Source organism: Corylus avellana, chromosome 1, assembly GCF_965113065.1.
Source record: "Corylus avellana chromosome 1, dhCorAvel1.hap1.2, whole genome shotgun sequence".
Taxonomy (NCBI): Eukaryota; Viridiplantae; Streptophyta; class Magnoliopsida; order Fagales; family Betulaceae; genus Corylus; species Corylus avellana.
Window position 1 is genome coordinate 11,540,706 of NC_142490.1, and position 113,442 is coordinate 11,654,147.

A 113,442-nucleotide genomic window follows, 5' to 3' on the forward strand; every position below is an offset into this window, starting at 1 on the left:
GTCAATTTAATATGTAAATTAATAAGTTTAGGATTCTCAAAAAAAAAAAAAAGCCGTCATATATATATATATATATTAACATGATTAATTGCTTTAATTATATTTCAATATAATTAATTATATTAATTATATCTATATATCTATATGACGTCATTAATTGCGTTAACTATATTATAATTCATGTATTCTTCTCGCTAATTTTTTTTTCTTTATACTATTCATTTTAAATTATATATACTTATAGGAACAAATATTTGTATACGTCTTTTTAACTTATAATGAAAAATAATGTATTTAAATTTTAAAATGAAATTATAATGAAAAATTTCACGCATAGCGCGAGTTATAAGCTAGTTAAATCTAATAGCACAATCACATTATCACAGCAACATGTCACATGACCACATTCGCAACTTAGCTGCCTTGTTCTTAATTAAACATCCCCATCAGGCCTTACACCCCACAAGGATCTCTCTTAAATCAATAATACCCTTCCCCCAATGATTGCCCCCATATTTGCTTGGTCGAGGGAAGCTTCCCTTTTTGGAACACTCAGCCACTCATGATTTTTAAAAACTCCTGATCAGGATACATTAAAAAAAGAAAAAAGCATACTCAAATTCTATTATGTCACTTCTCTTCATTTTTCTCAGCATCCAAACAATCTAACAAAGGAGAACTCAAGCAGAAAGAAAACAGTAACCCAAAACCAATAGTCATATCAACATACATCTTCCTCAATTATCCTCAAAACCAAACAGATAAGTGTCAGATTGAGGACATTTGCAAAATATCCCTATTAGAGCGTCCGTCCCCTTTATTTTTTTTTTGGGGGACTTCAGATTTAAAAATAAAAAGAAAAATGAACTATGGAAAATAATAGAACAAATATACTCTGCATATGAATTTTTGACATCCTAACAGCATTCCCTACGAATGTGCAAAAACTCCTAATCTACCTTCAACACCAATCTATTTCTAAGATCAAGTTATTTTTTATTTTATTTTTGTAAAGAATAGAGCGATTTCTATAGATTGAAAAACCACATTAAACACAACGCTCTACAAAAATAATATCCAAAATACAATGGGAGACTTCCTCAATAAGACCCTGTTCCATGGTGAGAGAAAGCGCTTTTTTCGTAAGACAATGGGTTGCACCATTGAGATGTCGCCTAACATGATTAACTTTCTATCTTTGTAGACTACTTAACACCTCTCGAGCTTCCTCAATAATATGTCCCTAGCAACTCCAACTCATTCCATCTTTCCTAAGTGCTGCACCACTTGAAGATCAGGTTATTTTAAAAATATATTCCCTCTCAAACACCAATAAAAGGTAAATAAAAAATTGTAACCTTATGACACTCCTTGAAAATTAATAGATCTAAATAGAGACTTTAGGTTCCAACACCTCATACCGAAAGGTGATGCTTTGGAAATAGTCGTTGCATTAGGACGTGGCAAATGTTTGAGCCGATGCAGGAATGTCATTAAGGAAATTATCAAAACTCTCCTAAACACGTAACTAGAACAGCAATGTGACATCGTGGAATTAATAAAAGTCATGATTCATTAATAAAGATGTTCAAATGTCTTAATTCCTTCCTTGGATCAACATCTCATACCGAAAGGTGATGCTTTGAATATAGTCATTGCATTAGGACGTGACTGCAAATGTTTGAGCCGATGCAGGAATGTCACTAAGAAAATTATCAAAACTCTCCTAAACACGTAACTAGTTGGAGGAATTTTCAATGGATTCTCTTTTTTCCATTGATCCATTTTCCACTTGATTATATCAACGCCCCAAACTCTTGGGAGCAGGTGAGCTAGTTGGATGAATTTTCAATGGATTCTCTTTTTTCCATTGATCCATTTTCCACTTGATTATATTTTATTCTTTATAGAACTAAAAAAACCATCACATTATAGCCCATCCATGACTTTTTGTACACGGTTTCGTGCATAGATATTTAAAAGAAGAGCCCCCGTCATGAGAGAATGAAATACCCTTCCTCCACGGCTCCATCTCTAGTTACACGTACTGCGCGTTCTATATATATATATATATATATATATATATATATATAACACCTAAAGATCACAATATCATGAACATTATAAGCTAAACTCAGCTGGCAATATATTAATTTTATATTTTGATTAACAGAGAGAGACCATTTCTACAATTTGTATTTTGTTAATCAAAATATAAAATTAATATATTGCCATCTGAGTTTAGCTTATGTTCATGATATTGTGATCTTTAGGTGTTATATATATATATATACCTATTAGTGACAACGTCAAAATTCATCGCCAATCATAACATATCAGCAACTGCATCAATTTTTTTCGTTGACGTTATTTTTAAAATTAAGAAATTTTTAAAAAAAAAATTAAAAAAAAAAAAACTCACATGATCGATCAGTGACAACAAAATGGTGTCGCTCATAGTCTATTTGAAATTAAAAAAATAAAATAAAAGTTAAAGTTGTCTCTTTCAATGAAAGGACGCATTAGTTTATCATGGATAAAAGTCTTGGTCTATTTTTAAATATATGTATATAAGCTCATGATTTTCTATTGGTCACAACTTGAAGGTGAAAAAGAGATAGTCCAAAAATCTATTTTCTTGAAATGGATTTGGGTGTTCTTTTTAATTATTCTGCATGATTTCTGTAGTGTTGGAATGGCACGGGGGAAATGAGAATTTTAGAGTTTAGAAAAGATTGTAGAAGATAATAGCAAATAATCTGGTGTTTTTGTGTTTTTTAATTTTTATGTTCCATGCACGTGTCATTCCCTTGCTGAAAAGTACAAAAGATATAAGTTTTTATTCTCTAAACCATTTTTCTCATTTTTTTCTTCTTCTTTGAATTTTCACACTAAAACTCCATTTAATAGCATGAATTTCGTCCAAAATAATAAAATCTATTGACTTGTGGGTTAAAAAACATATGGGTATTTAAAATCAATGAAAAGAAATCATCTTTTCAACAAAATACATGGCCGGATTTTTTCTTAAAAAAGAAAAAGAAAAAAAAAAGACTTCAAAATTGGTTAAAAATATTATATTTTACACAATCAAAACCCATAAGATTAATCTCCAAAACCACAAAAACATTATTAAATATTAAACTTCAAAAGAATTCAATCTTTAGTCATTTTTGTGAAGATTTTCTTTCAAATATTCGAACAAATCATACCCACGTAGAAATTTGAAACCCAAAAACAAAAATCTCATAACAGAAAAATAAAATAGTCATGAGTACGTCCTCCAAACACACAAACGTTCAATCAATCAAGAAACAATCAACATATTTGTACTAAACAACATGTCACATAACCTGGCTTTAAATAGATAGCTATGTTTTTTTGTGCTATTCGTTGTTGTTCTTGTTGTGCATAGGTTATGTATGTACACCTAGAGGGGTTGACCTAAGTGGTGAAGGTTTTAGTTTTGAGGTATTGCTCATTTTAAGGTCTAAGGTTCAACACTTCATGAGTGCAAACAATTCTTTGGGACCACACTCCCTAGTGAAAAGTTAGTGACTTAACTAGTTCCATGTAGGAAAATTTATGAGGGTGCAGTGCATGGGATCGGGGTTTATTCTGTAGGGGTGGGTCTGAAGGTCCTTGCCTTGGAGAGGTTCTCCCTTGACATAAAAAAAAAAATAAAAAAAATAAAAAAAATTCAAAACATTAGGGCTTAAAAAAATTAAAATAAGCATAAAACACTAAAAAAAAAAAGCTCAAATAATTTTCACAATTATTTAGAATAGGCCTTAATAGAGACCCAAAGAAGGCCCAAGAGACTAAAGTAGGCCCATTACCTAATATGCATACATCACATAACGAATAATAATCATATTTAATAATCGTAATAACTGCAAGGATGCAGATAGTAAAAACATGATGCGGATGTGGATATTGCAAATAATCACATCCATATACACGGATACACCCCTAAATTGGAGAGTGTTTGATAGAAGTTTTGGACTATCTCTTTCTCACCCATTTACCGCTTAGTTTTATATTTTTTGTCCAACTTTTGGGAAGTTGAAGAAAGAGAGATGAAAAAAATTTTACAAAACAATGATTTCACACATACAACTATTGCATTTTGCCCTAAAAAGGTATCAATTTTCCGCTTAATTTTCCCCGTTCCCGTTTAAATCAAACCATTATTTTTATTAGGGGTGAAAAGGCAGGCGACTGGCCGTTAATAACCTTCTGCTAACCGCTAATTGCTTTTGAAGACGGTTAGAAAAAACCACTAACCGCGTAGGTGGTTACGATTAGCAGTTTTAGCCAATAATCACTAACTGTAACCGTCTTTTCACCCCTAGTTTTTATTGCTATTGATTAGCTATCATGTCCTCGTTCCACTCCAAGCTAAGAGCAACGCCAAATCGGAGGAGCAAATCTTTTTTTCTGTGTATTTCGGGCCGCCCTATCAAGTTGCATGGATGGTTTTTCCTTTTGCAGGTCTAAGTCTCTCTACTATGAGATTAAGTCAACAGCTAATCTAAGATATAGATTTCCATAAGATTTTCCTTTCTTGTAAATTTTTTGTTTTGGGGCCACGTTTTAAAAATTTTCGTTTTAACAATATTTTTTTTTTTTTTGGTTATACATATGAGTATGTTACAATTTACTGACATGCGTTAACATGTGAATGAAGTCACGTTAGACACTTCAATTGTTTTTTTTAATGCTTTTCAATCACATGTGTCAATAAGTTTTAAAAGAGTTATAAGTCTAATATATATATATATATATATATATATATATATATATATATATATATATATATATATATATATATTTTATTATATACTATAGGAGATAACTAACCATTTTTCCCAACTTCCTATTTTGATTCAATATTGCTTGGTAATTTAGTTAGTTAGGGGAAAGGGTGGACTACATCATACAAAATACAAACAAAGGGCGGACAACTTAAACAAGAGCCTAAAACAACCAGAAATCAATGCAACAAAACTTTACTAATAAATGATCTTGCCCATTTGATGAATTGGAGTCGCCACAAAGGGTAGTTTGTAGAGAAAATATTCTAAAAACGGAACTATATCTACTCAACAACCACGACATCAACAAGAAAAATAGCACTGAAAATTGTTAGATCGGAGCTGCTGAAGAGAAACTTATAAATACTTTGTTCGGTAAGAGAGGTACCCAACGGGAAAAGCTTAGTGAACACCAAAATAGGTACTGCAACCAAATCTAGGGTTTTTCAAAGGCAAAAATAAGATACTAGCTTTGGACATCTAGTGAAGAAGTAGAAGGGGAAGCTAACGATCTACTGCGTAGACGAAAAAGTAGCGGTGAAAGTGTTTGTGTATATGTTTCCAAAAAAAATCTATATATGTTTCCAAGAGATAGTTCAATTGGCTGAGACCACGCCTAATGAAGTGGATGTCACTAGTTCGAATCTCCCTCCCCCTCTTGTGCGGACATGTCAAAAAAGAAAAAAAAAAAAAGTCTATATATAGGTCTATATAATTTTTTCTCTTCTAATTAAATTTGGATTGAATCTCTTATATAGATTCTAAGGTGATGTTAACCATTTATGGGTCGGTGATACCATTTAGTTAAAAAATCCTATTATTGGTATGTTAATAATTAAGAGCCAATCTATGCTCCATTTACTCGATCGTGATACTTATTACAATAAACAAAATATTCTAGACCTAATTAAAATTCGCATAAATATATGTATTTAAGAACTCGTATGGAAGGAAGGACTTAATTAATTGCCATATATATTTCAATCAAAAATATATATTTTTCTTTTCTAGAATAGCTCAGGCATATATATATATATATATATTTGAACGAATTTTCCTGCAGTGAACTTTTCTTTGTCTTCTTCAAGACCCAACTAATCAATCTCCATTAGGGTTCTTGAGGTATTCTGCAGTTGCTTCCCATGGAAGCAAAGCCCAGTACCACCTTTCCTCCGGTATATATAATATCATCTATCTATCAATCTCTTTTTATTTAATTTTGTAAAATTCAATGATATATATAATTTTTTTTTTGAATGATGTTCTTTGATTGATATTTTGCAGAATTTTTGTGTGCTTAAAGTGAATATTAATTGTTGCAAGGCATGTCCTGCGAAACTGAGGAAAAAGTTGCATAAGATCTTCGGTACATATTCTATTTTCTAGAATATTATTTTACATTACAATTTCCCCCACTTTTGATGAATTAATTATTCTATCACCACTTTTCTTAAAAACTCGAGCTTATAGGAAAAGTATGGGCTCAAACTCCATTCTAATATGTGAAATATTTAATTGAAATACGGATAAATTGACATAATCAAGGTTTGAACTCAAAATCTTTAGCTCTGATATCAAGTTAACAAGCCACCGATGATTTTATTTCTCCTTAATAGTGTTAAACTATTTGTTTCAACAATCTCTTGAATAATATATTTGATAAGAATTGACGGGTTCTCTTGTTTTATAGAGTAAATTTAATCAATAATTTAACACGTTCTTATAATTTTTTTTTTTTTTTTTGGTTATTTTGATTTTTGGCCTAGGAGTGATTTCCATCACCGTAGATGAAGAAAAAGGACAAGTAATTGGTAAAGGGAAGGTAGACCCAGCCAAGCTCCTTGAGGCAATAAGAAACATTGTGAAAAAGAAGGCAGAGATTTTGCAATATGTAAAGGAATCCCCTTACAGTGCCCGTGAAGATTATCCAGTGAAAAACATTTGGAAAACAAACGTTTTGTCTGGTGAAACGCATGAAGATGATTATGGGAAGGTAAATCCAGCTAAACTCGTGGATCCAGTAAAAAAGGTAATTGGGAAAACAAATAGTTTGTCTGGTGAAAAGCATGGAGATGATTCTAGAATAGCTTGTTAAAATTGTATATATGGTTATAAGATATTGTAAATAGTACATTGAAAAAAAAAACAAGGGAAAAATTCACTTTACCCTCCTGAAGTTTCAGGAGTTTTTCAATTTGAACCCCAAAGTTTAAAAAGTGGCAATGTACCCCCCAATGTTTCAAAAATTTTCAATTTAAACCTTCCGTTAATAATTTCCGTTAAATTGGACGGAAATCTCTAAAATTACATAATTACCCTCAGGCTTTTTTTAAAAAAATTTCCATCCAATTTAACGGAAATTGTAACGGAAGGTTTAAATTGAAAATTTTTGAAACATTGGGGGGGTACATTGTCACTTTTTAAACTTTGGGGTTCAAATTGAAAAACTCCTGAAACTTCAGGGGGGTAAAGTGGATTTTCCCCAAAAAACAATTATATGATTTATTACAAATCTAAGATTGGTGATATTAATTTTTAGGGATAAATGCAAAATTAGTCAATGTGGTTGGCCTGATTTACAAATCACTCCATGTGGTTTAAAAAATAATTTATAGGTCCCTAGGGTAGGCCAAAATAACATTTTACTCCCTAAACTCATTTTTCGTTAAGTGACTTAACGGAAACCGTTACATTGCCACATCATACCCAATAAAAATATTTATGCTTTTAAAAAATGATAAGTAAACTTTTTCACGTCATTTTGAGGCTCCAACACACATTCCAAGTCAAATTAAATAAACATAATCCCTTTATATCCCTCCTTTATATTCCCTGTGCCACCGTCGTCTTCATCTTTCCCAACGATTCTTGCTGTCATATTCATCTTCGTCTTTATATCGACGTCTTCATCTTTCCCATCAATTTTTGCTGCCGTCGTCTTCATCTTCCCCAAAAAAACTGAGAGAGAGAGAGAGATTCTTGCTGCCGTCGTCTTCATCTTCCCCAAAAAAAACTGTGAGAGAGAGAGAGAGAGAGAGGGGAATAGATTGTTTCTGATGCCCGGAAACAATTTTTGAAGATGCTTCAATGCCTAAAAACAAATCCGAATTTCCATAGGAAGACTGCCCAAAAATGCACTAATCCAAAAACGCAGATGCTCAAAAATCTCAGAGTAACTCACAAATCGAAGGTCACACCCATCGGAAGATGAAGACGACGGCAAGAATCGTTGGGAAAGATGAAGACGACGGTGGCACAAGAGATATAGAGTGATTATGTTTATTTAATTTGACGGGGAGCGTGTGTTGGAGCCTCAAAATGACGTGGAAAAGCTTATTTGTCATTTTTTAAAAGCATAAATAAATAAAAAAACTCGTGTTTTATTTTTATTGTGTGTGATGTGGCAATGTAACGGTTTCTATTAAGTCATTTAACGAAAAATGAGTTTAAAGAGTAAAATGTTATTTTGGCTTACCCTAAGGACCTATAAATTATTTTTTAAACCACATTGAATGATTTATAAATGGACAAAAATTTCCTCCAAACCGGTATGGAGGAAATATCCTCAAATCCATGTAAAATAGTGTCAAATGTCTATAAACATTTAAAAGGCACATTACATTTAGTATAAATTAGTAAACTGCCATTAATGAGGTTAAGAATTTAATGTGCCTTTTAAATATTTATAGATACTTGAGACTATTTTACATGAGTTTGAGGATATTTTCTCCATACCGGTTTGGAGGAAATTTATGTCATTTATAAATTAGGCCAACCCATGGACCACTTTTGCATTTATCCATAATTTTTACGAGTTTATAAAGAAAATTAACTTATCTAATTAACTTGAATGATAAAATCTTAACAATAATTAAATAAATGTTTATTAATATAGATTTTCAAAAATAAATAAATATAAACAATGACGATTATGTTGCAAAAGAAATGAATAAGTTAGTTGATCAACTCCAAAAGACAGGATAAATGGCTCCCAAAGGCAGCCTTCTTAATGTTTATATATATAGAGATCTTCTGTGTACAGATTTAATAAGACCCATCCTACCTGCCTTGCTGGCCAAGATAACCAAAATAAGCATTAAAATTATAGAGGAGGAAATCTTTGTTCTTCTTTACAACCTCCTTGAGATTTTGGAGCCATCTTAATGTTTATATATATAGAGATCTTCTGTGTACAGCTTTAATAAGAGCCATCCTACCTGCCTTGCGGGCCAAGATAACCAAAATAAGCATGAAAATTATAGAGGAGGAAATCTCTGTTCTTCATTACAACCTCCTTGAGATTTTACAAGAGCTATGATTGTACAGAAAGCTATATAGTGTAATTAGATGAATTCTAATGAAGCCTCTACCTATAGTGTTAAAGATTACAGAACACACAAATTCAATCAGCAATTTTTTGGTTAAAACTCTCTTTCAATTATCAATTCAGCTGCTGCACCCATTGCACCTACCCCTCCAAGTCCCAGCAGTGCCAAAGCCAATTCTTCCTCATTCCACTGCCTTAATCCTTTACTCAGCCTCTTCAACACATCCACATCAACCTCCAGCACCCACATTGGGGTGCAACCCACCAACAAGCTCACAAACCCTGATACATATGCCTGCCAAGTGGCACAATTACAACCAAGAGATATCTTTCCATCTAGTGCTCTTGCAAGAAATTCTAAGTGGGCCTCAAGAATCCTTGGCCGTCGTTTTGATGCTGTCGATGTCGAGTCAACTCCCCAAGCAAATGTCCCACAAAGCAGCACAAAGTATGCAAGAGCATAACCCCCCAGCATAGAAATCATACTTCCAGATTCTTCAACTTCCTGCCCTAACACATGGACTGACAGAAACCAAGAAGGTAGGGTTTCTCTGATCAAAGATTGAACCAAACCTGATCCACCAGATATCCAAACCAATGAAGCCCCAAGTGAAGCAGCAAGCTTGACACGCATCATTGCTGCAGCAAGAGAAACCTGCCCATATCTCAAACCATACTTGGCCTTCTTCAATTTCGCCACTTTATCTTTAGGCAACCCATTACTTGCAATATCTCTTACAGAATGCATTAGCAGAGAGACAATTTCTTCCGTCATGAACATAACGTCTCTGATAGACCGATGCACTCTTAAATAAAGAATTCCAGGGGCTACTGGAGTGATCCCAGCAGAGAAGTGGGAGCCAATGCCATGGCCAAGGAGGGCACCCACACCACCATTGCTGTAAATGTGGGAGGAACTTAGCCCAAGAGTGGATGTGAAGCAGGTTTTAAGAAGCTGTACCACAGCATCACTGTTATGGTGGAAAACAGTATGCGAAGCTGAGAACACAAAAAAATCACTCCAACGCTTTATCTTCAGGGCCCACAAAGAGGCTACGATCGGCATGCATGGCCAGGGGCAACTAGAAGCAAGGGAATTCAAGGCTGGGCCAATCATGCCGAGGAAGCGTTCAGTGGCTTTGTCAAATTTATAAGTAATTGTGAGGCTTACTAGGGCAGCCAACGGTAAAGGAAGTGTAGCTGGAGAGCTCCCACCTGCAAAGAAAACAGTTGGCTCTAATGACGACAGATTGATTTGTCAAACCCCAAGTTTCTAGTCCAACATATGTTAAAATTACATGCAAGCTCAGAAAATTCCATTTTCCTGCATCTTCACCATGAGAAGATCATTCTGCAACAATAATTATAGGGTATATTTATATTACAATAATCTACTGATCTTCGATGAAGTATTTTCCATATAATCCAATAGATTTACACAATATATGATATATAATTTGGTTCAGAGTCCACCGTCCCAACTTTTGCTGAAAAGTCACTTAGGATAGGATATTTGATCTTTGCAGTGGAGGCAGAGTGAATGGAGATTTTTCATTTGTTAAATAACACATATTCAACAACCCATAATGACAATCCATTATCTAGAGAATACAAGGAATTACCTACGGCAAGGCTTGGGACATCAACACCAGTGGCAGCTAATATTTTCTTAATCTGTTGCTCAACAATGGATAAGTTTGCAGCTGGGCTTGGCCAATCAGTTCCATTCATAAAAGCTGGCTTCCATATGCCTCGTGTTACTTCGGCGGAAAGGTAGCTTAGAATGGTAGCCAAAGTTGCTGGAAGAAAATCAGCTAGATCTTTGACTCCTGGGATGAAGAGCGTCAAGTCTTGAGGAATTCAATCAACAATCTAACAATAGAACATAATCTTTTTCTAAAAGTTCAAAGAGAAGACACGACTAGGAAATCAATCGTTCAGTCATTCCCAAAAGTCCTTTTCTATTTTTGGAAAGGGCCATACATTTCTTTTTTGTTAGGTAAAGCGAGGATCGTAAATTTTTTATTGAACCGCAAAGATATACAGAAACACCAACTTTAGCGAATTCACCACATATTTCGTCACGAGTGTGACCAGACTTCTGTAGATAAATGCATATTAAAAATTCTAAGGAAAAAGAAATTGTGATAATAAAATAAGGTTCAACTTGCTCACACATCCAGGGTCAGTGCTTTGCCTGTTTTCTTTAAAATTCTTGTTCTTATGATTTGATAACCTTTAAAGCATGAAGATTAATAAAATTTGAATTCTAGAGATTCTAAGAAAACTGGATATACCTGTAGCAAGTTCACGGGGAGAGAGTCTTCCATGGGCACAGGCCGTAAGAGCAGCATCAAGCACAAAGGGAGTAGCCTCCAGGATATCCCATGCAGGCACTTTGAGTCTAACAGAGGAATCCAGAGCCCCAGATCCTGCGGAATTAGTGGTTCGTGAAGTTTGAGTTAAAGGCTGACCACCTCTATTTATTTTTCTGAACATCATATCGAGGAGTGTATCAACAATCTGATGAACAGGGGTCCCAGGTACAAGACCAGAGAGGATGGAAGTCATACATTCTTGATGCTGCCGGTACCAGAGTTTTAAGTTTGGAAACGAATCAATAAATATAGGTTCTCTAGAAACACTTAAGAATCTGGAAAGTCTTCTGCTTTTCATCCGATCCTTAGGTAATCTTCCAAAGGATGATAATTGTGAGTTCCGAACCAATAAGAGGTATTCAGGCCTTAGCTGGGAAGCAATTGGCGGTGCATCTCCCATCACATGCTCAACAGGTGGCTGATCAAACCTCCATAACTTCAGCAGAAGTGTAAATGCATTGCAGAACACTGCATGACAAGAGAGTTCCTCCCCTGTTGTGAGAGCCCATGATACATTGGGTATACAAGACCCAAAAACCTCACAGATGGGCATCAATGCACCTGCAAGCAATGGAACCTGGCAATAAATGGAAAACAATATCAGTTCATGGAGAACATGAAAGCAATGGAGTTACTAATTTCTTTGTATGGTCCACGTATGCTATCCTCTCTTTTTGTTTCAATTAAGTTTGAGTACATTCACTAATTGTGTGTGCGTGTATGCAGAGGCAGAAGAAGGAATCTTGCCTCCTCCCAAACACCGTTCCAGTAACTAATTCAAATGCAACCTCCATAAGCATATCTTAGTTAGTAGACCATTTTAAAGAGCAACCCACCAAGCCATGTAAGGAGAAAATCTGAACGCAGTCTACAGCTGATATTCCAACAAGGAGGACATTCAAAAATGGAGCACAGCTGATCAAATGGCTATCACTCCCAGAGTAATCTGCAGGGACTGGAGGCAATAGCAATCTCATAATAAAAAGAATGGTGTGCTCCTGCAAACAATTGAAATCATAACAAATTAAAATAAATGGAGATAGGCCGGGGGGGGGGGGGGGGGGGGGGGGGGAGAACCTTATGCAATAAAGAAGATAAGTAATCTGCTCTTGCACAAAACTAGTAAAAAGTCTATGGCCTACACATTACCTGTATATTCCAACCACGAACCAGAGATGCCCCACAGAGAATGGTAGCAGCAGATATCTTCTCGTCATCAGAACCATTGACTGCAATCTCATATATTTTCTCGAGTTCTGCTAAGCTTCCATCAAATCCATGAGCTTAAATTCAGTTGTATTACCACTGGGTAAATTTACAAAAAAGAGCATCTGATATACCTGGTAAATTTACAAAAAAGAGCATTTGATATACCTGGCTTCAGGAAAAAGAAGGGTGTAACTGAAGACCAGGTTACAGTCCGGAATTATAATAGTTAACTCGACACCTACCATCTCCAGCATATATATGTATATACATATACTCTTAAGACACATGCACATGAATGTATGCGTGTACTGGTTATGGCAGGGGCGGAGCCAGCAGAAGGCGAGAGGGGCAAACGCCTCCCCCTGGCTGGCCAAAAAATTCCTTTGGCCCAGGAAGAGTTTCCCCAGTAGTCCTGGTTGCCCACCCTTACTCGCTCTAGGCCATTATACAATTTTACCTATAAAAAAAAAAACATTACCGGCTATATCTCTCAGTCTCAACGGACTAAGCACTCCAGCGCCAGTCAATGTATTTGACACCGAACCACCCATGGCCGATAATACACTCTGGCAATGAGTTTCCTAGCATTACTGGTGCCGGTTAGTGTTATTGGCTTTTCTTAACATTACCGGCAACGCGTTTCCTAACACTGACATGAGTTTGGAAGCGTTTCTAGAATCACAAACGATAACATTGCTAGGTCATGCTAAGCCTTCAATGTTACTGTGTTAGACTAGTGTATTTGACACCACACTGTTACATGCTCATGAAACACTACATTTAATAACATTCGTTTTAATTTCACTGTGTTTACTGAAACGTCATTGTTTGGGAAACCTAGTGTTTAATGAAAAAACTGCCGACCTAGTTACCTAGTAAATATGGAACTTGTGAGTTGTGAAACAAATATCAAAATTTTGAGTCCCCAAAAATTATTGTCAAACAATTATAGTACAACCTCTAGCCCTCTCTTCAAACTTGCCTAAAAATTCATGCCAATCAACAAATCAAGTAACTAGCTATTTTTTTTTATAGGTTAGGAGGTGTGCAGTGACAAGATAGTTCATAGAACAAGGCGAAAGGCATCCCTTTTTGACAGTTAACCATGATTTTCGAAAAAAACAATTTGAAAAAAATATGGCGTTAATAAATTAATGCTAGGCGTGAAAAAATAAATTGCAAGGTGTGTGATGACTTTTTCGAATTGTTTATTTATTTCGTTAGTAATAATCTTTAATTTTTTTAATCTCCGCCCCCCCCAAACCAAAATACTGGCCCTACCACTGGGTTATGGAATAGAGGTATTCTTTGACATGCAACATCATACTCAGCTTGACAAAACCTTAGTCCCAACCAAATGCGATCAGCTCATGATGAACTTGCATAAGGTGTGTGATGACTTTGACTATAGTCTACAAACCTAGGCCTTTGTCCGGCTCGACACCAGCTATGTAGAAGATACTGTACATGACACAGGAATTATCCGCAACAGAAATAAACGAAAAAGGGGGAAAGCCATGGAAGTTTTTGACTGATTGCATATGCTTTAAGGTCAATACTGCTGTGACTGTGAAGACATCTCTCTAAAGAGGGGCAGGCTTTGGAGTTGGAGATTGGATTTTAACCACCATGCGGTCTCTTTTGTTGTAGTGATACCTTTCTATGGCATCAAAAGAAGAAATGCTACCATCTGAGCTTACTTTCCTTAAATCCTCCCAAAGTCTCAAAATGGTAAAAAGAAAAGAAAAAAGAAGAAGAAGAAGAAGAAGAAATAAATAAGAGATACAACCATATTATACCTAGAAGCTGGGGTGGCAACCAAAGCATTTATCAATGACGGAGTTAGAGGGGACCCCTTCATCAATGATGACCAACCAAGTGCTTGCCCAGGAACACTACGAGGAACTTGGTTGCTCCGTGCAACATTGACATAACCTGGCCAGAAATATGCTGATGTGTCCAGTAGATTCCTTGCGATACAAGCCTCAACAATCAGATGCCACATGTTTCCAGCTGCAAGACAAAACAGAACATGAGAAACCATCATTGGTAAGGTCCAGCAAAAGTAATGCAACTCAGCATAATCAACCTGATCTTTTGTTAATGAAACTTATATCTGAGGTAACCTCCAGGGGAGAATGCAGAATCAATCAGGTTGATTTGCAACAAAACAAATGCAGAGGCATGCCCATCCAGGAATATATATATATAATCAAGATCAGGTGCATCCAGGAATATTTATTGTTACACCTATCTTCTGCGCACCAAACTAAAAGCCTTCACAAAATCAAGTACTGATGCTGAAAGTAATAATTACTTACAACAGTTCATTGGCATGTCATTTATGCTCACACATTCATAGTACCCGCTACTGACTGGAAGGCCTGAAATGAACATTATTGCTTTGGCAGCAGCCTGATTAGCTATCAAACTAACAGCCTGAGGTGCAGTCAACAAGCCCTCATAATCACCCAATAGCTGCAAGCTGGTAACTAAATCCTTGCGACGCTTTCCCTGAACCTGTTTTTCTTTGCTTTGCTTGGTAGGGATGTGTTCGGTTTCATCAATCAGTTCACTTTCCTCTTCCTCAATAAAATTAGCAACTGTAAGTGTTGTAATAGACAATAACATGCACATGCAAGTATCTAGGCGAGGCACAGGACCTTCACAGATATCTCTCTCCTAAAAAAAAGAAAGATGAAGGCAGATCAATGTAAATATCTAGAAACTGAAGTTATATAGGACATAGGGGAATCTTTAGAATGATGCTTCCTGAGATCCAACTGCATTCTAGTCTAGACAGGGGACCGAGTTTATACATGTGTCTTCCTGAAATTATAATATTTAAACATTTTCTATATGTATGTGTGTCAGGTGGCAAGAAAGAAAAAGAATCACACAAACATTCATCGCATGTAAATTCCATAAAGAAAACACGTACTTCCTTGATAAGTCTGCACTTCTTTATGGTGAACAAATACATTTCTCATAAATATTGAAAAGAGGTTTGAATACTCATCCTCAAGTGTTCAGCATGCCTAAGTATCATAGGTGCGTCCTACTGGGTGGGAAATGAAGAAAAATTAAATTCCAAATAAGATTGGAAGGAAGTTAAAGCTTAATTAGTGTTTCATGCAACTTCTTTACAGACTGCCAAATTTATCATTTCTCAATATTTCCTTTGTTTGATACATAAGCAACTTGATTAGTTTGAAATGTCTCTTCTTTAAGAATTGTATTTCCAACAAAATAGAAGAAATCAATGGTTAAAGGTAAACATTACTTCCTTAGAAATTAATTCCTACCCTTTGCACTAGTCGTAGAGCTGCAATCCATAAACCTAAAAATGTATCGTGCCATGTGGTACCATTAACAGCCTGCAGAGCCTGTACCAAACCTGCAACAGTAATTCTTGTTCAATTACGCTGCTTAGAAGAACTGAAGTATCCTCCACTCCAGGTAAATCAATGACTTGAGCATTAGAATAAAAAATTGAGTCCTACCAGTAAGAATTTCAACAGCACTAGTTGCTGCCACTTGTGATCCATCCATAGCATCTTCCAGAAACAGATCAATAGGGAGCCAAAGTGCAGAGCAACCTATCCCATGCAATTGATTAGCAGATGATATCAGAGACCCAGAAGCCATGACAGCATGAAACTCTTTCCCTGACATTGTTTTGCATTCTTGAGATAAAACTTCACGTGTATCAGATGTCAACTGCAGAAGGGTCTCTGGACTTATGTGTTTTGAATTCCTCAAGACTGCTGATTTTGCAGCAAGCAGTTGCATTCGCTGGATGAAAACTCCCCAATGTGATGGCCTACAAGAAGAAAATATTTATGCCTCAAGTACCTTCTATTCATTGGATTTCTCAAAATTCTAATTGGACACTCTAGTTTATTTAATCACATTACTGCAGTGATGTTAGGTATTATTTGGGTTGAAAATGACAAGACACTCAATGAACTGCTTGTTTTCAGTTCTCACTTATGAATATAAGTTCTTACATGTTTCGACGTGCCAAGTATAGAATCCTTGAAGTCACTTTGTTTTGCAAAAACTCTCCAATTATTTCAACAGCCATTGCAGTATTTACTTTCTGCAGCCCTTCATTGTGATCTGCTCTCTTCTCACTAAAGCTATCATGACCATCTATATCCATATCTTGTGACCTGGTTGGCCATCTAGACTTTTTTTCTGGGGTAAGTTCCAGCAACCCTTCATCATCTAAAGAGGCATCAAGTAACTGCCACACAACTGAAAAGACAAATTCAACAAGAAGCACCCCAGGCTCACACACTTGAAGGCCATAAATCTGGGAAAGATGAAGAACATCATCAATGGATTTCATGATCCTGTAATTTCATCCAAAATGTATTTCAGTACTTAAATTAATAGAAGAGAGGTATCTAACAGAAACAAACATAAAAAAGACCACTTAACAGAAAGGTCAAGATAAGACTTCCAGTTTTTCTTTAGGTATGTTAAATGAAACCAAAGACAGCGTATTTCATCTGTACAACAAAGGGTTTTTGATGCTTTTTCTTTTGCCGCGGGGGGGGGGGGGGGGGAGGGGCGGGGGGCCGGGGGAATCTGATGAAAACAGACTTTATTAAGTGAAAATAATAGAGCATGAACACAATCATTCATTTTCAACGAAGATGCCTTCAGGATTTTCAGGACGGGTAGCATTGAAGAGCACTCACAATGTAGAAATTCTTTTTTTTTTACATACAGTAATATTCAAGTGAGAATCAACAAGCTACTTATTCAACCAAATACTTTTTTTTTTTTTAATAAGTAATTTCATACCATTAATAAAGCATAGAGGGGCGCCACCCCTAGTACACAGAGAGGAGTATACATGAGAACAACTAATAGGAAGAAAAAGAAAATAAATTCAAAAAATCTGCAAAAGTAGGAAAATCCAAGCTATCATGAGCCGCTATTCATATATGTAACGTATTAAGAATAGACTTCCGCAACCCTACCACCGAAATCTCTATGTCTTCAAAAAGCCGAGCATTTCTCTAATGCCAGATACACCACATTAAACACAACGAAACCAGCCTCTATACTTCCTTATTAGCTAGACCGCACCCAATCGAACCACCCCAATTTGTCAACAAATTCATTACCCATCTCGGCATAACCCACTCTACCCCAAACAACATAAGAATGTAACTCTAGAGTTGCCTGCGACTTCGCAATAAAGCAAAAGGTGATCAACAGACTCCCCACTCTTTTGACACATACAACACCGCTCAACCACCACAATATTCCTCTTTCGCAGATTATCATGCGTGAATATTTTCCCTAAAGTTGTTGTCCACACAAACAAATGCCACCCTCAATGGAGCCTTTACTCGTCAAATACTCTTCCATGGAAATGCAGGACTATCCTGGCCAGTTAACACTTTATATAACAACTTCACCTCAAACTTACCCCTCTTGGATGGGTTACATCCTAATTGATCTCCCTCTTCATGACGTAACTTGAAAGAATACAACAGCTCGAAGAAAGATTGTGTATTCAACCAAATACTGACAAATCATACTCTAAAAAGTGTTTTATATTCTTAATCATATTTACAGCAGTGTGGTGGGACACTTTTTTGGTTGTTGTCCACATGTTAGAAATCGAATGGACAACCCCCAATAAAATATGAGCATTGTGATGGGGATCTTGTGATCTCTCTTTTAGTAAAACTTTGGCCCAAAATCATGATCGACTTTGAGTTGGCCTCTAAGTGGTTTATTACTCCAACCCAGTTTGAAGAAAATTTCGGTCCTTAGTGGAATGCCAATTGACATTAGAAAACAGCCACTGCTGCACAAGGCAAGCCAACTAGTGGCCATACTAAGGAATTAAAAGTGCAAAATCTAATAACACAAGGACAAATCACTATGATCTTTCTCATTTAGCACTCTTGTATTGTGAAGTGTTCGAGTTTTCTTTGTTTAGCTTTTAAACCAACTTAACTACCCTTAGAGATTGCAATGTATCATAGGTCCACTGATAGTAAATCTTGAATGTAACACTGACAAAGAGACCATCAACCCATCTTTGTACAACAAAATAATAAGAAAAAGTTGAGCCTTACTTTTGATCATTTGGACCAAGGATTGGAGGTGCAAATGAAAATGCATGTCGCTTGAGAAGCTCCATATATATTCTATATGCTCCAGGCTGGTTTTGCCGATTCGGGATGACCCTGTCACAGACAATGAAAAGCAGCGGATGTCAATTCAATCAGTGGAAGAGTGCACATAGCCAAATGAGAGAACTTCAGCAAACTCCTTTCCATAAAAAATTAAGAATGACAATGATAAGAATGACAATCACATATAAACTATACAAAGCTTTTTTTTTTTAAAAAAAAAAAAAAATCACTACCAAAAATCCCTAGTAATTTCACCAGCCCATACAGTTGAAGCATATGAAACCCAATAAATCATTAGTTGATGTACGCAAATACATGCAATTCATAGAGGAAAATATGAACGCCAAACCAAACATAAATACATTCTTAAGAAGAAGAAGAAAAAAATAAATAAAAGCCAAAAAGTTGAAAAAAGAGGACCTGATGGAGAGGAGGGAGAGGACGAGCATCGGAGGGGCAATCTTGACGGCCAAGGCCTTCTCGAGGAACTTCCACGCGATGGGCACGTGATTGCCGAAGCAGATGTACGAGACCATGAGATGGGCCAGCTCCACCGAGGGCAGGCCCACCCCGGCGGCGCTGAGGCTGGCGCTTAGCTGCACCGCCCAGAGCAGCGCGTCGCTCTTCTTGTCCTGCGCCGTCTTGGTCAGCTCCAGCACCCCTTCCCAAAGCTCACTTGCCTCCACAGACACCCCCATCACTACCCGATCCTTCTTCTTCTTCTTCTTCTTCTAATCACAAAAGTCGGATCCTTTACAAAGCTTCATTGAGACCCGGGAGGCGCGTATCTAGTACAACTCATATTTATGCGTGAAAGCTGCTTGGGTTGACTGCAAATAGTAAAGTAAGACTTGTTCTTAGAAACAAGTAGGGAAAGGAAACGAACATAAACATTTGTAGTACCAAGAAATCTTAAAACGACAGCAGTCGAAATTGAATATGTCGGATGTCATTGTCAATTTCTCAGGGATCGGTTGTGTCTTCCAATTAACTTCCTGGCGTGGGACTCTTTTTCTCCAAAAGTAGAAGAATAGTGCGACACGATTCTTTCCCATACAATATTCCAACTCTATATATCTTCTTTGATTTCGAATATCTTAATTTAGAGGATGTTGAAATAAAAATTGGGAAATTTGTAACAAATAGGAATCTGAATGTTTTTAATTTGGTTTGGTTAAAGTACCATCTATGATCTATGTATTCCCATCTAAAGCCAATCATCATATATGAGAATAATGCCTATAGAGTTGAAGCACAAAGTTATATTTTTGTGCATTTCAACGAGAGAGATTGACATCTCACTCCACACCACCCATTGTATTCTATTTTAGTTCGAGGTTTTAAAAAGGTAGAGTGGTAAACATCTTTTCAAGGAAAATCAACTAACAAAACTAGATACTGTGCAAACCGCTGATTTCAGTGTCTTCTCCTTCATATTTTATATACATGAAGATAGATCTTTTGTTAATCCGGGGTGGGTGGCATGTAGTGGCGTGGGCAGCGGTGTCTGCGGGGTATTAATCTCTCATTGGATGGCACAATATGGTGGGCTTGTAACACTGAACACGATCTTCTCCGGTGTATTTTAGATTGGACAATATTTAGTTAATGGTCAAGATCTCTCTAAAAAGATTCTAAGGCCATAAATAGGATATTTGTTCCATTAATAAAAATAATAATCAAATATTATATATATTCATTTGTACCATTTATTTTAAATTATATATACTTATAGGAACAAATATTTAATTATTATTTTTTAATTAAAGATGTGAGATATATTTTTATACATCTTTTTAATTTATAATGAAAAATGATGTATTTAAATTTTAAAATTAAATTATAATGAAGAATCTCACGTATAGCTCGGATTATAAGCTAGTTAAATTTAATAGCACAATCACATTATCACGGCAACATGTCACATGACCACATTCACAACTTGGCTGCCTTGTTCTTAATTAAACATCCCCATCAGGCCTTACACCCCACAAGGATCTCTCTTAAATCAATAATACCCTTCCCCCAATGATTGCCCCCATATTCGCCTGGTCGAGGGAAACTTCTCTTTTTGGAACACTCAGCCACTCATGAAACATTAAAAAAAAAACAAACAAACAAACAAACAAACAAAAAAAATAAAAAGCATACTCAAATCCTATTATGTCACTCCTCTTCATTTTTCTCAGCACCCAAACAATCAAACAAAGGATAACTCAAGCAGAAAGAAAACAGTAACCCAAAACCAATAGTCATATCAACATACATCTTCCTCAATTATCCTCAAAACCAAACAGATAAGTGTCAGATTGAGGACATTTGCAAAATATCCCAATTTGAGCGTCCGCATTTTTTTTTTTTTGGGGGGGGGGGGGGGGTGGGGGGGTGTGGGACTTCAGATTTAATAAAAAAAGAAAAAAGAAAAAAAAAAAAAAAAAAGAAAAAAAAAAAGAAAAAGGAACTATGGAAAATAATAGAACAAATATACTCTGCATATGCATTTTTGACATCCTAACAGCATTCTCTATGAATGTGCAAAAACTCCTAATCTACCTTCAACACCAATCTATTTCTAAGATCAAGTTATTTTTTAATTTTTTTTTTTGTAAAGAATAGAACGATTTCTATAGATTGAAAAACTGCATTAAACACAACGCTCTACAAATATAATATCCGAAATACAATGGGGAATTTCCTCAACAAGACCTTGTTCCACGGTGAGAGAAAGCGTTTTTTTCGTAAGACAATGGGCGGCATCATTGAGATGTCGTCTAACATGATTAACTTTCTATCTTTGTAGACTACTTAACACCCCTCCAACTTCCTCAATAATATGTTCATAGCAACTCCAACTCCTTCCATCTTTCCTAAGTGCCTGCACCACTTGAAGATCAGGTTATTTTAAAACTATATTCCCTCTCAAACATCAATAAAAGGTAAATAAAAAATTGTAACCTTACGATGCTCCTTGAAGATTAATAGATCTAAATAGAGACTTTAGGTTTCAACATCTCATACCGAAAGGTGATGCTTTGGAAATAGTCGTTGCATTAGGACGTGACGGCAAATGTTTGAGCCGATGCAGGAATGTCATTAAGGAAATTATCAAAACTCTCCTAAACACGTAACTAGAACAGCAATGTGACATCGTGGAATTAATAAAAGTCATGCTTCATTAATAAAGACGTTCAAATGTCTTAATTCCTTCCTTGGATCAACATCTCATACCGAAAGGTGATGCTTTGAAAATAGTCGTTGCATTAGGACGTGACAGCAAATGTTTGAGCCGATGCAGGAATGTCATTAAGGAAATTATCAAAACTCTCCTAAACACGTAACTAGTTGGAGGAATTTTCAATGGATTCTCTTTTTTCCATTGATCCATTTTCCACTTGATTATATCAACGCCCCAAACTCTTGGGAGCAGGTGAGCTAGTTGGAGGAATTTTCAATGGATTCTCTTTTTTCCATTGATCCATTTTCCACTTGATTATATCAACGCCCCAAACTCTTGGGAGTAGGTGAGCTAGTTGGAGGAATTTTCAATGGATTCTCTTTTTTCCATTGATCCATTTTCCACTTGATTATATTTTATTCTTTATAGAACTAAAAAAACCATCACATTATAGCCCATCCATGACTTTTTGTACACGGTTTCGTGCATAGATATTTAAAAGAAGAGCCCCCGTCATGAGAGAATGAAATACCCTTCCTCCACGGCTCCATCTCTAGTTACACGTACTGCGCGTTCTATATATATATATATATATATATATATAACACCTAAAGATCACAATATCATGAACATTATAAGCTAAACTCAGCTGGCAATATATTAATTTTATATTTTGATTAACAGAGAGAGACCATTTCTACAATTTGTATTTTGTTAATCAAAATATAAAATTAATATATTGCCAGCTGAGTTTAGCTTATGTTCATGATATTGTGATCTTTAGGTGTTATATATATATATACCTATTAGTGACGGCGTCAAAATTCATCGCCAATCATAACATATCAGCAATTGCATCAATTTTTTTCGTTGACGTTATTTTTAAAATTAAAAAAAAAAAAAAAAAAAAAAAAAAAAACTCACATGATCGATCAATGACAACAAAATGGTGTCGCTCATAGTCTATTTGAAATTAAAAAAATAAAATAAAAGTTAAAGTTGTCTCTTTCAATGAAAGGACGCATTAGTTTATCATGGATAAAAGTCTTGGTCTATTTTTAAATATATATATATATATATAAGTTCATGATTTCTATTGGTCACAACTTGAAAGTGAAAAAGAGATAGTCCAAAAATCTATTTTCTTGAAATGGATTTGGGTGTTCTTTTTAATTATTCTGCATGATTTCTGTAGTGTTGGAATGGCACGGGGAAATGAGAATTTTAGAGTTTAGAAAAGATTGTAGAAGATAATAGCAAATAATCTGGTGTTTTTGTGTTTTTTAATTTTTGTGTTCCATGCATGTGTCATTCCCTTGCTGAAAAGTACAAAAGATATAAGTTTTTATTCTCTAAACCATTTTTCTCATTTTTTCTTCTTCTTTGAATTTTCACACTAAAACTCCATTTAATAGCATGAATTTCGTCCAAAATAATAAAATCTATTGACTTGTGGGTTAAAAAACATATGGGTATTTAAAATCAATGAAAATAAATCATATTTTCAACAAAATACATGGCCAGATTTTTTCTTAAAAAAAAAAAATGGGACTTCAAAATTGGTTAAAAATATTATATTTTACACAATCAAAACCCATAAGATTAATCTCCAAAACCACAAAAACATTATTAAATATTAAACTTCAAAAGAATTCAATCTTTAGTCATTTTTGTGAAGATTTTCTTTCAAAAATTCGAACAAATCATACCCACGTAGAAATTTGAAACCCCCTAGTGAAAAGCCAATTACTTAACCAGTTCCGTATAAGAAAATTTTTGAGGATGCAGTGCACGGGACCGGGGTTTACTTTGCAGGGGTGGGTTCGAAGGTCCCTGCCTTGGAGAGGTTCCCCGACATAAAAAAAAAATATATTTTTTCAAAACATTAGGGCTTAAAAAAATTAAAATAAGCCTAAAACACTAAAAAAAAAAAAAAAACAAAAAAAAGAAGCTCAAATAATTTTCACAATTATTTAGAATAGGCATTAGTAGAGACCCAAAGAGGGCCCAAGAGACTAAAATATGCCAATTACCTAATATGCAGACCTCACATAGCAAATAATAATCGCATTTAATAACCTCAATAACTGCACGGATGCAGATAGTAAAAACATGATACAAATGTGGATATTGCAAATAATCACATCCACATCTGCATGTACACCCCTAAATTGGAGAGTGTTTGATAGAAGTTTTGGCCTATCTCTTTCTCACCCATTTACCTCTTAGTTTTATATTTTTTGTCCAACTTTTGGAAAGTTGAAGAAAGAGAGATGAAAAAAAAATTACAAAACAATGATTTCACACATTCAACTATTGCATTTTGCCTAAAAAGGTATCAATTTTCCGCTTAATTTTCCCAGTTCCCCTTTAAATCAAACAATTATTTTTATTAGGGGTGAAAAGGTGGACAGCTAGTTAACATAACCTCCTGCTAACCGCTAATTGCTTTTGAAGGCGGTTAGGAAAACCACTAACCGCCTAGATGGTTACGGTTAGCGGTTTTAGCCAATAACTACTAACTATAACCGCATTTTCACCCCTAGTTTTTATCCCTATTGATTAGCTATCGTGTCCTCGTTCCACTTCAAGCTAAGAGCAACGCCAGAGCGGAGGAGCAGATCTTTTTTCCGTCTATTTTGGGCTGCCCTATCAAGTTGCATGGCTGGTTTTTCCTTTTGCAGGTCTAAGTCTCTCTACTATGAGATTAAGTCAACTGCTAATCTAAGATATAGATTTCCATAAGATTTTCCATTCTTGTAAATTTTTTGTTTTTGGGCCACGTTTTAAAAATTTTTGTTTTAACAATTTTTTTTTTTTTTTTGGTTATACATATGATTATGTTACACTTTACTGACATGTGTTAACATGTGAATGAAGTCACGTTAGACACTTGAATTGCTTTTTTTAATACTTTTCAATCACATGCTGACATGTGTCAATAAGTTTTAAAAGAGTTATAAGTCTAATATTTTTTCATTTTATTATATACTATAGGAGATAACTAACCATTTTTCCCAACTTCCTATTTTGATTCAATATTGCTTGGTAATTTAGTTAGTTAGGGGAAAGGGTGGACTACATCATACAAAATACAAACAAAGGGTGGACAACTTAAACAAGAGCCTAAAACAACCAGAAATCAATGCGAAAAAACTTTACTAAGAAATGATCTTGCCCATTTGATGAATTGGAGTCGCCACAAAGGGTAGTTTGTAGAGAAAATATTCTAAAAACAGAAGTATATCTACTCAACAACAACGACATCAACAAGCAAAAAGATGTACCACAACGAGAAAAATAGCACGGAAAATTGTTAGATTGGAGCTGCCGAAGAGAAACTTATAAATACTTTGTTCGGTAAGAGCGGTACCCAACGGGAAAAGCTTAGTGAACGCCAAAATAGGTACTGCAACCAAATCTAGGGTTTTTCAAAGGCAAAAATAAGATGCTAGCTTTGGACGTCTAGTGAAGAAGTAGAGGGGGAAGCTAACGATCTAATGCGTAGACGAAAAAGTAGCGGTGAAAGTGTTTGTGTATATGTTCCCAAAAAAAATCTATAAATGTTTCCAAGAGGTAGTTCAATTGGCTGAAATCACGCCTAATGAAGTGAATGTCACTAGTTCGAATCTCCCTCTCCCTTTTGTGTGGAAATGTCAAAAAAAAAAAAAAAAAAAGTCTATATATATGTCTATATAATTTTTTCTCTTCTAATTAAATTTGGATTGAATCTCTTATATAGATTCTAAGGTGATGTTAACCATTTATGGGTCGGTGATACCATTTAGTTAAAAAATCCTATTATTGGTATCTTAATAACTAAGAGCCAATCTATGCTCCATTTACTCAATCGTGATACTTATTACAATAAACAAAATATTCTATATGTATTTAAGAACTCGTATGGAAGGAAGGACTTAATTAATTGCCATATATATTTCAATCAAAAATATATATTTTTCTTTTCCAGAATAGCTCAGGCATATATATCTCTCTATATATATTTGAACGAATTTTCCTGCAGTGAACTTTTCTTTGTGTTCTTCAAGACCCAACTAATCAATCTCCATTAGGGTTCTTGAGGTATTCTGCAGTTGCTTCCCATGGAAGCAAAGCCCAGTACCACCTTTCCTCCGGTATGTATAATATATATCATCGATCTCTTTACATTTAATTTTGTAAAATTCAATGATATATGTAATTTTTTGTTTTGTTTTTTGGAATGATGTTCTTTGATTGATATTTTGCAGAATTTTTGTGTGCTTAAAGTGAATATTAATTGTTGCAAGGCATGTCCTGCGAAACTGAGGAAAAAGTTGCATAAGATCTTCGGTACATATTCTATTTTCTAGAATATTATTTTACATTACAATTTCCCCCACTTTTGATGAATTAATTATTCTATCACCACTTTTCTTAAAAACTCGAGCTTATAGGAAAAGTATGGGCTCAAAATCCCTTCTAATATGTGAAATATTTAATTGAAATACGGATATATTGACAGAATCAAGGTTTGAACTCAAAATCTTTAGCTCTGATATCAAGTTAACAAGCCACCGATGATTTTATCTCTCCTTAATAGTGTTAAACTATTTGTTTGAACAATCTCTTAAATAATATATTTTATAAGAATTGACAGGTTCTCTTGTTTTATAGAGTAAATTTAATCAATACTTTAACACGTTCTTATAATTTTTTTTTTTTTTTGGTTATTTTGATTTTTGGCCTAGGAGTGAGTTCCATCACCGTAGATGAAGAAAAAGGACAAGTAATTGGTAAAGGGAAGGTAGACCCAGCCAAGCTCCTTGAGGCAATAAGAAACATTGTGAAAAAGAAGGCAGAGATTTTGCAATATGTAAAGGAATCCCCTTACAGTGCCCGTGAAGATTATCCAGTGAAAAACATTTGGAAAACAAACGTTTTGTCTGGTGAAACGCATGAAGATGATTATGGGAAGGTAAATCCAGGTAAACTCGTGGATCCAGTAAAAAAGGTAATTGGGAAAACAAATAGTTTGTCTGGTGAAAAGCATGGAGATGATTCTGGAATAGTTTGTTAAAATTGTATATAAGGTTATAAGGTATTGTGAATAGTACATTGTAAAAAAACAATTATATGATTTATTACAAATCTAAGATTGGTGATATTAATTTTTAGGGATAAATGCAAAATTAGTCAATGTGGTTGGCTTAATTTACAAATCACTCCATGTGGTTTAAAAAATAATTTATAGGTCCCTAGGATATGCCAAAATAACATTTTACTCCCTGAACTCATTTTTCGTTAAATGGCTTAACGGAAACCGTTACATTGCCACATCACACCCAATAAAAATAAGACACGTGATATTTTTTATTTATGCTTTTAAAAAATGAAGTAAGTTTTTTCACGTCATTTTGAGGCTCCAACACACATTCCAAGTCAAATTAAAAAAACATAATCCATTTATATCATCTGTGCCACCGTCGTATTCATCTTCCCCAACGATTCTTGCCGTCATATTCATCTTCGTCTTTATATCGTCGTCTTCATCTTTCTCACCGATTCTTGCCGCCGTCGTCTTCATCTTCCCAAAAAAAACTGACACAGAGAGAGAGAGAGAGAGGAATAGATTGTTTCCGATGCCCGGAAATAATTTTTGAAGATGCTTCAATGCCCAAAAACAAATCCGAATTTTCATACAAAAACTGCCCAAAAATGCACTAATCCAAAAACGAAAATGGTCAAAAATCTCAGAGTAACTCACAAATCGAAGATCACACCCATCGGAAGATGAAGACGACAACAAGAATCGTTGGGAAAGATGAAGACGACAGTGGCACAGGGAATATAGAGTGATTATGTTTATTTAATTTGACATGGAGCTTGTGTTGGAGCCTCAAAATGACATGGAAAAGCTTATTTGTCATTTTTTAAAAGCATAAATAAAAAAGAACACGTGTCTTATTTTTATTGGGTGTGATGTGGCAATGTAACGGTTTCCGTTAAGTCATTTAATGAAAAATGAGTTCATGGAGTAAAATGTTATTTTGGCCTACCCTAAGGACCTATAAATTATTTTTTAAACCACATGGAGTGATTTATAAATGGACAGAAATTTCATCTAAACCGGTATGAAGGAAATATCCTTCAATCCATGTAAAATAGTGCCAAATGTCTATAAACATTTAAAAGGCACATTAAATTTAGTCTAAATTAGTAAACTGCCATTAATGAAATTAAGAATTTAATGTACCTTTAAAATATTTATAGATACTTGTCACTATTTTACATGAGTTTGAGGATATTTCATCCATACCGGTTTGGAGGAAATTTATATCCTTTATAAATTAGGCCAACCCATGGACCAATTTTGCATTTATCCATAATTTTTACGAGTTTATAAAGAAAATTAACTTATCTAATTAAATCGAATGATAAAATCTTAACAATAATTAAATAAATATTTACTAATATAGATTTTCAAAAATAAATAAATATAAACAATGACGATTATGTTGCAAAAGAAATGAATAAGTTAGTTGATCAACTCCAAAAGACAGGATAAATGCCTCCCAAAGGCGGCCTTCTTAATGTGTAGGGTAAAATCCATATATTCCTCTCAAACTACCACTTAATTGATAATGTACCTCTTAAATTATTAATTGTGACAATGTTCCCTCAAACTACAAAAACATTGTCAATGTCCCCCCTAAAGCTAGCAAAAGATAAAAATGCCCTTATGTATTTCTCAATAAGACAAAAATACCCCTATAATTTCAATAAAAAAATAAAATAAATAAATTTTTATTATTTTTTTTAAAAAACGAAAATTTTAATTTAAAAAGAAAGATTTTTTTTTTTTTTAAAAAAAAAAATTTATTATTTTTTAAACGAAAATTTTTAATTTTTTTTTTAAAAGATTTTTTTTTTTAAAGCGATTTTTTATTTAAACAGAAATTTTTATTTAAAAGAAACGGAAATTTTTTATTTTCTTAAACGAAAATTGTTAATTTTTTTAAAAACAGAAATTTTTATTTAAAAAAAAAAAAGAAAAGAAAAAGATTTTTCATAACCAAAAAAAAAAAAAAATTAATTTAATTTTTTTTTAATAGAGGGGATTTTTTTTAACTAAGGGTAGTTTCGTCATTAGGAGAAACATTAACAATTTTTGGTAGTTTGGGAAAAAATTGTCACAATTAAAAGTTTAGGGGCCCATTGTCAATTAAGTGGTAATTTGAGGGGGGTATATGAACTTTCTCCTAATGTTTATATATATAGAGATCTTCTGTGTACAGCTTTAATAAGACCCATCCTACCTGCCTTGCGGGCCCAGATAACCAAAATAAGCATGAAAATTATAGAGGAGGAAATCTCTGTTCTTCTTTACAACCACCTTGAGATTTTGGAGCCTTCTTAATGTTTATATACATAGAGATCTTCTGTGTACAGCTCTAATAAGAGCCATCCTACCAGCCTTGCGGGCCAAGATAACCAAAATAAGCATGAAAATTATAGAGGAGGAAATCTCTGTTCTTCTTTACAACCTCCTTGAGATTTTACAAGAGCTATGATTGTACAGAAAGCTATATAGTGTAATTAGATGAATTCTAATGAAGCCTCTACCTATAGTGTTAAAGATTACAGAACACACAAATTCAATCAGCAATTTTTTGTTTAAAACTCTCTTTCAATTATCAATTCAGCTGCTGCACCCATTGCACCTACCCCTCCAAGTCCCAGCAGTGCCAAAGCCAATTCTTCCTCATTCCACTGCCTTAATCCTTTACTCAGCCTCTTCAACACATCCACATCAACCTCCAGCACCCACATTGGGGTGCAACCCACCAACAAGCTCACAAACCCTGATACATATGCCTGCCAAGTGGCACAATCACAACCAAGAGATATCTTTCCATCTAGTGCTCTTGCAAGAAATTCTAAGTGGGCCCCAAGAATCCCTGGCCATCGTTTTGATGCTGTCGATGTCGAGTCAACTCCCCAAGCAAATGTCCCACAAAGCAGCACAAAGTATGCAAGAGCATAACCCCCCAGCATAGAAATCATACTTCCAGATTCTTCAACTTCCTGCCCTAACACATGGACTGACAGAAACCAAGAAGGTAGGGTTTCTCTGATCAAAGATTGAACCAAACCTGATCCACCAGATATCCAAACCAATGAAGCCCCAAGTGAAGCTGCAAGCTTGACACGCATCATTGCTGCAGCAAGAGAAACCTGCCCATATCTCAAACCATACTTGGCGTTCTTCAATTTCTCCACTTTATCTTTAGGCAACCCATTACTTGCAATATCTCTTACAGAAAGCATTAGCAGAGAGACAATTTCTTCCGTCATGAACATAACGTCTCTGATAGACCGATGCACTCTTAAGTAAAGAATTCCAGGGGCTACTGGAGTGATCCCAGCAGAGAATTGGGAGCCAATGCCATGGCCAAGGAGGGCACCCACACCACCATTGCTGTAAATGTGGGAGGAACTTAGCCCAAGAGCGGATGTGAAGCAGGTTTTAAGAAGCTGTACCACAGCATCACTGTTATGGTGGAAAACAGTACGCGAAGCTGAGAACACAAAAAAATCACTCCAACGCTTTATCTTCTGGGCCCACAAAGAGGCTACGATGGGCATGCATGGCCAGGGGCAACTAGAAGCAAGGGAATTCAAGGCTGGGCAAATCATGGAGAGGAAGCGTTCAGTGGTTTTGTCAAATTTATAAGTAATTATGAGGCTTACTAGGACAGCCAACGGTAAAGGAAGTGTAGCTGGAGAGCTCCCACCTGCAAAGAAAACAGTTAGCTCTAATGACGACAGATTGACTTGTCAAACCCCAAGTTTCTAGTCCAACATATGTTAAAATTACATGCAAGCTCAGAAAATTCCATTTTCCTGCATCTTCACCATGAGAAGATCATTGTGCAACAATAATTATAGGGTTTACTTATATTACAATAATCTACTGATCTTCGATGAAGTGTTTTCCATATAATCCAATAGATTTACACAATATATGATATATAATTTGGTTCAGAGTCCACCGTCCCAACTTTTGCTGAAAAGTCACTTAGGATAGGATATTTGATCTTTGCAGTGGAGGCAGAGTGAATGGAGATTTTTCATTTGTTAAATAACACATATTCAACAACCCATAATGACAATCCATTATCTAGAGAATACTAGGAATTACCTACGGCAAGGCTTGGGACATCAACACCAGTGGCAGCTAATATTTTCTTAATCTGTTGCTCAACAATGGATAAGTTTGCAGCTGGGCTTGGCCAATCAGTTCCATTCATAAAAGCTGGCTTCCATATGCCTCGTGTTACTTCGGCGGAAAGGTAGCTTAAAATGGTAGCCAAAGTTGCCGGAAGAAAATCAGCAAGATCTTTGACTCCTGGGATGAAGAGCGTCAAGTCTTGAGGAATTCAATCAACAATCTAACAACAAAACATAATCTTTTTCTAAAAGTTCAAAGAGAAGACACGACTAGGAAACCAATCGTTCAGTCATTCTCAAAAGTCCTTCTCTATTTTTGGAAAGGGCCATACATTTCTTTTTTGTTAGGTAAAGGGAGGATTGTAAATTTTTTATTGAACCGCAAAGATATATAGAAACACCAACTTTAGCGAATTCACCACATATTTCGTCACGAGTGTGACCAGACTTCTGTGGATAAATTTATATTAAAAATTCTAAGGAAAAAGAAATTGTGATAATAAAATAAGGTTCAACTTGCTCACACATCCAGGGTCAGTGCTTTGCCTGTTTTCTTTAAAATTCTTGTTCTTATGATTTGATAACCTTTAAAGCATGAAGATTAATAAAATTTGAATTCTAGAGATTCTAAGAAAACTGGATATACCTGTAGCAAGTTCACGGGGAGAGAGTCTTCCATGGGCACAGGCCGTAAGAGCAGCATCAAGCACAAAGGGAGTAGCCTCCAGGATATCCCATGCAGGCACTTTGAGTCTAACAGAGGAATCCAGAGCCCCAGATCCAGAGGAATTAGTGGTTCCTGAAGTTTGAGTTAAAGGCTGACCGCCTCTATTTATTTTTCTGAACATCATATCGAGGAGTGTATCAACAATCTGATGAACAGGGGTCCCAGGTACAAGACCAGAGAGGATGGAAGCCATACATTCTTGATGCTGCCGGTACCAGAGTTTTAAGTTTGGAAAGGAATCAATAAATATAGGTTCTCTAGAAAAACTTAAGAATCTGGAAAGTCTTCTGATTTTCATCTGATCCCTAGGTAATCTTCCAAAGGATGATAATTGTGAGTTCCGAACCAATAAGAGGTATTCAGGACTTAGCTGGGAAGTAATTGGCGGTGCATCTCCCATCACATGCTCAACAGGTGGCTGATCAAACCTCCATAACTTCAGCAGAAGTGTAAATGCATTGCAGAACACTGCATGACAAGAGAGTTCCTCCCCTGTTGTGAGAGCCCATGACACATTGGGTATACAAGACCCAAAAACCTCACAGATGGGCATTAATGCACCTGCAAGCAATGGAACCTGGCAATGAATGGAAAACAATATCAGTTCATGGAGAACATGAAAGCAATGGAGTTATTAATTTCTTTGTATGGTCCACGTATGCTATCCTCTCTTTTTGTTTCAATTAAGTTTAAGTATATTCACTAATTCTGTGTGAGTGTATGCAGATGCAGAAGAAGGAATCTTGCCTCCTCCCAAACACCGTTCCAGTAACTAATTCAAATGCAACATCCACAAGCATATCTTAGTTAGTAGACCATTTTAAAGAGCAACCCACCAAGCCATGTAAGGAGAAAATCTGAACACAGTCTACAGCTGATATTCCAACAAGGAGGACATTCAAAAATGGAGCACAGCTGATCAAATGGCTATCACTCCCAGAGTAATCTGCAGGGACTGGAGGCAATAACAATCTCATAATAAAAAGAATGGTGTGCTCCTGCAAACAATTGAAATCATAACAAATTGAAATAAGTGGACAGGCAGGGGGGGGGAGACAATCTTCTTATGCAATAAAGAAGATAAGTAATCTGCTCTTGCACAAAACTAGTAAAAAGTCTATGGCCTACACATTACCTGTATACTCCAACCACGAACCAGAGATGCCCCACAGAGAACGGTAGCAGCAGATATCTTCTCGTCGTCAGAACCATTGACTGCAATCTCATATATTTTCTCGAGTTCCGCTAAGCTTCCATCAAATCCATGAGCTTAAATTCAGTTGTGTTACCACGGGGTAAATTTACAAAAAAGAGCATCTGATATACCTGGTAAATTTACAAAAAAGAGCATCTGATATACCTGGCTTCAGGAAAAAGAAGGGCGTAACTGAAGACCAGGTGACAGTCAGGAATTATAATAGTTAACTCGACACCTACCATCTCCAGCATATATATGTATGGGAAATGCTTGGTGTTCTTCTAGTGTTCTCCCAATTGTGATGTGACTTTTAAAATCACCAATAGATTAAAAGCCAATAATGATTCAACACTAATTTTAAAAGCCACATCACAGTTGGGAGAACACTAGAAGAACACCTAGCATTTCCCTATATGTATATACATATACTCTTAAGACATATGCACATGAATGTATGCGTGTATTGGTTATGGCAGGGGCGGAGCCAGCAGAAGGCGAGAGGGGCAAACGCCTCCCCCTGGCTGGCCAAAAAATTTCTTTGGCCCAGGAAAAGTTTCCCCAGTTGTCCTGGTTGCCCACCCTTACTCGCTCAAGGCCATCAACATTACCGGCTATATCTCTCAGTCTCAACAGACTAAGCACTCCAGCGCCAGTCAATGTATTTGACACCGAACCACCCATGGCCGATAATACACTCTGGCAATGAGTTTCATAGCATTACTAGTGCCGGTTAGTGTTATTGGCTTTTCCTAACATTACCGGCAACGCGTTTCCTAACACTGACATGAGTTTGGAAGCGTTTCTAGAATCACAAACGATAACATTGCTAGGTCATGCTGAGCCTTCAGTGTTTACTATGTTAGACTAGTGTATTTGACACCACACTGTTACATGCTCATTAAACACTACATTTAATAACATTCGATTTTATTTCACTGTGTTTACTGAAAACGTCATCGTTTGGGAAACCTAGTGTTTAATGAAAAAACTACCGACCTAGTTACCTAGTAAATATGGAACTTGTGAGTTGTGAAACAAAAATCAAAATTTTGAGTCCCCAAAAAATATTGTCAAACAATTATAGTACAACCTCTAGCCCTCTCTTCAAACTTGCTTAAAAATTCATGCCGATCAACAAATCAAGTAACTAGCTATTTTTTTTATAGGTTAGGAGGTGTGCGGTGAAAAGATAGTTCATGGAACAAGGCGAAAGGCATCCCCTTTTGACAATTTCTCTCTTTCTTGAAAGGTTTCAAGTATGTAATCAAATTTTTATACAGATATATTTTAAATTTACTAGTAAATAATAAATTTGACTATGCAGAATTTTATATTTAGATTGCTCTTTTAAATTAATTGTTGAAGAATATACATAATTTTTATTACATACTTGAGATTATGAAAAACAACAATAATTCTATTGAGTGTCAATCGAATTCTAAACAAGTTTGTGTCGTGATAGATTTAGGAAATATGCCAATAGATCCTTGCTTAAGGAAAAAAAAAAAATTAATTACCATCCTAATGATAGAGACCAACAAAAAGGAACTTGCCAAACAGTTAACCAGATTTTCCAAAAAGACAATTTGAAAAAACTATGGTGTTAATAAATTAATGCTAGGCGTGAAAAAATAAATTGCAAGGCGTGTGATGACTTTTTCAAATTGTTTATTTATTTCGTTAGTAATAATCTTTAATTTCTTTAATCTCCCACCCCCCCATCTTGGTATTCTTTGACATGGAACATCATACTCATCTTGACAAAACCTTAGTCCCAACCAAATGCGATCAGCTCATGATGAACTAGCATAAGGTGTGTGATGACTTTGACTATAGTCTGCAAACCTAGTCCTTTGTCCGGCTCAACACCAGCAATGTAGAAGATACTGTACATGACAGGAATTATCCACAACAGAAATAAATGAAAAAGGGGGAAAGCCATGGAAGTTTTTGACTGATTGCATATGCTTTAAGGTCAATACTGCTGTGACTGTGAAGACATCTCTCTAAAGAGGGGCAGGCTTTGGACTTGGAGATTGGATTTTAACCACCATGAGGTCTCTTTTGTTGTAGTGATACTTTTCTATGGCGTCAAAAGAAGAAATGCTACCATCTGAGCTTACTTTCCTTAAATCCCCCCAAAGTCTCAAAAAGGAAAAAAGAAAAGAAAAAAGAAGAAGAAGAAGAAGAAGAAGAAGAAATAAATAAGAGATACAACTGATATTATACCTAGAAGCTGGGGTGGCAACCAAAGCATTTATCAATGACGGAGTTAGAGGGGACCCCTTCATCAATGACGACCAACCAAGTGCTTGCCCAGGAACACTACGAGGAACTTGGTTGCTCCGTGCAACATTGACATAACCTGGCCATAAATATGCTGATGTGTCCAGTAGATTCCTTGCGATACAAGCCTCAACAATCAGATGCCACATGTTTCCAGCTGCAAGACAAAACAGAACATGAGAAACCATCATTGGTAAGGTCCAACAAAAGCAATGCAACTCAGCATAATCAACCTGATCTTTTGTTAATGAAACTTATATCTGAGGTAACCTCCAGGGGAGAATGCAGAATCAACAATCAGGTTGATTTGCAACAAAACAAATGCAGAGGCAAGCCCATCCAGGAATATATATATATATAATCAAGATCAGGTGCATCCAGGAATATTTATTGTTACACCTATCTTCTGCGCACCAAACTAAAAGCCTTCACAAAATCAAGTACTGATGCTGAAAGTAATTTACTTACAAAAGTTCATTGGCATGTCATTTATGCTCACACATTCATAGTACCCGCTACTGACTGGAAGGCCTGAAATGAACATTATTGCTTTGGCAGCAGCCTGATTAGCTATCAAACTAACAGCCTGAGGTGCAGTCAACAAGCCCTCATAATCACCCAATAGCTGCAAGCTGGTAACTAAATCCTTGCGACGCTTTCCCTGAACCTCTTTTTCTTTGCTTTGATTGGTATGGATGTGTTCGGTTTCATCAATCAGTTCACTTTCCTCTTCCTCAATAAAATTAGCAACTGTAAGTGTTGTAATAGACAATAACATGCACATGCAAGTATCTAGGCGAGGCACAGGACCTTCACAGATATCTCTCTCCTAAAAAAAAGAAAGGAGAAGGCAGATCAATGTAGATATCTAGAAACTGAAGTTATATAGGACATAGGGGAATCTTTAGAATGATGCTTCCTGAGATCCAACTGCATTCTAGTCTAGACAGGGGACCGAGTTTATACACGTGTCTTCCTGAAATTATAATATTTAAACATTTTATATATGTGTGTCAGGTGGCAAGAAAGAAAAAGAATCACACAAACATTCATCACATGTAAATTCCATAAAGAAAACACGTACTCCCTTGATAAGTCTGCACTTCTTTATGATGAATAAGGACATTTCTCATAAATATTTAAAAGAGGTTTGAATACTCATCCTCAAGTGTTCAGCATGCCTGATTATCATAGGTGCGCCCTACTGGGTGGGAAATGAAGAAAAATTATATTCCAAATAAGATTGGAAGGAAGTTAAAGCTTAATTAGTGTATCATGCAACTTCTTTACAGACTGCCAAATTTATCATTTCTCAATATTTCCTTTGTTTGATACATAAGCAACTCGATTAGTTTGAAATGTCTCTTCTTTAAGAATTGTATTTCCAACAAAATAGAAAAAATCAATGGTTAAAGGTAAACATTACTTCCTTACAAATTAATTCCTACCCTTTGCACTAGTCGTAGAGCTGCAATCCATAAACCTAAAAATGTATCGTGCCATGTGGTAGCATTAACAGCCTGCAGAGCCTGTACCAAACCTGCAACAGTAATTCTTCTTCAATTACACTGCTTAGAAGAACTGAAGTATCCTCCACTCCAGGTAAATCAATGACTTGAACATTAGAATCAAAAATTGAGTCCTACCAGTAAGAATTTCAACAGCATTAGTTGCTGCCACTTGTGATCCATCCATAGCATCTTCCAGGAACAGATCAATAGGGAGCCAAAGAGCAGAGGAACCTATCCCATGCAATTGATTAGCAGATGATATCAGAGACCCAGAAGCCATGACAGCATGAAACTCTTTCCCTGACATTGTTTTGCATTCTCGAGACAAAACTTCACGTGTATCAGATGTCAACTGCAGAAGGGTCTCAGGACTTATGTGTTTTGAATTCCTCAAGACTGCTGATTTTGCTGCAAGCAGTTGCATTCGCTGGATGAAAACTCCCCAATGTGATGGCCTACAAGAAGAAAATATTTATGCCTCAAGTACCTTCTATTCATTGGATTTCTCAAAATTCTAATTGGACACTCTAGTTTATTTAATCACATTACTGCAGTGATGTTAGGTATTATTTGGGTTGAAAATGACAAGCCACTCAATGAGCTGCTTGTTTTTCAGTTCTCACTTATGAATATAAGTTCTTACATGTTTCGACGTGCCAAGTATAGAATCCTTGAAGTCACTTTGTTTTGCAAAAACTCTCCAATTATCTCAACAGCCATTGCAGTATTTACTTTCTGCAGCCCTTCATTGTGATCTGCTCTCTTCTCACTAAAGCTATCATGACCATCTATATCCATATCTTGTGACCTGGTTGGCCATCTAGACTTTTTTTCTGGGGTAAGTTCCAGCAACCCTTCATCATCTAAAGAGGCATCAAGTAACTGCCACACAACTGAAAAGACAAATTCAACAAGAAGCACCCCAGGCTCACACACTTGAAGGCCATAAATCTGGGAAAGATGAAGAACATCATCAATGGATTTCATGATCCTGTAATTTCATCCAAAATGTATTTCAGTACTTAAATCTACAGAAGAAAGGTATCTAACAGAAACAAAAATAAAAAAAGACCACTTAACAGAGAGGTCAAGATAAGACTTCAAGTTTTTCTTTAGGCATGTTAAATGAAACCAAAGACAGCGTATTTCATCAGTACAACAAAGGGTTTTTCATGCTTTTTTTATTTCCCGGGGGGGGTGGGTGGGAAAGGTGTGGAATCTGATGAAAACAGACTTTATTAAGAGAAAATAATAGAGCATGAACACAATCATTCATTGTCAACGAAGATGCCTTCAGGATTTTCAGGACGGGTAGCACTGAAGAGCACTCACAATGTAGAAATTCTTTTTTTTTACATACAGTAATATTCAAGTGAGCATCAACAAGCTACTTATTCAACCAAATACTTTTTTTTTTTAATAAGTAATTTCATACCATTAATAAAGCATAGAGGGGCGCTACCCTTAGTACACAGGGAGGAGTATACATGAGAACAACTAATAAGAAGAAAAAGAAAATAAATTCAAAAAATCTGCAAAAGTAGGAAAATCCAAGCTATCATGAGCCGCTATCCATATATGTAACGTATTAAGAATAGACTTCCGCAACCCTACCACCAAAATCTCTACGTCTGCAAAAAGCCGAGCATTTCTCTCACGCCAAATACACCACATTAAACACAATGAAACCAGCCTCTATACTTCCTTAGCTAGACCGCACCCAATCGAACCACCCCAACTTGTCAACAAATTCATTACCCATCTAGGCATAACCCACTCTACGCCAAGCAACATAAAAATGTAACTCTAGAGTTCGCCTGCGACTTCGCAATAAAGCAAAAGGTGATTAACAAACTCCCCACTCTTCTGACACATACAACACCACTCAACCACCACAATATTCCTCTTTCGCAGATTATCATGCGTCAATATTTTCCCTAAAGTTGTTGTCCACACAAACAAATGCCACCCTCGATGGAGCCTTTACTTGTCAAATACTCTTCCATGGAAATGCAGGACTATCCTAGCCAATTAACACTTTATATAACAACTTCACCTCAAACTTACCCCTCTTGGACGGGTTACATCCTAATTGATCTCCCTCTCCATGACGTAACTTGAAAGAATACAACCGCTCGAAGAAAGATAGTGTATTCAACCAAATACTAACAAATCATACTCTAAAAAGTGTTTTGATATTCTTAATCATATTTACAGCAGTCTGGTGGGACACTTTTTTCGTTGTTGTCCAGATGTTAGAAATCGAATGGACAACCCCCAATAAAAGATGAGCATTGTGATGGGGATCTTGTGATCTCTCTTTTAGTAAAACTTGGCCCAAAATCATGATCCACTTTGAGTTGGCCTCTAAGTGGTTTATTACTCCAACCCAGTTTGAAGGAAATTTATGTCCTTAGTGGAATGCCAATTGACATTAGAAAACAGCCACTGCTGCATAACGCGAGCCAACAAGTGGCCATACTAAGGAATTTAAAGTGCAAAATCTAATAACACAAGGACAAATCACTAAGATCTTTCTCATTTAGCACTCTTGTATTGTGAAGTGTTCGAGTTTTCTTTGTTTAGCTTTTAAGCCAACTTAACTAACCTTAGAGATTGCAATGTATCATAGGTCCACTGATAGTAAATCTTGAATGTAACACTGACAAAGAGACCATCAACGCATCTTTGTACAACAAAATAATAATAAAAAGTTGAGCCTTACTTTTGATAATTTGGACCAAGGATTGGAGGTGCAAATGAAAATGCATGTCGCTTGAGAAGCTCCATATATATTCTATATGCTCCAGGCTGGTTTTGCCGATTCGGAATGACCCTGTCACGGACAATGAAAAGCAGCGGATGTCAATTCAAAACCATACAGTTGAAGCATATGAAGCCCAATAAATCATTAGTTGATGTACGCAAATACATGCAATTCATAGAGGAAAATATGAACGCCAAACCAAACATAAATACATTCTTAAGAAGAAGAAGAAAAAAAAATAAAAGCAAAAAAGTTGAAAAAAGAGGACCTGATGGAGAGGAGGGAGAGGACGAGCATCGGAGGGGCAATCTTGAGGGCCAAGGCCTTCTCGAGGAACTTCCACGCGATGGGCACGTGATTGCCGAAGCAGATGTGCGAGACCATGAGATGGGCCAGCTCCACCGAGGGCAGGCCCACCCCGGCGGCGCTGAGGCTGGCGCTTAGCTGCACCGCCCAGAGCAGCGCGTCGCTCTTCTTGTCCTGCGCCGTCTTGGTCAGCTCCAGTACCCCTTCCCAAAGCTCACTTGCCTCCACAGACACCCCCATCACTACCCGATCCTTCTTCTTCTAATCACAAAAGTCAGATCCTCTACAAAGCTTCATTGAGACCCGGGAGGCGCGTATCTAGGACAACTCATATTTATTGGTGAAAGCTGCTTGGGTTGACTGTAAATAGTAAAGTAAGACTTGTCCTTAGAAACAAGAAGGGAAAGGAAACCAACATAAACATTTGTAGTACTTTGTTTGCTGTTTGTTTTTGGTGAAAATGGCCCAAGAAATAGAAGCCGTAGACAATTTTGACACTAATTGTCTGCGGGGTATTAATCTTCTTTAGATTGGACAATATTTAGTTAACGATCAAAATCTCTTTAAAAAAATTTTAAGGCCATAAATAAGATATTTGTCCCATTAATAAAAATAATAATAAAATATTATATATATTCATTTGTACTATTCATTTTAAATTATATATTCTTATAGGAACAAATATTTAATTATTATTTTTTAATTAAAGATGTGAAATATATTTTTATACATCTTTTTAATTTATAATGAAAAATGATATATTTAAATTTTAAAATTAAATTATAATGAAGAATCTTACGCATAGGGTTATAAACTAGTTAAATTTAATAGCACAATCACATTATCACGGCAACATGTCACATGAACACATTCACAACTTGGCTGCCTTGTTCTTAATTAAACATCCCCATCAGGCCTTACACCAGAAGGATCTCTCTTAAATAAAAAATACCCTTCCCCCAATGATTGCCCCCATATTTGCTTGGTCGAGGGAAACTTCTCTTTTTGGAACACTCAGCCACTCAGGAAACATTAAAAAAAAAAAAAAAACAAACAAACAAAAAAATAAAAAGCGTACTCAAATTCTATTATGTCACTTCTCTTCATTTTTCTCAGCACCCAAACAATCAAACAAAGGAGAACTCAAGCAGAAAGAAAACAGTAACCCAAAACCAATAGTCATATCAACATACATCTTCCTCAATTATCCTCAAAACCAAACAGATAAGTGTCAGATTGAGGAAATTAGAAAAAAAAAAAGTGTCAGATTGAGGATATTTGCAAAATATCCCTATTTCAGGGTCACCATTTTTTTTGGGGGGGGGGGGGGGGGGGGGGGTGGTGAGACTTCAGATTTAATAAAAAAGAAAAGAAAAAGGAACTATGGAAAATAATAGAACAAATATACTCTGCATATGCATTTTTGACATCCGAACAGCATTCCCTATGAATGTGCAAAAACTCCTAATCTACCTTCAACACCAATCTATTTCTAAGATCAGGTTATTTTTTAATTTTTTTTGGTAAAGAATAGAGCGATTTCTATAGATTGAAAAACTATATTAAACACAACGCTCTACAAATATAATATCCGAAATACAGTGGGGAACTTCCTCAATAAGGCCTTGTTCCACGGTGAGAGAAAACGCTTTTTTCGTAAGACAATGGGCGGCATCATTGAGATGTCGTCTAACATGATTAACTTTCTATCTTTGTAGACTACTTAACACCCCTCCAACTTCCTCAATAATATGTCCATAGCAACTCCAACTCCTTCCATCTTTTCTAAGTGTCTACACCACTTGAAGATCAAGTTATTTTAAAACTATATTCCCTCTCAAACATCAATAAAAGGTAAATAAAAAATTGTAACCTTACGATGCTCCTTGAAGATTAATAGATCTAAATAGAGACTTTAGGTTTCAACATCTCATACCGAAAGGTGCTGCTTTAGAAATAGTCGTTGCATTAGGACGTGACGGCAAATGTTTGAGCGATGCAGGAATGTCATTAAGGAAATTATCAAAACTCTCCTAAACATGTAACTAGAACAGCAATGTGACATCGTGGAATTAATAAAAGTCATGCTTCATTAATAAAGATGTTCAAATGTCTTAATTCCTTCCTTGGATCAACATCTCATACCGAAAGGTGATGCTTTGAAAATAGTTGTTGTATTAGGATGTGATAGCAAATGTTTGAGCCAATGCTGGAATGTCATTAAGGAAATTATCAAAACTCTCCTAAACACGCAACTAGAACGGCAATGTGACATCGTTGAATTAATAAAAGTCATGCTTCATTAATATATGTCGGCACAATGACTTCTAATTATTAAAGGCATGATGAATGAACGAATGACTAAGTCCAATAGTAGAGAATTAAATGAAATATAAGTTTCTTCAAATCTTAATAAATTAACGATTTATTAATAATAAATGGCTCGCTTAAAATCCCAGTAAACATTACTAAAATATTTACAGGACGTGGGCATTAGAGATCATTCTCTCACACACACACACACACACATATATATATATATATATATATATATATATACCTCTATACAAACTCCTTCCCCGTCCTCTCTTCTTCTTTCGAGGACGATAGCCATGAGCGTGGGTAATTTTCTTCATGTTATTATTCCTTTTAAGAGCTATGATAGATGCACGAAGAGATTGTTAATTTTATATATTAGCCGTTTTGGATTTTTATTGATATTCTGGTGGGGCTGGGTCACGTTATGGCTCAGTCAGACTTTATAGAACGCATGCGGTTTCCACTATTTAGGCTCCTCCTGTATGACTCATAATGGGTAAGTACTACTATAGTCATGCTCAGGTATAATAGCCACAATTGGTCTCCTAGACTACCCATTTCAATAAAAAAATAAATAATAAAAAAAAAAAGGTATCAATTCTATTATACAGAGCCAGCGTAAATCGGTTGGTTTTGTATTGAAGGTTTTTTTTTTTTTTTTTTTTTTTTTTTTTTTTTTTGGGGGGGGGGGGTGTTCATAATATTTGGGATTGAGTTTAGGAATTTTAAAAATACTTATAGTATTTAAAGAGCTGTTCTCAAGGGTGTAGCTCAATCGGTTGGAGACCACGTGCGCGTCACAAAGCGAATGTAATTAGTTCAAATTCTCCTATTCTGTTTTTCCTTCTCTTGTGTGGACATTTAAAAAAAAAAAAAAACAAAAGAAAAGTATTCAAAAAGTTGGTATGTTTGGTAAAACTTTAAAAGTACTTCTTTGACTTGTTTACTCTAAAAAAAAAGTATGATGTAGAATTAATAAATATAATATTTGGGTAATTCTAGAAGTCCATTTTGTGTTACTTTTGTGTTTCTCTAAAAATGATATGGCTTTTAAAATCACTATTTGATCAAAATCCAATAATGATCAATTACAAGCTCAATAATAATTTTAAGAGTCATATCATTTTTGAATTTTAATATAACACAAGAGTAACTTATAACATTACTCATCATGCTCACAACTCTTCCTTCATAAGAGGCTATTAGCGACGAGTATGCATGGGTCATCACTGAGGAGCTATCAAAGATGACCGTAGTCAACAATTATGAAAATTGAAGGCTAGGATTATTTACAATTGGAATGTCTGAATTGTAGTGTAATTAGGGCACCCCACAGAGAGGGCGACTTAAAGACTCAACGCCCCAAACTCTTGGGAGTAGGTGAGCTAGTTGGAGGAATTTTCAATGGATTCTCTTTTTTCCATTGATCCATTTTCCACTTGATTATATTTTATTCTTTATAGAACTAAAAAAACCATCACATTATAGCCCATCCATGACTTTTTGTACACGGTTTCGTGCATAGATATTTAAAAGAAGAGCCCCCGTCATGAGAGAATGAAAGACCCTTCCTCCACGGCTCCATCGCTAGTTACACGTACCGCGCGTTCCGGATAAAGAGAGGGTTGCCATTTTGCCAACAGTATATATATATATATATATATATATTACACCTAAAGATCACAATATCATGAACATTATAAGCTAAACTCAGCTGGCAATATATTAATTTTATATTTTGATTAACAGAGAGAAACCATTTCTACAATTTGTATTTTGTTAATCAAAATATAAAATTAATATATTGCCAGCTGAGTTTAGCTTATGTTCATGATATTGTGATCTTTAGGTGTTATATATATCTATATACCTATTAGTGACGACGTCAAAATTCATCGCCAATCATAACATATCAGCAACTGCATCAATTTTTTTCGTTGACGTTATTTAAAAAAAAAAAAAAAAAAAAAAACTCACATGATCTATATATAAGCTCATGATTTTCTATCAGTCACAACTTGAAGGTGAAAAAGAGATAGTCCAAAAATCTATTTTCTTGAAATGGATTTGGGTGTTCTTTTTAATTATTCTGCATGATTTCTGTAGTGTTGGAATGGCACGGGGGAAATGAGAATTTTAGAGTTTAGAAAAGATTGTAGAAGATAATAGCAAATAATCTGGTGTTTTTGTGTTTTTTAATTTTTGTGTTCCATGCATGTGTCATTCCCTTACTGAAAAGTACAAAAGATATAAGTTTTTATTCTCTAAACCATTTTTCTCATTTTTTCTTCTTCTTTGAATTTTCACACTAAAACTCCATTTAATAGCATGAATTTCGTCCAAAATAATAAAATCTATTGACTTGTGGGTTAAAAAACATATGGGTATTTAAAATCAATGAAAAGAAATCATCTTTTCAACAAAATACATGGCCGGATTTTTTCTTAAAAAAGAAAAAGAAAAAAAAAAAAAAAGACTTCAAAATTGGTTAAAAATATTATATTTTACACAATCAAAACCCATAAGATTAATCTCCAAAACCACAAAAACATTATTAAATATGAAACTTCAAAAGAATTCAATCTTTAGTCATTTTTGTGAAGATTTTCTTTCAAAAATTCGAACAAATCATACCCACGCACGTAGAAATTTGAAACCCAAAAACAAAAATCTCATAACAGAAAAATAAAATAGTCATGAGTACGTCCTCCAAACACAGAAACGTTCAATCAATCAAGAAACAACCAACATATTTGTACCAAACAACATGTCACATAACCTGGCTTTAAATAGATAGCTATGTTTTTTTGTGCTATTCGCTGTTGTTCTTGTTGTGCATAGGTTATGTATGTACACCCCGAGGGGTTGGCTCAAATGGTGAAGGTCTTGGTTTTGAGGTATTGCTCATTTCAAGATCTTAGGTTCAACACCTCATGGGTGCAAATAATTCCTTAGGGTCACACCCCCTGGTGAAAAGCCAATGACTTAACCAGTTCCGTGTAAGAAAATTTTTGAGGATGCAGTGCACGGGACCGGGGTTTACTTTGTAGGGGTGGGTTCGAAGGTCCCTGCCTTGGAGAGGTTCCCCGACATAAAAAATATATATATTTTCAAAACATTAGGGCTTAAAAAAATTAAAATAAGCCTAAAACACTCAAAAATCAAAAACAAAAAAAACAAAAAAAAGAAGCTCAAATAATTTTCACAATTATTTAGAATAGGCCTTAATAGAGACCCAAAGAAGGCCCAAGAGACTAAAATAGGCCCATTACCTAATATGCAGACATCACATAGCGAATAATAATCGCATTTAATAACCTCAATAACTGCACGGATGCAGATAGTAAAAACATGATACAGATGTGGATACTGCAAATAATCACATCCACATCTGCATGTACACCCCTAAATTGGAGAGTGTTTGATAGAAGTTTTGGCATATCTCTTTCTCACCCATTTACCTCTTAGTTTTATATATTTTGTCCAACTTTTGGAAAGTTGAAGAAAGAGAGATGAAAAGAAAATTACAATACAATGATTTCACACATTCAACTATTGCATTTTGCCTAAAAAGGTATCAATTTTCCGCTTAATTTTCCTAGTTCCCCTTTAAATCAAACCATTATTTTTATTAGGGGTGAAAAAGGCGGGTGGCTAGTGGTTAATAACCTCCTGCTAACCTCTAATTACTTTTAAAGGCGGTTAGGAAAACCACTAACCGCCTAGGTGGTTACGGTTAGCGGTTTTAGCCAATAACTACTAACTATAACCGCATTTTCACCCCTAGTTTTTATCCCTATTAATTAGCTATCGTGTCCTCATTCCACTCCAAGCTAAGAGCAACACCAGAGCGGAGGAGCAGATCTTTTTTTCGTCTATTTTGGGCCGCCCTATCAAGTTGCATGGATGGTTTTTCCTTTTGCAGGTCTAAGTCTCTCTACTATGAGATTAAGTCAACAGCTAATCTAAGATATAGATTTCCATAAGATTTTCCTTTCTTGTAAATTTTTTGTTTTTGGGCCATGTTTTAAAAATTTTTGTTTTAACAAATTTTTTTTTTTTTTTTTGGTTATACATAAGATTATGTTACACTTTACTGACATGTGTTAACATGTGAATGAAGTCACGTTAGACACTTGAATTGCTTTTTTTTTTAATACTTTTCAATCACTTGCTAACATGTGTCGATAAGTTTTAAAAGAGTTATAAGTCTAATATTTTTTCTTGTTATTATATACTATAGGAGATAACTAACCATTTTTCCCAACTTCCTATTTTGATTCAATATTGCTTGGTAATTTAGTTAGTTAGGGGAAAGGATGGACTACATCATAAAAAATACAAACAAATTAAGGGCGGACAACTTAAACAAGAGCCTAAAACAACTAGAAATCAATGCGAAAAAACTTTACTAATAAATGATCTTGCCCATTTGATGAATTGGGGTCGCCACAAAGGGTAGTTTGTAGAGAAAATATTCTAAAAACGGAACTATATCTACTCAACAACAACGACATCAACAAGTGAAAAGACGTACCACAACAAGAAGAATAGCACTGAAAATTGTTAGATTGGAGTTGCCGAAGAGAAACTTATAAATACTTTGTTCGGTAAGAGAGGTACCCAACAGGAAAAGCTTGGTGGACACCAAAACAGGTACTGCAACCAAATCTAGGGTTTTTCAAAGGAAAAAAAAAAGGGATACTAGCTTTGGACATCTAGTGAAGAAGTAGAGGGGGAAGCTAACGATCTAATGCGTAGACGAAAAAGTAGCGGTGAAAGTGTTTGTATATATGTTCCAAAAAAAAATCTATATATGTTTCCAAGAGGTAGCTCAATAGGCTGAGACCACGCCTAATGAAGTGGAAGTCACTAGTTCGAATCCCCCTCCTCCTCTTGTGCGGACATGTCAAAAAAAAAAAAAAAAAAGTTTATATATAGGTCTATATAATTTTTTCTCTTCTAATTAAATTTGGATTGAATCTCTTATATAGATTCTAAGGTGATGTTAACCATTTATGGGTCGGTGATACCATTTAGTTAAAAAATCCTATTATTGGTATGTTAATAATTAAGAGCCAATCTATGCTCCATTTACTCGATCGTGATACTTATTACAATAAACAAAATATTCTAGACCTAATTAAAATTCGAATAAATATATGTATTTAAGAACTCGTATGGAAGGAAGGACTTAATTAATTGCCATATATATTTCAATTAAAAATATATATTTTTCTTTTCCAGAATAGCTCAGGCATATATATCTCTCTATATATATTTGAACGAATTTTCCTGCAGTGAACTTTTCTTTGTCTTCTTCAAGACCCAACTAATCAATCTCCATTAGGGTTCTTGAGGTATTCTGCAGTTGCTTCCCATGGAAGCAAAGCCCAGTACCACCTTTCCTCCGGTATATATAATATCATCGATCTCTTTTCATTTAATTTTGTAAAATTCAATGATATATATAATTTTTTGTTTTGTTTTTTGGAATGATGTTCTTTGATTGATATTTTGCAGAATTTTTGTGTGCTTAAAGTGAATATTAATTGTTGCAAGGCATGTCCTGCGAAACTGAGGAAAAAGTTGCATAAGATCTTCGGTACATTTTCTATTTTCTAGAATATTATTTTACATTACAATTTCCCCCACTTTTGATGAATTAATTATTCTATCATCACTTTTCCTAAGAACTTGACTTTATAGGAAAAGTATGGGCTCAAACTCCCTTCTAATATGTGAAATATTTAATTGAAATACGGATAAATTGATAGAGTCAAGGTTTGAACTCAAAATATTTAGCTCTGATATCAAGTTAAGAAGCCATCAATGATTTTATTTCTCCTTAATAGTGTTGAACTATTTGTTTGAACAATCTCTTGAATAATATATTTGATAAGAATTGACGGATTCTCTTGTTTTATAGAGTAAATTTAATCAATACTTTAACACGTTCTTATAATTTTATTTTTTCTTTGGTTATTTTGATTTTTGGCCTAGGAGTGAGTTCCATCACCGTAGATGAAGAAAAAGGACAAGTAATTGGTAAAGGGAAGGTAGACCCAGCCAAGCTCATTGAGGCAATAAGAAACACCGTGAAAAAGAAGGCAGAGATTTTGCAATATGTAAAGGAATCCCCTTACAGTGCCCGTGAAGATGATCCAGTGAAAAACATTGGGAAAACAAATGTTTTGTCTGGTGAAAAGCATGAAGATGATTATGGGAAGGTAAATCCAGCTAAACTCGCGGATCCAGTAAAAAAGGTAATTGGGAAAACACATAGTTTGTCTGGTGAAAACAATGGAGATGGTTCTGGGAAGGTAAATCCAGTTAAACTGGAGGATCTTCTAGTAAAGAAGATTGGGAAGAAAACCCATGAAGATTATCATTCTGGTAAGAAAAACCCAATGAAATTCAGGGAGCCTGCAGTAAAAAATATTGGGAAAACAGAGGCAGAGAAAGTACCAAATCATCACCCGTTCAAGAAGACTTATAGTACCCATTGCCATGATTCTGATTCTAGCTTTGATGACGATGATGATGATGATCATGTGGTTCACAATGAAAGTGGTGAATTTCCACATCATCATCATCATCATCATAACATTCATAAAATGAAGCCGATGCAGCATGACCATGGCCATCAACATGATGTACATCATAGGCATCATCATAATCATCACCATCCACAACATTACAACGTGCATGCCAATGGAGAGAATGTTAATGGAGGCAGGCTGTTTTGCAATCCTCCAGCTGCTGCTGCTCCTCCTCCTCCTCCTGCAACCGGAGGCTACAGCCGGTATGTTCCGGCAGTGCCACCTCCAGCTAGATCACAACACGGGTACGAGGACTATCACCATCAGCCGCCACTGCCACTGCCACCGCCGCCTCCTCCTGGCTTTTATGATTATGGCTATGATATTCCTTGCTATAAACCGCCGGATCCGCCAGTTGGGAACTCCGTCTACCACTCTTTAAGTGATGATAACACTAAGACCTGCACTGTTATGTGAGCAGTTGCTGCCCTTAATTTGGGTTTATCTACAAAGGATTTTTTTGTCTCTTTGGATTTTATTTGGCTTTTCTTGAGACCTATAATCTTTTTTACATATATATATTTTTTTCTTTTCATTAGGAACTTTGCAATGAAGTTGTGATACTAATTATGAAGTTCAAAATTTAATTACAAACTTCATATATATTTAATTTCTCTCTTTCTCTCTCTCTCTCTCTCCTGTTATTAAATCCATGCATTTCTCCAGTTAATTAGGCACATAGGAATATTCATCTGTTCGTTAAAAATAACATCAAAACATTTTAATTTTTTTTATTTTTTATATCACATCATTTACTTTTTATTATTTTTTAAAATAAAAAAATCATTACAAACTAGTCAAAACTTTTTCATTTTTTCATGAGAATAATTCAAAATTTTATATTACATCAATCATTTTCTACTACAATAATAATTAAAGACACAATCATTTGCCGAACAAGGCCGCTGGTGTCTTAAAAAATATATGATTTTTTAATGGTACTAAAAAAAATTGAAAAATATTTTATTAAAAAAATATGTATTTCTTACGTAATAAGTCCCACATGACAAATTTAATTGTAAAATTCAATGACATATATTTTTAAATGACTTTTATCCTTAACCTATGAAGTTAAACTTTTGAGTTGTAATTTAATAAGAGTATCCCGTTAAGCTCTTTAAATTTGGATTTTCTTCAAAAATTTGAAAAACTCACGAAAAGAGTCATTTAACATGCTCTCTACTCTATTTCAAATTTAATTTTGATCAACAAGGCTCTCCAAATACCAAGTGCCAAGAAGTGAAAATTATTTAGTTTTTTAATCTTATATATTCATTTTCATTCCTTCTCTCTCATCTACAAGAACCAAAAAAATAATAATAATAATAATAATATTTAACTAAAGTTGAAGAAGATATAGAGAGTTTGATATTTAGTTCATTTTAAAAGTGACTCTTCAAATTTAAAAAAGTTATTTTTTATCTTCAAATTTAGCCTGTATTTAAAGAGCTCAATATGAATACTACTCGAGAGCATCTTTGTGTAGTCCTTGCACAAAAGGGGACTTTTGTGCCACCAATTAGGTGATGACACCTCAGCCCATTATACCAAACTTACACTTAAAAAAAAAAATACAACCACAATAAATCATTTCAAATATAAGCCAAAAAAAATTTAAAAATTAATTAATTTTTTGTAAAAATAAATAAAAATTGAAGGGGTAACTGCTCCAACACTTGGGGTGGCTGGTTGGCCACCCCTAGGCCATGGGGTGGCTCTTCGGCCACCCTATCCAGGTCATGGGATGGCTGTAGCCACCCCCCACAGTGCCACCCCAGATTCGTGGGGGTTGGCGCGTGGCCACCCCATCTTGATTCAATGTGGTTGTGTTTTTTTCTTTAGGTGTGTTCTATGTGTGAGATGGTAAATGGTGTGTGTACCACCTACATTGAAGTTATTCTCAACTCTAAGAAGTAATGAGATAGATATCATCCATTCCACCATATCTCTTTTATTTGACATATTTTAAAAATGAAATAGTAACATTTTAATTTTTAGAAAACAAAAAACATAGTAACATTTTAGATTTTAAAAAACTCCCCACCGATAGAAAGGATAACCCTAACCCCAGCTCTCTCACAGAAATTAAAAATTCCACCTCTTCACCAGACACCAGCATTTACCGTTCTCTGTCTTACTTTTACACTGCGAAATTCCCGCCACTTTCAGATTCTCCATGGACTTCGAAGTAGAAGCACAGTCAGAAGCAGACTTCCCCAAAACCCGAACCACAAGGTCCCATTTCTCTCTTTTTTCTCTCACCCTTCTTTATGCAATCCGCTATGAGCTTTCGCGGAAGTTTTGAAGTTTTTTTTTTTTTTTTTTTTTTTTTTTTTTTTTTTTTATTTCTTGGTTGCTCTCAAAATTCCCGAAAAGAAATGGGAAATTTTGAGTTTTGAATGTTTGGAAGCAGCAAGTTGCTTGCTTTGTTTTCGAGCGATCTTTAAGATCTGTCATGCGATATTAGAACTGTGGTGTGCATCTATGTTCAGTAATTTGTAAATTTGTAATACAGCTTCTGGAGGTTATTAGCTTACTGAGAAAATGCCTAAAAAAGAAAAGGTATTTTAGTTTTAATTTTATTTTTGTTGGGGGAGGGCGGGTTGGGTGGGGAAATTAAATTATGCATTGTTTGTTTAGTCTTCTAGAAGTACTTTTGTTGCTTTTGAATTTAGAATTTTCTGTGGTTTGTACATTCAGACAATGTTCAGTAATGTACTGGTGTATGATCTTTAGCATGCCTTTTTTATTGAAAGGGGTGCAATAGATTTCTACGGGTAGTTGAAAAGGGTAAGGGTTAACGGAAGCAAGAGTATGATTAGTTAAGAATTGGTGGTTTTCATAATCTTTATCTATGTTCAGGAACATAGAAATGAGCTATTCTTGGAATCATTCTTATTAGCCCTACATTTCATTTGCGGTTTGTTTTGGTTGTTGCTGCTGCTTCTTGAAGCCCTGGCACTTGTCCTTTAATGCTCTATTTTTTAGGTGCACCAAGATAGAACAGTGTTTGTGAAATCAGAATTTTTGCAACTTGGTAGAGAATCTCATTAAATCACTACATCTAATCTATTTAGTCCCTAATGTTATGGATTGCAATTGCTATTATATGAAACAATAAAAGTAAACGAAATTGCAATGTCTTGCACTAATGTTAGTATACGTTGGTGAATTTAAGTTAGCGAGGTTTGATTTCCAAACGTTCTCCTATCTAGGAATATAGGATTCAATAATTCTCTCAGATATAAAACAAAACTGCGATTGTGGGGATTATAAATATCAGGAGTGTTGATTTGATTTCAAATTTTCATCCACTTGCTAGTTTGATGATGACTGATTTTAGATTCCACATTTTGCGAATGTGTGCAAGTATGCTTGAGGGATTTTCTCCTTTGAGCTAGTCAATTCTTAGTTGTACCAATCATAAAACAGGCTGTTTCACCATCACCAGGCAAAGAAATAGATATCTAATGGTTTTACCAGTAGGCCAACTTGACATCATGTACTATTACTCTGAAATCATATATGTACATGTTCTTGGAAACAAAATTAACTCAAAAACATAAAATCTATAAATGCTACAACTGTAAATCGAATTTTCATAATCATTTTACTTACGCTTTTACCATTAAACCAAAAGTACATATATTATTCATTTTATCACTTTGACTATAACAACTAATTCTTGTTTATAAGCTAATATTTTTAAATGTTTATGATGTCAAGGTCTGACTCTGGTAGAATGCCCAGTTGGAGCTCTGAACCTTTAACCTCTTACTTTTCTAGTTCTCTCAATGGTCCGATTATTAAAACCATGCTTTTCCCCTCGCATTGGCATACTTCCTTATGTACAGCATTAGAATGAATCACATACTATTTATAGTCTTTCGTCTTCTCATGTTATTGAACCCCATTCTTTTAATAGTGTAGCAAATTTGAACTCATAGGAATAATAATAACACATCTTGATGAGCCGTAAAATTTGATGTATCCAAGTGAATGTTATTGCTCTGAGGTTATTTCTATGTGTTGCACATGCGACATATTGTGCTGGTTCCAAATTCTTGAAAGATTTTTTACACAATTTTTTTTTTGTCTGCAGGCACAAATGTTCTGCATGCTACAAGCAGTATAAGAAAAAGGAGCATCTTGTTGAGCACATGAAGGTCTCATACCACTCGGTTCATGAGCCTAGATGCGGGGTGTGCCAAAAGCACTGCAGATCTTTTGAATCACTTAGAGAGCATCTTACTGGTGAATTATTATTTCATATACGTTCTGATTCAGAGTATTGTGTATTTGTTCTGATTTATCTCTTAATTTGCTTGTCTCATAGTTTCTTTTTTAAATTTCGCATAACGTTTAGGTCCATTGCCAAATGCAATTTGTTCAAAGATTTTCTCTGAACAAGGTTGTGATCTTTGCTTGAAAGTTCTTGATAGCCCTAGTTCTGTCTGTGAGCATAAGAAAAGGTGTTGCCTATCTGCACCTGCTCCAATGGTAAGTTTATTAGTAAGAAATTCAGCACACAATACAAAAACTAGAAGCTTTATCATTTTCTGGTACTTGTAAATGTTATTGTCCTTTGATCAATCAAAAGAAGTCATAGCAGCAATTGTATCCAGACATGCTAACTTGGTCTTATAAATTTTGTGTTGAACTGTTCAAGGGAACAGTGAAAATGGTGTATTCAGACCCAACTGTTGTAAACCAAAATGGCGGAGGTCCTGAAGCAGTTGCTATAGATTGTGAAATGGTTGGTGGTGGAAGTGATGGATCACTGGACCTTTGTGCTAGGGTTTGCCTAATTGATGAAGATGAGAATGTCATTTTTCACACTTATGTGCTCCCTCAACTTCCCATCACAAATTACAGGTAAATGTAAGCTCTATATTGTCTTTGATTTCTTGAGAAATATCAAGAATGTGTTTGCTGATCATTTTAATATTAATATTTTTAGATTTGAAATAACTGGGTTAACAGAAGAGCATCTAAGAGATGCATTGCCACTTAAATTAGTTGAAGAAAAAATTTTGCAAATTTTGTACAATGGAGAGTCCATTGGGAGGGCAAGGTTGGATGGTGGAAGGGCCAGGCTTCTTGTGGGGCATTCACTGGAGCATGATTTGGATTGCTTGATAATGACTTATCCCAATCATCTGCTGAGGTTTTAGAAACTCTTTCTTTATTCCTGAGTTACTTTATGAATCAAGCATATTTTAAAATTTCAACTGGAGAAATATACATGATGCATGTGCAATTTATAATCTAATCAATATATAATGAAAGTGCAAGCCTCGAGCCAACAGGGCCTGTGGTTTCATTTTGCTTGTAATGGTCAAAACGCTATCATTTTGCTTATATTTCTTTTTCTTAAAATTCATTTATAAAAAAAATTTTTAAAAAAATGAGGAATTTAAAGTACTAATCACACATCATTGTTTAAACAATAAAATATAAATTGTAAAATATAAATTTTTATTTTTTATTTTTAGCTAAGAGTATGAAATGGTCCTTTTTTTTAAAAAAAAGAAAATTTCCAAGCACATCTTAAACGTGTATTTGGATCTTAGACGGATAAAGCATATACATAGTATTCTTGTACCTCCTTAAATATTATCCATAGTTTCCAGGTTGCCAAAAGTATGTGAGAAGTTTGCGTTATTACTTTTTCTTGGCATTTATCATTTGGCCTAAAGGCTCCACGTCTTTTTGTTCAGGTCAGCAAAAATTAAGCATTGGCCTTGATCATTGCAATTTTTTTGGCAGAAACTAAGGGTGCGTTTGGAAAAGTTCTAGAAAACTGGTGGTTTTCAAACGTTGAAAACTCTTTTCAAAACTGATTCACCAAACGGATTTTCAGATCTGGCCCCACCACTTACACATTTTCTCAAACTACAAAATTCTTCTCAAAACCCCAACATTTTTAAAGAAATAAAACACCAAACATCATTATTTTAAAAAAATAATAAGTTCATTTAAAAAAAAAAAGTGGTGCGATGGCCAGTAAGTCTGTTCTTTCTATAATTTTTTTTAATTAAAATATTTTCCAATTTTTAAGTTTTACAAAACTCTTTCCAAAATTTTACCAAATCAATTCTCAATTTTTTTCAAATCTGGGCCCCATCAAATCAATTCACAACTTTTACATTTTTCAAAATCCAAATTTATTTTTCAAAATTTTACCAAACGGATAAGTGTTTCAATAGCATATCTTCAATTTAGGCATAAAAGCTTTGCCTCAAGATAAAAATTGCTGAATCAAGCTTTTGAGTTTTGGGGTTGGTCAAGTTGAACTCATTTATACCTTTTACTTTGACATGACAATTTTTTAATCAAGAGTGAATTTTCTTGTGCAGAAATCCCCCTCGCCTTTGTGCTTGACAGTTTACCTTACTTTTTAATGCAGGGATACAGCAAAATACCGTCCATTGATGAAAACAAATCTGGTTAGCCACTCACTCAAGTACCTCACCCGCACATATCTAGGGCAAGTTCTTCTTCTAAGTTGTTAATGATCTTGACGTTTCCTTGGATTTTTTGAACGTTTTTATCATAAGAATCTTGGTCATAACACTTTGTACTTCTCCAATTAGAATTGTGCTCGTAATGCTTTCTTGTTCTCTTAAAACATGCGTGATTATATCAAATTTAATTTCATGAAAATTTTTACACAACTCCTTGCTTTCATTAGTTATATAATGGAAACCATAAATTTGACTCATTTGCCTAAATGGAACATTCAATATCACTCTCTTAATGCTTATGATGTTTTAGGGAATTGTTTCACTTTGTCTGTTCTAAACATTCTTTTCCTGTTCAAAGTTGAAAGAACGGAAACATCTTATGATTACAAACATAAGGGACCTCAAGAAAGGACAAAGATAGACTCTCTCTCTCTCTCTCTCTAAGGTATATGTGTTGTGGTACACATCAAATTTGAACTTGTTTAGCTCATAGTTCTTGCAATCTTCAGCAAGCATACCTGACTTGGTTGTGAATGATCATGATTTTGTCTGCAGAATTTAATTAAAAAAAAAATAGTTTGCTCTTATCCTGTTCATTTATTCCAATTGTTGTAGGGACCTCTTTGATGCACTATACATAGAAGTCATACTATTATTTACTTGTAAAATTAGCACTGACTCTTTAAATGCCTAATTAATATTTAGGCTCACTAGTTTTTGCTTTTGCAGGTACGATATCCAGACAGGCTTTCATGATCCATATGAAGATTGTGTGTCTGTAATGCGACTATACAAGAGAATGCGTGCCCTTGATCATCAGAAAGGTGGTATTGAGATATCAACTGCTGCTTACCGTTCCCAAAACATTACATGCAACTTTGATTCTTTCAGAGCCAAAGAACTTGAGCAGATGACCCCTGATGAGCTTTATGAGATTTCAAGACCAAACAATAGGTGTTGGTGTCTGGACTCAAGCCAAGCAATGCAGCCTTAGCAGTTGATTTCTTTCTTCATTGCCAGACTTATTAATCTTCAAGGAGCGTGGTAAGGTTATGATTTTTTGTTTACCTTTTATTGGGGTTGGAGAGGGAATATAATTTAATATTTTTTTTTAATTTATTTAATTTATTATTATTTTTTAACTTGGGATGGGAGCATTTTGGGGAAAAAAAAGTCAGAATGGTCGAATTGCAACAATTTGGAAGTTTGAGGGGTCTAGTGTTACTTTTTAAACATTGGAGGTCAAAGTACAAATAGGTGGATAGTTCGGGGGGTAAAATGTATTTTCCAAAAAAAAAAAAAATTGTAGTTTTATCAAATTTTCTTTGATATTGTTGATACTTTCCTCTTGAAAAGTGATGAAAAATATGCAGTCAAAGTTTACATCATTACAATAGGATGACTTCAACATTTTGGCCTCTTGGTGGGCTACATGTCATGGGGCATGGTGGGGGATGAGAGAGAGGGAGTCTCTTTTTCCTTAGTGGAGCAATTTAGTTACTCAGTCCGATTCACCATTTGAGATTTATTTGGCTGCTGAAATGAAGGGAACTTCTAGTTACCAAGTTTCTCTTATAAATTGATATGTGCCTGCACACTCTCTCTGCTGAAATGCTCCCTAAGCAGGATTAAATTCGGAGATCTGCAAAATCAGGGGGGAAAGATATCCAAGATGTACTTAATTATTCTTTCAAATTTTTCTGTTATTAAAATTGTGCAATCTGCTTGGCCTCTCTGCTGCAATGCTTCTTCTGATTCCACAATTAAGAGTTGAGGGGAAAAGGGTTTCTTTGTACTTGAAAGGAAGAAAGCCAACCCCCCTTCCCCCTTCACGTTTTGCTTAAAAAAATCAAAAGGGGGAAGGGGGTTGTCAGCTACCCCCACAAATCATGCCAGGGGGCTGTCAGTGTGCATTACTCACATTACAAATGTGCATTTGATTATTTAAATGTTATGTACCATATAGTGTTTCAAATTAAATTCGTTGAAGGGTATGCCAATGTTAGCTTTGTTTATAACATGCCCTTTTGATGAAACAGTCTACTGTATTTTGGTTGCTTTTATCTGCATGTAACCTTATAAATTAGCTTAAGCCTTGACAGTGATGCAAATCATGAGTGTTATATGCTTTGGGTCATGCTTATCAAATGTCATCCTTGCTGTAAAATGTGTTCTATTTTGTACACTTACTGTGCGACCTACTGTGACTTCAACTATGCCGTTATATGGTCTGCAAATGAGTGAAATATTTTGTACACTTAATATTCCATTCATATTTGGTGACATATATTAATCATTCTTGTAATAATGTTTCATCTATCATGCACGGGTCCGGGGTTTGCCCAACAGGGGTGTGTACTCCAAGTGGAGGCCCTTGGAGGGGTTCCCATCTTATTAAAAAAAAAAAAAAAAAAAAAATCATCTATTCTGCATGACCAGTTGGCGTAACATAAATCATATTCACTATATGCTTTATTTACTGAGCCTGTAATATTCTGAGCATTTAACCAAAAACCATAGTTTAGTGGGGAATAGTGCTGGCTGAGTCAGGCAGAGTGTCAAGGTTGCATTATGTGCGTTCATAATCTAACATGTTGCAAAAGTTTTGGTCGAACATATTCTGCCAAATATCCTTGTTTATATATATTGTTTCATCAACCTTGGATGACATGGACCATTTTTGCTGTGACATGGACTGCATTGCTGTCATATGGTTTCATATGTGAGTTATCATTTGAGTTGTTCGCCACATAGATGTTGTGCTGCTGAGTCAGGCAGATTGTCATTACTACATATGTCGTGAATCGATTCTGACTTGTTGCAAACGGTCCAAACGGCACTATTTGATTTATAGTATACTGAGTAAAGGGTAGATGGGTCAGACACAAGATAGCCGATGGGTTGCTAATCACATTCTGATACTCGTGTCTAACTAAGAATTTACTTACTTGCAGGAGGATTATCTTCGTAGCTTCAACTGGGCTGATGAATTAGAAGGGCCTCAACTCCTCCCAGATATTGCTACAAAGGGGACACAGCCGAAGCACCAGAAACCTACTATGAAAATTAGTGGACCATAATCACAACGCACAACAACCAAATGTCTCTTTTTGCTCTGTTCTCAAAGCACCCAAAGAGTGTACAAAGTTTAAATTCTAGAAACAGAACTTCGAGCTAAATATTGTTAAACCATTAACAATATAATAACATTGTCTGACACTTATTTGTTGGTTTTGAGAAAATTTGAGAGAACATCCTCACGAAGATGTATTTAGTTGATATGACTATTGGTTTTGGGTTACTGGTTTCTTTCTGCTTGAGTTCTCCCTTGTTTGATTGTCTGGGTGCTGAGAAAATTGAAGAAAGGTGACAGAATAGAATTTGAGTATGCTGTTTTCTATGTTTCCTAAGTTTTCATAAAAGAGAAGTTTCCCTCCACCAAGCAAATATGGGGGAAATCATTGGGGGAAGGGTATACTGACTTAAGAAAGGGATCTTTAGGGGGTGTGGGCCTGTTGGGAGGGATGTTTAATTAAGAACAAGGCAGCTAAGTTGTGAATGTAGTTATGTGACATGTTGATGTTGTTGCGCAATTACGCTCCGTTTGTTTCAATGTAAAATGATTTTAAAAAAATATTTTCTGTATTTTCAGGTGAGTTTGTTTTAATTACATCTTAACACGTGATCACAAAAACACGTATCTGACCACGTTACGTTTTAGATTCCTGCATCTGACCACGTCTCTGTTAAACATACTGCTGAAGAAGTCCCTAAAGTTTCTGTTACTGCTGAAGTCTTCTAGTCTTACTACATCTCTAGTCTTCTAGTTTTACTACATCTCTTTCTTTATCTTTAAGTCATCTGTTTGCATTCTACTTCTCTTGTTCTCTTGTTATTAATTTCAAATTAGTATTAAGTCTTATGTTATTAGTTTTTGAATTCACATCAACTTATGTTATCAAAGTTGGTGATGGATTATATTTGTATTTTCTGTTCTATTTAATCTTAATGAGAAAGCAGCACAAATCATTCCGCAAAATCACGTTCTCTAAGAACTCTTTTATGGTATCAGAGCCAATATAGGCATACGCCCCATAGCTCTTCTTTCTTAAGCTGCTTTCTTTTCTTTTCCCTTCTTCTCCTGCATCACACAAACAGCTCTTCTATGGCAGTCAATACCTCCTTTTATGCTCCTTCTTTTTCCCCACCTACCCTTTCTCAATTCAATGGAAAGCTTGAAGGTCCAAACTATCTTGGTTGGAAAACTCAATTCATGCCTATCTTGCGCACCCATGAATTATTAGGCATCGTGGATGGAACCGAACCATGCCCTGCTCAATTTATCACTGATGACAGTGGTAAAGAAACCCTCAATCCAGAATTCACCATCTGGAATAGAAAGGATCAATGCCTCCTAAGTTGGATCAATGTCACATTATCTGAGAAGGTCTTGTCCACAGTTTATGGACTTGATACTTCCAAACAAGTCTGGTCAGCCCTAACAACCAGGTTTGCTAATGATTCTAGGTCTCGAATTGCCAATCTCAAAAGACAATTACTGAGTCTTCACCAAGGCTCCTTGACCTGCTCAGACTTCATTCAATCAGCCAAAGTATGGTTTGATCAACTAGCTGCTGTGGGAAAACCTATCTCTGATGAGGACCTCATCTCATTCCTTCTCAATGGCCTCAATCCCTCCTTCAACAGCTTTGTCACCACTGTCTCCCTCCTAACCCGAGAGAAACAACTCTCTCTTGATGATTTCCAAGAAGAACTCATCAATCATGAAACATTGATCAATCAACAGCAAGCCTCAACAGTTGACACTTCAACTTTTGCCTTGTTTACACAGAAACAAGGTCAGAAATCATTCAAGGATCGTGGTGGGTATCCTCCCAGAAATTTCAGTTCTAGACCACCTAGTGCCAAATTTTCTGCTGTTGCCCCTACATTCACCACAGCCCCAAGGTACAACAGGCCTCTTGGTCCAAGGTCTCCTTATTGCCCTGCACCAATGTACAACACTCCTACTTATGCTCCTACTCCAAGGTACAATAATACACCTGCTTTGTTGCCAACTCCTAGCACTAGTCAGCCATCTCGCATGCCATGTCAAATATGTGGAAGAGTCAATCATCAAGCACTAGATTGCTACAATAGGATGGATTACTCCTATCAAGGAAGACACCCTCCTCCTCAATTGGCAGCAATGGTGGCGCAATCCAACAATGCCTTTGAAGACCCTCAATGGTTCGCTGACAGTGCCGCCAACACACATATTACTCAAGACTTGGAGAACCTTAATGTTCAGGAACGTTTTCAACAACATGACACTGTTGCCGTGGGGAATGGTACAGCTCTTACCATAGCAAATTCTGGTTCTACCACTCTTCAAGCCCCTCATTCTAATTCTAGTTTTAAATTGAATAATGTCTTACACTGTCCTGAATCAGCTGCAAATCTAGTCTCAATTCAATGCTTTGTGTAGATAATTTTTGCTACTTTATTCTAACCGCATCTCATTTTTTAATCATTGATCTTCAGACAAAGGCAATCCTCTTGGAAGGGAAGAGTGAGAATGGCATGTATCCTCTCAAGCTGGGCAGGAAGTCTTACAACAACAACAAGTCTTTTATAGCTTTATTAGGAATAAGAACATCATCCTTAGTATGGCATTTTAGGTTAGGTCATCCATCTAAAGATGTAGTTACTCGAGTTGTTCGAGATAACAATTTACCTCTTTCGCATTCAAATTATGTTTCAGATTCAAATTTCAATAAAAATTTGCTTTGTGGTTCCTGCCAATTGGGTAAAAGTAAGAAACAAGCTTTTTCTCCATCTACCCGTGTCTCTTTATTTCCTCTTCAACTTATTCACACTGACATCTGGACCTCTCCAGTACTATCAATCAGTGGATACAAATATTATATAGTTTTTGTGGATGATTTTTCAAGATTCACATGGATCTATCCCCTACACACAAAATCAGCAACCTATGATACATTCCTCAAGTTTAAACTTCTAGTTGAAAAACAATTCTCTACATCCATTAAAGCAATCCAATCTGATGGAGGAGGAGAGTTCACATCCCATCTCTTCCAAACTTTCCTCAAAAACAATGGAATTGAACATAGAAAAAGCTACCCTTATACTTCCCCTCAAAATGGTCTTGCCGAAAGAAAACTAAGACACATTCTTGAAACCGGTTTAACCTTATTAGCCCACTCTCACCTCTCAAATAAATATTGGGTTGATTCTTTTCTTACTGCAGTGTTTGTCATTAATAGGTTGCCTACACCCACTCTTCAAAATATGTCTCCCTATTCTAAACTCTATTCTAAAGCTCCTGACTACCAAAGACTTAGAGTCTTTGGCTGCTTATGCTACCCATTGCTCTGGCCCTATAATGCCCACAAACTTGAGTATAGATCTAAGCCTTGTATCTTTTTAGGTTACAACTATGCAGGTTATAAATGTCTTGATCCAGTTACAAACAAAGGTTACCTATCAAGACATGTTGTGTTTGATGAGACTTCTTTTCCAGCTAAGGATCTTGCAGCTGCACAATTTCCTTCCAAGCTGCATGCACAAGGTGATTCTCCTTTCCCTTTACCTGTTTTGTCTACTTTCAATACTAACCCCTGTCCAAGTTCATCAGCAAATACTCCTTTTGCCACTCAACCTCCTCCCACTACTGACTCATCACCTACTGCACCAATCATTCCTGCTGATGAACCAGCTGCTACTGCAGCAACCCAAGATATTCAGCCATCACATCCTATGCTTACCAGATCTAGGTCACATCTCCTCTCAAATCCACCCTCAATAGATCAACACTCATCCACTTCTGTAGCACCAAACCCTACCTCAATAGCTGCTGCCCAATCTCCTCTTCAACCATCTCACACAATGACTACTAGGTCTAGAACAGGAAACCTCAAACCTAAAACCTTTTCTAACTACAAGATATTCTCCTCTAGATATCCACTGCTTAGTTTTCATACTGTATTACCCGAGTCAGAACCAGCTTGCTATAGTAAAGCTGCTCTTGATCCCAGGTGGCAAGATGCCATGAATCTTGAATTTAAGGCACTTCTCTCCAACAAAACATGGACTTTGTGCCCTCGGCCACCTCACCAACATGTTCTTCATAACAAATGGGTGTATAAGATCAAGAAGAAGTCTAATGGTGCAATAGACAGATTTAAAGCTAGACTGGTTGCAAAGGGTTTTGAACAAACCTCTGGAGTTGATTACACTGAGACTTTCAGTCCAGTCATAAAACCTTCCACCATCAGAATTATACTAGCTCTGGCAGTCCATTTCAACTGGGTAATTAGACAGTTGGACATCTCTTATGCATTTCTTCATGGCTCTCTCAATGAGGAAGTGTATATGGAACAACCAAAGGGTTTTGTTGACAAGGAGAATCCTAAAATGGTGTGCAAACTGCAAAAGGCAATCATGGTCTCAAACAAGCCCCTCGAGCCTAGCTTCATAGATTGTCTTGCTACTTACTTGATATAGGCTTCACTGCCTCTCTAGTTGACACTTCTTTATTTATTTTTCTCACTGGCAACATTAAAGTTTTTATGTTGATATATGTGGATGATATAATTATCACAGGGACACATCCTCAGTTGATTACTAAGATTATTGGGCAAATGCAGCAGGAATTTCCTGTTAAAGACTTAGGCTCTCTAAGTTTCTTTCTTGGCATACAGGTTACTCGAAGCTTTACAGGGCTTCATCTCTGCCAAGCAAAATATGTTACTGACATCCTTCATAGAACCAAGATGACAAAAGCAAAGCCTGCAAAGTCCCCATGCTCATCTGGTTCTCAGTTGTCCAGCTTGAATGGAGAGTCCCTGCTTGATCCTTTTGAGTATAGAAGTGTAGTAGGCGCTCTTCAATACTGCACTCTAACTCGACCTGATATAACCTTTTCTGTGAATCAGCTTTGTCAACATATGCATCATCCAACTGTTACTCACTGGTCAGCAGCTAAGAGAGTTCTTAGATACCTCAAGAACACCCTCCATCATGGCTTGTTTTACTCTCGCACAAACCTTCAACTGAATGCCTTTTGTGATTCTGATTGGGCTGGCTATCCAGATGATAGGAGATCCACTTCTGGATTTGCAATTTTTCTTGGTAATTGCTTAATCTCTTGGAGTTCAAAGAAACAACCTGTGGTCTCAAGATCAAGCACAGAGGCTGAGTATCGATCGCTCGCAATTACTACTACTGAGCTATTTTGGTTACGAATGTTATTTCAAGAGATACAAATTCCTCTTACAAAGGCTCCAGTTGTCTGGTGTGACAATGTAAGTGCACTATCCTTGGCTGCCAATCCGGTTTATCATGCTAGAACAAAGCATATCAAAGTTGATTATCACTACATCAGAGAAAAAGTCCTCAATCGAGACATCAAAGTATCTTTCATCTCCACAGCTGATCAAATTGCATATGTTTTTACAAAAGGTTTATCTTTAGCTCGATTCCTTTATCTCAAGACCAAGCTCCAAGTGATTTCATCCCCTTTTAGCTTGAGGGGGCATGTTAAACATACTGCTGAAGAAGTCCCTAAAGTTTCTGTTACTGCTGAAGTCTTCTAGTCTTACTACATCTCTAGTCTTCTAGTTTTACTGCATCTCTTTCTTTATCTTTAAGTCATCTGTTTGCATTCTACTTCTCTTGTTCTCTTGTTATTAATTTCATATTAGTATTAAGTCTTATGTTAAGGATTATGTTATTAGTTTTTGAATTCACATCAACTTATGTTATCAAAGTTGGTGATGGATTATATTTGTATTTTCTGTTCTATTTAATCTTAATGAGAAAGCAGCACAAATCATTCCGCAAAATCACGTTCTCTAAGAACTCTTTTAGTCTCTATAAATTCACTCATTTCTGATAGACTCGTCGGCCGGCTGGTGTTTACCTTCACAGATCCGGCTTAGGTGTGGTAGTGCAAAACTACCGCACCATGCAGTAGCCCAAAACGACCCCAAACGGGGTCGTTTTGGGCAATAAAAAACTATTTTTTTAAAGTAATAATATAAAATTAATTATATATTAAAAAAATCAATAATTAAAAAAATCAATAATTGCAGCTTCAGGATAATTACAGCTTCAGAGGACTTTTGTCCTGGAGTTTCTGGGTGCATGGCTGCAAAATTGCTGCTTCGGGATAATTACAGCTCCAGGCGACTTGGAGGTTAAGCGTGTTCTGTGGGTACTACGGTCCTCTGAATTTAGGCGAATCCTCTATTTCATTCATGGCTCAGATTCCTCTACTCTTCCCCTTTCTCCTCCTTTCTATCTTCCTTTCTCTTCCCCTCCGTCACGTCGCTGAAGAAGAAGGCTCGTTGAGCCGCCACTACTTGGAGAACCCACCAACTCTTAACTCCAGCTATGGAGCTGGGTCGGTGAAAGAAATCGGTGGCCTCAAGACCTATGTCAGTGGCCATTCTCACTCAAAGCGAGCAATTTTACTCGTTTCTGATGTTTATGGTACGTAATTACCTGCTTCCCTGTGGTTTTATTTCATCTTCTCCGATCTGTCTGGGTTTGCTTCTATTCTTGCATGTATTCGTGCTTTAGTTTTATTTATATTTCAGCATTTTTCCGATCTGGATTCCGGCCAACTTTCCGTTTTCCCTACTTACGTTAGCCCACTCATATTGGGCCAGTTCAAAATGTTATTTTAACTAGTTTTCTAGCAAAAATAAATAAATTTAGATCCCGCTGATCAAAATAGCTAAGAATTTGCTGAGCTACCGCAATCTTCAGCAAATTTGTCAACATATTTTGCTGAGCACAGTAAACAATGCATAATTTATATTAATAAAAATAATTAATCTGATTATCTTTCTTCTTTAGAAATAGTGAAAGTAAATAAAATATATATATTTTTAAAAAATAACTAAAATGTATAATCGAATGGCTTAGAAAAAGTTAGAGGATTTTTTTTATATTATAAGTAAATAAAATATATATTATAAGTTCTTAACATAACCCGCCAAAGCTAAATAAAATTAGTTAGTTTTATTTAATAAGTCGAAGCCACCCCATGGGTGGGCAAACCACCCGTTGCCCACCCCTGGGGTGGCTTGCGGCCACCCCATAGGGGTTAGGGGTGGTAACCCACCGTTGGCCACCCCTTTAAATTTCTTAATTATTTATTTATTTTTCAAATTAAATTAATAAAAAATTATTATGCTGACGTGACAAAATTGTGCATTTTGATTAGGACTAACGGGCGTTACAAAAATTTAACAATAGAGATTTATTTGGCATTTCGATTAACCCAGAGAGTAAAAAGTCTAAAAAAAAATTAGGAAGTTTTGACGGGTTAACTCAGGGACTTATAATATATTTACCCAAATAAAAAATATGTTCTTTAGTTAAATTTTAGCTAAATATTTATTGGTGTTAGTAGTTTGTCATTGGGTCAAACCCTCTCTTTGTTTTATTATTTTTTTTTTCTAATGACTCATAATGTTAAAATAGTGTGTCAATTGTCAAAGACATTAATTGTCATGTGTGTTAATCAACATATTCTAGTCTACACCTAACATGTCTTATTATATCTTATCTTTTATTTATCTTATAATATCTTATTAAAGCTCTAAATTTTCTAAGATTTCGGCAAATAGCACTAATTTTATGGTTGTTAAAAATGCATCTCAACATCAGGGACCTAATTAAGCTGGCAATTGAGCCATTTGGCAGATTTATTAAATAAATGATAGTTTCATAATTCCCAGTGACAAGTTTCTGTGTGCAGCTAAAAAATTAAGAGCACAATTCATAAAAATAAAAATTTTTAATTTTTAATTTTTAATTTTTTTTTTTTAAAAAAAAAAAGAAAAAAAAGAAAGAAGGCAATAATCAAGTCTCTGAATTATTACATACCTTTGAATATTCTAATTGATCAGGCTTAATTTTTTTTTTTTAGTGCTTTGCTTTTGTTGTGTGAAAAATTTTATCCTTTGCTTATTTGTTACTTAGAAAAGAAGAAATTTTGACAAACTTTAAAATTTTGAAAATCAAGGCATGCAATAGTTTATTATGATACATTACAATCATTGTAGTATATAAAAAATTAAATATAATGTATAAAATATTATATAATAGTATAAATTTTTTATATATTAGTATTTCCTTACAACTAAATTTTACTTTCTTGGCAGGTTATGAAGCACCACATTTGAGGTATGCCCATATTTCAACAATCACCAACTATATATATATATTTCGATTACTTATAAAAAAAATAATAATAATTTTACTTTTAGGAAGAAGAAGTGTCGAACCCCGCTACATCTTGCTAATAAATTCAGTTATTTATTGTTATAAATTTTCTTCTATTGCTTCTTTTTTTTTCCTCTTTAATCTCAAATAATCATATTAACTATAATTTATAGAAACAATAGGAAATAATATATTATTCCACACATCAGAAGGGATAAGGATTCATGGCAATTCCCCTATTTGAATTGCTAGTAATTTGGGCACGTAATATAAAAAGTCTCATATAAGGCGGCCCAAAATTTATTTGAACAAGTGGATTTCTTGTAGGACGACCTATCACGTTACCTACTCAAATTGTTAGTAATTCGAGCAGATAATTGATGTGCATCTCAATCCCATTGGAAGGTGCATGAATTCCACTTTTACATATAATTGTCGACAATTTTTTCTAAAAGACTAATTATGACTTCTTTCAACTGTCATTTTAAAGGGAAATCGCGGACAAGGTTGCTCGATCAGGATTCTACGTTGTGGTCCTGACTTCGTTTTTGGAGATCCCTTTGTGGCAAATACTTCTAGAACAATTACAGACTGGTTAAAAACTCATGGAACAGTATGTGCCCAACTCTTCTTAGATAAAGTTGGAGAAGATTTTTTTTTTTTTTTTTTTTTTTTTTTTTTTTAATTAAAAAGGTAGGAGGGGGCGACCAACTATGGCTACTCCACCTGAGCATGCCCATGGTAACTCCTACCGGCGGAAAATTGCTCAAGAGGAGCCTAAACAGTGAAAAACCACAGACACTCCCTTAAGACCAATTAAGTCATAGCCTGGCACAGCCACACCAAGACATCAGTTTGATCCAAGGTGTCTAACACTAATCAAGAGAAAGTGATTCCTTTCGAGTTTGGAACTCGCTCCCTAGCGTGTGACTAACCACATGGGGATTAGACTACTGAACCACTACCACTAATGGTGTATTTATTTGTTTTAATTACCATTAAATTTAGTTTAAACCATTCCAGTATTTAGTAAATATGATTTCTTTGCCATTTTCTAATTCATAAGCCATGACTTGAATGTAATATTTGCTTTTAGATCATACTGATATAGAATGATATACCATGGTCACGCTAATATCGTTGCTATATATCATGTTCCTCATAACTATTTGCTTTAGGACAAAGGATTTGAAGATACTAAACCAGTAATTGCTGCTCTGAAAGAAAAAGGCATACATGCAATTGGAGCAGCAGGGTTTTGTTGGGGTGGTAAGTCGTATGTTTGTTAATGTGTTTTGGGGTGTTTTTTTGTTTTCGGTTTGAAAGTATTTTGATGTTACATAAATGTAAAAATTGTTTTTGTGTTTTTATAAGCGTTTTGTATTTTGAGTTGTTTGTTAATTTGTTTGGCAGGCAACGTGGTCACAAAACTAGCAAAGACTGATTTGATTAAAGCTGCAGTGTTGTTACACCCCTATTTGGTCACTGTGGATGATATTAAGGGTATGCCTGTTAATGCAAATTTAGATTTTATAGGCGTAAAACCATGAATTTTGTGATTATATATAAAATGCTGCTGGAAAATAAGGATAATTCTTGAATATGTGTACACTAAATATGAAGAGAGATGGTGATGCAGGATGAGAAAATAATAAATTAGTTTTATATTTTTAAGAGTTTGTATTTTGCAATTTAGTATTGAGCTTGGTCCATAGTTAGTCAAAATAGGGTTAGAGTTATTTTTATAATTAGATAATGGGCTTAGTCCAAAGTCAGTCAAATTAGGGTTAGAGTTTATTTTATAATGTCTATTTAAATACTCTATGTCCTCTATGGAGATCAGATTATGATTAATTAAAAATATGTTTTCTTAGAGGATAATACTAGATATCCCAACACATTTTTCCAAATTCCTTTTCCCAAATAATATGGTACATTCAATAAATAAATAGATTTATATTGTTTTTTTTTTTTCTTAAATAAATGTGGGGTTCAGATCATTTGGGAAAGGAAATTTGAGAAAATATGTTGAGATGCCTAGTAGCCCTCTTTCTTGGAGACATGATTGCTCTCTTCTTCTTGATGGTGAGACTCTATCAAAATCCCATTGTTAACCAGTGAAATTCTGATTAACATGGTTTATCTTATTTTCTGTTCTTTTTTATATATTTTCCATTGTTCTCTTTCTGTCTGCGTTAGATGGACTTCAAGATAATGAGGAGGGCAATTGCTTTACTTTTGGTTGTCTGTAACAGCCATGTGTACCCATGAAACACACACATGTTGTCTTTAAAACTTCTTAAATGCTTATCATTTCTTCTCTTTCAGCTGTTAAGGTTCCAATTGCCATATTGGCTGCTGAATTAGACAGTGGCACCCCACCCAAACTCCTCGAAGAGTTCAAGTCAGTCTTGTCCCAAAATAAGGTAAGGATCTACAAACTTAAAATAATTGCTCTTGGTGTTGGGGATTGGAATCCATAACAATTACTTGCCCAAATTGTTAGTAATTTGGGCAAATAATGTGAAAGAGCGCATATAAGACTTACCTGCTCAAATAAATTTTGGACTACATGGCCACTTACCCAAGCAAGTGAGTCTCATGTAGACTCTCTCACATTACTTATCCAAATTGCCAGTAATTTGGGCAGGTAATTACCATGGATCCATATCTTCATGTTGCTTGACTGCTAGCCTTGTACGTGACATTTTTGCTTATATATTTATATTAAAAAAATTGGTGTTTTGAAAATTTGACAGAATTTAACGAAAAATCTTAACATACGAGTGAAATTGAAAAAAAAAAAATGAAAATGAAAATGAATACATTAAATTGAGAGTTTTTGAAGTTTACGAGATTACTTGCAAAAGTGATGACAATTTATGAGAATTAAGTAAAGTTTCTCCTACATAAAATGATAACCTAAACAATCAGCTTCACTGGGAATTTTGCATCATGCATGCATTGGGATTATATAGTGAGGATTAATTTGGAGGGCTTGAAAATGACTTTGGTAATTCAATAAATGCTGCATTTTGCAAGTTAAAAACTTTATCAAGATATATTCAAAGGTTAAGCATGGATGGACAGTCAGGTACAATGATACTGATGCGACGGCTGTAAAGGCCGCTAATGAAGCCCATAAAGACATGTTGCATTGGTTAACCAAATATGTCAAGAAATGATGATGATGCTAGCAATTGGGAAGGACTGGAATCCTATGTATGCCTTCAAAATTATTAAAATAGAGTGTATTGTAGGATCCTCAAAATCTTTTTTTGTTTTTGAGGCCAAGAATAAATCTTAACAAGCTCTTTGTGTTTTTTTTAAATAAACGATAAAAAGAAATAAATAAGGTTGTGTGCCTTTCAGTCCTTTTGAATTGCTGACCCAAAAGGAGGCATTTTAGGCCGGGAACATTGACAGGGAAAGAGGAGTTTCGTTGACGTTTAACTCCTTAACACGTGAGTTTGTTTTAATTACATCCTAACACGTACGTGTTCCCAAAAAAAAGTATCTGCTTTGGATTCCTGCATTTGACCACGTCTCTATAAATTCATTCATTTTGATAGACTCGCCGGCCGGCCGGTGTTTACTTTCACTTTTTCATTCATGGCTCAGATTCCTCTACTCTTCCCCTTTCTCCTCCTTTCTATCTTCCTTTCTCTTCCCCTCCGTCACGTCGCTGAAGAAGAAGGCTCGTTGAGCCGCCACTGCTTGGAGAACCCACCAACTCTTAACTCCAGCTATGGAGCTGGGTCGGTGAAAGAAATTGGTGGCCTCAAGACCTATGTCAGTGGCCATTCTTACTCAAAGCGAGCAATTTTACTCGTTTCTGATGTTTATGGTACGTAATTACCTGCGGTTTTGTTTCATCCTCTCCGATCTGGGTTTGCTTCTATTCTTGCATGTATTCGTGCTTTAGTTTTATTTATATTTCAGCATTTTTCCGATCTGGATTCCGGCCAACTTTCCGTTTTCCCTGCTTACGTTAGCCCACTCATATTGGGTCAGTTAACAATGTTATTTTAACCAGTTTTCTAGCAAAAATAAATAAATTTAGATCCCGCTGATCAAAATAGCTAAGAATTTGCTGAGCTACCGCAATCTTTAGCAAATTTGTCAACATATTTTGCTGAGCACAGTAAACAATGCATAATTTATATTAATAAAAATAATTAATCTGATTATCTTTCTTCTTTAGAAATAGTGAAAGTATATATATATATATAAAATAAATAAATAAATGTATATTCGAATGTAGATGCTTAGAAAAAGTTAGCGGATAAAATAAAAAATATGTTCTTTATTTAAATTTTAGCTAAATATTTATTGGTGCTAGTGGTTTGTGATTGGGTCAAACCCTCTCTTTGTTTTATTTTATTTTTTTTCTAATGACTCATAATGTTAAAATTAATAGTGTCAATTGTCAAAGACATTAATTGTCATGTGTGTTAATCAACATATTCTAGTCTACACCTAACACATGTCGTATTATATCTTATCTTTTATTTATCTTATAATATCTTATTAAAGCTCTAAATCTTCTAAGATTTCGGCAAATAGCACTAATTTTATGGTTGTTAAAAATGCATCTCAACATCAGGGACCTAATTAAGCTGGCAATTGAGCCATTTGGCAGATTTATTAAATAAATGATAGTTTCATAATTCCCAGTGACTATTTTCTGTGTGCAGCTAAAAAATTAAGAGCACAATTCATAAAAATAAAAATAAAATTTTTAATTTTTAATTTTTTTTTTTTTAAAAAAAAAAAAGAAAAGAAAAGAAAAGAAAGAAGGTAATAATCAAGTCTCTGAATTATTACATACCTTTGAATATTCTAATTGATCAGGCTTAATTTTATTTTATTTTTAGTCCTTTGCTTTTGTTGTGTGTGAAAAATTTTATCTTTTGCTTATTTGTTACTTAGAAAAGAAGAAATTTTGACAAAGTTTAAAATTTTATGAATCAAGGCAATAGTTTATTATGATACATTACAACCATTGTAGTATATAAAAAATTAAATATAATATATAAAAGATTATATAATAGTATAAATTTTTTATATATTAGTATTTCCTTACAAAGAAATTTTGCTTTCTTGGCAGGTTATGAAGCACCACATTTGAGGTATGCCCATTTGTCAACTCTCCCCCACATCACCAACTTCTTATTCTTTACATGAAGCTTTTTGCATACTTTGGCCATAAAAAGTTCACGTTCATGCAATTTTTTATTTTTTTTTACCTTTTTTCTCTCTCTTTTATATATATATATATATATATATATATATATGCATTCTGAATTTTTTTTTTTTTAATGATATTTCGATTACTTATAAAAGAAAAATAATAATTTTACTTTTAGGAGGAAGAAGTGTCGAACCCCACTACATCTTACTAATAAATTCAGTTATTTATTGTTATAAATTTTCTTCTATTGCTCTTTTTTTTTTTGTTTTTTCTTTAATCTCAAATAATCATATTATCTCTAATTTATAGAAACAATAGGAAATAATATTCTATTCCACACATCGGAAGGGATAAGGATCCACGGCAATTCCCCTGTCTAAATTGCGAGTAATTTGGGCATGTACTATGAGAAGTCTCATATAAGGCAGTCCAAAATTTATTTGGACAAGTGGGTTTCTTGTAGGACCTATCACGTTACCTGCTCAAATTATTAGTAATTCGAGCAGATAATTGACGTGCATCTGAATCCCATTGGAAGGCGCATGAATTTCACTTTTACATATAATTGTCGGCAATTCTCTAAAAGACTAATTCCAACTTCTTTCAACTGTCATTTTAAAGGAAAATCGCGGACAAGGTTGCTCGATCAGGATTCTATGTTGTGGTTCCTGACTTCTTTTTTGGAGATCCCTATGTGGCAAATACTTCTAGAACAATTCCAGACTGGTTAAAAACTCATGGAACAGTATGTGCCCAACTCTTCTTAGATAAAGTTGGAGAAGTATATATTTTTTTTTTCTAATTAAAAAGCTAGGAGGGGGCGACCAACTATAGCTACTCTACCTGAGCATGACCATGGTAAGACATACTTGCGGAAAATTGCTTAAGAGGGGCCTAGATAGTAAAGAACCACAGGCACTCCCTTAAGACCAATTGAGTCATAGACTGATACACCCTCACCAGGACATCAGTGGAATCCAAGGTGTCTAACACTAATCAAGAGTGAGTGATTCCTTTTGAGTTTCGAACTCGCTCCCTAGCGCGTGACTAACCACGTGGGTATTAGACTACTGAACCACTGCCACTAATGGTGTATTTATTTGTTTTAATTACCATTAAATTTAATTTAAACCATTCCAGTATCTAGTAAATATGATTTCTTTGCCATTTTCTAATTCATAAGCCATGTAATAATATTTGCTTTCAGATCATACTGATATAGAATGATGTGCCATGGCCATACTAATATTGTTGCTATCATAATTGTTTGCTTTAGGACAAAGGATTTGAAGATGCTAAACCAGTAATTGCTGCTCTGAAACAAAAGGGCATACATGCAATTGGAGCAGCAGGGTTTTGTTGGGGTGGTAAGTCAAATGTTTGTTAATGTGTTTTGGAGTTTTTTTTTTTTTTCTTTTGGGTTTGAAAGTATTCTAAGTACGTTACATAAATGTAAAAATTCTTTTTGTGTTTTTATAAGCGTTTTGTATTTTGAATTGTTTGTTAATGTTTTTGTGTCTTTAACTTCTTGAATTTGTTTGGCAGGCAATGTGGTCACAAAACTAGCAAAGACTGATTTGATTAAAGCTGCAGTGTTGTTACACCCCTCATGGGTCACTGTGGATGATATTAAGGGTATGTCTGTTAATGTAAATTTAGATTTTATAGTCGTAAAACCATGAATTTTGTGATTATATATAAAATGCTGCTGGAAAATAAGGATCAGTCTTGAATATGTGTATACTAAATATGAAGAGAGATGGACTTCAAGATAATGAGGAGGGTAATTGCTTTACTTTTTTTTGTCACATGTTGTCTTTAAAACTTCTTAAATGCTTATCATTTCTTCTTTTTCAGCTGTTAAGGTTCCAATTGCCATATTGGCTGCTGAATTAGACAATGGCACCCCACCCAAACTCCTCGAAGAGTTCAAGTCAGTCTTGTCCCAAAATAAGGTAAGGATCTACAAAACTTAAAATAATTGCTCTTCATGTTGAGGATTGGAATTCATAACAATTACTTGCCCAAATTGTTAGTAATTTGGGCAAATAATGTGAAAGAGCACATATGAGACTTACCTGTCCAAATAAATTTTGGACTGTTAGGCCACCTACCCAAGCAGGTGAGTCCCATTTAAACTCTCTCACATTATTTATCCAAATTCCTAGTAATTTGGGCAGGTAATTACCATGGATCCACATCTTCATGTTGCTTGACTGCTAGCCTTTTACGTGAAATTTTTGCTTATATATTTATATATTTTTTTAAAAAAAAAATGGTATTTTGAAAATTTGATAGGATTTAACGAAAAATTCTAACATATGGGTGAAATTGAAAATAAATAAAAAATTGAAAATGAATACATTAAATTGAGGGTTTTTGAAGTTTACGAGAATACTTGCAAAAGTAATGACAATTTATGAGAATTAAGTAAAGTTTCTCCTACCTAAAATGATAACCTAAATAATCAGCTTCATTGAGAATTTTGCATCATGCATGTAATGGGATTATATAGTGAGGATTACTTTGGAAGGCTTGAAAGGTAATCCAATAAATGCTGCATTTTGCAGGTTAAAAACTTTATCAAGATATATCCAAAGGTTAAGCATGGATGGACAGTCAGGTACAATGATACTGATGCGACGGCTGTGAAGGCTGCCAATGAAGCCCATAAAGACATGTTGCATTGGTTAACTAAATATGTCAAGAAATGATGATGATGCTAGCAATTGGGAAGGACTGGAATCCTATGTATGCCTTCAAAATTATTAAAATAGAGTGTATTGTAGGATCCTCAATTTTTTTTTTTTTTGTTTTTGAGGCCAAGAATAAATCTTAACAAGCTCTTTGTGTTTTTTCTATAAAAAAAAAAATAAACGATAAAAAGAAATAAATAAGATTGTGTGCCTTTCAGTTCTGTAAGCAATATTTAAGCTAAATAAATGCATGAAAATAAAGTTAATGTCAACTTCAAATAATTTATTGGATGTGAAAACGTTTGTCAAAAATAAGTAAAAGGATATTGGAGTTAGTGTATTTTTAGAGGGGTAAAATTGTTAGAAAAAAATTAAAATGACAATTTTACTGCTTGGAAAACGTTTGTTGGCATGATTTTGTTGGCATTCGTCAAAGCGCCAGTAAATAGTTACCAATACGACGTCATTTTGTCCATGCATAATAAACATTCTAATGCCTACGAGCGTCTATTTCTGCCACCCCCCACCCTCTTTTGGTCTCTCCACCCAAATTTGTTCTCCCTCCCTCCCTCCCTCTCTCTCCTTCTCTGCGCATAGCAAAACGAAGTGTCACGACCTCTATAGACCCATCCATTAATCCCATACCCATCAATCCCTCTCACTCTCTCATGGCTCTCATTCTCGACGGAGCTTCATCGTCAGAGCCTCTCTTAAGTAATTTTAAGTCTCCAAATTCGACATCCGCTTCACGAGATATTGTCCCCAACCGATTGAAGTAGTCTCTTGGAGACCCTTGTAGAAGATATTAAATAGTTGAGTTTTTCATTTTAGTATTTACAAACCAAATGTGGCACCATAAAAATTCACCTTAAATGGACAAATCATCACAAAATTATAACCTTTTTGAGAGTCTTTTTGGGACTCTAGATGCCCGGCCATTATACAAAGCAGAAAAGCTGCACAAGCCTTAGTATTATTTATTATTTTTTTTTTTTTTTAACATACACCTTAGTAATTAAATAAAGAGAAATGTTATATATTATAATTCTATTCAACATTCATTCAACAAGGCTGACGTAGCACTTCCAACTAACCTTCGAATTTGAAGTGCCATGTCAACATTGTTAGACAATTTTAGGATAAAAATATAGTAATTAACGTTACTCCTAATTAAATAAATGGGAAATTGTATATAAAATCCTTAGGTAAACGCGCCTTTATTAAAAACTCCCTGGGTTTTTTTTTTCGAAAATTTAGTCCTTGGGTCACTCGAAACTACTAGAAACTCCATACCGTTAATTTTTGGTAACTGCCGTTATTTGAATGAAACGAACCGTTTCACTTAAGTCCACCTACGTGGAATTTTTGTATCCTATGTATTCACATTGGACACGTAGGATATAAAACTCACAGTTTTGGACCATCCAAAACGGTGCGTTTTATATAACTTGAGGAGTTATTTTTTGAAACCCATTCGGACCATACGGACCATACGAAACCCACCCGATAGAACCAGCGGCGAGCCACCGACGCAGCAGACGCCACCGACCCAGACCCCGCCGGCGACAGAACCACCGGAGACGGAACCCACCGGCGACAGAGGCCACCGGCGACAGTACCCACCGTTTGGACCATCAATTCCGGCGTCACTTTTCCGGCTAGGTTTCCGTCGATTCACAATATTTTGAATCGGAAAAATCTGGTTTCGACGAAGGTATTTTCCGAAATTTCTCTGTGGGTTTTGTTGATTGACTGAAATGGAAGCCTTTAATAGTTGTGTTTTGAATTTTCTTGTTGTGTTGGAAGCTTTTGGTCGAAACCCCATCCCGAACCATTTTTTGTCCAACATCTGTCGAATATTCCACTTTTGAGCCAATATTATTGTTGATTGGCAGTGGGTGTGGTCCACCTTGGTTGTGGTCCTCGAAAGAGACTGTTTTTTTCGTGTGCACTGTATGGTCTTGGAAAGAGACTGATTTTGTCGTGTTAGGCAGAAGGGATTCTATCAATTTTTTTATGTGGGGCTTAATTTCCTTCCATTTAATGTACAACTCAACTTGCTCAATATACTGTTAAAAAACAGAAAAAAAACTTTAGCTCACTCAATTTTTCTCTCAACATTTGGTGAAGTTCAGTAATTTTGAATGGTTACTCTAATTGCAATGGAAAAAGTGAAAGAACTTTATGGATTAGATTATGGTTAACGTTGTATCATTTACATAAAAGTAATCAGCCGACCTGATAATTACGAACAACCTGATAATTACGAACAAGCAGGATTTTTACATAATTGTTACATAGAAGCCATAACCATATATCCACGTGGACAACATAGGTAAGTAAACAATATCCTTGACAACAACAAAACAGATAGTCTATTTCACTGATAATAATCTAATTGCCTCATTCCTATGCCTCAATGCCCAATCAACCTTAGACAAATCAACAGTACACAAATCACCAACAAAAAAACCAACAAATATGTTTGGATCTTTAGTTTGCCCCTAAGTAATGACACTTCACATTTCAGGGAATGAACTTGTTTATACAGCGCAGGTAGGACATCCCTTCCGCGAGCACAAGTTTCTTTGTCATACCATTGGAAAAAAGGACATTGGCCAGCTTTCTGTAATTACACAAAAAAAAAATCTGATAATTACGAACAAGCACAAAGTAATAACTATTTCGTAAAACCAAATTATCCAAATTCAAATACCTTTTTACGGTCATACATAGCACACCCATAGAATCGCCTCCTAGGATTTTTTATAGTAGTGGATGTTATAATTGGGCTTGTAAGTCCGCACCTACACTGCACAGGTTCCATATCTTCTTTCACCGATGATGTCATAGATGCCGACGACATTGACTGCTCATTCTACGGTGAAACCCATAATTATTAGAAGTAATCACAATTCCCTAATGGATGGGTTTCACTAATTAAAATTCACAAACCTTTTTCATCTTCCCATCGTAGAATTCGCTTTCATTGTCTCCTATCCCGAAATCTTTCTTCCTCCTGTTCATCTTATAATATGAACCTAACAATATATAACTGACATGTGAGAGAATAATCAAGCTCATAAAAGAAAAATAAAATCAAGCTTGCCAAAAGATTATTCTCATGTCCCTACAAACATGCAAATATGCAGTGTAATCAAGCATGCAATAAGAAGAAATTAGCCATAGCATCCAACCACGTATATAATACTGCTCAATTGTAGAATGATGAAACTTCCCTAAAAAAATTTACAAAGTCATTAAAACCCAACCAACCACAATCTATCATATCGCAACAATAATACCACTTTTTTCTCCATTGAAAAATACTTTTATTCCAAATGTTAATACTAATATGATTAACATTTCTTTCAGTAATTGACCTTTCTTCTCATCAACTAAAAAAGGTGGCAACAATATTGGAGGACCTAAAAACAAAGACATGCATAGAAAAGTATGGCAAGTATGGCATGAACTATTAGGTAAAAAAAAAAAAAAAAAAAAAATACTGCTCAATTGTAGAATGATGAAACTGGCGTAAACTATGCACAAAGAATTCCTATTTTCATGTCCTCGGCAATCCACCATTTGAGTAGAGAAGCAACAAAATAAAATAAATAATTATACAGATGAAACAATCCCCCTTGACCAACTTGCCAGTGCACACGAAAAAAACAGTCTCTTTCCAGGACCACAACCAAGGTGGACCACACCCACTGCCAATCAACAATAATATTGGCTCAAAAGTGGAATATTCGACAGATGTTGGACAAAAAATGGTTGGGGATGGGGTTTCGACCAAAAGCTTCCAACACAACAAGAAATATCTAAACACAACTATTAAAGGCTTCCATTTCAGTCAATCAACAAAACCCACAGAGAAATTTCGGAAAATACCTTCGTCGAAACCAGATTTTTCCGATTCAAAATAGTGTGAATCGACAGAAACGTAGCCGGAAAAGTGACGCCGGAATTGGTGGTCCAAAACGGTGGGTACTGTCGCCGGTGGGTTCTGTCTCCGGTGGTTCTGTCGCCGGCGGGGTCTGGGTCGGTGGCGTCTGCTGCGTCGCTGGCTTACCGCTGGTTGTCTCGGGTGGTTCGTAGCATCCGTATGGTCCGTATGGAAGGGTTTCAAAAAAGAAGCCATCTAGTTATATAAAACTCACCGTTTTGGATGGTCCAAAACGGTGAGTTTTATATCCTACGTGTCCAATGTGAACACGTAGGATACAAAAATTCCACTTAGGTGGACTTAAGTGAAACGGTTCGTTTCATTCAAATAACGGCAGTTACCAAAAATTAACGGTATGGAGTTTCTAGTAGTTTCGAGTGACCCAAGGACTAAATTTTCGAAAAAAAAAAACCCAGGGAGTTTTTAATAAAGGCGCGTTTACCTAAGGATTTTATATACAATTTCCCTAAATAAATTTGTTGTCTTCCCATTACCAAAAGCTTAGATCAAGACATATATCTAGATAGGTATTATATATAGTTCTAATCCTTAGCATGGTCTAATCAGGAATATTACTAATCCGTTTGGGAAAAGCGTTTCAAATGAACAAATGAAAACATACCACATTATTTAAATACAGCCATTGGGCAAAAGAACAATTTATGCCCATTACTTTACCCAAAAATAAATAAATATTGGCTATAATCTCTCTCAATCACTCTACCTCTCTTCAAGTGGCTTCAGTATATTACAAGAGTGGTTAGGTCACCTCCAATGACCAAATGAGAGTGGTGGTACAAAAGAGGTGGCTCAAAGCACCCTTTCTAGCTATTTTTATATTATATTTTTATATAGTTATAATTTTTTGTATTTTTATATATTATTTTTTATTATGGGTAATATATATGTATCATAATTAATGATGTTGACGTAACATTTGACAATTTTTCTTAAAAAAACTGAACATTAGTTGTGTACATGGACGATTGACCTATTTGCTTTTATTGCTCACCAGTACCACAGTGACTTCTCAACAAATTTTATACCATAACTCCATAAGAAGCTTACTGCAAATCGTATAATTACTGATTTTGCTTTCTTTTTTTAAAATTTTTTTTCTCCTAAGCAATACATATATTAAAGAGAAGTATTAAGGAGTTAAACAAATGAACTCAAAAAACTTTTTAAATTGGCGTTTTTTCATTTTTTTTTTAAATTAAAAAAAATGTAATTATCTTTTCTTTGTTTACTACTCACGGTGTCAATTTGAAAATTTGTCTAAATTTATTTGTATGGCTCCCTATCACTTCCCCGTGTGAAAAGGAGATTTTTTATTTATTTATTTATTTTGTAAGTGTGAAAAAGGAGACTTTTGATTGATTTTTTTTAAAAAAAAAAAAAAAAAAAATTCTAAGCAACACATGTGAAAAGGAGAATTTTAATAGGTTAGTTGTGCATAAACAGTGACAGGGAAGTAGTGGGTTACGATGACATTTTTAAAGCGGCGCCGATTAATGTAAACATCCTATTCCTATGATAAACATGCATGTGAAATCTCCTTAAATAGTTCCTAAAATGTGATGACAAGAATTATGGATCTGACCACGTGCATCACACCACTGAGAAAAAAAAAGGAATCAAAATTACGATATATATCTGACACACTCACCAGGGTTTGCTTGAACTTTTTCATTAATGGCTCAGATTGCTCAACTCTTCCCCTTCCTCCTTCTTTCTATCTTCCTTTCTCTTCCCCTCCTCCGTCACGTCGCTGCAGATGGCTCCTTGAGCCGCCATTGCTTGGAGAACCCACCAACTCTCAACTCCAGCTATGGAGCTGGTTCGGTGAAACAAATCGGTGGCCTCAAGGCCTATGTCAGTGGCCATTATCATTCAAAGCGAGCAATTTTACTCGTTTCTGATGTTTATGGTACGTAATATTTAATTACCTGCTTCCCTGTCATCTTCTCCGATCTGGGATTGCTTCTATTCTTGCATGTATTCGTGCTTTAGTTTTGTGTTTCTGCATTTTTCCGATCTGGGTTCCGGTCAACTTTCAGTTTTTCCTGCTTACGTTAGCCGCTTAGGTTCATCAAAATAATTTAAAATGTTATTAATTTAGCTAATCCCGTAACAAAAAGAATATCTCAAAAAATAATAATATTTTAAATAAAAAAGTGTAAGTAAATAAAATAAAATAAACTCTTTTAATTAAATATTTGTTGATTCTAATGTGAATCATTGTTGATATTTAATATATAGTTTGTGATTAAGTCCTTTCTTTTATTTATTTTTTTTTTTTTTTTTTTTTGTTTTGACTCCCAATGTTAAAATAGAGTCCAAGACATTGTTATGTGTGTTAATCAATATTGTAGTCTACGCCATACATATCTTATCATATCTTATTATATATTATCTTATAATATCTTATTAAAGCTCCAAATATTCAAAGTGTTTGGCAAATTGCATTAATTTTATGGTGTTAAAAATGCATTTGAACACGAGGGACCTAATCTGGCAAAGTCCAGTTGTCGTGGAGCAACTCCGTCAAAATATGAGACTTTATTTCAGGTCTCCAATATAGACTTCACCAATTGAGCCATTTGGTATATATATATATATATATGATAGTTTCAAAAATTCCATTGAGATGTTCATGTGTAAATAATTCATGTCAATATTTTTCTTATGTCATCCTACAAATTTAATATATTATTCATTAGATTTATAGACTCATGTGGACTTCACCCTAATTTAATTGTGAATGGAAGAATTCACTATAGAGATTATTAAAAATAGAAAGAATTCTATCATTTTGTCTTTATAGATTGTTCACTACTTGTTTATTTCCATCTCGATCTATATCTTTAAAATTGGATTATGGTTATATTATCATTTGAGCACACTTGGAAGGGGGAGACCAATTTTGAAAGAAATCACCAATTAATTCAAAGTAATTTCTGCATGTATAGTTTTAACAACTTTGCCTGCCTTCTCTTTGCAGGTTATGAAGCACCACATTTGAGGTATACCCACTTGTCAACTTCTTGTTCTCTACATGAAGCTTTTGTATATCTCTTGGATGCCTCCTTCCTTTTCTGCTTTGTGATCAGCTGCAGCTCCCTCACATTGATTTCTTTTTTTTTTTTTTCCTACTTTGGCCATAAAAAGTTTTGGTCATGCATTGGAATCCACGACAGTTCTCATGTCCGAATTACTAGCAATTTCGACATGCAATATAAGAAGTCCCATGTAAAGTAGCTCAAAATTTATTTGGACAGGTGAATTTTACATGGGATATCTTACATTACAGGTTCAAATTGTTAGCAATTCGAGCAAATAATTGTTGTGCATCTCAATCTCATTGAAAGGTACCTGAATTCCACTTACATATAATTGTCTACATTTCTCTAAACGACTAATTTTGGGTTCTTTCAACTATCACTTTAAAGGAAAATCGCCGACAAGGTTGCTCGATCTGGATTCTATGCTGTGGTTCCTGACTTCTTTTTCGGTGATCCCTATGTGGCAAATACTTCTAGAACAATTCCAGTCTGGTTAAAAATTCATGGAACCGTATGTGTCAAACTCCTCTTAAGATAAAGTTGGAGAAGCATTTATTTGTTTTAATTTCCATTAAATTTAGTTTAAACCTTTCCAGTATCTAGTAAATATGATTTCTTTGCCATTTCCTAATTCATAAGCCATGTAATATTTGCTTTCAGATCATACTGATATAGAATATTGATGTGCCATGGCCATACTAATATTGTTGCTATCATAATTGTTTGCTATAGGACAAAGGATTTGAAGATGCTAAACCAGTAATTGCTGCTCTGAAACAAAAGGGCATACATGCAATTGGAGCAGCAGGGTTTTGTTGGGGTGGTAAGTCAAATGTTTGTTAATGTGTTTTGGAGTTTTTTTTTTTTTTCTTTTGGGTTTGAAAGTATTCTAAGTACGTTACATAAATGTAAAAATTCTTTTTGTGTTTTTATAAGCGTTTTGTATTTTGAATTGTTTGTTAATGTTTTTGTGTCTTTAACTTCTTGAATTTGTTTGGCAGGCAATGTGGTCACAAAACTAGCAAAGACTGATTTGATTAAAGCTGCAGTGTTGTTACACCCTTCATGGGTCACTGTGGATGATATTAAGGGTATGTCTGTTAATGTAAATTTAGATTTTATAGGTGTAAAACCATGAATTTGTTATCATATATAAAAGAGAACTGAGAAAGGTACAACTTTTTGGCACAATTTTGGCCAAACTTTTCTCTTATGTGGTCATTTTTTTAAAATAACAAAACAAAAAATTTTGAAGCAATAACTTCGTATGTGGTCCTTTTTTTATTTGGTATTTTTTAAAAAAAAAATGTAAAAACAATTTTTTTTAAAAAAATACCAAATAAAAAAATGACCACATAGGATATTATTGCTTCAGAATTTATTTATTTATTTATTTTGTTTTTTAAAAAAATAAAAAATAAGAGAAAATTTGGGCCAAAGTTGTGCAAAAAAATTATACCTTTATCATGCCTCTATATAAAAAATGCTGCTGGAAAATAAGGATTATTCTTGAATATGTGTATACTAAATATGAAGAGATGGACTTCGAGATAATGAGGAGGATAATTGCTTTACTTTTTGTTGGCTGAAACAGCTATGTGTATCCATGAAACACACACTTGTTGTCTTTAAAACTTTTTTAAATGCTTATCATTTCTTCTTCTTCAGCTGTCAAGGTTCCAATTGCCATATTGGCTGCTGAACTAGACAATGGCACCCCAGCCAAACAACTCGAAGAGTTCAAGTCAGTCTTGTCTCAAGATAAGGTAAGGATCTACAAACTTAAGATAATTGGTGTTCACGTTGCCGATTGGAATTCACAACAATTACATGTCCAGATTGTTAGTAATTTAGGCAAATAATGTGAGAGAACGCATATGAAACTTTTTTGCTCAAATAAATTTTGGACCGCTCAGCCACTTGCCCAAATAAGTGGGTATCTCTCACATTAACTACTCAAATTGCTAACAATTCGGGCAGTTAATTGACGAGAATCCTTATTTTCATACTACTTGACTTACTAGCGTTGTATGCGGCAACTAGTATCTGCGATAAACATAATTACATAAAATGGTAACCTAAACAATCAGCTCCATTGAGAATTTTTATCATGGATTACATAGTGAGGAATAATTTGGAAGGTTTGAAAATGACTTTGGGATTCCAATTAATGGTGCATTTTGCAGGTTAAAAACTTTATCAAGATATATCCAAATGTTAAGCATGGATGGACAGTCAGGTACAACGACACTGATGCGACGGCTGTGAAGGCTGCCAATGAAGCTCATAAAGACTTGTTGCATTGGTCAACCAAGTATGTTAAGAAAAGATAATGATCCAGGCAATTAGGAAGTACTCCAATCCTATTTATGCCTTCAAAATTATTAAAATGGAGTGTATTGTATGATCCTCAAAATCTTCTTTTTGAGGCCAAGAATAAATCTTAACAAGCTCTTTGTGTCCTTTTTAATAAACAATTAAAAAAAAAGGGTGCCTATCATTTCCAAGTTGTGTGCCAGTGACAACATTCATGGTTTAATTCGACATGCTATGGCCGAATCTTTTTTTTTTTTTTTTTTTTTGATTTATTAAAGATTAGAACAGCTAGCTAAACAATTATGCAATAATTAAATTTCCATATCATGTTAGGTCTACTGAATTAAAATTGAGTAAAGACAGGGACGGAGGAAGGGGGGACTGGCAGGGGCTAGGGGCCCCACTAAAAAAATAATAATAATAATTAATGGTTTTTTTTTTTTTTTGCTAATGGGCCCTTGCCCATTAAATTTTTTTAGCTATGGCCCCTGCCCATTCTCAAGGCTGGCTCCGTCCCTGATTAAAGAATACTAGTCAGAGTTATTGAGAATAAAGTTATTGTAATGGAATTAAGTATTCCTATTTTATTTGTTTGGTTGTAACATCGGCCTAAAACCAAAATTTGTATTCAAGTACTACATATCCCGAGTAATACAAACTTCATCCTCAAAAACCAATTTGCAAGAAAATTGTATCCAAAAACTTATATACACATTGTTAAAATTAGACTTAACCTATGCATAACGGCTTGCCATAGATTGTAAAAGAGCAATATAAGCGTCGTGATACTAGGAGAAGCAGTGAGTGCTGCACCCAAGATGGCAAGAGTCCAATAACAGCAATTTTGAAAACACTTTTCTGTTTTCAAAACTTAAAACACACTTTTTTTCAAAACCATTAATAAATAATTCAAAATATAAAATACTTTTCAAATATCCACCCAACTTAAAAAAATTATGACCTTTATATATACATAATACACATCAAAAACACAATTTTCAAATTAAAAAAATTAAATTAAATTAAATTTTTTTAAAAAAAATCGCAAAACCATTACTAAACATATCCAGCAAAAGATTGTAACACTTACTACAAAAGATTTTCCATTGGAATAAGGAGGGGAAGGAAGAAGGCGAGTCGGTATGCTAATTCCTCATCCTCCAATCAGTCCTTCCCATGGGCTATTGTCCCAACAAATAAATAATTGTAATTCAAGCTATAATACCCCAAACATTTTCACATTTTTCAGATCACATTAGCATGTGTTAGCTTGAAAAGGATGATAGATCCAGGAACATATATCTATGATTTGTGAAATCATCCAAAGATTTTCCAAATCACATTTTCCTAGATCTATTCCAAACTAGGTTTGAAGTTGACATTGTAACTAGTAATGGATTTTGCATATATAACGCATACTATTCTTCCCACCAATACTAGTACAGATAGCTGCTCTAACTCTTCCCTCTAACTTTTGGCTCACACTATATTTCCATCATTTAGATACTATGTATCTTCAAATCTGAATAAACTCAAATTTAAATCCAAACCCTAATTGAACCTTTATAATCTAAGATTTGAGTTGAGATACAGATCCTTTCGACTTTTTGAGATCTTAAAATCATAACGTATCAGGATTTCAAGCCACGTGCAAGTTCTGGTAGCAACCTCGCTTAAGTAGGCCAAAAGCACTAAACTTGCTTAAGCATAAATCACATACAATGCATCATTTGCTTCAACAAATAGTTTCAACCATGAGTACCTTGAATCAAGTGTTCATAGGATACAGACAAATCATTATTCAACCACCCCGAGCTTCTCTTCTTGTGGCATCATGAAGCAGCTCAATGTCGACTCCCTCTGGAGGTAGTTGAACGTATCTCACCACTGACCCCCTGATGAAACAGTTCCTCACTGAAAGCTGCCACTCAACACAAACAATATTAATCCATCCAGCATAGTTACACAGAAATAAGGAAAAATGAAACAAAAAATTACACTTTCATATTGGATATGCAATATATTTTTACAGAACCTAAATAAGTTCATTTAAACAAGCAGTTTTATACAGCAATAAAACTAGTTGGGTCAGACAACCAGTAGATAGATTATTGAAAAGACAAAGCCATGTAAAGCAACCACAAACCTCCTCCCCCTCCCCATGGTCATTACCCCCACCCCCCACCAAAAAAAAAAGGAGTAAGCAACCGCAAGTGTTAACCACAATCAATCATATCCAAAAAAATGACTATATAAATTGGAATTGGGTCTCAAGGAGGAAAACTCTGTCCAGAAAAGAACTAGTCTTCAATATGTAGAAATGTATGTACATGAACATGTATTTTCATCTACTTATATGCACATGCACACATATAAGCTTGCAAAGTTGCAACCTAATTGAAAGTGGCAGCAACATCTTGCTGTTGTCAAAACTTCTTTCCTTTCCTTTTCATATGCACCTTTCTGATTACCATATAAGCAAAGCTTAAAAGTAGGTGCACCCATGTCTCCTAGCTGTGTCATTAGCCAAAAGAAATTCCCAATTTGCAGATAATTTCCCCTACTCTTCCAATAAATTCTAACTACATGAACCAAGTGTGGAAAACCATAATTTGTTCACTTGGGTTTGATTATGTCGTAGCTCTATAATGAACACCCCCCCCCCCCCCCCGGGGGCTTCCCCCTTTTGCGCTAATCTGTAGCTTGTTCGTTAGCGCAACGGCTTTCGCACCACCATACGAACATAGTATATAGGATAAATATGAGGCACAAACCGAGCAGTGTTGGACACCCTTGAAATGAGTGCATGCACATAACACCTCCTAGGGTGATTGCCAAAGCTCCGGGTGAACCCAAAATAGGCTATGTTGCTGAAGACAATTCAAATCTTTCTCCGCCCTGTTCTACAATGTTAAGAGGTTCAAATGAATCCAAACCCAAGAAAAATTAACTCTCAATCCCAAGTCCCAGCTCTAGAAAAGATTACACCTATATGGGCACTGGTTAAAACTTTCTTCGGACAGATAAACAGTTGCCTAGATGTATTAGATGCTGATTTCAGTACCAAGTTACCGCTGGGTGAAAGAACAGGTAAGGACAATTCCACTCCTTAATCAAGACCCTCAAACCTTGATAATGGTATTTATGGGAAGATAACAGTGTTAGAATGTGAAAACATGAAGAAATATAAGAAATCAGACTAGAAATACTTCTCATAAATTAGACAGGCACTCATTTCAGATGGTTTGCATGACATACAACAAAGATACACTCTCAATTGTATCCCACTATGGCTATTTAAAAATAAAAATACCATTCTTTAAAAACAAACAAATGAAAGAAAGTCAAAGTCAAATGTTATGCACAATTATTTTTAAGAAGTTTCTCTTTGCTAGCATTGAAAAGAGTTCATCATTTGAAGTTCAGGAGTGGCTAGTAAATGCTACTATTGGTTACTTTATTTATCTATTTGCAAAGGACCTTGCCACAAAGAAATTCACCCCTCCCGCCCCCCACCACCCCTTCTCTATTCTCCATTTTGACATCTTTTTGCCAAGTGAGTACCACCAAAATAACTTCCAAAGTTCCCGATTATCAGATGAGATGCCAGACAACCCACATATTTTATCACCTTGCAAATATATCATGAAAAAATAACCTTCCATTATTCGATGAATCAGCAAATATTCTCTTAGAACAACACAAATATCAAAACACAATTTTAATAAACAGTTCCAATAACCAAATCTATATTTTCAAATTGCAACTTAACCTATGTCTAATAGTTATCCAATCAGAAAACACAATAATATTTACAAAGAAACTAGTCAGACCAAGATCATAAAATAAAATAAAAACTTACAAATAAAATATCATACATAAACAACTAAATAAATTCAAACCCTTCATAAACCCTAAGCCCAAATTCAAATCACACACATACCCAAGTACCACTATCATTCCATCAACGTGTAGGAGACCAAGACCACAAATCAACCAGAAGAAGAAATACAAACCGACCATAAGCATAAAAGAGTACTAAACCCTAGAACTTACGAGTACTAAAGAGTAGAAAATTGAAAAGAAAAGGAGAATACCATGTGGGGGTACTTGTCCTGATCGACAACCCGAGTGTTCTCAAGCTTAATGTTGAGGTATTGGTCAACGGAGTGCAGAGTCCCCCTGATTGCAAGGTCGTTCTTCAGCTCCACCGTCACTTCTCGCCCCACCAAGTCTTTGAAGTACGAGAAGAACAACTGCACCCACCAAAATTAACCCAAAAGAAAAGAGACCCAGATATCAGAAACTAAAGGAAACAAAGATTTCTTGAAAACCCAATGAAGAAATTGGGAAAAAAAACACACAGAATTTAGAGAAACTGAAGAAAAGCTTGTGAGAGAAACATCAGAGAGTATATTGTACTGAGGAAAAAAGGCGAAACAAAAAAAAAATAATTAGAAAGGGAGACAAAGAAAGAGTGAACAAAGAAAAATGTTTACCATAATTTCTTCGACAGAAAGATGGAGCCTCTTCGGTTTTCGTGTGCGTTAGTAGAAATTGCTGAGTCGAGGTCTCGAGCTGAATTAAGGAGCGGAAGGGTAAAGCTGGGAAAGGGCAAGTAGCTCTATTGTGATAGCGAAATTACTAAGAGACCCTTAATAGGAAGTTTGTTGGGCTGCTTTTGTTTTCCATGGGTTATATTGGATTTTCATAATAGTTCAAGATGACCCAAAAGAAAACAGCCCAGCCCACAAAAGAAAAGAAAAAATGTAAGCGGATACCTAAGTTATTCTCAATATATATATATATATTTCTTCACAATCTGCCCCCTCCCACTTCCTCAACATTGAAGCTGAATTTTGATGTTGCTATTACTATTATTATTTTTTTTTTTTGAGAAAATCGTATGTCATTAATCAAGAAGAAGCTTGCTCAGCAAGTACATCACCGTGAATACAGTAGGGGTATCCTCCAGTTCACAGTTTCTCTTCTCTACTAGATATTGCATATTTTGCTAGATTATGGGCTACAACATTGGCTTCTCTGTATACGTGATGGACATGCCATTCCAGTTGCTATTTTAAATTCTCCTTTGCTGCTTCCACCAACATACAATAGCTTCCTTGCCATGTTCCATCACTCTGTAGAGCAGAGACCACCTCCTTTGAATCCCCTTCCAGAATGCTTGTCCTCACCCCCAGTTTCCAGCTTATCTCCGTTGCATACCAAGCCGCCATTGCCTCTGCTGAGGTAGGTTCCAAAGCTGCTTGTTTGAAAGTGCAGAAAGAAGCTAGAACATTCCCCATATGATCCCTGAGGATCCGGATGATGCCCACACCCGTGGTATTTTGTTCTAATGAGATGACAGCATCCCAATTTACCTTGACAGTATTCGCAAGTGGTTTCTCCCATCTCATCTCCCTGCTTTGGATGGCTAATCGTGGCTGAGTGTTTAGACGTGAAGCCTCGGCAATTTCGTAGCTAACGATCTGGTCCGCTGCTATCTTCAGGAGTACCGAGGGCGCCTGCATCTCACCTCCGTGGACCACTTTGTTCCTTCTGAACCAAAGTTGACGAGACACTGTTAGACAAAACTGAAAAGAGTTGTCGTCCAATTTGTCCCGTAGTGTGATCAAAATCTCTTTGAAGCTTGAATCATAACTTATACACTTTTGTACTGCTCTTGGACCTTCCAGCCATACGTCTCTCACCGATTGGCAATGCCATAAGATGTGCCCCCACTGTTTCTACATGCAAACTGCACATTGGGCAAAGCGGGTCAGAGCTTATATGACGTAAGTGCAGATTTTCTTTTGTGAGCAGGATATCTTGGCATGCTTTCCATAAGAACATTTGCAGTGCCTTTGGTCCCTTTACACTCCATATGGTTCTCCAAATGTCTATGTGAGACTAGGTAGTCGAGCAGGAGCCCTTTTCCTTCTCCAGAATTTCCTTCGTCATATGGTATGCATTACGTGCTGTGAACACTCCATTCTTTGTTCCCCCCAAACAAGGTTGCTATTACTATTAGAGCACTAGCAGCATGCTCTCTATAGCACATTTCATTCCCTATATTTAAAAAAAATCTCAAAAAAAACTACAAAAAAACACTCACATCAAAAGCTCTAAATATAACCAACATCAAATGGCATCTACGGTGTTTCCCAATACATTGGAAAACACTGTAAATGCCCAATGAATTATTAAATTATAAAAAAACTTATTCTCTCTCATCTCTCCTTCACATGTCCCAACAATCATCTCTCCTCTATCCTCTCTCATTGGTTGCAATAATAAAAAAGAAATAGTATTTAATTCATATAGGAAAAAATAAGGGAATTTATTGCAAAGTATTTTTTTATAAAGAATCAAAAAGTAGTTTTATTCCTTAAATTGAGGAAAAATAGTTAGAAAGCTGTTGCTAGTGCTCTTAGAGATAAACTTCTATATTGGAGCAGCTGTAGGTTCAAATTCCATGGATTCTATCATTTTTGCTAGCACCCTTGTTTGCCTCCATTAATCTCCAAGGTTCACAGGAGCGTTTCAATTAGATGTTTTTTTAGAAGCATTTCCAATAACACATTGGTAAGTGGTAGATTCTTACTTCTTAGGCAATTTTTGTCTAAATCCTGTGAAATCTAAGTGGAAGCTCATGACAGTTTGGTCATACTAGAGAATTACCCTTTTGAGACATTCTGGAGAAACTTAAAGCTTTCTAAATGAGCAAAATATACCCAAAAAAGAATTCCATAGAAGGGACAGTAAGATGATTTCAAAGGGTAGACAGGTTCATTCAAATAATTTTACAAGTCCCAACTTGTATAATTCTTACGTCTTAAAAATAAGGTAACTTTTCAAATCACTATATGATCAAAATCTAATAATGATCAATCACAAGCATAATAATAATTTTAAAAGCCACATCATTCTTAAAGCAACATGAAAGTGACACAATAGTGACTTGTACCTCTACTCAGTAGGTGCTATTTATTTATCCAAAAAAAATTAATAAAAATGTTTATTTTCGAAATGAAGCCTGTCAGATTGGAATTTAATTCGCCTTGCTTGCTCTTTTGGAACAGCCATTTAGCAGCTACTGCTCGAAAACGCATTTAGATCCATACCCTCAAAACACCACATCACACTTCAGTTTCACAATCTTTATAAATGTTTTTTGAGGGAGAGATATAGCCATGACCAAGAATGTATCCGGAACTCAAATTCATTGTGAAATAACAAACTACAGCAATCCAAAAATGAATCACACGAAAAGTAGTACAACAAAAACAAAAAGACGAGAAAAGTACTGCAACCTTGAGGGTGGGAGGGAGGGAGGGAGGAACCGTAGAGGAAATGGAAAACTACAAAACAAAACTAAACACATTTCAAAGCTAAACCATGGACAACAAATGAACACCTAAATTTACATTCGCTTACAGAAGAAAGCTGAAAGATAGAAATTTTTTCTAATCCTAGAAAACATTATTGTCCTTTTTTTGTTTTGTTTTCTCATCTTCCTTTTTCTTTTTTGGCTACAAAGAATTGTGGGAACCTGCTCACTATAGTCTTTGCTTCACCCGCCTACCGTTGATGTCGCTGCCGTCTAGGATAACTTCATTTCCATGCCTGCATGCAATGACAGAGTGTTCATTAACTCTAGCCACATACTCCAAGAGCTCAGTCAGGACAGCGGGGCAGCTCTCCTTTAAGTATTCAAAACCATCTGTCTGCATCACAGCTGGAGGAAACAAAAAACATAAGGAATAAGGAACAATCACTGAAATACTATGTAATCCTTGATTAGATCAAAGATTTACAAAAACGTCTTGCACAGACCCAAGACATAATTGGATCTCTCTCGCAATAACTTATCAGATATCTTGTGCCGCTTGCTTAAAAAATGGAAGCAGTGACTTTTAACTTATCCCAGAATATTGACATTAAGATCCGAACAGACATGTTCAGTAAAACTGGTAGAACCAGTCTGATTTCTGCCACATACAAAGGGAGACTTCTAAGGGACCTTCCTAATGAGGCAAACTGAAGGGACCTTTCTCATATGACTTACGTGTTCATGATACACCAACTCTTAGAAACCTTTCTCCCAGCCAATTATATTGACACTTTAGAAAAACTGCAGCGCAAACTAGAAAGGCTGATACTAGCATGAATGTTAAAACCAAACCTAGTGACCAAGAATCGGATCAAGAGCTTGACAATGACTCTCAGTGCCTCGACAATCAACAGTTTTGTAAGGATTGTCACATTGTCGGTACCTCATAAGACAGAACTTTCTCCCATTAAATCCAAGTCCCATTAGGTTCAAGTATTGGTAATCTATTTGCATGGATGTAATGATTTCTATTCAAATGAGAATACATTTCGCTAAAATTTCAAAGATAAGAAACTTTCTTTGAGGTTTGTGTAATGCAATCACTGCAGAAGGTCAACTGCCAGGATGATGTTTAGAAAAATTACGTGTAACGTTTAAGAATTCTATTTCTTTTCTCTTCAATATTCAGCAACTCATCCAATCTTCAAACCCTAAAAATCTGAGGTTGATTTTCCACCTCTAAATCCTAAAAATTCCAATGACAAAAACCACAAACCCTTCACCCATCAATCAACACCCAAACACATCTGCTCCCCCCTCCTCCTCTTTCTTACCATAATTCGGTCCCAAAATCCTTTCCTATCATTATTACCCTTTGAAACTCCAAATTCCACAGTTTTCAACCAGTAAACACTAACCCCCAAAAACTAGAGCTTCAATAAAAATTCTGCAACTTCAGAATTTCAAACGAAAATGTCTACTGTGTTTGGGCTCCTAAATAGGGTGACCCTTCTGATTTCCAAGAAGCTGTTGATATGACTGTCATATGGGAGACGAACTTAATGATTCAGGGACAATTCAGGGATCTGATGATAAAGTAAGGAAGAAGCAATTTGCAAGATAAGGATCTTGATAGTAGAATAAAATCTCGGGAGCTGGGTGTTCCATGCAAATTGGACTTAGAAAAAGCATATGATAATGTCAATTGGGATTTTTTATTGTACAAACAGAGCAGTGAATTTGGGAGGAAATGGAGTTCATGGATAGCCCATTGTATATCCTCGGTGCATTTTTCAATCTTGGTGAACAGCACTCCCACTGGTTTTGTTAGTAGCTCTCGTAGCTTGAGACAAGGGGACCCTGACCCTCTATCTCCCTTGTTCGCCATTGTGATGGAAGCTTTGGGCTTCTCTGTTGTGATTTACGCTGTTGTGAATGAGGTCTGTTGGGCTTCTCTATGGGGACAAGGGATGTTTTGGGGATTGATATCTCACCTACTATTTGCAAAGGACACTTAGATTTTTAATCAGGCTGACCTAGATCATCTACGTCATTTGCGATGTTTGTTCTTATGTTTGGAAGCAGTCTCGAGATTGAAGGTCAACTTGGCTAACTCGATGAGGCAGCCTAGATCATCTACGTCATTTGAGGTGTTTGTTCTTATGTTTGGAAGCAGTCTCGAGATTGAAGGTCAACTTGGCTAACTCGGTGAGCCTCAGTAAGTGGTCAAACGACCAAGGAACTTTTCCAACTCTACTCTTGATATTGTAGCCAATGAAGTTGACAATGTGGTAGATGACCAATACCTACTAGTGCCTAAAGAAGTTGACAATGTGATCATTAACAGAGTCAAGAATGTACAAGATGAATTAGGAGAAAACATGGTTGAAATAATAGAAATAGGAGACAGCTTGGAGCTTAACACCCAAGTTCAGGTTGCAAACCAAATTAAGGACGTGATGCTTATTCAAAATGCTCCCACCATTTAAATTGTCATTCCTGAAAATTCCAATGATCCAATGGAGTGTTGGATGTATCATCATTGCTGCCCCAGGCCAAGAAGAGAGAAAATTCAAGACAAATCTTTTATTTGATGTCAAGGATGAAAATTTAAGAAACTTCTTACTTCAGCACTTCAAAACGTGAGGACAAGTTTCACCAACCAACGAAGAATGACGCAGGCAGCAAAAGCAAATTTTATTTTAATTATTTCAACTTTACAAGGTCTATTTGTAAATTTCAAACTCTTGAACATGGGCTGTACTTTTTGGTCCATTGGCAACCCTAATACACTAGAAGTCTATAAGAGAAAAACCCTTTAATGAGAAAAAACAAAAAAACAAAAATTCACAAAATAAGATAAGCTAGAAAATTGTGAGATATTAGACGCCCATATATAAAGCGATTTGACAAGATCTTTATAACACCATGCATTCCACTCTTCCACTCTCTCTGTATACACCACACAAAGCACAAAGAGGACATCCTCCAAGCATCTAAAACGGAACAACTTCCCAACTGACCTCTCTAACAATCCAACTCTATCACCCTTCTAGGCATGACCCATTCTACTCCGAAAAGGCAAAAAATCAAAGTCCATAATTCTCAAGCCACTCACTTCACAATGGAGAAGAAGATGATCTATGGATTCCCTGCTCCTTTAACACATGCAACACCAACCCACCACTATTATGTTTTTCTTTCTCAAGCTATCCAAAGTCAGTCTTCCCAAGAGCCGTTGTCTACACAAAGAAACTCACTCTCGATGGAACCTCGACTCTCCAAATGGTCAGTCTTCCCAAGATCCGTTGTCTACACAAAGAAACTCATTCTCGATGGAACTCGACTCTCCAAATGGTCAGTCTTCCCAAGAACCGTTGTCTACACAAAGAAACTCACTCTCGATGGAACCTCGACTCTCCAAATGGTCTTCTGAGGAAATTATGAACTAGATGGAGTGGATAGCATTTGATAAAACAATCTTACTTCAAACTTCCTCCTCTTGGATGGTATCTACCAAATACTATCCTTACCGAGTACAACACATTAAAAAACACAAACACCAATTCTACCTCCCAATCCTGAATAGGTCAAATAAAAGATAAATTCCACCGATTATTTTCATTAAAAAAATACAAATGATCCGCAACCCACGCCTCCTTTCAGCAAGCAATACTAGACAACTCCGGAAATGATTCCTTCAGTGGCTTGTCCCCACACCAGAAATCATGCCAAAAACTCACCGCTGCCCTAAAAATCTTGCAACTTTAGAACTTCAAAGCCTCATCATTTTCCCTAAACTTTACAATCAAATAACCCTAGAAACATCATATCGCTGCTGTCCTAATTTAGATTTAGTCAATGAGCCCTGTCATACGTCATACAGTCTAACATAATTAAGACTCTTCAGGCAAAGCATCATAATTAATTAACAAATATTTATTTTAAAATCACAGATTAATGATAATGCTGGATGTTCTTTCAGTAAGCTTCTAGAGTAAGTCCACAAAACTCACCTCTCAGATTTTCAGGCAATGCGATAAATTTGAGACACACAGCTTTCAGCTGGAAACAGTGATGCTGCTCTGCCAAAGCTAGTGTTGTTGCTACTGTGTTTATGGCAACGCCATCACAGAGAGTGGCCTCGCATAGTACCCTGAGTCTTTCAAGGCAATACCGATCTGCAGCTGCAAGCAAATGCTGAGCCATCAAAGTAGAAGCCCATTTTGTGTTCAAACCAGTAAGCTCTTGCATGTCTGGTAGAGAGTCCCAGTATATAAAATGAAGCAATGCCTGCACAAGAGCATAATAGGGTAAAACTATAATTAAAAGCTGTCGAGATACATTGACCAACCCAACAAGTGGGTAAGGCTGACTTGAAACAAGTGCTCTATTACATTTGTCCAGTGAATTGGTTAACAGAGATTGCAGCCACATTTGCACTTACACATTGCTAACCAATCATAAAATAGACAAAAATAGAAGGGTACTGTTTTGAACCTTAAAAACAGGAGTCTCCATATCTTCAACTTTTATACACTGGGTATTTTGATCCCTCATTGGACCAATAAGTTGGGCTCTAAATACTGGTGAGCGAGCTGCAAGGACCAACTTATGAGCAGCAAAAGTTTCCCCATCAACTTCGAAATTCACATCCGTTCCCTTTCCACTTTCCAGCAGCCTCCCAAAATGCTGACCTATGTTAGACGGTGGTGGTGTTATAGAGTAGATCTTAGGCCCCTCTGTGTATGATCTCACAACACCAACACTACAATGAACAGAAAGGCAATCATCTTTGAGGTAGTCTGATGTCTCTAGAAGAGTTCTTTTGAAAAACCTCTTGTAACCCCTGCAATATCCAACCAAAGAACACATATTATACAGCATCAAACAGTTCGATTACACTAAATAGCGAACTGGAGCAAGGGAGACACCTAAAATGATTGCATAAGAATTATTACATGATAGAGAACACCCACAGAATAGAGTAAGAAGACTATGCCAAAAAGATGCTTCAATGTAGTAGTCATCTAATAAAAAATTGCTGTCATCTAAAACATTCATGGCAGGGACCAATCAATGAGATTTTGTCATCACAAAACATAATGTTGTGAACTAATTAGATAAGAGCCTGATATTGCATACTACTTCTATTATACTCCTGCATAACTCAAAATAAAACCTTACCCAACAATCAAATATAATATATCTAGCCAAAGAATTACATATAAGAGTCTCCAAAACTCAATATAAAGTACTCAAGAAAATTTAATGAATTAGAAACAGTTTCCCTTCACTTTCATTTAATGCAAGAATGGAATAATAGGATAAATCTACCTATCACAGTTCAATCTCATGGATACGTTTGTTGGACCATTGTCTTCATCCTAAGCTCCCTAGAATTTTCTAAGTGTAGCAATAGATGCTCATTGCTTCATATTCTATATATAATCATTTGGCCATATTATGGCGTACTACAACTCATTAAGATACAGCTAAGTGGTGGAAAATAATTATAGTAGCAAACCTGTATGAGTTGGAAAAAGTATTCATTTAGCCAACTACAATCATTTAAGATAATGGCATTGTTGAGTACGCACAAATGCTGAAAGATGTTTGTGGAGAAACTGCATTTTTGCATATGCAAGAAGAGATTCTCTCACTTGAAAAAAAAAAAATTGCTCGTTCAAATCATCCAATTATAATCATCAATAAGCCTCTAAGTACACCGCTCTCAATTGTCATTTCTTGCATAATAGATATTGCATCCTACAAGCAATTACAGAAGAACAATAAAATAAAAAAAAAATAAAAAAAAAGGGAACCTCATAATCAAAAAGCCAATACTGAGCACAACAAATATCATCATCATCATCATTAAGAACTCCAAATTCACGAAACCTACCACATGCTACCGCGATATTTGAGCGTGTAGGGTCCGCTATCCGGGGTCCTCCCGAAGTGGGTGTGCACCTTGTGCCTCTCCTTGCCGCTCTGGTCCAAGAGCGTCAACTCGAAGAGCGCCCTCACGTCGGTCCCTTCGCTGGCCAGCGCGATGAAAAGAGACACGTACGCCGCATTGTCCTCCACGCTCTTCCCGTCGGGATAAAAATAGATCGCCCACGTGTACCCGCCGACGACGAACGTATCCGACGCCACGTACTTCCCGATCCCCATCCCTTTCAGCAGCGAATACCCCGTGATCTTGAAGTGGTGCGAGCCGTTCACGGTCTCCGTTACCGACGTCGACGTCGTGGTCGAAGGCGAAGGAGACGAAGACGACGAGGAACAAGGAAAAGCGGGCCTCGAATTGAGGCTTTCTCTGAGAACCTTTCCCATCCTCGAGCCACGAGAATCGGATCGAAAATTCGCTGAAATAGGTGGGGATCTAGGGCCGGCGTAGGAAAGCAAGGGGTGAATTGGACTTTGTTTGGACTTGCGTACAGGAAATTTGAGGTTGGAGCTGGAAATTTTCTCGGAAAAGTGATCGTTGGGTGAGAAAATCTAGGGTTTCGTCAAAGGGAAAAGTTGTGTGGCTCTTCTCGAAGCTGAGAATTGCGTAGGCTCAGATTTAGGGAGAATTATTGGTAAGAGAGGAAGAAGACTAAAGCGTACTTGCTCGCCTATTCATTTTTGAGGCACGTGTTTAGGATACGAAGATTATATATACGGCAGGCGCGAGGGCATATTTGGAACATGGAAAACTTTTATGGATATGAAAATTGACGTCAAATTTTTTTTTTTTTTCTTCTCTATTTATAGAAACTCGGTCATTCCATAAAGGAGAACGGAGAAATGATCTCCTAACTATTTACCATCGAATGTATGTAAGACCTACACGTAAACTTATAAATTTAATGGTGAATTGAATTTGATTTCATTTGAAAGAAAATAATTATGAGTCCGTTTGGATTACGATTTTAATAAGTGGGATTTTAAAAATTATATTTTGAAATCGCTACTTTTTAAAATCACAAAAGCGTTTGGTAAAACATGTTAAAAAATAATTTTTTATTAAATATTTGTTACGAGGAATCGTAATTTTAGATTAAATTCGCGTTTTTTTCAAATAAGCACCTATTAATCTGTTTATAGAAATCGCATTTTTTTTTTTTCTATTTTAAATGGACAAAAATTTTCTCTAAACCAGTCTGAAGGAAATATCTTCCAACTCATTTAAAATAATGTTAAGTGTCTATAAACATTTAAAACGTTAGTTTAAGTTAGTAAACTACAATTAATGACCTTAAAAATTTAATGTACGTTTTAAATGTTTATAAACACTTCGCACTATTTTAAATGGGTTGAAAGATATTTCTTCTAGACTAGTTTGGAGGAAATTTTTGTCTATTTTAAATTAAGTGTTTTTTAAATCACAATGCTAAATACCTTATATTTTGTAATATTTTTAAAAAACGCAGATTATTCTTATAAAAGTACAATCTCAAACGCACCCTATGAAAATGAGGCCTAATATTTCACTTATTATCTGTGCCCCAGAAAAATCTACTGGTTTATAATTCTCGAAACCTAAAAAAGGTTCTTCAAATTTTATTTTTCAGAATTTTAATGCTATTTAATGTTTTTCATCGATATTAAAATTTGTATTGTGTAGTTGACATACTGAAAACATTGGCTTAGGGTCAAGGAGCTCGGCCCAAGTGGCGAGTCCTAATAAGCCAACAATCAGCCACTAAGATAACAACTAGGAAGAGGCGTAATGATAGCTTATTATTATTTGAAATTGTGTTTGAGGGACCTAAAAATATTTTTAATACTTAAAAAGTTCATTTGAAAAGAAAAAAAAATATATTCATTTAGTAAAAAAATTAAAAGCACTTTTAAGGGTCCAAAAAGCCTAAAAATGGCTAAAACGCACTTTTGGTAAAAGTTTAAAAATAAAGCTGTTGCCTAAAAGCTTTTTTTTTTACTTAAAAGCTCTACTTTTCAAGCACAATCCTAAACAACCTCTTAGTTGTCCCATTATTCTCGTATTCCATCACTCTTTTGTTGCACTTTTCTCCCAACTATTAATATTGATTAGACAAAAATAAACACCAATTATTTGTTAACTTAAGTACCGGAGTCATTTATGTTGTGAGAGCATCTCTAATAGGACTTTTAAACTAACTTTTAAGTTAAATTTAGTAATTTTGGTGCTCTAGCAGACCTTCTAGAATATTAATTTTTCTAAAATTTGCTACAGTGAACTTTCAAATATGAAAGTTCACTATAGAACCTTCTAAAAAAAAGTTGATTTTGAATGACTAAAATAGTCATCAACTGCTAGAGATGCTCTAACACTTTCCAAGTCGCTAATCTTATTCTCTCTCTACCTTGCAAGTATTTATTGCCTATGGTTGACCATACAAAACACTAAAGAGTAAAGACCACCATGGACCATATGGCATTATTACTTTTACTCTACATAACAGCAGCAATTAGCCTCTTCTTTTTCTTTTTCTGCCTTTTAAAACCATAAACTCATCTTTACTTTACTGATGTAAATTAAACCCAAAGCATTTTAACTAAAATAGACTTCATATGTTAATAAGTAGAGTCATTACATATCTTGTGGACAAAATATTGTTAATTATAATTACAACATTGTCGCATAGGGCAGTTACAATTGTTAGAACATTTTTTGGTCTAACAGTTTTCGATTGGTGTGATCTACACGTTCTTCACGTTCTTCAAAGTGTCATTGATCTTCGATCTTCACGCTTTTACAAGACAATAACCAATTAAGAAAACTCACCAGCGGGGTGCTAGTGAGTCTCACTTCGATGCTTAAGTTAACTATTTTAAGAAAAGTTTGCCCAATACACAATATTTAAGTCTAGGATTTATACATGGGGTAAGGGCATATTTATATGGTAGGATTCGGTCTTCTACTTCGACTTGCTCTAAAAGTCCTGAGAGTTGTGACCCATTATTCTTCTGGTCGGCTAGTAATTGTCCTGAAGTCCAAGATATAATATATCTGGTAGGCTAATGGAATAGAATTATTCTCAACAACAAATCAACAACTATGATTGTCTTTCTCAAACCCTACCTTCACCCAAAAGCTCCTACAAACCTCTAAGGGTTGTGGTGTAGGTGTTCATACGATTCCTTATTCTCCTCCATCGCAACTATATCTATAAAATTCAACAATTTTACATGTGAAAAATGATGAGTCTACAACCTAGTAAGTAAACACAATGAATGATATGTAATATGTCTCTGTTTTTATCAAAACTATAATTGACCTACATATTCAACGGTGTATTTGAAAAGGACATAGAAGAGAGATAAAAGAATAACAGGTCTGTAAGATCTAGAGTAATTTTAAAAGTCTCTCTTGTATTTCTCTAATGTCCCTCAAAAAATGATGTGCACCATTTGATCAAATTTTAACAATAATATATCACAAGCCCAATAACGATTTTAAAAGTTTCATTATTTTTAGAGGAATATAAGTGGGATTTTTAGCATTACTCCAAGATCTGAATTGAGGAAGATCTTTTTTTTTATTATTATTATTATTATTATTATTATTCATGCATCTCGTTTTTAAAATTATCATTGCATGATTGCATCAGTAGGATCCACACAGATTCAATAGTAAATTTTTTTTTTCTTAAGTGTATATATATATATATATATATATATATGAAAACAAAATAGAATTTCTCTTCTAATAATGGTGTGATACATTAAAATTGCATGGGGGCGAAGTCTACCTCGTCTTAATTACATAAAAATGGATAAAAGTAAATAAATTATCAGTGGCTGACGCACGTGTTACGCAGATTTTGACGTCAATTTGTAAATTTTTTTTTTTTTTCTATTCAACTTGTAAATCAATTATTGTTTGATATCATGAGTTAATGCATGAATCCCATCAGCTACTGTATTCTGGCAGGTCAAGATTAAGGTTCAGTAAATATCATGTTATTAATTCTGTCGGGCTTGGGAGTCCTTGTATTTGAACAAGCCAAGACTATATATATATATATATATATATATTGATCATCATATGCCATAACTTTTTCTTCCCTCAAGATTTACAAAACTAAGGAGAAATTAATAAATCAAAAATTTTCAGTAATTTATTATCCAAATTATTCGAGCAGTAACATAGTGACCGAGTCTAAATGCAATTTGGATAAGAATTTACATTTGGGAATGTTAGGTGTTTTTTTTTATGTTCTTTCATATATATATATATGAAACGATGTCGTATTACCATAGAAACGACATCATTTTGGTCTTTTTTTTTAAAAAAAAAATTCTTTTAAAAAACAGTTAGTGTTTATTAGAGTTACTAACCGCCTAGACAGTTAGGTTAACAATTAGTGAATTTTACTAACCGCCTAGACGGTTACAATAAGCGGTTTTAGCCAATAATTGTTAACTGCTTTTAACCTGTAATGGATATTATTTTCTAAAACTAAGTTAGAGAAATAAGAGCAACTTTTTTTTTATAAAGTAATATCCACTTAGGACTAGGAAAACACTTAACATTTCCTTTTATATCTAATTTCAAGTATTACATGAAAAAGTGAGATAGTCAAATTAAATTTGGACCCTCAAAAATTACAGCATTAGAGCCAAATCAATGAAATTTATTTACTCAAAGAGAGTCTATTCTATCGGGATGTAATAATATCAAATACAATCAAGACGTAAACATTATATCTTTAATTCAAATATTTTTAGTTTTTATAACAATGACTCTTCTCTATTAATTTCATAAAAATAGAACATGTTTCTCTAACAAAACAATATCATAACTACAATGAGAAATTTCTTCCATTTAAATTTGATCCAAGCTTTATTGAGATCTTTGAATTTCACTGTCCCAATCAATTTTCAGTTTTGCATCATATTTTGGCGAATTACGTCTCTAGCCGCTGCCCAATCCATTACAACTTTCTCAAATAAACAGTGATTTCCTAGCTTTTCCTTTGCTGCATCTACCATTAATGACAATTCTTTCATATGCTTCATAATTCATCCGCCATCGGTCAATTATTTGTTCCCAAAAAAGAACCAAAGAGAAAAGAAAAGATATATTAGAGATTTAAGATTGTTACTCGTAAGGTTTTGTATAAACAAACCCTTAGAAAATGACTAACTAAAATCTCTCTCTCTCTCTCAAAAAAAAAAAACCCTTCACTCTGTAGATCGCTAGTGAAAGCAAATCTAGAAAGAAAACAAATAGAAACTGCTACAGAGCTTGAGTATTAGCATACTCACAACTGTATTATTCAAAAAAAATGAAGAGTTGGGGAATCTTCCATCTTCCTAGAATGGTTCTATGACAGCTGCATTTTTAATTCAAATTAATGGTATGGACTTTTCTATTTGTTATAACCCAATGTCCACCCCCACCACCGAACCCCCCCACCCATCTTCTAACCCTCAACACCTTAGTCTCTAAAACTAACCGAGACAATGGCTCTAATGATTTTATCAATGAGTATGTTATCAAGAGAATAAAAATTATTTGATGTAAGGGTTATATTATTTTTTAATATTTTAAGTTGAAGTGTCTACTTCTTATTAAATTGTGGAAAACATCTAGTTTACCCATATCTTCATTGAAGTTATTATCATTAAAAATACTAGAACAGTGTGATTTCCTCCCAAATCATGGAACCAGAGTGCTTAGAGATAAGTCCCTCATGACTATCGGGGCTTGTTTGGAAAGACAATTCTTCCCAATTCTTCTCAACTAAATTTTGAATAATCTAAGTCAATAGTAATGTTTTTAAATAATAATAATAATAATTGAGTGCAATTTAGTGTATAGTAAGTAATGTCATAAAACTGGCTGACACAGGTTGGTTGAAATTAATGGCACCGATCCCCTCGTTATAGTTTTTCAAATAATCTCTGACGTTGAAAATGCCAAATTTAAATACCAAGTCAGGAGTGAAAACAACGAGGCTTCAGAGTAGTCCATTCTTGATAGCTAAGTGGACTTCATGTCGGGCGGATCCAGACTTTGTCACATTTGGGCAGCAAAGCTTATCAATTTCCCCATTAAAAGCCTTGATTTCTCATGTACGGCTTATCAGTTTGCAATTTGCATGCATTTAGGTTGTCCATTTTGCACTTTTTCTTTTTTTATATTCTTAATTTTTAAAATCATCATTGGATTTGTAGGTCCATGTGTGAAACTCACGTGAATCTTACGGTCTAATAGTAATTTTAAAAATTAGGAGAATGGAAGAGAGACCGGGAGAGAAAATGAATTGTTTTTCCTTTCTTTTTTTTTTCCTATGCAAAAAGAGTAGGAGGAGACGACAAATTGTTGCTACTTGATTTGTGTTATAATATATTGTGTGAGATTGGATATTATGAGACTGTATTAGCATTGATTATAATTGATAAAATCAAATCAAATTGAATAAATCTGATTTTATTTTATTTTTCGGACAAAGTTTTCCTCCAAATTAGGTTGCAGGAATTTCTTTCAACTTAGTCTATAAAAGTTATCCTCAACCCACTTAGAGAAAAACTTTTTCCTAATTAATCATGTCATTTTGTATCCTATTATAAAATTATCAAGCAAAATAAAAGCATAATGTAGCTCTTAGGGCTTTATCTTATGGATGAACCACGTAAAATATCTTGTGTTATTTATTTTATTATTTCCACATTTGATTTCCATAACATTATGATTTTCTTCAATTTGAGTGTGACCATAATAGCATCTACCTACTATAAACAAATGACAAGACGGGCTTAAACGGTAAGAAACCGAGAGCGCTCTCTCAAATTGTTCCAACTGATAGTATCTTAAAGACTAGTGATACATGCCATACTTGTGTCTCTCTTGTATCCACTCAAAATTGATATGACTTTTAAAATTATTATTGAACTTGTGATAGATCATTATTTGATTTTGATCTAATGACGATTTTAAAAGCAACATCAATTTTAGGTGGACACAACCGTCACACAAGAGAGACATAAGAATAACATCGACATTATTCTATTTTAAATTAAACTTTATTCGCTTCATCCATTCATCCTTTTCTTTTAATTATTAAAAAAAAAAAGGAATATTAGGCATCAAGTGAAATCAATAGGAAGCGAAAAATAGTAAATTACCCATAACTTTGTAAAACAAGAGTATGTTGATTTTACTCTCCCAAAATGAAAGTCTAGAGTCCAATCAATATTGGCTATGAGATTGGAGGATTTTTTTTTTTTTTTTTTTTCTGAGCATAAAGAATATAAGGATTAATGAACATGGGTATTGTTCTCTTAGCATCGAACCCTTGTGTGTTTTTTCCCTCACCAAATCACTTGAGAATAAGCCTCTTGCCACTGAGCTAACCCTCTGCTGGTGAAAGAATTTTGAGCACAAAAAAAAAAAAGTCTACATGCATCCTCAAACTATCATCAAATTTATCGTATCTCCTCAAACTACCATCAATTTGACCATATCCCCTCAAACTTTCAATTGAGACGATATCCCCAAAACTACTAAAAGAAAAAGAAAAAAAAAAAAAAAAACTAGAGGAAACTTTACAAAACCTCCTTTTATCTTCCATGCGTTTTGAAATTACCACCAAAAGTTTAAAAACTATCAATTTAATGTATCAAACTTTCAATTTTTCACAATGTCATCCCTTCGTTAAGATTTTACGTTAAATTCTGTCAAAATTCTCGAAATACCCATATTTTTTATTATAAAAAATAAAATAAAAATTTTCTAAGATTCAAGTGTTGGTTAGGATTTTAACGGAATTCGCAAAAATACGAGGAATGCTATAAGTCACTCCTGTGTCCCTCCAAGAATGATGTGGCTCTTAAAATCACCATTAAACTTGTGATTGATCATTACTAGATTTTAATCAAATTATGATTTTAAAAAGCACCTCATTTTTAGAAGAATACAAGAGTGACTTTTAGAATTACTTAAAAAATCTTTGCAACTTTTTTTTTTCTTTAAAAAGCGGGATATTTTGAGAATTTTGATAAAATTTAACAGAAAATTATAACGGATGGGGTCCATGGGAACATTGCAAAAAAATTGAAAGTTTGATATCATAAATTAAGAGTTTTGGAACTTTAAGAGGTAATTTCAAAACACGTAGAAGATAAGAAAGGTTTTGTGTAACTTCCAAAAATAAAATAAAAAAAACTATTATTTCCACTTGAGAAACTACTGAAGAACAGAGTTGACGACAACAAAGTTCCAAATCATGTTAAAAAGCTCTGCTGGTGGTTGAATCCTTGCAGGCTAAGTAAATTGATTTTCAGAAGCAAATGGGACATTTCTTAGCTGCCTTTCTTCTATTTTTCTTTCTTTCTTTCTTTGTTTTTTCTGAACAAAACAGAGAATCACATGGAGGAGGAATTCTCAGTCTCAGCTGCCTTTAATGTTAAAAGCCATATACGTTATCAGAGTTCTTGGAGCTTTTATCAGTTTATGGAAGGTTTGGTGAAGTGGCAATTGCAGCAATAATTTCCAAACATTTGCATAACTTTTGCTGCTGGTGGTTGAATGAATGGTCAATTTGAAGGGTCGCTGTTGTATCGATATTTTCACACTTATATAAAACAAATACATAGAATGGTCAATTGAAATAATTAATTGGGACATAAATCTTGGAAGATACATCCTTAAGACTTATAGGGTTTTTATATAAATATTGCAACATTAATAAATTTTGCAATGAATTTTTTCAAGCTCCCTTCCTCTCTACAATATAATATATATTAGAGACCGTGCTTATAAATAAATTGAGTTGTTCGTTAACAATTTAAACTCGACTCGTATAACCTCGACTTAAGGTAAATTAATTAAGCTTAAATAAAAATTTGAGCTTGTTTATTAAATGAATTCAACTTGTATAAGTTCATTTGATTCGTATGAAGCTCGCTGATTTGTATGAACTCGTATATATTTATTTTTTATTAGTTTTACAGTAACGTTTATATTAGAACATTTTAAATATTTAAAGAAATGAGAGAAAATCCCCTTCCTAGTGTGATGAATATAACTTGGGTACTTATTTATGTATGTTTGTTCATGAAGGTGATCAATATAGAAGAAGGTCAAAGGTTCTAAAGCTATTGCAGTGTATGTAAATGTGTCGTTTATCAGGGTTGCAAATTGGATCTTAAGAGGTACAATGGTTTTTTTATGTACACGTTTTGTAACCTAAGTTTTTCATAGTGAACATCTTTGGAGTTAGCCGGCTCTCGGAGTAATTTTACTTTTAAAGAGTTTTTCAAAGGATTTCTACTTCGTTACCAAAATTTTTATGTGTTAATTGATTTTATGTTTTGCTTAATTTTGGTATTGATATTTGTGGTGATTGATTTGGTTAATTGAGTTATTTCATAATTGGGGTCTAAATCACGATTTTTAGTAAGTGCTTTCGTCTTTATGCGATTAAACAAAATTCTAGGTTGTGTTTTGGAGGTATTTTTTTATTTTTGATTTGAAAAAAAGTGTTTCGCTATGACATAAATGTGAAAACTATTTTTGTGTTTTGAGGAGAGTTTTATATTTTTGGCTATTATTAATGTTTTTATTTTGAGAATAAAAAACAAAAAAAGAGAACAAATATTTTAACAAACACGACGTTAAATTATGTTACGCTCTTATCTTTTCTTATTGATCAGGGTATATCATAGGAGCGTGAACAGTGCTCAGCTCATTTGGTGAGCACTCTTCATTCACCAAATAATAAGAAAACGTTTTCCTCTCTCCTCTCGGTATACTAACTCGAATATACCAACCTATTCATTTCGTTTCGTTCCTTTCGTTTCATTTTTTAATTCACACATTGTTATTATTATTATTTTTTATTGCACTGTTCATTTTGGATATCTAGGGCTAGCGCGGGGCAGTGAAAAATATGACCGTTAGTAAAAGACGAATTTTCAAATGTATGATTGTTGGAGAAATAATAAAGAAATATTTTTAAAAAAGAATTTTTAAATGAAATAGTATATTAAATAGTTAAAATGATAAATGTAATGTAAATATTTTAAAAAAGTAAATAGTTAAAATAGAAAAATATAATTTTTTTTTTTTCGATTATAGTGATGCCTTACATAAAATAATAATAATAAAAAAAAAAAAGATAAATTGTGAGTGGGTGACGCACGTGTTACGTAGATTTTGACGTCAATTTAGCCTTATATAATAATTAAAAGCCGTAAAAATCAATTATTGTGAATACTTGAAATATCAGATAAAGATAATGAATATGTGTTCTGGCATTCTCTTAAATAAAAAAGGTAAAGCTTAAGGTTGAGTACATATCAAAGTTATTAATTCTGTCAGGGTTAGGAATCCACGTATATAATAAACAAGACAAGTTCATGCCTATTGGGAATATTGATGGGTCACGATCTACCATAATTAGTTGTTTAAATTGTTAATAATTTTATGAGAAAGTCTATGTAGCGTTTATGAGTTCGAATAAGTGATCAAACAGTTAAACATTTATTTTGACAGATAAATTTAAACAACTATAATGATGGGTGATCCAAATCTGTCAAAATTGGCTGACACATGTTGTCGAAAGATATCGATGTGTGTTGGCATTATTTTCTTACACATGTTTTATTCACCTGTTTTGTAAATTCATTATTAAATTTGATTTAGTGGTGAATTTACCCATATGCAAATATATATATATATATATATATATATATATATATATGATATTTAATAAACTCGCATACGACTGCCATATAACTATGACGATGTAGCCGTGAATATTAGACATTTTTTTTTTTTTTTTTTTACTAGCTCTTGTTAATTTAAGTGTTGATTTTTAGTGTCACGTCATCGTAGCTATATGGCAGTCGTATGAGAATCTACTTAAAAGCATTACCTGAAAAAAAAAATATAGGCTGTGTTTGGCAAAGGGCCGGACCGGACTGAACCCAAAAACCCAAAAAATTCTTCTCAAAATCAACCCTAACACTCTTACTTTTTACATCACATCAATCACTTTGTATTACTATTCAAATAAAAAAATCATTACAAACAATTTTTTTCATTTTTTTATACAAAACATTTTTACTTTTTTTTTTTTTTTCTCATATCAATCAAATCTGGTACAGTATCATTCCACTCCCTTTTTCTATTCCATTACCAAACACAGCTATAGTTTCTAGAGAATAAATTGGAAATGAATTGATTGATGTAATATAAAAGTAAAAGGAGTTTTGAAATTTTTATGAGAAAAAAGTAAAGAAGTTGTGTGATAATGTGAATGAAAATGACTTTTTTTTTTTTTTTTTTTTTGACATGTCCGCACAAGAGGGGGAGGGGGATTCGAACTTGTGACCTCCACTTTATTAAGTGTGGTCCCAGCCGATTGAGCTATCTCCATTTTTTTTTTCTTTGGGAAACATATCTTAGACATTTTAAAAATCTCTGCTGGTGGTTGAATCCTTAAATGGCTAAGTAAATTGATTTTCAGAAGCAAATGGGACATTTCTCTGCTGTCTTTCTTTCTTTGTTTTTTTCTGAGAGAAACAGAGAATCACAGGGAGGAGGAATTTTCATTCTCAGCTGCCATTAAGTACGTGATAGAGTACTTTGGAGCTTTTATGGAAGGGTTGGTGAAGTGACAATTGCAGCAATAATTTCCAAACATTTGCATAACTCCTGCTGCTGCTGGTGGTTGAGTGAATGGTCAATTGAAATAATTAATTGGAAGAGAACAAATGACATAAATCTTGGAAGATACATGTATTCAAGTGCTCTTAAAGACTTGGAATTTTTACTCTAAGGGTTGGTGAATACATAAATATTGCAACATTAATCAATTTTCAAATGTTTTGCTATGAATTTTTGAAGGAGGAACGCTACAGTTTCTTCTCATGTTTTTTTAGTATTTTTTCGGTCTTAAATGAATATTATTTTCTACTTTTTTTAAAAAAAAACACCGGTAGAGTTATAACATGATGTGATACAATATAATTAAATTTTTCAAAAGTTATATATATATATGACATCAACAGTTAATTTAGTGATAAAAAATTATAAATGATTTGTTACAATTAGTGAAGTAAAATTTATAAGTTCATAAATAAAAATTAGTTAATTTAATTAACTTAAAACGATATAATCTTAATAATGATAATTAAAATAACGAATAATTAACACAAATTGACGGGAAGGTATAAACATTATGGTATTACTATTTAGTATTTACTTCATACATAAAACAAATAAGTTAAGCAAGTATAAGCCATAATAAACAAGCTCAAGTTCATTAGAAAAATAATTAAATAAACCAAATTAAAAAAAATATAATCTAGTGATAAGCTCAAGTTTAGCTTCTACTTGAAATAAAATTAACGAAAAAAATACAAAATCAATTATTATAATTACACCGATTTGCAATAAGGTCATTGTGGTATAAAATATTATGAGAGCTCAATGTGGTATGCAAAAATAACAAATAGGTCATTGCACCTAACTTCCGTATAATTTTTTGACTGAAATTATGACATGTGTCACCATGATTAAAAAAAAAAACCTAGAACGTTAGGTGGGTTTGGCCACCTCCCATTTGGGCAAAAGGGAGTGGCTATGTGAAGTGCATGGTTCTCAAAACCGAAACAATGGAACTAGTTCACTATCTCCGTGAAACTCTTTTGAACCAACAAGACTTTCTCAATAAAGTTTAAACTTTCCAACGGACCAAACACATAACCAGCACCAACAGACATTACTATAACATTAATAAATAACTACTCTCTAAGCAAACTTGGCTCGACATCTTTATCCTAATGAATTTCTCAATCTACACCTTGGCAATAAGGTGTTTCATAGGTGGAAGAAAGTAACTATGTAAATCGACGACTTAGTAAGTAAATTGTTTTTTTTTTTTTATAAGTAAATATGATATAAAAGAGCGCAGAAGGGAGCAACCCACATACACGGGAAGTATAAAAGAGAGCGCTTAAGAGGGAGAAAAATGAAAAAGGAAATTAGAGAAGCTAATCCCTATAGGAGCTAGCCAAGCGGCCGTCCAGGAATACAAAGTAAAGAAGAAAAAATGAGTCAATTCTTCTATAGTCCTAGTGGAGTTCTCAAAGTATCTAGCATTCCTTTCATTCCAAATACACCACATAAGACACAAAGGGGTCATCTTCCACACTACCGCGCTTCGAGAACTTCCTCCCGACCACCAACAATCGAACAAGTCCCTCACCTTGCAAGGCATGACCCAAAGCAGCCCAAACCGATCAAAAATAGTATGCCAAAGAACACTTGCTATCTCGCAATGGAGAAGAAGATGATCGACCGACTCTCCATTCTTCTTGCACATACAACACCATTCCACTACCACTATGTTCCTCTTCCGCAGGGTGTCGTGAGTCAAAATTTTGCCTAAGGCCGCGGTCCACCCGAAGCAAGCCACTCGCAATGGCACCTTAGTACGCCAAATGCTCTTCCAAGGAAACACTTCATGGTCACATTTGGACAATGCCTTAAAGAGAGACTTAACCTCGAAATTGCCTTTCTTAGACGAAGACCATCGAATACAATCCATAGAGCCTATGGATATCTTGTACGAGTACAACCGGTCAAAGAAAGAAGAAATCAAATCCATCTCCCAATCTTGTACTGACCGCACAAAAATGACATTCCATTCGACAACCCCATTCCTCCAAATAAAGTTATCCTTCACCCAAGCTTCTTTGTGTCTGGCTATGCTGTACAAAGATGGGAAAGCATGCTTCAAGGAGGAGTCCCCACACCAAATATCATGCCAAAAACGCACTTTCGAACCCACCCCCACCTCATAACGAATACCTTTGGCAAAAAAATTCCAACCTTGCCGAATGTGCTTCCATAAGCCCACACCATGGGAACCCGAAACCTCCTTAGTGCACCAACCACCCTCCTGATCTTCATATTTAGCTTTGATAACCTTATACCATAGAGCCTCACTCTCATTAGCATATCTCCAAAGCCATTTACCCAGAAGAGCTTGATTAAACTGATGCAACTTACGAATGCCAAGCCCACCGTACCGAAGGGGACGACAGGCTTGATTCCAATTTACAAGATGTAGCTTATGCTCGTCTCCCATCCCTCCCCATAAGAAGTCTCTTTGTACTTTCTCAAGTCTTTTAGCTACACTCATAGGAATCGGAAACAGAGACAAAAAGTAAGTCGGAAGATTAGAGAGCGTACTCTTATTGAGAGTTAAACGACCTCCTTTAGAGAGATACATTCTCTTCCAACCTGCCATCTGACGCTCCATTTTTTCAATCACATCATTCCACATAACCTTATCATTATGCTCCGCCCCAAGAGGGAGACCCAAATACTTCATTGGCAACACTGGACCCAAGGATATTAGCTAAAACCCCTATGTTCTCCACCTCACCAATAGCCACAATTTTAGATTTACCAAGATTCACTCTTAAACCCGACACAGCTTCAAAACATAAAAGAATGAGACGTACATACCGGATTTGCTCGATAGAATCTTCACAAAAGATCAAAGTGTCATAAGCAAATAAAGAGTGAGAGACCACTAACTCCGATAACACCCTATTTCCCACCAAGAAACCAGTAAAAAAGCCTTGGTCAACCGACACATTCACCATCTTACTCAAAGCCTCCATAACAAGCACAAAAAGTAACGAAGAAAGGGGGTCCCCTTGCCGAATTCCCCTCGAGCTATTAAAGAAGCCTTCCGGAGAACTATGCACAAGAATGGAAAATCTTACCGATGTAATACACCACTCTATCCACGCCCTCCACCTCTCACCAAACCCACACCTATGCAGCAAATACAACACAAAGTCCCAATTCACATGGTCGTAGGCCTTCTCCAAGTCTAATTTGCAAAGAACACCTGGCACCCCTGACTTCATGCAACTATCCACACTTTCATTTGCAATAAGGACAGAATCTAGGATTTGGCGACCCCCAATAAAAGCATTTTGAGAGTATGATATGATCTTACCCAACACAGTTCTCATCCTGATTGCAAGAACCTTAGAAACAATTTTGTACACCCCTCCCACCAAACTAATGGGCCGAAAGTCCTTCATCTCCACCGCATCTACCTTTTTTGGGATCAAGGAAATAAAAGTTGCATTCAAGCTCTTCACCAACTGTCGTCTACGATGGAACTCGGCAAAAACCGCCATGACATCATGTTTGACAACACCCCGGCAGGCTTGAAAAAAAGCCATGGAGAAGCCATCCTGACCTGGAGCCTTATCACCATCCATGCCTTTAACCACCTCCCAAACTTCCTTTTCCTCAAAATCTCTTTCCAACCACCTATTATCCTCCTCGTCTATGGACAAAAAAGGCTGGTTGTCCATTCTAGGTCGCCACGTGCTTTGTTCCGAGTATAAGCTTTGATAATAACTCACAATGTGAGCTTTTACCTCAGCTGGATCATCGGATAAAACATCCTTAATACGCAACTCTTCCACACGATTGAACCTGCGGTGAGAGTTTGCCATCATGTGAAAGAAACGAGTATTGCGGTCCCCCTCCTTAGCCACAAAGTTCTCGATTTTTGACGCCAATGGATTTCTTCACAAAGCAAGGTGTTCTCCAATTCTTTCACCATATCCGCCTTTCGGACCTTTTCCTCCTAAGCTAACCCTCTTGCCTCTGCCAAATCATCCAACTCCTGAATACCTCCCAACAACTCCTTTTTCTTTCTCCCAATGTCCCCAAACACCTCCTCATTCCACTTTTTCAAATCCAATTTGAGAGATTTCAATTTCTTAGCAAGCATAAAACTAGGTAAGCCCTCAAATGTATAAGATCCCCACCAAGAACTAACCTTATCAATAAAACCTTCAGCTTTAAGCCACATATTTTGAAATTTAAAGCTCTTATTACCTCCACAAGGGGCCCCACAATCCAATAATAAAGGGAAGTGATCGGATATCAAGCACTGAAGTCTTCTTTGTGACACTGCAAGGTAATGATCTTCCCAATCCGAGGAAATCAAGAAACGGTCAATTCTAGACCAGCTCTCATTTTCTTGATTATTAGACCACGTAAATTGACCCCTCATCAAGGGCATATCCACCAAATTGTTCTCTGAGATGAAATCCGAGAAATCTATCATGCCAGTGGAATAGAAAGAAACACTGGAGCGCTCACTAGGGAACCGAACGATATTAAAATCC

General features: G+C 35.1%; 9 protein-coding genes and 1 pseudogene across 12 annotated transcripts; 5 read left to right on the plus strand and 5 right to left on the minus strand.

Annotated features, from left to right (window-relative positions):
* Positions 1–9,081: 9,081 nt before the first annotated feature.
* On the minus strand, positions 9,082–20,006 carry LOC132168928 (mediator of RNA polymerase II transcription subunit 33B). Of its 2 annotated transcripts, XM_059580020.2 has the most exons (12): positions 19,319–20,006; positions 18,839–18,949; positions 16,742–17,089; positions 16,235–16,554; positions 16,037–16,128; positions 15,053–15,413; positions 14,531–14,744; positions 12,672–12,786; positions 12,359–12,520; positions 11,442–12,099; positions 10,767–10,973; positions 9,082–10,359 (listed from the first exon to the last, which is right to left on the minus strand). In XM_059580020.2, the coding sequence occupies exons 1-12, from the start codon at positions 19,594–19,596 to the stop codon at positions 9,239–9,241; spliced, it is 3,987 nt and encodes a 1,328-aa protein (XP_059436003.2). In that variant the 5' UTR covers positions 19,597–20,006; the 3' UTR covers positions 9,082–9,238. The 2 variants fall into 2 exon arrangements, with proteins under 2 accessions (XP_059436003.2, XP_059436004.2); XM_059580021.2 differs by lacking the exon at positions 19,319–20,006 and having other exon boundaries at positions 16,742–17,049; positions 18,839–18,916.
* A 9,383-nt stretch (positions 20,007–29,389) lies between these two features.
* On the minus strand, positions 29,390–40,474 carry LOC132168714 (mediator of RNA polymerase II transcription subunit 33B). 2 transcript variants are annotated; one of them, XM_059579738.2, is made up of 12 exons: positions 40,044–40,473; positions 39,734–39,844; positions 37,652–37,999; positions 37,144–37,463; positions 36,946–37,037; positions 35,966–36,326; positions 35,441–35,654; positions 33,149–33,263; positions 32,850–33,011; positions 31,933–32,590; positions 31,258–31,464; positions 29,390–30,850 (listed from the first exon to the last, which is right to left on the minus strand). In XM_059579738.2, exons 1-12 carry the CDS (start codon positions 40,319–40,321, stop codon positions 29,730–29,732), a joined length of 3,987 nt encoding a protein of 1,328 aa, XP_059435721.2. In that variant the 5' UTR covers positions 40,322–40,473; the 3' UTR covers positions 29,390–29,729. The 2 variants fall into 2 exon arrangements, with proteins under 2 accessions (XP_059435721.2, XP_059435722.2); XM_059579739.2 differs by lacking the exon at positions 31,258–31,464 and having other exon boundaries at positions 40,044–40,474.
* A 10,537-nt stretch (positions 40,475–51,011) lies between these two features.
* On the plus strand, positions 51,012–58,770 carry LOC132172712 (uncharacterized). The gene is made up of 8 exons (XM_059584266.2): positions 51,012–51,237; positions 53,105–53,256; positions 53,369–53,502; positions 53,672–53,877; positions 53,963–54,169; positions 55,412–55,492; positions 56,199–56,513; positions 58,424–58,770. Exons 1-7 carry the CDS (start codon positions 51,179–51,181, stop codon positions 56,461–56,463), a joined length of 1,104 nt encoding a protein of 367 aa, XP_059440249.2. The 5' UTR covers positions 51,012–51,178; the 3' UTR covers positions 56,464–56,513; positions 58,424–58,770.
* Positions 58,771–59,634: 864 nt separating this feature from the next.
* LOC148587940 (uncharacterized) lies at positions 59,635–64,087 on the plus strand. The gene is made up of 3 exons (XM_088513394.1): positions 59,635–60,847; positions 61,936–62,909; positions 63,194–64,087. The coding sequence occupies exons 1-3, from the start codon at positions 59,635–59,637 to the stop codon at positions 64,085–64,087; spliced, it is 3,081 nt and encodes a 1,026-aa protein (XP_088369520.1).
* Positions 64,088–64,649: 562 nt separating this feature from the next.
* LOC132171435 (endo-1,3;1,4-beta-D-glucanase-like) lies at positions 64,650–70,050 on the plus strand (annotated as a pseudogene). Its single transcript, XR_015912093.1, has 7 exons — positions 64,650–64,985; positions 66,668–66,689; positions 67,219–67,341; positions 67,907–67,997; positions 68,142–68,231; positions 69,057–69,154; positions 69,770–70,050. The product of XR_015912093.1 is annotated as an endo-1,3;1,4-beta-D-glucanase-like (transcript).
* Positions 70,051–70,340: 290 nt separating this feature from the next.
* On the plus strand, positions 70,341–74,708 carry LOC132172223 (endo-1,3;1,4-beta-D-glucanase). Its single transcript, XM_059583685.2, has 7 exons — positions 70,341–70,575; positions 71,839–71,860; positions 72,544–72,667; positions 73,199–73,289; positions 73,468–73,557; positions 73,780–73,877; positions 74,493–74,708. Exons 1-7 carry the CDS (start codon positions 70,341–70,343, stop codon positions 74,634–74,636), a joined length of 804 nt encoding a protein of 267 aa, XP_059439668.2. The 3' UTR covers positions 74,637–74,708.
* Positions 74,709–80,254: 5,546 nt separating this feature from the next.
* On the plus strand, positions 80,255–84,198 carry LOC132172093 (endo-1,3;1,4-beta-D-glucanase-like). The gene is made up of 7 exons (XM_059583535.2): positions 80,255–80,500; positions 81,575–81,596; positions 82,023–82,146; positions 82,368–82,458; positions 82,637–82,726; positions 83,304–83,401; positions 83,822–84,198. Exons 1-7 carry the CDS (start codon positions 80,266–80,268, stop codon positions 83,966–83,968), a joined length of 807 nt encoding a protein of 268 aa, XP_059439518.2. The 5' UTR covers positions 80,255–80,265; the 3' UTR covers positions 83,969–84,198.
* Positions 84,199–85,629: 1,431 nt separating this feature from the next.
* Positions 85,630–88,564, minus strand: LSM2 (Small nuclear ribonucleoprotein family protein). The gene is made up of 3 exons (XM_059582475.2): positions 88,451–88,564; positions 88,049–88,207; positions 85,630–85,872 (listed from the first exon to the last, which is right to left on the minus strand). Exons 1-3 carry the CDS (start codon positions 88,451–88,453, stop codon positions 85,753–85,755), a joined length of 282 nt encoding a protein of 93 aa, XP_059438458.1. The 5' UTR covers positions 88,454–88,564; the 3' UTR covers positions 85,630–85,752.
* A 462-nt stretch (positions 88,565–89,026) lies between these two features.
* Positions 89,027–89,482, minus strand: LOC148587941 (uncharacterized). The gene has a single exon (XM_088513396.1). The coding sequence runs from the start codon at positions 89,480–89,482 to the stop codon at positions 89,027–89,029; it is 456 nt and encodes a 151-aa protein (XP_088369522.1).
* A 1,663-nt stretch (positions 89,483–91,145) lies between these two features.
* On the minus strand, positions 91,146–97,902 carry LOC132168599 (BTB/POZ and MATH domain-containing protein 2). Its single transcript, XM_059579593.2, has 4 exons — positions 97,190–97,902; positions 95,785–96,133; positions 95,301–95,577; positions 91,146–91,689 (listed from the first exon to the last, which is right to left on the minus strand). Exons 1-4 carry the CDS (start codon positions 97,621–97,623, stop codon positions 91,511–91,513), a joined length of 1,239 nt encoding a protein of 412 aa, XP_059435576.2. The 5' UTR covers positions 97,624–97,902; the 3' UTR covers positions 91,146–91,510.
* Positions 97,903–113,442: the final 15,540 nt, after the last annotated feature.

Bases quoted from the DNA above. Each gene is read 5' to 3' on its own strand.
- LOC148587940 (XM_088513394.1), top strand. From the start codon at position 59,635: ATGGCAGTCAATACCTCCTTTTATGCTCCTTCTTTTTCCCCACCTACC. The intron at 60,848-61,935 runs GTTCTACCACTC...ACAACTATGCAG, and splicing joins TCTTACCATAGCAAATTCTG to GTTATAAATGTCTTGATCCA. The intron at 62,910-63,193 runs GTGTGCAAACTG...CTTGGCATACAG, and splicing joins ACAAGGAGAATCCTAAAATG to GTTACTCGAAGCTTTACAGG.
- LSM2 (XM_059582475.2), bottom strand. The intron at 85,873-88,048 runs GTATTCTCCTTT...GTTGAGTGGCAG, and splicing joins AGGACAAGTACCCCCACATG to CTTTCAGTGAGGAACTGTTT.
- LOC132168599 (XM_059579593.2), bottom strand. From the start codon at position 97,623: ATGGGAAAGGTTCTCAGAGAAAGCCTCAATTCGAGGCCCGCTTTTCCT. The intron at 95,578-95,784 runs GTTCAAAACAGT...GCTCTTGTGCAG, and splicing joins TGGAGACTCCTGTTTTTAAG to GCATTGCTTCATTTTATATA. The intron at 91,690-95,300 runs GTGAGTTTTGTG...TGTTTCCTCCAG, and splicing joins ATTGCCTGAAAATCTGAGAG to CTGTGATGCAGACAGATGGT.
- LOC132172093 (XM_059583535.2), top strand. From the start codon at position 80,266: ATGGCTCAGATTGCTCAACTCTTCCCCTTCCTCCTTCTTTCTATCTTC. The intron at 80,501-81,574 runs GTACGTAATATT...TTCTCTTTGCAG, and splicing joins ACTCGTTTCTGATGTTTATG to GTTATGAAGCACCACATTTG. The intron at 82,147-82,367 runs GTATGTGTCAAA...TGTTTGCTATAG, and splicing joins GGTTAAAAATTCATGGAACC to GACAAAGGATTTGAAGATGC.
- LOC132168928 (XM_059580020.2), bottom strand. From the start codon at position 19,596: ATGGGGGTGTCTGTGGAGGCAAGTGAGCTTTGGGAAGGGGTGCTGGAG. The intron at 15,414-16,036 runs GTAGGAATTAAT...TCTTTTTTTTAG, and splicing joins CTCTACGACTAGTGCAAAGG to GAGAGAGATATCTGTGAAGG. The intron at 12,787-14,530 runs GTATAATATGGT...ATTTGATGGAAG, and splicing joins GTTGCCACCCCAGCTTCTAG to CTTAGCAGAACTCGAGAAAA.
- LOC132172712 (XM_059584266.2), top strand. From the start codon at position 51,179: ATGGACTTCGAAGTAGAAGCACAGTCAGAAGCAGACTTCCCCAAAACC. The intron at 53,878-53,962 runs GTAAATGTAAGC...TAATATTTTTAG, and splicing joins CTTCCCATCACAAATTACAG to ATTTGAAATAACTGGGTTAA. The intron at 54,170-55,411 runs GTTTTAGAAACT...TTTTTAATGCAG, and splicing joins TATCCCAATCATCTGCTGAG to GGATACAGCAAAATACCGTC.
- LOC132168714 (XM_059579738.2), bottom strand. From the start codon at position 40,321: ATGGGGGTGTCTGTGGAGGCAAGTGAGCTTTGGGAAGGGGTACTGGAG. The intron at 37,464-37,651 runs GTAAGAACTTAT...TTCTTCTTGTAG, and splicing joins TACTTGGCACGTCGAAACAT to GCCATCACATTGGGGAGTTT. The intron at 30,851-31,257 runs GTAATTCCTAGT...TTTTCTTTGCAG, and splicing joins TGTCCCAAGCCTTGCCGTAG to GTGGGAGCTCTCCAGCTACA.
- LOC132172223 (XM_059583685.2), top strand. From the start codon at position 70,341: ATGGCTCAGATTCCTCTACTCTTCCCCTTTCTCCTCCTTTCTATCTTC. The intron at 73,290-73,467 runs GTAAGTCAAATG...TTTGTTTGGCAG, and splicing joins AGCAGGGTTTTGTTGGGGTG to GCAATGTGGTCACAAAACTA. The intron at 73,558-73,779 runs GTATGTCTGTTA...CTTCTTTTTCAG, and splicing joins CACTGTGGATGATATTAAGG to CTGTTAAGGTTCCAATTGCC.
- LOC148587941 (XM_088513396.1), bottom strand. From the start codon at position 89,482: ATGCAGGCGCCCTCGGTACTCCTGAAGATAGCAGCGGACCAGATCGTT.